Source organism: Thermobia domestica, chromosome 11, assembly GCF_964235325.1.
Source record: "Thermobia domestica chromosome 11, izTheDome1.hap1.1, whole genome shotgun sequence".
NCBI lineage: Eukaryota > Metazoa > Arthropoda > Insecta > Zygentoma > Lepismatidae > Thermobia > Thermobia domestica.
In genome coordinates, this window is record NC_137464.1 from 194,209,027 (window position 1) to 194,353,205 (window position 144,179).

The 144,179-nt window shown below is 35.9% G+C and overlaps 1 long non-coding RNA gene across 8 annotated transcripts; it reads right to left on the minus strand.

Moving 5' to 3' along the window:
- Nucleotides 1–12,187: 12,187 nt before the first annotated feature.
- Nucleotides 12,188–86,556, minus strand: LOC145663719 (uncharacterized). 8 transcript variants are annotated; one of them, XR_014127252.1, is made up of 3 exons: nt 86,381–86,556; nt 44,186–44,370; nt 12,188–13,255 (listed from the first exon to the last, which is right to left on the minus strand). It is a non-coding gene; the product is annotated as an uncharacterized LOC145663719 (long non-coding RNA). The 8 variants fall into 8 exon arrangements; XR_014127254.1 differs by lacking the exon at nt 86,381–86,556 and adding an exon at nt 83,738–83,823 and having other exon boundaries at nt 12,190–13,255; nt 44,244–44,370; XR_014127247.1 differs by lacking the exon at nt 86,381–86,556 and adding an exon at nt 83,632–83,707 and having other exon boundaries at nt 12,190–13,255; nt 44,244–44,370.
- Nucleotides 86,557–144,179: the final 57,623 nt, after the last annotated feature.

The following is a 144,179-nucleotide window of genomic DNA, read 5'->3' on the forward strand; positions in this document are numbered from 1 at the left end:
CGAGCATTCAGATCAAACTGACTCTGAGATGCGAGACCCAGACTCGGGTGATCCGTGCTGTTATTGCTGTATATATGCAAACAAGGGTGGTAGGAGATAGAAGTTCGAGAATGAGAATCAATATGTTGGCCGTGATGTTACTACTCACACCACATTTTCTTTATTCTCTAATTTGTTTCTGGTTGCGCTTGGGGCCGGGAGACACAATGGAAGAGCACTCACCTCTGGTGTATGAGGTCTCTGGTATGAATATGGAGGCATAAACACCATTGGTTCTACACACACACACAACATCGAGACGACCTAAATAAAATAAAATGATTAATATAAAATGTAATCTATTTAAGTAATTTAACATTAGCTATTGCCTTTGTTTGTACTTAATTAAATTAAATAAAAGGTTTATTTGACTAATTGCCATTGAGATTAAAAATGGAATAAAATTATATTATTAAATAATAATTAAAAATAGCAATAACAAATTAACAATAAAAACTGTTTCTACAATATTGCTAACATTTAACGAAAAAAGTTCATACATCAGGCATATACCAATCAATAGATCTCACTTAGATTAACAAAGTAATATGCGTTAGTGTAAAATCGCATGCGTAGTTTTCGAAAAAATAAAAAAAAACATTATTTTGTAAACCTAAAAAAAAATGGTGCTAAGGGAAAACAACGTCAACTATTATCTGAAGTTCCGAAATCTTGCACGAAGTTCAAACACCTAGTATCAACACCTTAGTGAACCTTGCTGATCAGTTTTCTTCCTTTGTAGGCCAAGTAACAGAAAACACTGAAACACAGGTTTAATTACTTTAAACTATTATTATTATTATTATTATTATTATTATTATTATTATTATTATTATTATTATTATTATTATTATTATTATTATTATTATTATTAAGTGTTGTGTCTTTTTGCAGGTGCTCGGACTAATGATTTTTTTTTTTTTTTAATTTTTAGGTTTGGGCCTGGAAATGTTTGAACCATCGGCTTCTCTCTTAATACGCAATATTTTCTATTTTTCAAATCTTCGATCAGTTGTTGGCATAACCGTGGGACGTAAAACTCAAAGATTTCATTTTTTCGATCAGTTGTGTTCTTTTTCCTACTCCTCGTTTTCCTTCCATCTTTCTTTCTATGCTGGTATGAAGAAGACAATTTCTTTGAAAGATCTGACCAATCCAGTTGGCCTTCCTTCTAAGGATGCTGGCTAAAATCGTTCTCTTCTCTGCTATTCGTTTTAAAACACCTTCGTTTTTTATTCTCTCTCTCCCTGTCCATTTTAACTTCTTCATCTTTCTCTAACACCATTTTTTGAAACTCTCTAGATATTTGTTCTCTAACTTCCGTAATAACCAAGTCTCTGAACCATACAGTTCAATACTCCATACATAGCACTTGGGCAACTTCTTTCTTAGTCCAATATCAAGGCTGCTAGTTAAGAGTGATCTCCTCTTGTTGAATGCTTTTTGACTATGGCAATTCTTGACCTAATCTCTTTGGTGTAATAACTAATTGTAGTCAAAATACTTCCCAGATACTTGAAATGATCCACCTCTTGAAAGTTCTATTTGTTCTATTCTGACCAATAAGGGTGCGTTTTCATGGGATATTCTCATAACTTTAGATTTTTCGATGTTGATTTCCATTCCATATAGCTTTTGAGTGTCAACTACTTTGTCAATCATGTCTTGTAGTCTTTCTTCGGCTCTAGCTATTATAACCTATTATCTGCATACCCGATCTTGTTAATGATCTGCCTTTCAATCTTGAAATCTCTAACTTCCATTAATGCTTCCTTCATTAAACATTCATTGTAAGTATTATTTTAAATGATACCTCAAACCCCAATTTGTTTCTTGTCTTTCGCCTTAAGGGATTCCGAGATATTTGCATCTTATTAAAATAATTACAACTCAGATTTTTAGAGTCTTCCACGTCTATAATCCAAAAGTCTTTCCTTAGTAGAATTTACGTCACAAATCCTATGTACTATCCAAAGTTCAAGTTTTTATTTTAAGCAGTTTGGCCTAGACTTTGATCAGTCAGTCAGGTTTTCTTTTACAGAGAATAGAAACTGGAATGGTAGATTTCCGTATTGCCTTATAGTTGATAAGTTTTTCGTAGTTTCACAATATTAAACCAAAATTCATGTTATAATTATGCTTATATGTTATATAAGTAAAAGAATATAAATCGTAACAATAGCAGAAATTAACAGAATATCGGTTAATTTCAAATAGAAAATATGCTGTCAATTCTTCCTAACTAATTTTACTTCCGAATATTTGTCTTCTAATCGAATACATTTTTTTTAAAGTTTAACATCATATTTACGTGGTACTTTGGTCGTTGAGAATATCCTGCAGCCGCTCGTATTTTACTTATGCACTCCAATGTTATTAAATACATGTTAAGTATGAAACTAGGAATTCCATTGACAATAAATTCTACAAGATTATTATAGTTAACGAAAGAAAATGTCTTAAGATGAGACATATATCAAATGATAGTTCCTATTAAGCTGAAGAAGCTAATATATATATGTCGTCCCTCTCGAGACAAAGGGGCTTATCTCATTTTTCCATCTTTCCCAGGAGACAAGTTTAAACATGTTATCATAAATTTAACATGTTATCACGTGAAATTCTTTATCGTGTTGTGTCAAAATTTAATTTGATCTCGTGAGTTACATACCTGACACGAAGGATATCAAACTAAATTTTAAAATAAGACAATAGAATAAACAACGAGAAAAGGTTTCAACTTGTCTCCTGGAAAAGTTAAAAAAAATGAAATACGCCCTTTTGTCTCGAGAGGGACGATGTAAATCCTGATGTGTAGTTTTTGAAAAAATCGAGAAAACAGTGATTTTTTTTTAAAAAAATCGTAATTATTAATATTGTACGATAACCATGCCATCTACTAAAATAAAACTAACATATACAAGCAGGGTCGGATCCATTATTGTCTGAGGGAGGGTGCACCAATAACTATCAAAATAACCAGTCACTCTGAAATTCTTCAAAGTGACATGCGACAGTGTTCTTTACCCCTGACAACACTGATGCATAGAACTGAGGAAAGTATTTTAAAAAGGCTCGCAAGTGTTATGCAGGAAAAAAAAAAATGTTCTTATCCCCTCCTGGCTTCTGTTTTCTTCCCTACTTGACAAATGCTATATTGTTTTGCTTGGTGACTCCTTTTCCTTCAAAATTTCGAAAATCGACTTAAACTATTGCTTTTGCAAAGCTCTGCTTTGTTTTAAGCTTCAAACGGAAACATGATGGCAGAAAGTGTTACTATTTTCATTGCTAGTTTCTCATTTTAGATAGTGTATATTTACAACGAGGGGGGGTGCACGTGCACCTTTGCACCCCCCCCTAAATCCGGCCCTGTATACAAGGTATATAGTATGGTTAGTTCCTACTCAAAATTTAGTGTTAACTTTTAAGATTTATTTTTTTTTCATTATCTACACAATTGCTCAAATATAAAACATAGATCAACGGATAGAATATATCCAGCTGAACGAAACGACATACTTGAGACTAAATTGTCATGCGTAGATTTCGAGAAAAAGGAATCTTTATGGCGTTGAAAAGGTTGTCGTTTGTTGCCAATCCGACTCAATTGTTAGTTTTTATTCTACTCGAAAATTTCGAACAATTATCTTTATTGTATTGTATTATCTGTCCCAAAAGAAAGTACACCAAATTTATTTACACATACGATCAACTTAAACTATTCATAATGATCATAAACTCTTAACAGAATTAATAGGAAAACAAATACTATCAAGATAAGATGAAATTGTGTCAAAATAACAAGAAATGCTAAAAGAACAAGAAATTATAGTAAAAGAAAGATATACATTAGAATCAAATTGGGATAGTAATCATGAAAATGAAAATGTATCTTTCAATGACGATGACAGCTATGATGAGATAAATTCTTTAAGTGCATATTGTTTAAAATATCTTTCCGTCGTTGGTACTCAGAAACCAATTCGTTATTTTCTTCCTTGTATGAGAAAGATCTCCTCGAATTCTTTACCTGTGGGTAACGTACCCAAAATGGCTGACACGTTCAAACTCGAATAGGTTGTTTATTTGTTTTATCTACTGTATATGAAATGAATACATTGTTAAGTAGCGGACAGTATCTATTTTGGTTTGATTACTTCTAATACTGTCGCATATAATCTTACCAATCGCCCACGTACTATTTATAAACAATGATTCATAGTTATTACTATTCATCATCATTTTAAAGTAAGTCATTAGCATTATAAGGTTGTGTTTGTGTCTATAACGTATGTTATGTTGTATGTGTATTCCTTATGTTGCGAACTGTACGAGGAAGGATCAGAAACTAAAGTTACAAGAACAATATTTTTGGAGTTTGATCTGTTATAAAGGAATGAGGCGGTAATTTTAATACAGGGAGTTGGCAACAGTGCATAGTTTCAGCTCTCCGTCACCTACGGCGCTAGTTGTAGGTAAACAGAAATGGCGATTCGATTGGAAAACTAAATCCACTTAGTTATTCGATTTCTGTGGGTGAAACATGTAATCGTCGCTGAAATTCAGAGGTAGCTGGTAGAGGTTTTACGGAGAAACTGAATGTCTCGTCAGCATGTCGTGGAATGGTGTCGAAAGTTTGCGGCAAGTAGAGAAAACGTCACCGAAGAGGAGCACAGTGGCCGACCCAACAACTAGGACATTATCGACCATCCTCTCTACAGCCCGGACCTCTCTCCAAGTGATTTTCACCTGTTCCCGCTCTTGAAGGAGCACCTTGTAGGCCATCGCCTGACTGAACACTCAAGGACAGGAAAGAATTTTTACCAGGAATTTTACAGGATTTTTACCAGGAAAGAATCTTCAAACTCATCTGACGATGCGATAAGTGCCTCGACCGACATGGAGACTATATTAAAAAAATTACTTATGTATATACTATTTATTGGCTGTATTGGTTGTATGAAATGATGTATACACGTTTCACTCTAGCTGTCACCTTACTTTCTGATGGCCCCTCGCAGTTTAAGAATAATGACACTGCTACATGTTTCGTTGTACTTTTAGAGATAACTTTTAACAGCTTTATAAGAAAATAACCTGTCTAACATATATTGTGACAAGTGTTTAATTATAAATCAATTATATATTTAAATGTAAGTTGTTTTTGTGCTTAAACACATTCTAAGTCGAAGAAAATGATTTAACAAAATCTTCTTAATAAAATTTACATTTCAAATTCTCTTACATTTTACATACAGCAGTCACGTAGCCAAGGGGTGGGCCCGGATCCCCCCCCCCTTCGAGACCAGAAATAAAAAATTAAGGAAGAACGAAAAAAGAAACAAGAAATAGGAAGAATCAGCGTTAAAAATAAAGATAAAATATAAAGATAAAAATATAAAGATAAAATATAAAGATAAAAAAGCTAAAAATAAAAATAATTTTTCGTCATCGCATCCTTGCAGTATCAAACATATTATTTCAGAAAAGGTTTTCTACTGCTCCTTTAACTTGTCATTTGAAACAGACAGTAATGACGGAATAATAAAACAAAAAAGTTATGTGGAAAGCAAGTCCTTTGATTCAACAGAGAAAGGAACGCAGATACTATAAAATATTTTACAAGACATTATTGGATACGTACTTTTTTTAATAGTTGAGATCATAATGGAAGGAAAATTGTTATATTTGAATGAACAAAAGAAGGAACGTAGATATTGTAAAAATTTTTAAAATATTTTTTTAAAATATTCTTTTATTTGAGATTTCTTCATAGTTTGTTACTAAAATACTTACTAACATGCATGGGCGCCGATCCTGGGGGCCGAGGGGGCCCGTCCCCCCAAAGGTTATGTGGGCCCCCTTGTTGTATTTATGAATATACAATATATTGACATAATTTGAATGCAATTTGTCTTAAAATCCTCATATATGCCTTCCGCATCTGAATGGACCCCCCCAAATTTACAGAGAAATCGTCGCCCTTAATAACCTGTCATAATTTTAAAGTCTTAACATACCAATATATGTTGCTAGTAAAATGTTTAAGTTGATCAGGCCCCTGCCCCCCCCCATCACGAAATTCTGACTAAACGAACCAATATATGTTACTAGTATATTAGTTTAGAATAATCGAACTCTGGTGTGATAACCACAGTATTTCATGTCTCGGACCCCCCCTATTACGAAATCCTGGCTACGTGCCTGCATACAGTATATCTAACTGGAAATCTAATGCTGTATTTCCGCTCTCTCTCTTTTATAGGTATGTGTGTGAGTGTAGAGGGACATAGAAAAGGAGATGCTGAAGAAGTCACTAAAAGAAGATAAGCTTTCTTAGTATTCTCTTTTATATTATTATTATTAGATTGGATTCCATTCGTATGTGCAGTCAGCGACAAAAGTTCTTTCGATTTGATGAAATTAGTTTCGTAAATTACTCAAGAATGGAAGGACAAGGGACAGTTTGAGTATAGTTTTCAGTAAACTTAAAAATTAAAATAATTTTCTGTACGTTATCACCACCGTTATTACGAAAATACATTTTTACCAAATGGAAAAAACTTTTGTCGCTGACTATACAAACAAATTTATTTTTCTCGGCTCAGTTCTTTCATATTTATATAACCAACTGACATTGCTTTCAACAAATAATATAGAAAGAATATATATGTAGTATATATATATGTGCTCCAGTTTTGAGAAAATTTTAGACGAAAACGGTTTTAAGTTCAACACTTTTCTTCGGTTTTGATTCGCTTCCTAATAATAATCTGTACTCTTCAGATGTATTAACCAATTTCTTATTTTGAATATTGTCACCAATAGAAATGCAAAAATAACTAAATTTATTTCTTGCTTAAGGCGCAAAGATAGCTATAAATGCTTTCTAATAACACTCTGAGTACATTTCTAAAGAGAAATCTGTAAAAGTTAGTACTGTAATATTCATCACTGCACGTCATTCTCTTTGTATTAATACCCGTAGCGTTGGGTATAATTTTCAACGAAGCAATTTAAACTTAACTTGACAACATTACACGATCTTTTCTCCCTTTTATGTGTATTTTCATTGTATCTTACTGCAGAGGTAAAAGTGAGGGGAAGGCCGGGGGACACCGTCACCCACTTCAAAAAAAAAAAAAATGTACGACGTCCCCCCAGTTCTGAAAAAAATACAATGGGTGAAGATAGGCAGGCGGAACGGAGTGGCGTCATGCCGATACTGCCGTCCCCCCACCTTTTCAGATCCAGTTTTATCCCTTATCTTACCATATTATTTATTGCTATTCAGTTTCCACATTTCAATGTGTATTTGTGGTGTACGAAGTCTTTTTCCACTAGCACATGCCAGACAGACTTAACGTTACCAATGATTTTTGTAATCAGGACATTTCTGAGTAATGCTTAATTTTACAAATAGTATCTGCGTCACTGTTAAAAAAACAAAAAAAAATAAATAAATGTAATCAAATATTCGACAATGCATTTTTTACTGCGAGGTGTGATAAAAAATGCGGTAAATAATTTTATTAAAAACAAAGTAATAAACTTACATGGAATTTGATTTAATCTCCTTCAAAGTACTGTCCTTCGCTAACAATACACTTAACGCAACGTTGAATCCATAACTGAAAACATTTCTGGAAGGCTTTGTTTGGAAGAGCATTCAGCTTCTTTGTCGTGGTCCTCCCAATGTCAGGAATGGTGTCAAAACATTTTCCGTTAAGCGCAGTTTTAATTTCTGGGAAAAGTCAGAAGTTTCATTGTGCTATATCTGGAGAGCACTGCGAATGTGGACAGACAAGAATATTTTTTTCGGCCCAAGGCTTGCAGATCTGAAGCAAGGTGTGGCACGGTATCTTTTCGTTGTGAAGAAGAAAGCTATTTTCCCATTTAGTCGGCGGTTAAAATGCTCTTCACGGAGCCATTCGAGATGTTTAGTTCTTCGCAAAGCTCTCGAATAATCTTTTGCCTGTTTGAACAAATCATTTGTGTCATTTTTTACACGTTTTCATCTGTTTTTGATGTCGAAGGACGTCTTGATCTTTGCTCGTTTTCAATCGACTCCTTGCCGCTTTCAAATGCTCATACCACTTATAAACAGTCTTTAATGCCACCGCTTCATCGCCATACACTAATTTTGACATTTCATGAGCTTCTTTGGCACATATTTGCAGCTTAGAACAAAATTTAATGTTGGCGCGCGACACTCTTAACACATTCTTACTCTTGTGCCTCTGGAAACCAACTAACATGTCACAACTCGTTCAAACTCGACACTGACAGTTCCAAAGGTTTAGAGTAGACTACCGGGCTTACTAGTTGAAATGAATACAACATCGACATGAAATGGATGTTCAATTACGTTCACCGTACTTTTCGATTACACCTTGTTCGTAGCACATAAAAAATTATTCCATCAGGATGAAAACTATCAATTTATCATTGGCAACAAACGCATAAAAATTTCATTTTTGTCGATTTTTCTCGAAAACTACACATCAGAATTTATCCTCAAGTATGCAATTTAGTTCAGTTTAATGTGATCTATAGATTGCTATTGGTATATGTTTCAGTATTTAAAAAAAAATTAAAGCTTAAGAGTTAATAATAATTTTGGACAATATCTCATTAACTACCTACATACTGTAATGTCATCTTAGTAATGTCGTAGTGGAAAGCTTGGCAAGGCTATGCTTCAGCTTTAGTTTCATCTTCATAGCTGGCATGGTTATGGAACAGCATGAATTTTTAGGTTAAAAGGAAAGTAGTTTTTTTTCTGGATTCTCTCTAGAACTATGCATGAGAATTAATACTCATCTCATACATATATATATATATTTGTACATATATTCCCTTTGGGCATTTTGTCGTTAAACATTAATAATATTATAGATTTTGTTTTATTCCTGTGGTAATATCCATTACCTTATTTTTATATTGTTTCTGTTTTCATAAACGAATTTGCAGCTTTAACATTCTGCCCAAAGCGGTTTTGTTATACCACAACTGTCAGTTGTGTACTGAAAGAATAAAAATATACCAATATCGGAGCGAGAATTAAAACGTGCAATGCAATCGATATAGCATGTGCAGCAGACGAATGAAATGAAGGTTGTAATACAGCATTGCCGTGTGGTCAAGCGGTGTGGCTAAGCAGACATACTAATACGCGAGCAGGTGAGCGAGTGTCAGTGTTGGGAAGTAACGTAACGCAAGTAACGCGTTACTTGTAACGCGTTACTTTTTAAGTAACGTTTCCCAGTAACGCGTTACATTTTTTCCAAAGTAACTGTAACGGTAACGCGTTACAAATTTTTAAGTAACGTACCTAGTTTGCGTTACTTTTTTCGCGTTACATTTCGGATGAGTAACTACAATATATGTATATTTCTTTTTCGGTAACAAATGTTTCTTTCCTGTAAGTGAATTTCTCAGAATGAAACAATCGAGCATGAACTACGTATGTCAGTGACCGACAGTCACCGACACACAGAGAAACAGATAAATTTGTAGTGCCACTTGCTGTTTTTTGAAGATGAGGACAGCCTTTGGGAAATCACGTGTACTGATTGCAAGCACCTGGAAGATTTTGTCGTAGATTTTGGCAGCTCCAACTCAAAGCATTCAGTGAGTGAACTAGGAATGCAATGATACCGGTAGTCTATTTTACTTTAATTGGTGTTGTTTTTATGAAGATGGAGAACGAAAATATTTTACTGTTCGAACATTTGAAAGAATACTTTTTTCTTAAGAGCTGAGAATGGTGGTGGACAGAATTTAAAAGTAAAGTGTCTGAAGTGCCCCGGCGGAAAATATTTATCAACAACTAGGGTGCCATAATTAACGATTTACAGTAAGGGGTTAATATGAATAAACTGTTTTGATGAACAGACCTACTTTATTACTAGACAATAGTTTGCTGATGATATGTAATATTGGAGTTCTTTCAGATCAGTTTGCTTATCCTAGAGTCCCGTTGATTATAGAGTAGTGTAATGTTTCTCTATATTCTTTATTTTTAATTTTACATAACAACATTATTATTATTATATAATTAGTTTAGCAGAATAATTATAAGCAACCATTTTTTCTGACGCATAGGGATGAGCACGAGTCAAGCTAAAATTCGACTCGACTCGAATTCAAGTCGAGTTTCGAGTCAAGTCAAGGGGAATATCCTCGAGTCGAATTCCGAGCCGATTCAGTTTTTTGCGTCGAGTTTCGAGTCCAGTCGAGTTTCGAGTCCAGTCGAGTTTGATAAATGGCTCGTTTGTTTTAAGTCGTCTTGAAATCATGGCCTGATTACACTGGAAAACGAAAGCCATGAGAAATGTAAGCTAAACAGTAATATGGAATACTTTCAGTGTTGCTCACGAGATGGGACACTACTTGCATCTCGTCTCGTCTCGATAACGAGACCACAAGAGATTTTTTAATAACAAGCTCAGCTCGGCTCGGCTCAACTGAGAAGATGGCTCGAGCTGGCTCGGCTTGGTAGGGATGAGCCATTTGCTCGGTTCGGCTCAATGAGCCGAGGGCTCTAGCCGAGTCGGTTGGGTGAGCTGTTGGCTCGGCTTACTTCTCGGTTCTGGTCGATAGTGAATGAACTGTGAGCCGAGCTGCTCGAGTCGTTGACAATTCTAAACCCGGGCCGAGCAGTTTTGAAAATATTTGGCCAGTGCCCTATAACTTTTAACAGTGTTCGGCTCGAGCCCGAATACTCAACCTAGACCCTCAACCCAAATTCAGAAGCTCATGAACAATGTCCTTGACTCCTAGACTTCACGACTACCGAGGTTGGCAGTCAACTATCTTTTTAGTATTCAAATACAAACCGCCTACCTTGCTTTTTATATACAGTGTTATTATTATTATTATTATTATTATTATTATTATTATTATTAATAATAATAATAATAATAATAATAATAATAATAATAATAATAATAATAATAGCGGTAGTAATAATAGTACGGAAAATTGAAGTCATAATTTTTTTCACATTTTTTAAGTTTCGGACCTAAAAGTAACGCGTTAGTAACGCGTTACTTTCGAAGTAAAGTAACAGTTACTTTTTGGGGGCAAGTAACGCGTTACTAACGCGTTACATTTTAAGAGAAAGTAAAGTAACTTGTAACGCGTTACATTTTTACAAGTAACTTACCCAACACTGGCGAGTGTCAGATAAACTGACATGAATGTGTACAAAGATGTGGCAACGCCGCACTCCTTTCATTTGCCCCAGGATTTAAAAGGAACTAAGGGTCTTGCCTTTAAACGCAATTAGCGCCGTTCCTTAGCAAATTAAATGTACTATCTACTGAAGACAAAGACGACGAAAATGCATATTCTGTGTTCTGTATACAGAGTGTTTCAAAACAACAACGACAATATTTGGGAGGTGATTCCTGACACCAAGATAAGACAAAAAGTTTAGACCATCATTTGTGCACAAATGCTTCCTTTCGGAGTTATAGGCTGCTGAAAACATGAAAAAATGAACTTTAAAAGTCCATAGCTCCAAAACTATGGGACCTACCGTAGTCAGGTCAAGATCACTTAGGAACTAATGTGTGTGCTATCCAAAAATACATGTTTCAGAATTCTATGGTATTCATGCAACAATTTTTATGGAGGGAGTTAGGCTACGGTTTATAATTTGAAGTACTCACCACTATCTCTATTGCGGAAGTACCGGAGAATTCTGAAACATGGAAATTTCGATAGGGCACATACTAGTTCCTAAATAAAGTCTTGACTAGACTACAGTAGGTCCCATAATATTGGAGCTATGGACCCTCAAAGTTCATTTCTTCATGTTTTCGGCAGCCTATAACTCCGAAAGGAAGCATTTGTGCACCTAGTTTGGTCTACACTTTTCATCTTATCTTTGTGTCAGGAATCCTCTCTCAAACATTACGGTGTTGTTTTGAAACACGTTATATATAGGTACAGTGATTGTAATGTTGGTAATGAGACAGAAATAATGCTTCATCATTTGAGTGATTGAACTGAATGTAAGCAACATGCTTCAGGTAGAGACAAATGGACAAAATATAGGAACAAAGGAACAAAGTAAGGATTATAAACACTGTTATCTATTGTAGTAATAACTTGGTATACAAGCAGAGGCAGGAACATATAGAAGAAAAACTGCCAGTGATAGAAATATGGTGTCTTCTTTTCTAAAAACATATATATAGGTTGTTGCAAAAATAATGGCTGTTTTGAACTGCCATTTTTAAATATTCATAAGTTAGCTTAAACAAAACGTTTATTAATCATAATAAGAACCATTATAATCAATACATTTTTTGACAATGAGAAACATATGTATTTATACTGGTAGCACAGAAATTCAGAGTTCTGGAACTGATGAGGTCGTTAAAGGCGTTTTTAGTATTGTTTTCGTTTTTGAAGCATTTCTCGTGCAAGAAGTTTTCGAGATGCTTGTAAAAGTTATAATCCATACGCTACAGACTTGGCGAGTTTGATGGATGGTTGAGAGTCACGTACCCCTACTCGTGCAACTTTTGTCACATGATCATTGCAACGTGTGGTTTAGCGTTGTCGTGCAGAAACATTGGTCGCCCGAATTCAGAAACCTGTGATGGATCAGACCGGCCGCGGACCACCAAACAATGATCATTATCTTCTTTTAGAGCATGTCATCTCTGGGAAGTGTCGTAGAGCCTCATCTTGATCCAACCATTGTGAAGAATGTCTCCGATTGTCTTAGAGAATTGGCGTTTTGTCGGACGTCTCAATCCAGTCGGAAAATGGGTCGTTTTTGTTGCGTTGAAGATGATTTGAAGGTACCTATTTGAAGATGATTTTATTTATTTTTCGTTCAACTCGTTCGGCACCTACTTGGCAAGCTTCTTATCCCTTTCGATTTTCCTCAAACAGCGAGCAACTGTACAATGGTCTACGTTGAGCTCTTCGGCAATTTCTCATGTGGTTTTGAATGAGTTCGCTTAAATTAACGCCTTTAATTGGTCATTGTCAATTTCTTATAGTCGACCACGACTTTCTTCATCTTCGAGACTGAAGTTTACAAACCGTCTGTGTGTGGTACGTTCATAAGCGGTGTCCATCACCCCATGTTTTGTTGATATTTCGACTCACTTCCGCAGGATTGTGACCAAGTTTGAACTCGTGAAATAAAATGATTCAAATTTCTTGTTTTGATAGCATTTTTATAAATGATCTGAAAAAAGAAAAAATAATATAATAAATTGATAAATCAAAACATATGCTTAGAATGATTCGTTTAATGATCCCTGATCCATTTCTAATGGATTTACAGAACATTTATTAAAATATCAATACATGCACATAGACCATATAAAAACGGCCTAGCGAAAAAAAAGTCTTATACAAACTGGGTATAAATATTTGACACAAATCTTACTATGGCATAGAAAATATTCGTATATTCTACATTATATAAATGATTGTTCACATCATGTTACGTAATTATTAATTTATTATAACTCTGCAAAATATATTTAATATTACTTAGGCAAAATAGTATATTACTTTAGTCGTAATTAGGCAAAATATAGGTTGCTTATGTAAAATAGTGGATTACTTAGGTCGTACTTATGCAAAATATAATCACAGATTAGTAGTTTTGTTAGCTATTTAGAAATTCTAGTATATGATTGGATCTAGTATACTCAATGTTGTCATTATGGAAGTTCTTTTTATTATTTTTCTTTGACTTTACCGCTGTGAGATCAAATAAAGTAGTACAGAATTCTGAACTGTGCAAAAACCGAAAATTAATATTTTTGGATCGCTGTTGTAGTTGTAATTAGTTGTTACTAGAAAGAAATATGGTCCTCATAATGCCAAGAGCAAAGTGTAACTTTGAACTATCCAGTCCATGAAAGAATGCATACATACGTACATATATACTCTTTGAAACATATTACGAAGAAAAATGATTAAATTTTCTCTTTTAAAGGTATTACCAAAGCAATAAAGTAACTCTGAAGAGTTAAAAAAAATTACTGTATGGGATTCGTGGAATTAAAATGTCCATTTTTACGTTCCACACGAAACCATCCTCTGTATTGCAATCATGGAATCATGGATGAACCGAGGTCACGCATATGACGTTTCAAATTCTGTAGATGTTTAGAAAATTGATTGAGGTACCTAGTGAGACAATGTAGTGTTTTACAGGGTCGTGTAAAAGTATAGCATGGAAAACATCCGCGAGTTGTCTTCTTTTCTGAGTTCAAATGGGGACAGTTTGTACATCTAGGAGCGAGAAAGATCAATAATGTATTTTTTGATCAGGGGTGGTTATTGAACGTAGCATACGCCATTGGTTTGAAAAAATTCGAGACAGTGACAGTTTTGAAAAATGAATTCCACGTCCATCAACTAGCAGAGTGTTCTGATTATCTCCAGAAGAACACCGTGGAAGCGGATCTTTGGAGCAAAAATGTTCCTGCAATTGCAGACGAGTGAAGCATACATCATACCACTATCATTTGAGAGCTCCCTGAAAACAGTGAGGTGGAAAAGTAGAATTCATGAGTGTCAAAAGAATTGAAGACTTTGGGGCAAAAACCTGTTAAGTCCAAAAAGTGAGTGTAAAGGAAATAGCTACACAAGGGTTTCTTTTCATCCGATTTTCTTCAAACTTGGCACACATATACTAGATCGAAAATAAATTGACACGTATTTTTTGTTTCTTTTGGAAAATAAGTTAAGGGGGCCAAAGTGTAATGGAACATTACAATTTAATGTAATGATATTTTTGATGGGAGGGTCCCAGAAATTTTTGCACCGACTGTACTCCCTATTTAGCAAAAATTTATTTCGATCCATATAAATTATTTATTTGTTCGTTATTTTATTCCAAATTAACAAGGAAGACGGTAAAAAATTGTTTAGGAATCATATTTTGGGGGATTCATATCTTTATTTATATATTAACTAATTATAAATCTTATATATGCATATTTTAAATGGACGATTACAAATCTCACGGTGTCAGTGCTATTCGGAAATATAGTCCCACCATTGGATGGAAGTTTAGAATAATTAACCAATCTAAATTTTGGCACAATATTTTGGACTCTCCTCACCCCTCTTTTGGTACCAATGTTCATCTAAAGATCCGGTTCAATCCAGATTTTACCATTTTTTATTCGTTTTAAATACTCCACCGCCAAAAAAGCTTTACTTTGATTGGTGCAGTTACCCACGCTACATATTAAGGCGCGATCATCTTCACTCTACATCGTCGATCGGAAAAGAAAGCTGTGTGTTTGAACGGCTAGCAGATATGTAGGAATTTTGACTGTATAACCGACTAAGACAGGTAAATTGTATATCCAGGTCAAAACTACGCTACCAGGAAGCACAGGAGCTAAAATTTAGACAATCTTAATAGTTAAAACAGATTAACATCTCAGTGAAACGTAGCCGGATACATAGGACGCCATGCCGGATGTAAATATTTAGTGTGGACAGGTTCGACATTACGTGCATTTAATTTGGTGTGCTAAACTCTTCATTTGCTTCGAGTTAGAAATTTCAGAACAGTGATTATCCTTTTCACCCCTCCCGATATTATATACAGTTAAGACCTGTCCATGTAGTAACTTATTAATATAGATAGTAAGTGATTTTTCTTACTAATCCACATGGCGGTATTCTGAGTTTCGGAATCTTTGTAACATGAGAATGATCGCTTAGGTTAACTTTAAGGGCTCCTGTTTTCATCCCGAATTGGGATAGCTTCCAGTAGGGATGGGTTAAATATTTAAATCATCTAGGTTTCCTTCCCTTTTAGGGAGGGGAACCTCAAAATTAATAGCTTTGGTATGTTCTCCTTGAACACGTTTTGACTAGTATCTGATAAAATATCATGAATTAATCAGGACTAATTGGTTCAGTTTTCACTGTCCATTTCCTTCCCCTACATCAGCTAGAGCCGATTTGAACAAACAAAAAAAAAAAAATGGTAAACTCTGTTGAGTTCTACGTGTGTTAAATGGATAATAAGATTAATGGTAGTGATGATTGGTGTGTATTGGCATGATGTGTCTTGTAGCTTAAGTAGTATGTGTATATTTGTAATGTAGTAAACATTTTCTTGTAGTAGTAATTGTGGTAGTTAAGTGATGAAAGAGTGCGTGAGATAATTAAATAGGGACAGGGTAGTATTTACTATGCGATATTTTTTTTTATTCCGTCATTAAATGAATTTATAAACAATATTTGAAAGTGAACGTAATATAGTACAATAATCCTAAGTACAAGGTCACATTTCGTGGTTTACAGTTCGAACGAATAGTTACTAGCGCCCTTGTGTCGAAATTTCGTACTATCAGTCGTGCATATTTTACCATCAAACCCAGTTAGTTGTTTAGGTTTTACAAAATTGACCTTTATTTTCGAATTAAAACCGAGTAAACACGATTTCCGGCCCATATGAACAGATAGTTGGATAATGTGATTTGACACTTTAATATTCTGAAAACTACAACATACTGTGTAATCCAGTAATGAAAATATTTAAGTAAATAAACTATGCATAGATTCTTAACCGAAGTCAGCCAATGTGATGCTATTTCCGTTCTGAAATTGAGATATTGAATTCCAATTCTTTTCATGTAGTTGCAGAATAATTTTCATTGTTGCTGTCAGAATGCTATCACATTCAGCAATATTATCGCACATATTTTATTTTTTATGAATATTTCTATATAGAGATTTGTTTTAAAACAGCTGCGAAGTAAGATATAGGATGGTTTGTGTGGCAAAGAAGTCTTGGGTTCGAGTAATGTTTCTTGCGTGTGGGTCGGGACGCGATTTATAGATTTTTTTAAAATATATGATGAAATGTGTATGTAGGCTGGGCGTAGATAGAGGAGACAGGGTTTTTTTTTTTAAAATATAGCGTCGTAGTAAATGGAAAAAGATGATGATATGAATATATGAATATTTATTTGAATATGAATATGAATATTGTAGTAAAAGTGAATAGATGATAGGACACCCGTATAGTGTATACATGGGCCCGGTGTATTTTAGCCATATGTTGATATATATATATATCTATAGATGAAACGTAAATATGTGGTGAGAATCGTTTCGAGTTCTGACCTCCACGCCGAGACATCACTCGACAAGGTAGGCGAGTTATATATCAGCATGTATTATTACTTCGCAGTTGAGTATACCATAACAGTAGTATTTATTTATTTCAATCTCGTCTGACAGCAGGGTAGGGATAGCATCATGTAATGGCTAACTAAATGTAATTGTTCATCGATTATGATACCAAATAGTTGGCGTTTTGGGCTGTTGTGAATTGTGTTTACAGTCGATTATGAAAGAGAAGACCCTATGACTCTGAGATTTTTTTTTCACGTTACCTACTCGGGCTAGCTTACAATGTTCATGGAGGCGACAGCTCTGACAGGGTTACAGAATCGAAACAGTTAGTTATTGAAATTTATTTTACCGTCCCCGGGCATCGACCCCTCCCCCCTTGAATATTTTCGTTTTCTTTTCTTAGTTTCCAAACTAGATAGTGATGGAAATTAATCGATGCCTCAGAATTTAGCGCATTCTGCGAAGGGGAGCTATCGGTGAAGTTTGGCAATAGAAATCACCGATCCAAAATTCAGTTTATTTAATATTTTTTTATTTTGGCAAATCACTAATTAGGGATATCTTAGCTATTACTCTAGTTTCATTACTATTCTGGAATCTTTTAGTTTCTGAGAGGTCGGATGATTTTTTTCTTTCCTTTTGAAATTCTAAATTAACGCCTTCTCTAACCTTCCGGAGGATTCCGGGATCTGCAAGGGTGTTGACCGGATACGGTGAGTGGTGGGATTTCCCTAAAGCCTTTGTCTTTCCGAAAATCCCATCGGGGACACAGACTTGTCTCATCTTCGCAGACATCTTTTTCGGCTATTTATTTGGTAAGCCGAACCCTTTTTGGCATAAAAGAGAATATTTGGTTATAGTATGTTGTATACGTAAATTCGACCACTTATCTTTCGTAGTTGTAGTGTTCTGTCTCCTCTCTCTTTACCTATACTTCTTCTACTTCTTCTCTAGAGTTTTTTTTTTAATTTTCAACCTTCCTCCCCGATTTTGAAAGTATATTATATCAATGAATTAATGTATAATATTTTTTTTAACCGAAATGACCAGCTGAGACATCTCAAGACACGATTCGTTTGATGAAATAGTTAGGGACTGGGTTTACATTATATTTGACCCATCGACGGGGTGAGTAACGATTCGGTACACCATAATTTCATAATTTTCCACTTTCATTCCTTCACCATTGTCCGTCTGGGATTCTTTTTTTTTTTTTTTTGTTTATCCAGTGGTCACTTTCCATTTAGTTTATTTGATTTCCGTGAATGTTGTTGTAATATTGGGCCCAAAGTTAAGATAAAAATTGTTTGGTTTCTATATGTTCATGTATCTAAGAATGTTCTGTATTACGTGCCTGCCTCACAAGTTTTTTTTCTTTGATCTACTCTCCTATTGAATATGTGAAAATTTAAAATTAATAGACGCGCGGTATAAATGAAAATAATATTTTATGATGATATGCCGGAAGTTTTGTTTCTTGATGTAATGTTGCAACCTTCTTGGACAAATTAATGTTGGGGTTATGTAATTAAATATGTGCGCGTGTATTGAAAAAATATATATATAGAGAGAGAGAGACGTCGAAATGTAAATATGTATGAAATATAGAATATTAAAGTGAAATGTAAAATGTTAAATTTATAATATGGATTTATGTAAGAGCACCGCATCTGCCCCACACGTTTATTGGTTGCCATGGGTTTTAAGTAGTGTTTTTCCGACGAATGGAATGATGTAGCCTAATTTTCTTTTTAAGAATACCGCCGCGAATTTAAATAATTTTCTTTGTTCTGAATAAATGTAACTAGTGAGCAGTAATGTAAACAGTTTCAATGGCATGCATTTCAAAATAACGGCAGGTCTAAAACGTAATCCAATCCCTCAACAAATATTATCCTTTAGTGATCAACCAGAAATTTCTTTTTTGGAAAGTGTACCTAGAATCCCCCCTGTTTTCCAATGTGTATCCTATGACTTAACCAGTGTTTACCACGATATAAATCATCATAATCCTCCCAACTAGTGAAGATTTTCTCAAATATAAATACTATGAATAAAAGTTATAAGTAATTCACAAATAAAGTGTTATGATGCGTACAAGTGATGAATGACTAACTAGTGACCTGGAGTTACTAAATAATGAATCCAAAAAATGGACTGAACCGAGAGGAGAATTCTCCTCTGACCAAATATCGTCGTTGAAATCCCTAGATGGGTAGAACTTTCAATATGCAAATACAGCTACAAACTGGTAGTTCGTATATACTGGATAAATGGTTATTGTAAAGTAAGATATATGTGTATAAACATAAACTGAATTTAAATCGAGCGAAATGTGTTGGACACTACCTTTAGTGCATTAATAGTGATCTCGAATGCTCGAGTTTGATATACGCTACAGGACGTATAAGGAAATTTTTTTTCAATGTCTCGACATGAGATAGAGACTCATAAAGATTTTCATTATATATAAAAGTTTTTTTTTTGCTTTCCTCTTTGTTCATTTTTTTTATAACTATGAATGTCTTCTTCGTTTATGTTGTGAAGTATAAATTTGATTTAGCATGCCTAAAACGTGGTATATGTAATTATATTAACTTTTTTTTTCTTTCGTCAATGTAATTAAATATATGAAGCTAAATTCCAAGAAAGGACTTATGAAGGTATAACTTTATGTATTCCGTTGACACATAACTAAGAAATTGTTCTTTCAATATATTTTTTCTTTATTCTTTATTCTTTTCCTCCATTAATGTAATAAATATTATGTAAAATCGTAGCTACTGGGTTTCCTTTAAACATACATACGCTGTCCTGAGTGAGTGAGCGAGTGAATGCATGATAGATTTAATTTACGTCATTTTAGTAATATCATTTGTCATATTAACATCTATAATATATGTGTCATGTTTTAATATATGTGTTAAGGTAAATAACCTAGGTCATGAAAGACCGCTACTGACAAATTTAAAGTCGGCTCTAGGAGTGAGACGAAAATAACAGGAATGAGCCGGAAAACGACATTTTTTCCTTTCAGAGAAATTGAAACTCCTGTTGATGCAATATATACATATATTGAGTTTATAAGTTTATTTTTTTTCTTTTCTGGCTAATTCATATGTGTGGTCGATCTCAGATCATGGAGTTCAGCTATTGGATAGTTATCAATTATTGTTTGAGATTAAATTACAAAGAATTAAATTTCACTTTTCTCATTTCCAGGTCTAGGTCTGGGCAACCCCACGAACGTGGTGCCTGGAGCTAGGTCTGGATGGTATGAGGGAACATGTGTCTATTCCAAATCACTTCAAAATTGATTCTCCACTAATAGTATTTGTAATGATTTACCGGATAATAACCATTCGAATTCATTACTATATCTCCTAAATCATCCAGTAATCCATTCTCCTTTAAAATCCTCAATCTTTCTTTTTCCTCCTCCTTTTTTTCTTTTTTCTTTTCTTATTTCTTTCTACTTCTTTCCCCTCCTTTCCCTTCTCACTCTTTCTTTTCTTATTTCTAACAAAACTGAAAACTAATTAGGTCGTGACTGGGAGTAGTCGCTATCAGCACGGTCAATAAATTCGATTCGATAAGTTTCTTCGGAAGTCCGATTTGGGATAATTACCTCTAAAATGAACCAGAAACTAAGAATAATAATATAATTTATTCAAAATTTACCTTAGTAGAAAATATTTATAGTTTCAATTAGTAGTAGATATTTCATTATCACTCTTTTGCTAAGTTCAGGCGACTCCTCCTTCAACCACGATGTTAGTTGTCACACGCTCTAAAATAAATTTACGTTTTCAGAAGTGGCGAACCGTGACAACAAGTTTAGTTAACGACCTAGTTAGTGATTCGTTTTTCAGAATTGGCGACACGTGACAAGGACTTTTGTCATGGAAACGGTTGTTTCTATGACAACGGATCTCAGAAATGGCAAATAGTTTATTTTCGGTATTATAACACGACTGATGATTCGAGACAGTCACTATGGAGACAATTGTTTTCCCTGGTAACAAATTTAAAATTATTTATTGAGTATTTATTGAGATCGAGCACATATGGAATTGGCCACAAGAATGCAATTAATAGAAAAGTCATTATGGAGTTAGACAATTATAGTCGTTCGGCTTTTCCGTTATTTTTGCTTCTCTCTGTAGAAAGGGGAAGAAATGGAAGGAACTACAAAATTTTCTAAATTAAATAAAAAAAAATGCTGGAAGCTGGTTTAAGGAGGGAAAAAATGGGAGCCCTTTAATTTATGAATAGTATCTGTAGAACAAGTCTATTTTGTTAGTTTGTAAGTGTTATATTGCATGTATATTTGTACCGTATATATTGTATGTAAAAAACTATGGCAACCAATAAGAAAGTAATCGTTACGCAAGACGAGGCTGAAGTTTCGTGTACACAATGTACACTAAATGATAAGGAGAAAAAGGCTCGCGTCCCTCGTAGATTAGTGAGGTGTCATGGGTGCGGGCTAAAGTGGATTCATTTTACCTGTATTAATTTAGATGACTCAGTTGAGAATGAAGAAAAGATCCGTACTGGGGAGATAATTAAATATTGTGGCGAATGTGAAGGGAAACTCTGCCAGTCTCGGGAAATAATGAATCCAATCCATTCTAAAGAAATTGAGCACCCAGACTCAGATGGAGAACGTGGGTATAGTACTCCGAAAGACCGAGGCCAAATATCTCTATTAGAGATATCTGACCTCGATGATGATGAAAAGAATAGGGATCACATTAGTGACTCTCAAACTAATCCGAATCGCAATCAGACAACTAACCCAATGGATATTGCACCATCGGGCGGGTCTGATATGTCTGTTTTATTCCAGCAGTTCGCTGAACAAATGAAATCAATGACACAAATGAATCAGAATCTGATACGAGAAATGAGTGAAAAAATAGAAAAAATCCATGAAAAATTTGATGCCTCAAACCGAGAAACAGAAGCTCGCTTTGAGGTATTAACACACAAAATGAACAATATATGTGTAGACTTTGCTTCCTCAATAAACAAATTGAGGGAGCAAACGACTACAGAAATCGATCGGGTTAGATGCGAGGCTCAACAAACAGTAGAGCAACTCCAACAGGAAACTGAGGGTAGATTTAGTAAAGTAGATTCAGAGTTAGGAAAGGTAAACACCAAATTTCAAGAAGTAGACCAAAAATTAGAATTACAGCAGGCTGAAATCAATGATCTGAAGTCTACTTTGTCCCATTTATCGTTGGAAACTAAAATGGAAGTGACAAATCAAAAAATTACTGCAATTCAGGATGAAATAGATAATATGCAAGAGAAAATAGGGAGGCCGAGTCGGGAGAAGTTAGATGTATCCTACCCTTTCCCCGGTAACGATTCTCCGAATACATTACCCGGGAGAAAAATCACATTTAGTACTGAGAATAAAAATAAGTGTCAGCTGATGCATGGGGTACTGCAATGCACTATCCTCCGCGTCAGTCAAGGTTAAAACCTTGGTTAGAAAGCCATAACATGCCAGCTCAGACAAGTGTTGTGACAACTACTGTTACTAGTGTTAATGCGCCCTTTTTGCTGGGAGGTATACCGTCATAAAGTGTGTTGCCGGGAAGAGGGGAAGGGTGCCGTGCTGAGTCGTTGCTCACGAACGTGGTTGGTCCGAAGATGGAACCCCACATAGTCGACTCGACTAACAGGGTCCCCTTTAGTTACAGAGGTACATATAGCACTGCTACAACGTCGTCAGTGGCGAATCCGGTGACTACTCCGCTTAGCCAAGATAATGCTTTCATTCCTTTAAATTACTCTCCTGCTGACAGTAGTATGAGTTCCAAAGTTTCGTTAAGGGATATCGAACGTTTTCCTACGTTCGACGGAAATATCACTAATGGATTACCTCGTGTCTTCCTACGAAGACTACAGCAGTGTCTGGAAATGTATCGGTTAACGGACAGAGAACGCTTACAGATAGTAGAGAAGCGTCTAGTTGCAGCTTCAGGCGCATGGTTTGCATCCGTCAAATATAGAATTAATACGTACAGCGACATTCTGATCCTTTTTAAAGAGGAATATTGTAACGAACATATCGAAAGGCTTCAGAAACGTACCCTCCAATCCTTAAGGTACGACCGAGCTAAGTATGGGTCCCTTCTGGACTATGCCTGGAAAATCATTGAATTATACTACCAAATTGCAGAAAATTCGTCACAAGCTGAACTCGTGGATATCATCATAAATGCTCTTCCACCGGATAAGTCGCGGGCTATAGCTTCCCACTTATGCCAAACTGTGCGAGAAGTGACTTCACGTTTAGCTCCCTGTGTGGGAAAGAAACTGGCGGCCCACCAAGGAGGTATTTCGCCCGGCAAGCTAAAATCTTAAAACCTACTAAGAATAAGGCAACGGCCAGCTGCCAAACAGATTTTCTGAGTTACACCCAGGCTGGATCTCGTTATCCAAATGGGTGTGGCTTGGAAAATAACCAAAATTATGGTCGGCGTCGGTACAGTAACCGGCCTATGTTTAATAATCGCCGAGGTTATCGCCCCTATGACCGTACTGCTGGAGAATCGAACCCTAATAGGGACAATAACCGGAGGAGCTTTAACGGGGCGTATTGGAGAAGAGAAAGTGGTAACGGCCAAGGTGGTAACAATAATAATAATAACATTAGTGGAAATAGACCTCAGAATCCGGCCCCGTCGCAAATACAGAATAATGGCGGAAATAGAATTTTAATAAACGAAGGTACTGATAGTCAAGAAACTAGATCCTAATGTCGTCAGATACGCCAGTCGGCGAGTGAAACCTACGAGTTGTGTCTCTTGATCTCTCAGCTGGAACTTCTGTCGTTCTATTCCTATGCGAACACCACTGTAGTAAAAATATTGAAAAATTGTGCAGTATTACATAACTTAATAGGTGAAAGTATCGGAACTCACAATTTTCAGAATCTCAAACTCTTCAATTGCACGGATGATAAGAAAAAGGAGCTTTTGTCACAGTACCCAAAGTAAATGTTAACACTGTACTTATTTAAGTGAATGTTTGAGTGTATGAATGAGTAGTTAGTTCATTATTATCAATACATGTTAATCCTCTCTAACCAAAAATTTTGTTATCCTAACAATTTTTTTTTTAAATGACGCCAGGGAATTGTAATGGAACATTACAATTTAATGTAATGATATTTTTGATGGGAGGGTCCCAGAAATTTTTGCACCGACTGTACTCCCTATTTAGCAAAAATTTATTTCGATCCATATAAATTATTTATTTGTTCGTTATTTTATTCCAAATTAACAAGGAAGACGGTAAAAAATTGTTTAGGAATCATATTTTGAGGGATTCATATCTTTATTTATATATTAACTAATTATAAATCTTATATATGCATATTTTAAATGGACGATTACAAATCTCACGGTGTCAGTGCTATTCGGAAATATAGTCCCACCATTGGATGGAAGTTTAGAATAATTAACCAATCTAAATTTTGGCACAATATTTTGGACTCTCCTCACCCCTCTTTTGGTACCAATGTTCATCTAAAGATCTGGTTCAATCCAGATTTTACCATTTTTTATTCGTTTTAAATACTCCACCGCCAAAAAAGCTTTACTTTGATTGGTGCAGTTACCCACGCTACATATTAAGAGCCGGCGGGAGTCAAGTGACCTTGACAAATCGAGGATAGAGTTTCTCCTTGCAGTTCAAAGTGTTTCCTTATTTTGGCAACAGATGGGGTTGTCGCTGAAATGCCGTCAAAGCAAATGCACCCGTCCTTTTCCTTCGTTTTCCCCTGCATGTGGTCAAAGTTGGACAGCGTAGGAGGGGGATGGTTACGGCTGTAAATGGGACAGAAGAGTGAAATTCTTTTCTTTTGGCTAAAAGAGAAACAGAACTGAAGAAACAAATAAATAAGAGGGACCAACATGATATCAGCCGTCAGCTCCCTGTCAGAGAGCCACTCAAATATCTACAACGGTCACAAACATACCATAGAGAACTAAAGCACTTGTCGCATGTCTCTTTCTCAAAGGATTCTACCTATGGTAAATAACAGAATAGTGCGGGAAGAATCTGATATAAAATGAAGAACCATGCCAATATTAAAAAAACACACACACACACACACACACGGGAGAGTCGATATTCTAATTTATTTAGGGCCTTCGTGGTTAAAAAAAAAAAAAAACTTGGAATTGAAAGGCAGAAAACCCAGACAAAGATTTGAAATGTATTGACAATGTGAATCATTTTTTTAGTGGAATCCATTTCCTTATTTTCTTTTCAAAATATGACCACCAGATTTACCCTCTCTCTCGCCTTCACATTCGAATGGTCCTGGGTTCGATACCAGTTGCTGACCATCCTGAGTTTTTCCTATTATAACAGGAAAAAGCCGCAATGTTACATTCAGCCTTGGGGGCTGGCTTAGAAGGACAGGAGGGAGCACATGCCCTGCTTGATGTTGGTTTTTATTGGGGGAAATAGACCACTTCGTTAACAATAGAATTAAAAAATGTGTCACTCATGTCCAAAATTATTGTCGCATGTCTATAAATATGTTGTTGTAGGAATATAATTTGATAACGAATTCACCCGGTATTTCTTATAATGTTAGTATGCGTACAATCGGCAAAGACATGTATGTGGCAAATTTCATGTCAAAAGAGCAGTAAATAAGAACAATAAAACGAAAACAAAACTTTCGTGTCCATTTAGCAACATTTTATTTTACTCATTCTAATCTTCGTATTTATAATTACTGTATTTTCCTATGAAATTTACCACATATATTTCCCGATTGTACACATAGTATCAGTATTAAAAGTCTCCTGCAAAATCATTATTACATGATATTTTTACAAGAAGACAGTTATAGAAATGCGACAATCATTTTGGACATGAGTGTACAAGGATGTAACAGGTGTTTGTTTCAAACATTAAATAAGTGTTCGTATAAATTGAACTTATTTCCTGACGTCATAGAACTAAGAACTGTTGCAGAGCGATGTAAGTCCGGTGACATTGCAATATATCTATTTATTTTAAAAGCAAATTTTAATATGTTTTTATTTTCAACTTCCTTATCCTAAAATAAATACTAGCCTTTAACCAGCCCTGGTATCCCTGGTTGCATATCACTTTAGGATTTGGAAAAGGTGTCCAACGAATTAAAAAAAAATGATAAGACACCTTTTAAAGACATTCTTTTGTTAATAAATTCCCACTAAAAAGTTAAAAATAATTTTGTTTATGCAAGACTAAATAATAAGAATGGAGTGCGTTATTTTAAGAATTTATAAAGTAACTGTAAGCCTATATGAGAGCGCATCCCTTTTTTTAGTCACGCATAAACATTTTTTTTAAACTTTTAAGTGCGACTTGATTAATGAAAGAATATCTTTAAAATGTTTATTATTATCTTTTCTTATTATTGTTAATGTTTGCGTCCTTGGCATAGGGTGTTTATTTTGGTAAGGTACGTTTCTATACTACTAGGGTATATTAAAATTTAGTTTCCTATGTGTTACTACATACATTAAAAAACATTTTTTTTTTTAAGAATTACTACCGAATATTACTACCGCTCCGCTAATAAGAGGGAGACAGATTGAGGATACCAAACACCCCTACCGTTGATTGAGAAATATTTAGGTGTCGACACTGATGAGCAACATCTACATATGAATTTGAATGTTTTATGGGCTTTAGACAATTGATTCAGACCGGGAAACATGGGGGACAGAATGTTGGAAGCAAGTAGTCCAGTCCCTAGTTTGAATGCCTGGAATGGGTAAGGACTCTTCCCCCCTTGGTAAAACCTGCCGAAATTGGAAGCAATATCAAAGAAGCACTGCTTCGAAAAAAGAGGGAGCAAACATGCATAAATAGTCAGAGTCGGATTTAGGTTTAGTGGGGCCCCAAGCTGTTGAAAGTAATGGGGTCCTTTATGTGTCCAGATGAACATACGCACCCTACATACAGATATGAAGAAACTAGAGATAATTTAGGAAGCAGACTGGTAGAAGGAGCCCTATTAATTACACGAACGTAGGCTACACAGCAGGAAGCACTGTTGCTACGTATATATAAATTTTACTTTATTTTTTAAAATTTTCTTATATTTTAGAAATCCAATTTTTCTTTAGATTTTGGGTCCCCCAAGAGAGCGGGGCCCTAAGCTATAGCTTGTTTCGCTTACACGTAACTCCGGCACTGTAAATAGTTTACATATACAGGCGCGGATCCAAGGGTGGCTGTAGAGGCTATAGCCCCCCCCCCTTGACGCTCAGGTATACACTGGATAATATGGGCTTCAATCCTGTTTACTCTGGATAAAGAGGCAAACTATGGTTTACCTCCTCCCTTGATCATATCCTGGATCCGCCACTATATATATATATATATATATATATATATATATATAGAGTAAAGTATACAAATATGGAATAGTACTACTAATATGGAATACCGACCTATAGCGGATATATGGTGCTACCGCGTAGGGGTGATAGGTGCAGACTGTTATAGAGTTACGGATATTACGCCACAGCTGAGTAGAAGGTGTTAGACGAAAGAACCAGTGTGATACAGCTGTTGATACTTTTTTCTGGTTACTGAGTTTTCTGTAGGTAAGTTTTCAGTGGAGTAAATTTTATTCTTAATGAAGTTCAATTGTTGTCACTTTGTATTCTGAATTTCGACAAATGTCAACGATCCTTTTCGTACAAAGTAGAAAAGAGTTTAAGTGTTTTGCACATTGCTACATCATGTGACATTCCAAGGAGGCAAGGATACAAATATGGAATACCAATGGGGTGATAAATATGGAATAGTATTCCATAATTGTATCTCTCACTATTTTATTTTATTTTTCCTTTTTATTTTGTATCATACATACATTCCTTCATCCAAAAAGAAAGAGTGTCATCAGAAACAATGGGCAAGCAGCCATCTTCTAGGTCAGAAGTAAGTAAATGGTACACCTAAAACAGGCCAAATATTATTATGTTCCCAGATCTACTCTGTTTAGGTTTGTAAATTAAAATCCGCACTTTATACTTTAGGAAGTTGCCAAAACAATACTTGGACGCAAAACTGTATTACCTATAGAGTTGGAAAATCCGCTAATTTAAATTAGTGGAATATTTATTGCTAATGGAAAAAAATATTAGTTCTTCACGAAGACTAACGCTAAGAATATGGCAGAAGAGGTCTAAAATGAAATGCCTGACTAGTCCTGAGGAAGTAATACCACTTCGAAATCCTAGAAAGCAGTTGGGCAGCATCGGAAGAAAACCAGAACTAGTTGCAGTTCTGACATCTTCACCATATAAGAATACTCTTCAGCAGCAGGAGAAAAGTAACCCAACAGACAACAAACAGAATACACGTATAGGGCAAGGAGAACAGTACAAATGAGCCCACAGCTACCTGAAGATATCGTGAACGAAGTACAAACGTCTAAAACGACACAGAGAGAGCTCTTCCAATTCATCAAAAGAATGTGAAATCAATTTCGAAGACTCGTCTTTAGACTTTTCTCAGCCAGACGATGAAGTTATCCCAATAGTCCTGATGCCGAATGTCTCTTGCGGTGGAAAATTCTCACAAGATAATCATGGAGAGCAATGAGTAATGTGTTTTATGTGTGAATTATGGTGCCACGTACAATGTTTTGGATATGACCGAGGATGTTGCTATATTTGTAAGTTTTGTAAATAGATTATTACAAGTATTCCATATTTAGGCCCATTTACGTAAACAGAAAATATCGCATGTTTTCAGTAAATCATTAATATCTATCTTAGTCTCATTCATGTGACGATTGTAACTCCTTAGTGCTGTAGTAAACATTCTACTTTACCTTTCAAAGTATATTTTGCTGATATTTTCAGTTTTGGTGACGAGTAATTACTTAATTAGTAAATGGTATTCCATATTTATATACTTTCCTCTATATATATATATATATATATATATATATATATATATATATATATATATATATATGTATGTATATAAATGTGTGTGTCTAGTATGTTGTACGATGGAAGCTGATGAAAGAGCTTTATACCATATTATTCTTGATTTTTTGACAGGTAAACAAAGAATATTTCGGGAATTAATCTATCCTAAAGATTATAATAATGTATCTTATTTTTTTTCTTGCATGTATATTCTTAGTCCTGCAGGAAGTTTTCATTTCTTTCTTGGAATAGATAAACGAAGACTTTGGTTCGGCTTCTCCTTCACAAATTTTTGTCGAAAGGTTGACTTTATCGCTACAAACACAAATTACTTCTTCTCACAGAAACCATCTACAAACACACTGTACTGCTGAAACAGAAACCATCAACCAAAGAGGTCATAAATTTTGCCATTCCTCGTGTTTGAAGTTCCCGTCCTTCACAATGATTTCCTTCCTCCCGCCCCTGTTAAGAAGTTCAAAGTAGATTTTCAAAAGGACTGGCTCCCGCTGAGAAGAAAAGGGGGATGAGGAATGACTATAGTGCCATCTAGCAGTTATACGGCCAAGTACGTGAACACGAAAAAATCTGATTTCTGATTTCTGTAGATTCAATTATGAAGGATATAATTTCTCATCGATTGTGAAATGGATGTCTTTGGAAACAGCGAAAAAATAGTACAGTAGCGCACAAATACAAAGATTCTACTCCATTCTCAAAAAAGTCCGGAGTTTTTAGCTCTTTTCCTTACTGTAAAAAAACAGAAGACTTTTCCGTCTGATTTTGATCATTTTCTTATGGGAATTTGGATTATAATTATCTGTATTTATAAGAAGAAAATATCACGCACAGCGTTCAAATTGCACCTTTAAAATGAGATGCATCATATTTAGTGCGCTACTGAGACATTTTTGCGAAAGAACGAAATGAAACCGTGATTTGCCTAAAAAATGGTTGAGATCCCATGTTAAATTGAACACCAATATTCCGGCCGCTGTGGCGCACTCCTTCTCCCTCTTAAGGCGCGATCATCTTCACTCTACATCGTCGATCGGAAAAGAAAGCTGTGTGTTTGAACGGCTAGCAGATATGTAGGAATTTTGACTGTATAACCGACTAAGACAGGTAAATTGTATATCCAGGTCAAAACTACGCTACCAGGAAGCACAGGAGCTAAAATTTAGACAATCTTAATAGTTAAAACAGATTAACATCTCAGTGAAACGTAGCCGGATACATAGGATATATCTTGTAAAGTAAGATATATGTGTATAAACATAAACTGAATTTAAATCGAGCGAAATGTGTTGGACACTACCTTTAGTGCATTAATAGTGATCTCGAATGCTCGAGTTTGATATACGCTACAGGACGTATAAGGAAATCTTTTTTTTTAATGTCTCGAACATGAGATAGAGACTCATAAAGATTTTCATTATATATAAAAGTTTTTTTTGCTTTCCTCTTTGTTCATTTTTTTTATAACTATGAATGTCTTCTTCGTTTATGTTGTGAAGTATAAATTTGATTTAGCATGCCTAAAACGTGGTATATGTAATTATATTAACTTTTTTTTCTTTCGTCAATGTAATTAAATATATGAAGCTAAATTCCAAGAAAGGACTTATGAAGGTATAACTTTATGTATTCCGTTGACACATAACTAAGAAATTGTTCTTTCAATATATTTTTTCTTTATTCTTTATTCTTTTCCTCCATTAATGTAATAAATATTATGTAAAATCATAGCTACTGGGTTTCCTTTAAACATACATACGCTGTCCTGAGTGAGTGAGCGAGTGAATGCATGATAGATTTAATTTACGTCATTTTAGTAATATCATTTGTCATATTAACATCTATAATATATGTGTCATGTTTTAATATATGTGTTAAGGTAAATAACCTAGGTCATGAAAGACCGCTACTGACAAATTTAAAGTCGGCTCTAGGAGTGAGACGAAAATAACAGGAATGAGCCGGAAAACGACATTTTTTCCTTTCAGAGAAATTGAAACTCCTGTTGATGCAATATATACATATATTGAGTTTATAAGTTTATTTTTTTTCTTTTCTGGCTAATTCATATGTGTGGTCGATCTCAGATCATGGAGTTCAGCTATTGGATAGTTATCAATTATTGTTTGAGATTAAATTACAAAGAATTAAATTTCACTTTTCTCATTTCCAGGTCTAGGTCTGGGCAACCCCACGAACGTGGTGCCTGGAGCTAGGTCTGGATGGTATGAGGGAACATGTGTCTATTCCAAATCACTTCAAAATTGATTCTCCACTAATAGTATTTGTAATGATTTACCGGATAATAACCATTCGAATTCATTACTATATCTCCTAAATCATCCAGTAATCCATTCTTCTTTAAAATCCTCAATCTTTCTTTTTCCTCCTCCTTTTTTCTTTTTTCTTTTCTTATTTCTTTCTACTTCTTTCCCCTCCTTTCCCTTCTCACTCTTTCTTTTCTTATTTCTAACAAAACTGAAAACTAATTAGGTCGTGACTGGGAGTAGTCGCTATCAGCACGGTCAATAAATTCGATTCGATAAGTTTCTTCGGAAGTCCGATTTGGGATAATTACCTCTAAAATGAACCAGAAACTAAGAATAATAATATAATTTATTCAAAATTTACCTTAGTAGAAAATATTTATAGTTTCAATTAGTAGTAGATATTTCATTATCACTCTTTTGCTAAGTTCAGGCGACTCCTCCTTCAACCACGATGTTAGTTGTCACACGCTCTAAAATAAATTTACGTTTTCAGAAGTGGCGAACCGTGACAACAAGTCTAGAAAACGACCTCATTGTTATTTTTCGTTTTTCAAAAGGGCCCCTTTTCTGAAAAGGGTCCCCTTGAAAAATGGGCCATTTTAAAGAAGCGAAATTCTGCCGATGCAAAGATGACTTCAAAGTAGGAAATACGGGTTTTGACGTTTTCGCGAGAAAAGGATTGCAGGGGCAATGCTCCCTTCGAAACAACAAAGGACCCCGCACAATCCTTACGAAAATTGGATTTCGGTGGAATTGCTTGAAACCGTAATGTATTGTAGATATTACTTTCCTAAGAAAAAGTCTCAATAAGCACAACCACAAATCACTGATCGTTTGGCCACTACAGGGGCACTTTCTGAAAACATCCGAAGATAACGACGTTCTGGATTCCGGTAAAAGTGACTAAAACTATGTTGTAGATATTGTGATCCTGAGAAAAAATTTTAATGGATATGACCACCAATTACTGATTGTTTGGCCACTACAGGGCCACTTTTTCGAAAGCAGCCAAAGGTAGTGATATTCTGGATTTCGAAGAAAATGACCGAAATTGTGATATGTTGTAGATGTGTGATCCTGAGAAAAAGTTAGCAATTAGCACAAGCACCAATCATTGACCGTTTGGCCACTACAGGGCCACATTTTTAAAAACAGCAGAAGGTAACGTTATTCTGGATTTCGGTTAAATTGCTTGAAACCGTGATATGTTATAGATATTGTGATGCCGAGAAAAAGTTTCGATTTGCATAACCATCCATCACTGATCGTTTGGCCAGTACAGGGCCCATCTTTTTTTTTTTTTTTTAAGTAACGGTATTCTGGATTTTGGTGGATTTGTTTGGAACCGTGACATGTTTTACATATTGTGATCCAGAGAAAAGGTATCAAGAGGCACAACCACCCATCACTGACCGTTTGGCCACAATAGGACCACGTTTGAAAGCAGCCGGAGATAGTGATATTCTGAATTTCGATGAAAATGACTAAAACTGTGATATGTTGTAGATATTGTGATCTTGAGAAAAAGTCTTAACGGACACAAACACTAATTAGTGGCCATTTGGTAACTACGGGGCCGCATTTTTTAAAACAGCAGAAGGTAAGGATACTCTGGAATTTTGGTAGAATTGTGTGAAAACCGGAAACGTCCTATTCCACAACCCGGAAAAGAGATGGGGAGAGTAGCGGCCAACATCATTTAAGCATTGACAACATTCAGATGTTGATCTTGCGGGACAAATGGAAACCCTGGAAAGCCCTAGATGATTTTTCTCAGGATCACGACATCTACAACATATCACAGTTTCATTCATTTACACCGAAATCAAAAATATCGTTACACCCGGCTGTTTTAAACAATCTGGATCTGTAGTGGCCAAACGGTCATACTTCGATGGTTGTGTGTATTTAGTGGTTGTGTGTATTTAGAGATTAGTGGTTGTGCCCAGCATCAAATATCTACAATATATCACAGTTTCTGACATGTTGACCGAAATCCAGAATATCGCTATCTTCGAATCGGCTGCTTTCAAAAAGTGGCCTCGTAGTGGACAAACGGTCAGTGATTAGTGGTTACGCTCATTAAGACCTTCTCTCAGGATCACAATATCTACAACATATCACAGTTTCAGTCATTTTCACCGAAATCCACAACATTACTATCTTCGGTTGCTTTCAAAAAAGTGGCCTCGTAGTGGCCAAACGATCAGTGAGTGGTAGTTATGCACATTAAGAGTTTTCATCAGGGTCACAATCAGTGGCGGCGATTGGACATTGAAAGTGGGGGGGGGGGGGGGCAATACATGATCTGAATATTTGTATATCAATCTTAGTTTCCCTGGTTGTTTCTAACACTTTGTTTGATGAAATGATGTATAACTAATAGGATACTATCTTTTTTGGTTAAAATACCGTATCGTACTTCATATTTTATTAAGTAAATTGACAAGAACAACGGAAGTAATCTCTAGCTCTTTGTATTAGATGTACACTGAGAAAAAAAAATTGTAGGTGGCGTACTTAAAAAGATAGGTTACATGCGTAATTCCTGTAGTTTTTGGACTTAACGTACAGCAGACGTATAACTGAAAACGCATGTTTTACAATACTTTCTGTATAACTGTTCCATCAATACTTACTTTCCGTATGAAACAATATAGGCGGTCAGGATCTGACATACAAATGGACGTATATAACATATAGCTGACGAAGATAACATAAGTATATGCATGTGATATACGGAAAACTGTTAGATGTCAGACATCCTGCAACGGCATGATGTAACATCTAAGGGCAGTGCCTATGTAGCATACGGATAACGTATGTTCCATACTGATTTCTATAGTAAGCAAGAGGATACCGTATATTTGTACAATATACCACAACGGATTTTTCTCTGTGTAGATGTACTAGTCTTTTGTACTTTTAAACAACTAAGATGTAAGAAGAGATTTTATTCATTGCACATGAATATCTTAAAAATCTGTCTCAGAACACTGTGTAATCAGACTATTTAATAACAAATTTGAAAAACAAATAAATAGAAAGAATAATAATAATCATAGCAATGAATAATGAGGTTTGTGTTATAGAAGTTACATTGAAACTGGGGATTGATGAACAACTTAATTTTTAATCCTGCACATGCTATTAAAAGTATATTATTTCTTTTAGAAAATAAAATACAGTAAATATAAGCATATGGTACGACATTTAAAGAAATACTTGCTTTGAACCTTTCTGCAACATGTTCGTTGCCATTAGGTGATTTTCACTTTCTTGGAACACTCACTCCACACTCTAGTTATACAAAATAATCCTAAACCATAGAAATATGTTGAATTCGCTAAATTTAATTGTATATACACACGTACACGACTAAACACACCATTTCACTCGTATATTATACTGCAATACAATGGAAAAGGAAAAGTTGTTTCTTATTACTGTCATTTTAATTGATATTCCTTAATGTTATAAAAGTAACCAAGAAAGTTCTGTCACTTTTTCACCCACCACCTTCGAACAGCGATATGTCACCTAAGACGTACCTGTAAGATTAAAAATAGTCCCCATCAGCATCGACGATATTCTGCCAACGTTCTGGAAGGCGATGGATTCCATCGCGGTAGAATTTGGTGGGCCGTGAACCGAAGAAGGTATCAAGTGCATTTTGCACCTCTAATAGGGATTTGAATTGGCGTCCTCTAAGGGGATTGTCCAAGGAATGGAACAGCTGATAATCGGACGGTGCAAAGTCCGGAGAGTATGGTGGAAGCAATAGTGATTCCCATCCAAGGTGTAGAATAGTGTCCCGGCTCATCCGGGGCTTAGCGTTGTCCTGTAACAGGACAACTTTGCGATTCAGAGTTTTGAGTTTTTCTTGAACATGGCTCAACTGCTGACAGTACACTGTTGCTTTGAGTTTTTCTTGAACACGGCTCAACTGCTGACAGCACACTGTTGCATTGATGCTCTGACCAGCTGATAGCAATTCCCGATGCACGATGCCGCAGGTAATCCACCAAACTCACAGGAGTACCTTCTTCAGGTACAATGCTCATTTCGGCTGTATCGGAACCGGCCCATTCGACGCTAACCAATGAAGACGGCACCGCGGAGCTTCGTACAGGACCCACTTCTAATCACATGTCAACACTCTGTCCAGAAATGGCTCCTTCCTCAGACGAGACAGCAAAGAAACACAGGTGTCTGCTCGCGTTGCCTTCTGGCCGGAGTCAAATTATATGGGACCCATCTACCCAATTTGTAGTGCTCCCCAGGTTGATGGAGGAGTTACCGAACGGTTTCTCCACTCACACTGAATTGTAGTCCGAGTTCATCACATGTCTGGCCACTGTTCGTCTCAATTGCTCCCTGAAGATCTTCATTTAGTACATGTGTTGGTATTCCGGCACGTGGTGCGTCTTCGAGTGTTTCGTCACCGTCATTAAACTTGTTAAATCACCGCTGCACTGTCCGCGTAGTCACGACACCCTAATCAAAGGCCTGCCATATCTTCCGCCCCGCTGCAGCGGCGTTTGACCCGTTTGAACTCGTACAGCATACATGCTCTTATGACGCTCTGTGGAGGTCCCATGTTCACTCTGTCCTTACGCAAGTTCACGGTGTACCTGTATTGCCAGAACCAGGTAATATGTTGGATATACCCGCACCAGCAATTGACCTTCGCCTTATCTCCATTCGCATTCAGATCACGATATAAGGACCAATTGAACACAGACCTCCTCAAAAAGCGACACAATTATCTTCGTTACCTTTATAGGAACATGAAAATATAATTTAGTAACTGTCAATTTTTGTGCAATTAAAGAATTACTTGTCAAAGACTTTATTTTTTATTTTATTTTATTTATTTATTTATTTATTTGCGAAATGTTCTCTCAGTTAGTTTCCTGTAGTTTTCCTGTAGCAATTCCTGTAGCTTTCTTAACTCCACGAGAAGACAACCAATACGTACTCACGCAACGGCAAATATTATATGCCATCATTTTTTTCTATGAACCAGTAATACATACAAAAACTTTACATTTCCAAATGAAACTATATACACTAATTTGTTACTTAAAAAAAGTGGGGGCAAATGCCCCCTTTGCCCCCCTAATCGCTGCCCATGGTCACAATATCTACAACATAATCACGGTTCCAAGCAATTCCACCGAAATCCAGAATACCGTTATCTTCTGTTCTCATAAAATCGACCCTGTAGTGGCCAAACGGTCAGTGATTCATGGTTGTGCCTATTGAGACTTTTACTCAGGATCACAACATCTAAAACATCACAGGTTCAGTCATTTTCATCGAAATCTAGAATATCACTATCTTCGGTTGCTTTCGAAAAAGTGGTCCTCTAGTGACCAAACAATCCGTGATTGGTGGTTATGCCCATTAAGACTTTTCTTAGATTTCAATATTTGCAATGTATCACGGTTTTAGTCAGTTTTACCGAAATCCAGAATGTCGTTGTCTTCGACTGTTCTCAAAAAAAGTGGTCCTGCAGTGGTCAAACGGTGAGTGGTCAAACAGTCATCACTAAATTTGTCATACATTTTTTTTTATTTTTATTTTCCCTTAGGCCTATACAAGTTAAGTTTTAAGTGTGAGATACAAGAACAGTGTAATTTAGTGTACGAGCAAGTTCTTGAGAAACATTAAATGTAAGTAGCCTTACGTACGGTATTGTAATTACTGTGAGTAGACTACTGTATAACCACTGTATCGATAGAAGAGCACACCATACAGTACGTATATTTAAGCCTAAATAGCATTTTCTTGGTCATTTTCGAAAATCCCCCTGTGTACGCCACTGAATGCTATCAAGATACCGAAATGTATTTAATGTTCCAATTTCTCCACTTCAGCTTTCATACTTGCCAGTTGCCACATGTCTCGAAATAAATAAATATAAAGAATAGATAAAATAAACTCTTTTCCAACAGGTGCAGAACGTAGAACATAGGTATTGCCTGAAGAGTATTTCTTTAATAAAGAAATAAATACATTATAAAACTAATCAAAATATATGTAATTTATATTTTAGTTTTACGTCACTTAGTTATTCTATGCAGTGTAGGCTAAAGTAGACAATGATGATGAAAAAGTGGAATGAAGAACTTTGAACAACCCCAGGAAAATCCACGCTTATAGTATCTGTCCAGCACAAAGTCTACTTGGCGCGAGCTGAGATCGAACCAAGGCCCTACGCACAAGAGAAGAACGCTCTATTACTTTTTAAAGTTCACTGATTTACCAAACATTCTTCAGTAACTTGTTTTAACCTAATTATCTCTATGTTGTACTACATTTTACTCGTTTCTTCTCGTTTTTTCAGTAACCGATAACGACAGGGACACGAACACACAAAGATGGAGGACACTTAAAATTCCAAAGGGTCTCCCACCGGGAACCGAATCCGGGACTCCGTACACTATAAGCGCACGTGCTAGCCACTAGATCAGTGGGGAGGGCATACTACTGAACCATAGCAATTCCTAAAACTAATAACGAAGCTGTAGAGTTTATGTTTTCTTTGGAACATAAACTGTACACATAACTTGTTATATAACGTGGTTTCATTACACGAGTAACTGCTTTGAATCCATGACATTTCACAATGTTTATTTTGTTCACTAAATGTGAACAAAAGTTTAGGCCATGCGCAATGAACTAGGTTGTGTAAACTATTCTCCCTGTTCATTTCTTTTCACAATATTTACAGCTCGTCTGCCTCTGGCATACAGAGTGTTGTATCCTATGTAGAAAGTTGGGTTTAACTAAGTTACTGCTTCTGACATTTGATGCAGGCATGAAACATGAAATTCCGACAAAATCAATGTTGGCAGTTAGTCCTGTACGAACTCAGGCACAATGAGAATTATCATACGCATACAATATACAGATTGGTTTACATACGAACACCTGTGTTTTGTGAAGTGATTTTGTTGAGCAAAATTACTGTAGTCTATCACTATGTAGTGGATTGGGTTATAAGTAGTAATAAGTAATCGAAATTTTCTCGTATTCGCGTGCGAAGGACGGGCGCAGAGGAGATAACGTTTTTGATTTTATATTTTCTCTTCTGAAATAGGAAACATGCTTTCTTTCAGTTTATTTACGTCCAGAATTTCAGTTTGGATATGCACAATCCAAACGAAAATTAAAGGTGTTATTAAACATGTAAATGTTTTACAAACCGCATTGACTGTCAATTTCTACTTTTCTTTTAAGTGTGATCTAACGAAGTAAGTAGGAGTGTTATGACGATCCACTTTATAATGGTAAAGATTCAAGTTCAACGTAAAGTTCAAGTTGACACCCTATACCCTATTCCATTTGATAACAGAAGTGTTCTGTCAACAGTTCATTTTCGTATCTCACTTAGAAGGCGGTGCTCGAAGCTACTGTGGTAAATTTCACAGTCGACTAAAAAACGTTAAATTTTTAAAATTATTTTCTCATATAGGCTGAAGAACCAAGGATTTATTTCTAGATGTTCTTTGAGTTAAATAGATCAGAAGTTTCCAACTAACAGTACAATTCTAAATATGATATTCTACGAGACTTCTGTAGCCGAGTGGGTCATAACAGAAATAGGCTAAGAGGAATTTAACCACAGTTACACGATACATATAAAAGACTGTCGTAAATTTGCTTCGGGGTTCAGTTAGTACGGTGGAAAAGAAGGCAGTTGTCTGTGGTGGAATCTGTAGTGTACTTCTTCCGAAGTGTCCGTTATTTGAAACATTGACATGGATCTCTCAAGGTTGGATCTTCTGGCCTCCTACCAAGTATTAATGTAGGTGACAAATCTTCTATTCTCCTAATAGAATATAAATAAATGTCTACTTGTAATTTTTCAATAGGAAAGTTTCGGGATTCTTACAATGTAATTGGAAATGTATCCCATTTAGATCTCACTTTTGCCATTTCAATTAATTAGTTATATATTGAGTTCTTTCTTATATTCAATAAATTATTGTAACTATCTAGTATCCTTTCATACATCATTTACATTTGTTTATTCAAGTTTTCTATAATTAAAACTAACGGTGTAAAATATGAAGTAGTGACATGCGGTTTGGAAAATCAATATTCTTTCCAACAAAATTTGTTTCCATTTATTTGCTTATTAACGGCATAATTTTAATATTAGACTACACCAACTTATTAAATTACACCACACTACTATAAAAACTGTATGGTACACTCTGCATCAAAAATATTGCGACAGCTATCGCCCTAAAGTTAGGCCACCCAATATACACCTTCTTATCCCATAATTGTGTCTGGTAAAGAGACTCCTCTCTCTCCTCCTGTCTTCTTTTCCATACTAAATTAGCTAACAATATGAGCGCAATTCTAATTTCAAACTACACATGTATTAGTTTCGATAAAATGAAATAACAAAACCGAGACGAAAAAAGATTCACAAGTTGATGTAGGGAGAAACTGAAACACACACAATGAAAACTGAAACCAATGGATGTCTATTACACAGAGATTCAGAAATGGGGCAGAGAGAGAGAAAGAAAAGGAGAGAAGAAGAAAAGAAAGAGCGAGAACAGATAAAAATGTGGAATATAAACGTAGTAAGAAAAGAACCTAAGAGTATAAAGTTCCGCTACCACTACACCACCGATTGGTCTACCTCAGCTTTCTTTAACAAATTGTGTAGTGTTTCTTTCTGTGAACGATAACACGAAAAGTGTATACTGCAGATCAACGATGTGTTTGAAATGTCCTGGTAATTCCCTTGCCCTTTCCTAACCAACATTCGTAAATCATCTCCATCATGATACAGGTGTTTCCTTCCACATTCTTACGTATTGCTCGTCCAGTATGATAAGTCGATTCTTAACAATCACTTTGTAAAAAATCAACTTAGGTGTGAACAGGATTTGAACCTATGTAAGATAGCTGTATTATTCATAAGGCCACTACTTTACCCCTACACTATCATGCCACCTAAAATTACCAGCCAAATATTACTTAATTTATCCCTGATGTTTGGAACGAACCGGCTTCTTCATGTAAGGTTATTTACACCAATGTGTACTACGAAATTCATTTATTCGACGACCTAGAGAGAAATTAATGCCCACTAATAAAGGAAAAACACACAATCCAGGGAAAATTACAGAAATAAAACATATTTTGCAGTAATATCCTCGTGCAAGCTCGAAACTACACAAATAATAATAATAATAATAATAATAATAATAATAATAATAATAATAATAATAATAATAATAATAATAATAAATCTATATTATAAAATTTAAAGTAACTATGCTTGTGGCTCCTAATCTCTTGAACCACCCGACCGATCTCGATTAAATTTTCAACATAGATGAGGTTGGGGTCTAAGATGGTATATATCTATTTACTTTAACGATATAACTTAGGAGAGGAGTTAAAAAGAATAAATAAAACTTGTTAACTCTTGAACCAAACGATTGATCTCGATGAAATTTATCACGGGAGAACGTTGGGAGGGGAATGGCAGAGGGATATATATATATATATATATATATATATATATATATATATATATATATATATATATATATATATATATATATATATATATATCTTTTACTGACTCTTGAACCACCAAACTAATCTCGATCAAATTTTCAACCTAGATGGTTTATGTCATATCACTTTGACGGTGTAACTTAAGGGTGGGGGAGGGAAGCGACATTTCAAAAAGAACGAATAAAGACCAGTATTAATGGCGAATCTATAATTTTTGGAGTCGCTGAGATTAACAGTGACAAGTCTGATGCTGTTTAAATCCAAATTCAGCCCCGCAACTTGGAGGAGGGGGAGACATATAAAAGTGATCGAAATAGCCAATATCATTGTCGAATTCATAATTTTGCGGCTTGTTGAGATGAACATTGACACTGAGGATGCCGCGCCCTACAACATATGGAGGAGAAGGAATATATAAAACTCATCGAATATGACAGATATCAAAGAGGGCTTTAGTAATAGTAAAAAGTGACTCAGTAACGGAATATATTACTGTTTTTTCTGAATTTAACCCAGCGAAGCGGGTAATTGATGCTGATAATAATAATAATAATAATAATAATAATAATAATAATAGACAACTATACTGTGAATCTGAACATTTATTATTATTATTACTATTATTATTATTATTATTATTATTATTATTATTATTATTATTATTATTATTATTATTATTATTATTATTATTTGCGTAGTTTTGAACTTGCACGGGGAAGTTCCTGCAAAATATGTTTTATTTTTGTAATTTTTCCTGGAATGTGTGTTTTTCCTTTATTAGTGAGCACTAATTTCTCTCTAGGCCCTCGAATAAATGAATTTCGTTGTGCACTTTGGTGTAAATAACCTGACATGAAGAAGCCGGTTTGTTCCACAGATCAGGGCTAAAGTATATTTGGGTTGTAATTGCAGGTGGGATGATAGTGTAGGGGTAAAGTAATGGACTTATGAATAATACAGCTATTTTACATAGGTTCAAATCCTGTTCACACCTAAGTTGATTTTTTTACAAAGTGATTGTTAAGAATCGACTTATCATACTGGACGAGCAATACGTAAGAATGTGGAAGGAAACACCTGTATCATGATAGAGATGATTTACGAATGTTGGTTAGGAAAGGGCAAGGGAATTACCAGGACATTTCAAACACATCGTTGATCTGCAGTATACACTTTTCGTGTTATCGTTCACAGAAAGAAACACTACACAATTTGTTAAAGAAAGTTGAGGTAGACCAATCGGTGGTGTAGTGGTAAAGTACCAAACTTCCAAATGAAAAATCTGGTTTCGATTCCCCATCTGGTAGTATGATTTTTTCGCATAGAATAATGGCCGCAAACAGAGATTTATCTTCTGTTGGAGAAATTCCAAGGCATCATTGGCGATAATTCAAGTAAATAGTGTGTGCGTTCTACACCATACACTGCAATGATAAGTGTGTTTCATATTTATATTCGTCTTTCCCCGTCTCTTTCTTGGCGTTTCCCTATGTTCTCTTCGTATTTTTCACTTCTCTCCTTCCCTCTCTCTCTCTCTCTCTCTCACACACACATTTCATGTGCGTGTGCGTGTTCCAAAGTTAAAACGGAGCAAGAAAATCTAATTAACTGGGAACTTCGACGTCGTGTATTTCGTGCTCTGTGGATAACATCTCCAGTCCTGGTCATCTCTGACAAAAATACTGTTTAAACGCAAGGGAATAAGTGAAATATCTTTTTTATCCTCTGGGTTACCGAGTCTCAGTCGAATTACCTGGTCACTACGAATTGGAATCCTCGATCCAGTGGTGGTCTATAACCTAACCAACATCATCCGACTGATGCGAAGATCCGTTTGAGCTCTAGCCTGTTCATTCAATCTGTGCGAATTTCATTATATCCGCAAGAGACGAAATCGATGCTGGATGTTCGGAACAGATAAATCTTCGGAAAAGACTAGAAAATGGTAACCTCGTTGGTTGGTTGCAAACAAAATTTTATTTATAATATTCGACACAAACTTTGTTTCCATCGTATAATTCAACGTGTTTTATTCACGTTCAAATTTGAAACATGCTACATCTTTGAGGAACACAAACTTTTCCCTTCGAACATTTGTAACTTTCATTACAATACAGTTTCCAGTTTTAATATAGGTTATTTCTGATAGAAATTTAGCAGTGAAATAGCACTCATTCAATTGTTTCTTTCTTTCTTTTTTCTTTTCGTTCCATTATTTTTTTGTTCAGATTGCATTAGTAGTCTGAAATGGAGGATATGACCTTCGGTACCTAATAGGTTTATTAGGATGTATTTTGGATCAGTACTTACAAGGAACACTACCGAATTTGCAATCGAAATACGCGGAAACAAAGCATGTGTTTTAAACTTTTGACATTATCCTAGATCTGTCTCGGAGATCTACAATTCTACTGGAAATTGAGTATGCTATCCTTTAAGAAAATGACTTAATGAATGCTTAGAGCATCCTCTATATATTCGAATAGCTCTGAAAAATATGTAAAAACAAACATTATTTCTATATTACTGTTGAATTTCTAGAAGCGGAACTTTATACTCTTAGGTTCTTTTCTTACTACGTTTATATTCCACATTTTTATCTGTTCTCGCTCTTCTTTTTCTTCTTCTCTCCTTTTCTTTCTCTCTCTCTGCCCCATTTCTGAATCTCTGTGTAATAGACATCCATTGGTTTCAGTTTTCATTGTGTGTGTTTCAGTTTCTCCCTACATCAACTTGTGAATCTTTTTTCGTCTCGGTTTTGTTATTTCATTTTATCGAAACTAATACATGTGTAGTTTGAAATTAGAATTGCGCTCATATTGTTAGCTAATTTAGTATGGAAAAGAAGACAGGAGGAGAGAGAGGAGTCTCTTTACCAGACACAATTATGGGATAAGAAGGTGTATATTGGGTGGCCTAACTGTACGGCGTTAGCTGTCGTATTTTTTTTATGCGGAGAGTACCAAACGAAATTACACTGGTTTTGAAGTTTTGAAAAAGAAATGTAAACAGCTGATGCAAAATTATTATTTTTTGTTAATGCAAACCTTTAAGATGTAAAAATACAATATATACATATAAAGTCCATGAATCAGTTATAAGCCTAAAATGAAAGTTAGCTTAAATGTTTATATTTAGTCCTTTGACCTAGATGACTACATTTTCTACCGTATCTCTCTCTGTTGCTTTTGTTCGAACAAGTTTTTCGTTGGCCTCCATGACTTACAGGAACAACTGTTTATCTTCATCACTAGTAGTCATTAACTTGTTGGAGTCTTCAAATAATTTCATATCCCTTTCAGCTGTATCGTTGATAGCTTTGAGATGTTTCAGTTTCAAGTACTTTGAATTCACTGGAATACAATGTAAGAAATGAGTTAATAATTAAGTTTGAACATTAGCTCTAATGTTCTAAATTTGACAAAATCAAATAGATCACACTTATCATAGAGTACATCAGAATTTCTTCTTAGTGTACTAAATAGTGGAATAGAAGTCGTTTTTTCCACTATACTAATCTTTGCTTCTTCCGATACTTTGTTAGAAAACGGGGAGATACCAACCAACTCATCTGAGAGGTACCGTAGATGAGACCGTAGATGAGACCGTAGAGCTTTTCTTGTAATCAGCTTATCTCTTTATCAAAACCACTACATTTTCCAAGATCTTCCCAAAGAAACAAATCATTAATGAGTGCATTCACAGTGACTGATATGGGATCTCCAGCGAACAGTTTTCAGTGACTGTCCTACTATTAGCAACGTCAATTCAAAAACTTCATATAGACATGTCTAGGTTGGTATTTTTACTTTAGTGCAGGAACAAATGTGTCCATATCTGTAATTTGTAAGTACTGCTCTTCAGAGGAAACATTTAATAGTATCTACTTCTCTCGAACAATTGAAAACCTTTGAATTTTACGTCCCACGGTTATGCCGGTTAGGCTAAAGGAGACGGTGATTATGAGAAAATGAATGAAATGGTGGAATGAAGAAAGTGGGAGGAAACGGGAGAACTCCGAGAAAATCCATGCACACAGTGTTTGTCCACCACAAAGTTCACTTGGCGGGGATCGAACCCGGGACTCCAAGCACCAGAGGTGAACGCTCTACCACTGAGCCACCGCGGCCCTATCTCGAACAATTGAGTTTCACGATTGTTTGAGACTTTTGAACAGATCGATTTCAGATGAATTACGGGAATCAAAACGTAATGTAAAGACTTTATTAAGATTAATTTCTAGCTTGTAATGGCGACAAGCCAACATTAGTAGCTCTTCAATCAAAGTGCATAGTATGTTTTGAACCTGCATTTACGGCAGTATTGTCAAAACGCATTCCAATATTATATATATATATATATATATATATATATATATATATATATATATATATATATGTAGATCCATTTTCAGAGAAGGTTAGGGTCTGGATTTCCAACATTTGTTCTTGCAGTGGATGAAGATTTTGAGATTTTAAGTACATTTTCAGTTTCTCTTCGTCTACACATGAAGCTCTCTATTCATACTGGTAATTCATCCACTTTTCCAAGCTTAAAATATTTTAAATAGCAGATGAAACTTTGCCGTCTCAATGAACCACAACAGGCTTTTAGCATCATCATTCAACTTTAATTCTTCAGCTAAACTTCGACGTGCTTCCTCGGGCTTTTCCGGAACAATAATTACATTTTTTTCTGTAAAAGGTACTAGGTAATATTCCTAGATGTAAAAAATACACTTTCTTTCTGTTCTGAGTTTAGTTGTTACGGCCGTCGCGTGGGCGAGGCGACTGGGACGATTGCCCCGGGCGCCGCGACCAGGGGAGCACCGGGACGACAAATCAACAAAATTCAAGGAATTCAGATTGTGCTGGTAAATAAATTGTTGTTTTAAATAATGTTAATTTAGATATTTTAATAAGATCAGGCCACGGCTAAGTAAACTTTATTTAGTGGAAAATACCCAAAACAGTGGGATATAAAAATTTACCATTATTTGCAATGTGTGAAGCATACAACAAATTAGTAAAAATATGTGATTTGGATTTTAGTTGTAAAACGAAACATTATTGTAATTTGGTGGAAACTTATGTAAATTTGGAGTATATGTAAACCCCTGTCTGTAAATTGCAACACATAATAGTAGGATGTAATGGTAATAGGTCGCAAAACATGAATACTTATATATGTTGGCATTCTTGTGCGTGTTTGTATTTTTTATTTTTGTGTTTCTTTCTATTTTGTGTATTTTTTTCTGATTCTAGTGTTTGTTTTAAATTAATAACATAGATATAATATTTTATGTAAGACTCCTGTAATTGGGATGCTCCTATTGGAGTCAGCGGATTTAAATAAATAAATTTCATAACGACAACATAGGCTTAATGCCCAGTTATAATGTCATGTACATACTTATCTAACATACACTATTTATTATACATACACAAATATACGTCGTTTAATTATGAAGAAGTTATTGCCTGACAATTCTTTTGAACTTGTTTTCGGACATTACTAAATACATCTACTACATGAAATCTAATCATTTTGTTATATGAAGCACACATTCTCCACAGAGGAGACTTATGTAATATGTTAGTTCTTGCTTTTCTACAATAGAATATCCCATTGTTTGCTGTTCTAGGGAAAATAATAACACTTCTGAAACTAAATCTGGATAGTCAATTTTACCGTTTAATAATTTATGTAAGAACAACAGATCAAATACCCATCTCCTTTTTTCTACTGTTTTAAAACTAAAATTCGTTACTAAGTCTTCATAGGGGACATACTTTGGGTAGAAACCGGTTTTCTTGTATGCAAGCATTTTAAAAATTTAAACTATATATATTTTCTATTGCATCAGAGTATTTAGTGACATTTGGTGTCCTAACAGTACAATAGTATTCTAATTTTGACCTCACACACGAAAAATATAACCTTATAAATGTTGATTGTTTGCAGAAATCCTGTCTTATCCTATAAATCAAACCTAGGTTTCTATATGCACTACTCGTTATTACGTCAATGTGTTGAGCAAAGGTTAATTTACTATCAAATATTATTCCTACATCTTCGAAAGTATTTGGGGTACACAAGGAAACGCCCTTATTGTATAGGTAAAGTTAATTGGATTTTCTTTCCTCGTGCAAGATACAGATTTACATTTGGACACATTCAGGACTAATTTATTCTTATCACCTCATACCTGAACTCTCTCTAGATCTTGTTGAAGTTTCACGCAGTCATCAACTGAACTTATTTTGGAGTGTAATTTGAGATAGTCGGCAAAAAGAACTTGAGAAGTTTTAATACACAAAGGAATATCATTAATAACAAGAAGAAACAGCAGGGGACGTAAATTAGATCCTTGAAGAACTCCCGATAGAGTATTGAACTTGAAAATTACCGGTAAAGTAAAACATCATCAGATTATTCAACTGGAACTGTCCCCAGCCCTCTGTCAGACGATTTTTTTTTTTAAATCTTGGAATTTAATATTTGTATCGTTATTTGTACATTATATGCTATTGCTATGTTGATGTGTATCAAGTTCAAAATAAGCAAGAATAGCACTCGATTTCAATAATTGAGAAACCGTGTTTTTATTTTCTTTTATGTTTTAACTACAAAGCCATTCACTTTAAAAAATGACATAATGCCAACTTCTTTTGCCTTACATTATGAATCTAGGAGTACAGAATAAACTCTGGTTGTTTTTCACTGGGGAGGGGAATATGGGCACCTGGGAATTCTCGCCCCGGGCGCATACAACCCACGCGACGGCTCTGGTTATCAGGTTAGTTGTTTTGCCGATTTTACTGTAATGAAAGCAGAAACTTATGAAAAAACAAATGATCACTGTAAATGTAAATAAGAAAAGTACTTTTTTAGTTATCAAGTTAAATGAACTAAAAAAGTACCTTGATAATCTAAATGGACAGAAAATGAGTTGTCTTGAAGGACGATGGTCATGTGCAAGCTGATGACTGAAATGAAAGTGGAAATTAAATAACTTGTTATAAATAATAAAGGTGATGTCTAATAATGGAATGAATAATTCTTAGAATAACTTAGGTTTCTGATTCAAAATTAATGATAGAAAGATTCGAAATAAAAAGAAGGAACTTGGAGTCTGGGGAGAGATTTTCGGTCTTGGCACGAGCGGAAAAAAACAGACAAAATAACGTAAAAACTAGCTGAATCATGTGTAAAAAAAAAAAAAAAAAAAAAAAAAAAGTCATAATAGGTTGAGAGAGTTATGCCTCATGTTCATGTAAGTTACCTTTCTTAACGTAAAAGTAGTTAAAACGGACTCTAAGCTTGTTTTGGTTTCCTAGCGTTTTAATGTAAAACTTAGTAAAAACTTACTTCATGTTAAGATTACTCTCTTGTCTAAGTCAGTTTTCTTTTAGCAAATATTGTAACCTTCATTATTAATAATAAATTGTAACTAAGCATTAGAGGAAAAAAGGGTTCTCTTACTTAAATTCCTTGAAAAAAAAAGAGAGAGAGAGGAACCTGCCTCTAACGCTTAAATATTCCTAACAGGTAGAAATACTATTTGCCCCTTAAGTTTGCTTGTTTAGCAAAACAAAAGTTAAACAATTTTACCAAAATTCTTTACCCTAAAGTCAACATTTCACAACAAACCAGCAGTCTTATTAATCATTACTTTATAGCCAACCATTTATTGAATTGACTTACATTTACTATTAACATGATATGTGATCATATATGCGATATTATTTGAATATAAAATAATGCATGTGTTGTGAGTTAGAACTTAATACGATATTCATGCAGAAATTTGGAATTCAATAAAGGCTAATACATTCTCCCATCTATGATGTTCCTCTTATTTCTAAAAGTGATAAATCGAGGATAGAGATTTTAAAATTTGTGCTAAAAAAATATTGATCCTGCACTGAGAAAACAATTGTAGGTGGCATACTTCAAAAGATAGGTTACACGCATAATTCCTGTAGTTTTTGGCCTTAACGTACAGCAGACGTATAACTGAAAACACATGTTTTATAATACTTTCTGTATAAGTGTTCCATCTATACGTACTTTCAGTATGAAACAATGTAGGCGGTCAGGATCTCACATACAAATGGACGTATATAACATATAGCTGACGAAGGTAACATAAGAATATGCATGCGATATACGGAAGCCTGTTAGATGTCAGACATCCTGCAACGGCATGATGTAACATCTAAGAGCAGTGCCTATGTAGCATACGGATAACGTATGCTCCGTACTGATTTCTATAGTAAGCAAGAGGATACCGTATATTTGTACAATATACCGCTACCCGGAGAACGGATTTTGTTCTGTGTGGTTAGTGTGTAGTCTACACTATAATGCTGCATCGTTTGCACTGATTTCGATGTTATTTGTTCTTATGTATATAAACTTCTGTATCCTCAATAAATCGAATGCATGGCATCTCATTCTGCTCTTAAGAATCTGTCCTAGATACCACGAAGACATTACAAAGTCAATAATGAATATTACGAGGGCTATCCAGAAAGTAGATTACGTTTTCGTCTGTGTCCGCTAGGGGCGGGGCTAGCGCGGCCATCTTGGGGTCAGAGCGTTGCGCAGCTCAGTCGGCATCTAGCCGTGCTAGTGAGAGGTTCGTGCTGTGCTCCGTTAAGATACTGTGACGGTTTGAAATGTCTGCGTTAATTGAAAATCCCGCGAGCTGCGAGGTGCGTGCAGTAATAAGGTTTCTGACAGCAAAAAACTGTAAACCGATAGAAATCTATCGGCAGCTGTGTGAAGTGTATATGGACAACATTATCACTGAAGGTGGAGTGCGACAGTGGGTCATAAGATTTAAAAATGGCCGAACCAATGTTCACGACGAAGATCGAAGTGGGAGACCCAGCAAAGTGACTGCCGAACTTGTCGAAAAAGTCGATGTTAAAGTCCGTGAAAATCGAAAGTTCACAATAACGGAACTTTCTTTGAGTTTTCCACAAATTTCGCGAAGTTTGTTGCACGAAATCATCAGCGAAAAGCTTGGTTACCACAAGTTTTGTGCAAGATGGATTCCAAAAATCTTGACAGAGGACCACAAAAATCAGCGAATGGCTGCAGCGTTGCACTTTTTGGACGCCTACAATAAGGATGGTGACTCTTTACTCGATCGCATCGTTACTGGTGACGAAACATGGGTGAAACACGTGAACTGTGAAACGAAATTGCAATCAATGCAGTGGGGGCACACAGGTTCTCCCCAAAAACCCAAGAAATGCATGCAAACAATGTCGGCAAGGAAGATGATGGCGACTGTTTTTTGGGACAGAAAAGGTGTGATTTTGGTGGACTTCCTGGAAAGAGGCACTACAATAAACGCTCAAAGGTATTGCCAAACTCTGCAAAACCTCAGAAGAGCAATTCAAAACAAGCGCAGAGGAATGTTGAGCTCTAAGATCTTGTTGATTCACGACAACGCCCGGCCCCACACGGCAAATGTCACGCGTGAAGTTCTTGAATCTTTTCAGTGGGAGTTGTTTCCTCATCCGCCGTACAGTCCCGACCTGGCACCGAGCGACTTCCACCTATTCCCAGCAATGAAGAAGTGGCTGGCTATGCAGCGTTTTGATGACGACGAACAGCTGCAAGAAGAGGTAACGAAGTGGTTGAAGTCGCAGGCGGCCGAATTTTTCGACGAAGGAATTTCCAAGCTCGTACATCGCTACGATAAATGCCTTAATTTGAATGGTGACTATGTCGAAAAGTAGTATTTGTGTGTGGCTTTCATCTGTATATAATAAAATTTGTTTCCTATACTTTGTTGATTTTTTATTCCAAAACGTAATCTACTTTCTGGATAGCCCTCGTAACTTGGGATTCAGAAATTAGTTGATTATTTACTAGATCACTTTAGTTTACATTTTCTATTTACTTAAGATTCTCATATCGTCAGATAGAAATTAAATGGATACTTTCATTAATGCCAAACATTTTTTGTGACAAAATTTTGAAAATGATAAGCAAGAGAACAAAAACAAAAACAAACAAACAAACGAAAAAACAGCTTTGGTAGAAATTACAAGTGATTTGTATCTCACTTTAAGGAGTAGGTGTTGTTTGTTATCGTTAAAGGACAAACACTAAGAGACAATCTGATAATTAACAATGTATTTTTGCATATTGTATAAAGTAAGTAAATAAATAAACATGTACCTTCCAGAATTAAAATTTAAAAATAAAACTATGAGATGTTATTGGCAATTAACAGCATACACATTCGCGCCACAAAAAATCGTTGTTCAAGATTTTTCTCGAAAACCACGCATCACAATTTACTCGGAGGTACCTAAGTTTGTTCAGCACTATGTCGTCGCTGTGCCTCGAAGAACCGCTATGTGTTAAAATCACAACTTTTCAGAAGCAAAAAAAAAAAAAAAAAAAAAAAAAAAATCCGAACTCTTAAAAGTTTGCCAAATATACACGGAAGCACTTGAAAAATGTAATAAAATTGGTTCTGCGTATATTATGCACGTAGCTTGCTTCAACAGCATTATATTATTATTTTTGTTTACGTGGCACCTTTTACGCCTTTATAATCACATCAGGCCTAACTGTTTGCAACAGTAGAATAACAACTTACTGCCAATGTTGTTTCTACATAGTAATTGGGTGCCTTACCGAGCGTTTGCTAAACCAATCCTATTATTAACGTAATCCCAATTAAATAAGTAAAATTAGGGGTATGAGGCGTGGTGTGAGGTCAAAACTGTTGGATAAATGACACAAAATTAGTGGTGTGAGGTGAAAACTGTTAGATAAATGGCACAAAATTAGTGATGTGAGGTGGAAATTATTGGATAAATGACACAAACTTAGGGGTGTGACGTGAAAACTCTTAGATAAATAGCACAAAATTAGTGGTGTGAGGTGGAAACTGTTGGATAAATAACACAAAATTGGGGTATGAGGTGGAAACTCTTGGATAAATGACACGCAATTAGTGGCGTGAAGTGGAAACTGTTGAATAAATGACAAAATTACTGATGTGAAGTTGAAACTTTACGATAAATGACACAAAATTAGTGGTGCGAGGTTGAAACTGTTGCATAAATGACACAAAATTGTTGGTTGATCAGCTTACACTTCAAATTACAAATGTTGTGTCCATGTATTACTTTAACTTGTTTTTGCAATTATGAATTCTCAACTATATCAACCGCACAAACGGGGCCTTATTACGTAGTGCTTTTTCCATCAACACAAAATTTGAGTTTTTAAATTTGCGATATTAAGTACAGCAGTTATTAGGCTTATTGCTTCTTTCCATTATTTGTGTTGCTTTCCGATCTGCAAATTTTACGAAGACAGTTACGAAATGTGGCTTACGGTATACCACACGTCCTGCTAGAGATAATAAGGCGAAAAATAGAATGCAACATTATAATATGTGACCACTGCGGCTTGTAGCATGTAATGTGGAATTATTCTGTATCAGGTTTCTCAAAAATAAAAAATGCAGAGCGTAGCGCAATGCAAAACATGCAAAAAAAGAAAAAAAACAATTGTAATTATTTTGCCTTATAACGCAAACTAAAATCCAGATTTTGCGATGCATTCACACAAATAGTAATGGATTAAGGTTCATCGACTTTTGCGTTAAGAAAATTCGAATTAGCGAAGACTGACATAATGGTATGAATTGCAGAACGGCGCCACTCTTTGGAACCTGTGCTATTTTATATTTTATCCACCAAAAGATATACCTTTACAAGTTGTGTGAGCGTAAAAGAATGTGTGTTACCGTTAGGAGAAGGTAAGAAATATCGTAAAAGAAGACAAATAATAGCGTAAAGGAATGTGTGTACCACCGATAGGAGAAGACGAATAACAACGCAAAAGAATGTGTGTGCTATCATTAGGAGAAGATAAGTAATAATATAAAAGAATGTATCTACCACCGTAAGGAGAAGACGAATTATAATCTAAAAGAATGTTTGTGCGACCATTAGAAGAAGACAAATAATAGTGTAAAAGAATGTGTGTGCCACCGATAGGAGAAGACGAATAATAACGCAAAAGAATGTTTGTGCGACCATTAGAAGAAGACAAATAATAGTGTAAAAGAATGTGTGTACCATCGATAGGAGAAGACGAAGAATAATAACGCAAAAGAATGTGTGTGCTATCATTAGGGGAAGATTAGTATAAAAGAACGTATCTACCACCGTAAGGAGAAGACGAATTATAATCTAAAAGAATGTTTGTGCGACCATTAGAGGAAGACAAATAATAGTAAAAGAATATGTAAGAACCGTTAGAAGAAAATAAAAAATCGACACAATATGTTATGTTAATGTCAACATTTTTTTTTTTTTTTTTTACAAATACAGTAGACAAATAACAATTTGTTTCACCAAAATAAAAACCATAGAATAATTATATAGTATAAGAGGTTTCAGCTGCTCTTCTCGCTGAAACTGTGAAGACCGTGACGCCACCACTCAACGAAGTTAAGTACCACGAATTACTAAAAGCAAGAACGAATCAAATCATTCAGAATGCCTGAGTCTGATAGAATTAGCCAATGATGCACTTAGCTACTGCCAGTAGCAGACGATGCAGTTAGTTACAACTCTAGCCGTTAGTGTCGCAGAATCACTTTCGTTGCATTATGGGGAAAAAAATAATTTCTATTAGTTATATAGGAAGTGGTTCATCAAGATAATGAGTGGTAAAACTGTTAATTAATTTGTTATTGGCAACGAACGACACATATTTTAGCGCCACAAAAGTTCGCTTTTATTATTATTATTTTCTCAAAATGTGAGTTTCTCAATTTGTTCAGCTCGGTTTAATCTACCGAGATTGATACGTTTTGTCTTTGGACAATGTTTTAGTTAAACAGAAATTAAAATTTAAGAGTTAATTACAGTTTTAGGCTATACCTAATTAAATTACGATATGTACTGTCGTCATGCTAGCGTCATAATGAACAACTTAATGAAGGTATATCACAATGTCAGTTTCACTTTAGTAAAGTGGTATAGTTCTCAAACAACATAATTTTTTAAATGGTTTACAAATAAATTAGTTTTCCTCCATTTTTTCGATGTCGCACTTCCATCTCATGTAATCTGCAAATAAGAGGAAAATGGTGATTAGAATATTTTTCTCGGACTTGCACTACAGCGATCACAAGAAACATTCACACTAATCTTATTCTCATGGAAAATAGTACCTGTTGCAACCTCTTCGTGGATTATAGTCCACTCTTTATTTTATAAGTTTCAATATTAACTCCAATATGGCATATGTCATTTCAAATTAAAAAAATCCGCAAGTAGTAGTTCAGTGTTGGGGTGAGTTTCTTTGCTGAAATTTTCCGAAAACATTTATTATAGTTTCGTTCACATTTCACAATGATTCAGTAAAATAACCGGAGCAAGATTTACTTTAATTTAAGAAATATCAACAAAAAGTTTAGTGCGGTGTCAGTACCTTTGACCCTTTTAAAATATCAAGAGATATACTTAATCATACTGGGTGTCTCTGGATGATGTTTCAATACTTTGGGAAGTGGTAGTATTTGTGAATCTAAGCCAAAAAAAAAAAAAAAAAAAAAGATCATATGAAGGTGGGTCCTATTCTCAGCGCTTTGATAGATACAGGTTGTGAACCATTTTGGACCTTATGTAGCTTGCTGTTCATCCTGCAGAAATGAGATATAGAGCATTTGAAAAGTGATGGAATAGCCTTTCCGATATGGAACATGTAACAGTGGTATCTTTTCTTTTGGAAGGGACGTTATTAAGAAAACATTGAGACTCAATGTAGCCATCCTATTCCTTTAAATAATCGTGGCTTTCCCAAACTTCTCTGAATAATTTCCCTTCCGAAGACACCACTGGCAGATGTTTGAGATCGTTGGCAAAGCTATTCCATCAACTTTCAAGTGTGATATGTCTAACTACTATAGAATAACTACAAGTTAAGCAATAAGCATCAGAAAGTGAAAAATGGTGTACAATCAATAGCTCTGAAACCGTTGAGAATAGGACCCATATTTATATGTTTTTTTTTTTTTTTTTTTTGCTCAAAATCATTAATACAACAATTTCTGAAAGTGTTGCCATTTCTTCCAGATACACCCAGTATTTTCTCCTTTATTAAGCTTAACAATCTTTAAGCAGAATGTAAATATTTGGGTACGGTTTCTGCAGTTACTAATAGTAAATATATAGGTTTACTTAATACTAATCTGAATTACGGAGGTGTTTAGTCTATAAACTAATTATTTGTGGGGGGAACGATGACTCAATAGTGGCGACGGCGGTGGCGCTTACCTCTCGTTGCGTGGAGTCGTTGGTTCGATCCCCGACCAAATAAGTTTGTGTTGGACAACATCCTGTCTGTGGGTTTTTCGGAGTTCCTCCCGCCTTCTCATTCCAGCAAATCTTCCATCATCATTCATTTGCCTTAATCATCGTCTCTCTTTTTAGCGTAAAGGGCACAATTTGATTTGATTTGATTTTAAGTTTAGCGTTCCTTTCAGCAGCGAGGCTATATGAAACGTGGAATCTGAACCACGTAAGCTCCCGCCAGGAATCGAACCCAGGTCTCCGACGCAAAAGGGGCGTACAAGGACATAATCGTGGGACGTTAATCTGAAAGATTTCATTTCAATTTTTCATTTTTGCAAACTAATCTAGAGAGTAGAAAGTTGATTTTCAGAAACATATCAAAAATTCATCTTCCTTTGCCATTGCTACAGCATATTCCTGGTTAGTTTTACAGCTGGATTATTATGAACCTTGATATTAATCCTTTTCTGGAATAAACGTAATTTATTCTTTCTCTATAAACTTTCTCTCCCTGCAACCTGACCAGCTGCGCTAGTTGTGTGTTGTTGCTTCTAGGTATCTCCTGTCTCTTGCAGAAATACTGCAGTGACTAATAAGATGCTTGCTTGCTTCAGTTACGTCACAAAACGGCAACCAGAGTGGAGCTGAGAGGTTCATCCATCAACGGTCACTGCGAGAGAGCACAAGACAGATTACTCTCAGAGTAGAGTTTTCATAACAGAATTCACAGAAAATAGAACAGCAAAAAACGAGACAGAACGAGCTTACCTGCAGTACAATATTAGGAATAATGATAGATTTCAAGGGACTTGACGTGTCCCTTCCAAAACTGGAAAAATCAAACCAACGAAAGTCAAAATGGAGCACAAGTAAAACAAAAATAGCAATAATGTTTATTACCGTCCTTTATTAACTTTTTTTCTTGAAAAATCAAGGGCAGTATAGTACATATATGGTACGAATTCATCTGAACTCATCTAATGTAGATGAAACTTCGTTTGATGGTAGACCTTAACCTACTGTACAACCTTGTGAAATATATGATGTACAGACGTCTGGTTCCCGAGTTAGGACTTTCTAATTTTGGGCCTGGACTTACAGAAATTTTCGCAAGACATTTTTAATAATAAAAAAAAATGCTTAAAGATCAATGAAAGACGACTTCCGCAACTGTGGACTTTCTACTAGTAGAACAGTATTGTTTGTTTATTAGTCAGTGGCGAATCTACAAGGTAAAAACTGGGGGAAAGGAAGTCAAAACTCAGACTATGATAGGTATATCATGAGTCTATTATAAACTTTCAAAAAAATATAAATTATTTTTGTCACTCAAAAAACTGGGAAGACCTAGGACCTACGGTTTCGGGATAGAACTGCCACTGTTATCAGTTAAGGTTGGTTGTTATTATAGTAGCATTGCTCAAAAAACGATAAATTTCTCGTCTGGTTTCCGATACAACACGAGAAGTTCTTTTCTTAGACGAGACAAGACAAGAAACGTGAAAAGTCTCGTTTCGTTTTCGAGACTAAAGGAGAAATTTCATGAGACTCGTTGGCAACACTAATTCAGTCAAGTCTTACAACCCAAACACTACTCTACTGTTACATGATTCATAATACAGGGTAGCCTAAATAATGCATCAGGTTTTAATCAAGGTCCTACCGGATCGCCAGATCTCACGCAAGGTGATTTCTTCCTGTGAAGTTATTTTAAGGACAAAGTTTATGTATTTCCAATGCCAACAACGTTGCAAGAACTGCAGGATTGCTGCTGTGACGGACATTAACTGAAACATGCTAGTGAACATATGGACGGATCTAGATTACTGTTTGGAAAAGTGCCGGGTGACTAAAGGCGTATACACTGAACATTTGTAGACTGTACCTGAAACTTGGTGAGTATAAGTGTCTTCTTGTATAACTCATCTTTGTATGTAGCCTACATCGTATACTTGTAAATGAACAGTGCTTTAGATGAATCATTTAGGTTAGCCCTGTATAAAAACAATGAACTGATAAATTAATTATACATACAAGGAGCATTTATCAATGTTTAAAGATACGCAAGTCATTACTTCAATATAGCCTACTACAATAATAAATATGGTTTAAATGTTATATCACACTCATAATGAAGCTTCCGTAACGTGAAAAAAATCTGGTAACTTCTAGATGAAATAAAGAAAAAAAATGCATAACTTTATACACAGATTTACAAAACAAGATGTGAAAACTTCGAAATGAAACAAGAAAATCTTTTTGCAAATCTAAACGAGACTACAAAGAATCAGTTAATAATAAGGAAATAATTTATCTGCAATTTAAAATTTATATTTCGCTATACATTTGGTATTTTCATCAAACATAGACAGGTCTTATGCAGAGTCATTTTCGGCGTTGTACTAAAAGCTTCACTAATGTATGATTACTACTTCCGTATTTAGAAACACATTAGTAAAATTAACAATGATCTATAGTCAAAAGAGTCAGACATAACTCTTCTGTAAGGTTGTACAAACACATTAGAAGAAACCAAGATAGATAGTAGTGTTCTGTCTTATTTCGATTTCTCCTAATACAATTTGCACAACCTTGTGGAAAAGTCGTGCCTGGTCTTTATCGATATAAACTGAGCTCGACTAACGTGTTTCTAAATACAGAAATTAGCATCACACACGAATTAAGCTTTCAATATACGTAGCTCTAAAACGACGACTCTGCATAGGATCCCAATATGTTTTTCTCGTGAATTAAAGATTACAATATTTGTTTGAATTAAACTCTGTTAGGTGCAAGCAAATGAATTCATCCCATCTTCAAAACCAATTTGTTTAACGAAACCTTTTCTTTAAAAAAATCATTAAACAATCCACGCCCTTTCTATAAGTCCTCCAAATAAGGTCTACTAATAGAGTTGAAATGGTTAATCAGTTCACCCCAATATTGTGAAAATGTTTTAATGCAACTCCCGTTTCTAAAATTAAACACGGTATGTAAGCATTTCTTGAGGCTTAACTAACTACCCTTATCACTTCATGATTGACATCCGCCAAAGGTGGGGCGAATTGTTCAAAGTTGTACAGTGAAATATATTTTTCGCTCGTTTCTATAATAGATTGTATTACTATTGTGCAGGTGTCTGATGTTCGTCCTAATTAAGCTCAGTTTTTACACTACAAAATTAAGATAAATGGGGATGTTGGTTAATGCAGGCGTCCTAGGATTTTGAAATGTTGGGATTAGACCTATATATTATTCGGCGTAAGCTCTAAACTGCGATAAACAAAGCCACGTGAAACTAAATCTCGCTGATTTGCTGTTGTCCTACCGACGCTTGTACTCCTCCGCAAAATAGTTCATGTGATTGCATTATTACTTTTACTATGAAGCTTCGTATAAAACTGTTATATTATTATAAATGACAAAAATATAATACGGATTATCTAATAATACTGCAATCGAGTGTGGCTAATGAAACAATAGGAATAAACACTAAGCATGCGCAGTAATTATGGCGCCAACTCAACTGTGGACGGATGTTCTGCTTTTAAAGTCTGAAAGATGACTGGCATGAATCCCGGTTCCGCGGTGTTGTGGTGAAACACCAACAAGGCAAACCTTTACTCACTAAGCAACAATTGTTTACGAGCGAAATTCAAATACCTTTTTTTCAATCTTTCGAGTTTCTTTTCTTTCTTTTCTGCTGCTGCTGTAAGTATCTGAACAACACGAGACAGTATTGTCAAAATGCACATGTATAATTTGCTCCTCCCCGTGGGGAGTGGGAATGATACATCACTAGCCAATCGTATTTGTGACAAGCGGAAGGATACAAATATTTTGTTTATCGGAGTTTAGAGCTTACGCTGAACAATGTATAGGTTGATTTTATAGAAAATCTATTATTACAAAAATAAGACAGACGTGATGTTAGATGGGCTAAAAGGAAAAAGTAATTTGATAGGATACAGCTCAAGGAAAGGGAAACTTAGTGCAGTACCTTAATGTTGTGCTGATCCTTCAAGTCAATCTGCTTCTCTCCTCTCAATAGCGTATACTAACAACTGTTACTGATGCTTCTCACCCAATACATAGTCAAGGCTCTATATATGCTCATCACACCCATCACTTTCAGGATGAAACAAAAACGTAAAAAAAAATCTCGTAAACTTAATAATGCAACGCATGGAAACGTTCTTTATCAATACACAACTTAAAAGTCAACTTATTATCGTTGTTACGTATTTTCAAGAGGCAAAGAACCTGATGCAACCTTACGAATATGGAAGTTGGAGTAGATGTCCGTGGGTTTTATTTTGAAAGAGTACAAAATGATACGAATGAAAAGTAAATCGTATACATATTTCTTACCTCAAGCGCCATCATCAGAAGTTTAGAAATTAATTCTAGACTGTGCGGGGGAAACAGTATAAGAGATAAGTCAAAATTGGAGATCTATGTGTCATGCTTCACCTCCGGTTGACTTGGTGTAAGTCTATTCTCAACGTGACTTGAATAATAGCTTCTTGCTACTGTTAGTATAAGTGGTTCACAATTATGCTTGGTAAAACAAACAAACAAACAAACAAACAAAAAAGCTTCCTAAAAACCTGTTTTTTTGACATACTGTTTCTCCTGCGTAGTCTAGAATTATCAATAACAGGGGGCCGCGGTAGTTCAGTGGTAGAGCGTTCACCTCTGGTGCTTGGAGTCCCTGGTTCGATCCCAGCCCCCACCAAGTGACTTTGTGGTGGACAAACACCGTGTGCGTGGGTTTCCTCGGAGTTCTCCCGTTTCCTCCCACATTCTTCATTCCACCATTTCATTCATTACTCATCAGTACCGTCTCCTTTAGCCTAACCGGCATAACCGTAGGACGTAAAACTCAAAGATTTCATTTCTACCAGAATGCCAAATTTTCATTTCATTTTTTTTATCAATAACACAATTGACTGTGTATCTCAGAAATTTAATGTAGATGTCCTAATATCGTATCGCTTATATACATAAGAATAACATTTCGTTTACACACCATATCTTCCTTCACATTATAGTACCAATTTTTCTAAATTTCCATTTAGCATTTTTTTGTCATGAGGATGTATTTAAATCTAATGTGGAGTTCTAATTCATAATCACATAAACTACTTTCAACGATAAACTATAAACGTTTCAGTCCATTCGTCACACGCTAATCTTGGTAATAAACAGCAGGGTAGTACGTTAAAAAAATCGACTTTTGTTTACATCTAATAATATGAAAAAGTTGTCTTTTGATGTGAAATGGAAAAACTTAAATTTTAGGGTAATTGGAGCATGCTTTGAGCTTCCGTAAGTACGATAAAAGTTCATAAATTTGACATTTCTTGTTCTATTTAAGCCTTTCTACTCTTCTATTTGCACTATAAAAACCCTGATTGTACTTCTTTATGTGTTTTTATTGAACAAATAAACCTTTTCTTAAGGGGAGGGGGAATAACGAAGTAATAATTCTACCTTAGTATAGAGTAAAATGAAATGGAATGAAATCTTTCAGTTTAACGTCCCACGATTATGCCTTTTAGGCCAAGGGAGATGATGAAAAAAAACAAGTAAATTATGATGGAAGAATTGGTGGAATGAGAGTGTGGCGGGAAACGGAAGCACCCCGACAAAACCCACGGACACGATGTTGTCCACCACAAACTTACTTGGCTGGGAATTTAACCATGAACCCCATACACCAGAGGTAAACGCTCCGCCACTGAGCTACCGTATCCCCCTTAGTATACAGTCATTTGTTTCGTTTTAAGAAAGTCGACTTTTGCACATTTTTGGCTTATGATTTTATTTTTTAAACCTTACCGTAAATTAAACGCTCTCCTCCTCTTCCCCCGCAATATTTGTTTAATCAATAACAAGACATAACAAGTACAACCAAGGGCGCCGATTTCTCTGTAAATTTGGGGGGTGGGCATACAGATGCAGAAGGCATATATAAGGATTTTAAAACAAATTGCATTCAAATTATGCCAAACATTGTGTATTCTTGAATACAATAAGGGGACGTACATGAGATTTGGGGGGCTCGAGCCCCCTCGGTCCCCCAGGATCGGCGCCTTTGAGTACAACCAAGGTTTTTATAGTGCAAATAGAAAAACGAAAGAGACTGAAATAGAACAAGGAATATCAAATTTTTGAAACTCTATTGTACTTACAGCACCTCAAAGCATGTTCCAATTACCCTAAAATTTTATTTTTATTATTGTTTTTTTTTAATCGAAAGGCAAGTTTTCCACACTATTAGAAATTTTAAAAAGTCGAGATTTTTCGTTCACAGAGTCGCCTTAATAGATGTCGTTGTCTGTGCTATCGTTTACCTTACTAACGCTAATACATGTCGCTACCTACCCTACCGTGTGCCTATATAACGAAATCCTTGAATCATTGCTTAATTATTGTATGAAGTTCGGGGCGGTTGGTGGACAAAATAACATAAATTTGTTCGTATGTAAACAATTAGAGATTTTAATGAAACACGATTTTGACATATAGTGTACAGCCGGACGAAGTCTCCGGCGGAAGAACCAGTATTATAACCTATTGAGAGTTTCTAATACAACATCCCATGTTGCAATATTGACCTGCACACACACACTCACTGCGCAGCGCTGTGCTAGTAGTGTGTGACTTAGAAAATGAAAAATCTGTTGGTCGCTGGTTGCATGACTTGGGAAAGATCGATGCAAGAATAGGTATGGTGTAGCTGGGAAGCGGGAGGGGGGAAAGAACTCTATTATCAGAACCAAAATTCCAGGAAAAATACATAAAATACCAGCCAAATATAAATATCTCTACATCTTGTCATTTTTTAAAAAATAAATCATTGAGAAGCATTTGATTGTCTTGGCTAAGAGAAAGAGATGGAGAGAAAGAGAGAAAGAGAAGTAGGACTAAACATGATATTTGCTTGAAGATTTTCTGATATGTCAACAGCATATTTCATAGTATACCCTTCATTTAATAAAATTTTGATTTTCGTTTGCATATAAGATTTTAGTGCGAAAAAATGTGGAGCAGAAAGAGTATTGCAAAGTTATTAATAAAGTAAATACAGCGTACGTCAAAAATAGCCCGTCATACAATTGATGTTTTTAAGTTAACCTAATAGAATTCATCGCATAGTAGGTCGTTTGTTTATTTGTTTATTGAAGTTTAGCGTCTCTTTTCAGCTCTGAGACTATATGAGACATTAACCATATAGTACCAGAAAATCGAACACATGACTACGTGCACCACTGGATCAGCAGGGAAAACTGCATAGTAGTACATATATGGACTAAAGAAATGAAAATCCTAATTATATGCCACATTTGACCAAGAGTGAATTAGGTTATAATAAGTATGTACAGTCAACGACAAAAGTTCTTTCCCTTTGATGAAATTTGTTTCGTAAGTAACTTCAGAATGGAAGGACAATTTGAGTACAGTTTCAGTACATTAAAAATAATATAATTTTCTGTACATACCAGCCCTAACACCGTTATTCGCAAAATAATTTTTACCAAACGGAAAGAACGTTTGTTGCTGGCTGTACAATTAAAACGGTCATTTTTAAAATTAAAAAAAAATGGAGTAAAACCCAAATTTAGAATCTTATAACTGGAACCAAAATATTTAACTGCGCATCAAAACTCCAAGCCAACAACAACTAGCAGCACGTTCCGTGATCACGAAGAAAGTACGTGTGTATCAGGGGCGGATCCAGGACAGACTTCTGGGGAGGAGGGGCGCTGGGTTGTAATACTGCTACTTTGAGCTACTTTTAAGAGTTCCAAACTCTGGGATGGGTTTTATTTATATATATAAAATAAGAAAGTGTCCTTCTAGGGGGGGGGCGATCGCCCCCCTTGGATACGCCTATGGCGTGTATTGCAATCCGGTTACTTCTGGGCATACTCTCGTACATATTTATGCCTTGTACATATATTCATTCTTTATCTCAAGCTTTCCATATGTATATCATTTCATCATTTCTTGCACGATTTTTTTTAAAATTTCATTTGACTTCATTATTAATGCTCAAAGTGAACAATATTGTTCACAGTTTCAAAGACTGCAAGTGCATTCTAGGAAAGAAATATAGCTTTCCAAGACTTGTTCATATTTCCTTCTGTTCCAGGAATCACGGGATTGTAGTCTGAAGAGAATCGAAATGGAAGGGTGGAGATTGGTGGAAAATCAAGTTAAGAGAACTAGAACAAATCAAAAAGAGCTTAAGAGAACTAACTGTACCTGACTTATCGCGTATTAATCGATGTCGGAAAACTTTTCTGGAAGATTTCCCCCCGTCTCCCTTGTAATATCGTTCTGTCTGCTCGGGCTAGAGGATTCGGTTTCTTCTCATATCCAGTGCCCTCAAAACATCAATGTTCTTTCTTTCGTTCTTTCTATTTTCAATTTCTTTTCACTTCTTCATCTTCCTCTTATATTTTCCCTTTTCGAACCAAAAAAAGTCTGAAGTTATAAAGGAAAAAGGTAGTATTGGAAGTTTCCTTTTGAAGTTGGAGAGTGAGCTGACAGGTGCCTGGTTGTGTTGAAGAAGGAGAGAGGAAGGAGTTTTCTCTATCACTTTCTTCTTCAAGTATTCGCTACTCTTCTCTGCTTTTCGGCTTCTTTTCAATTCACCTATCACAAATATACACATACAGAAAGAAGTCAATCTGTGTTATGTTTTCCTTAAGCGATGATTTGCAGAAAGCTTTCTTTTTCTTCTTTTCTCGATGTGCAAATATTTTCTCCCATTGACGGATACAGATAAAACTCTTTGGTTTTTTTTAGATACTCTTCGAAATTTTTATCGTCAAAGTAATCTGTGACGTATTCGTAAAAAAAAAAAAAGAAAAAAAAAAGAAGTATATATAACGTATCTTTTCTTTATAGCAAAATAAAATTAAATTTGCCAAGATCATGATAAACCGGGCTTCATTGAACGTCAATGTAATGTCATATCTCCGTTTTATGTCCACATATACGAGGCGTATCCGAAAAGTAAATACCGTTTCGAAAAACAAAATACTAAAACAAGTTTGTTGAAGCCAAATTTATTTTTACATGAAAGAGCACACCTTAAACTATTTTTGGACATAGTTTCTACCAATGTTCAAACATATGTCAAAGCCGATGACCAACTTGTTGAATCTTCGTCAACGAAAAATCCCACTAGTGTCCGGCAAGTACCCACTGTTTCGTTTGAATGCCACCGCTGCGTTAGTGTCGGCGCCCTGCGCATGCGTGATAGTTTTACTGGTTCATTACAGCTTCACCAATGCCAGTACGGTTGAATTGTAGCGAGTGTACTGTGTCCTGTGATCGTTTTTACAACGTTTAAAACAATTGTTGAACCCGCCGACTATGAGATTCGTTCTATTATCCAGATTTGGAATGCAAGGAACTTTATTCCGGCCGAAATTCATCGTCATATTGTAGAGATTTACGGTGAAAATGCAATGAGTGATGGAATGGTGCGAAACTAGCCTTCTGTTATGACTGATGAGTTGGCAAGGAAAGTGATGAGAAAATTCGTGAGAATAGACGGTGCACAATTACAATGCTTTCAAATGAGTTTCTTCAAGTTTCGAGAACTGTTTTGCACGAGATTGTTACCGACCACTTAGGTTATCACAAACTGTGTTCCTGCTGGGTTCCGAAAATGCTCATAGACGTCCACAAAACCAAACGACTTAGCAGTGCTTTAACATTTCTTATTCGTTACAGCGAGGAAGGAGAGGAATTTTAAAACCAAATCGTGACTGGTGATGAAATGTGGGTTCACCATATCACCCCAGAATCGAAACAATGATCAATGGAGCGGCGGTACACAGGATCCCCCACAAACCAAAAGTTCAAAACGACAATGTCAGCACAAAAACTCATGTGCTCATTGTTTTGGAACAGGAAAGGGGTTTTGCTGGTTGATTTCATACTCAGGGGTCAAACCATCAATGCAGAACGATACTGTGAGACTCCGAGAAAACTTCGGCGACTTTCAATCCAAAACAAAAGGAAAGGAATGCTCAGTAAAGGAGTTACCTTGCTCTATGACAATGCTCGTCCCCATACTGCTAGTTCCACTCAAACATTAATCCGAGAGTTCGGTTGGGAGCAGTTTGACCACCAGCCGTACAGCCCCGACTTGGTGCCGTCTGACTACCACTTGTTCTTGCACCTGAAACGCAAGCTCGGCGGTATGTGCTTTGAAAGTGTCAACGACGATGTGGAATTATGGTTGTTTTCTCTGGCAGAATGTTTCTTTGAGGAACATTTCACCTCCCATTTCAGTAGGAGGTAGAATGATTAGGTGTATACGATTTGCAGACGATATAATGCTTGTTGCAGAATCTGAAGAGAAAATCAATAAGATGTTAGAAAATTTGAGGAAGAGCTGTGAAGAATATGAGATGAAAATAAATGTTAGATAGACAAAAGTCATGATTATTAGAATGAAGGAATCAATAATTATGACTAAATCACCAATAATCAAAAAGAAGTCAAGTAAAAGTAGGAGGGGAGAAAATAAAACAGATGACTAGTTTTCGATACCAGGGTAGTATTATTGGTGATTATATGAAGTGTGAACGTGAAATAAAAGAAAAGATAGGAAGGGTGAAAGAAGCCTTTAGCAAGAAGAAAATTCTATTTTGTGGGACCTTGGACAAAGAACTGAGAAAAAGACTCATGAAGTGTTTCATATGGAGTATTGTGCTGTACGGGTGAGAAACATGGACATTACGCAAATGATGTAAAACGATTGGAAGTTTTCGAAATATGGTGAAGAATGGAGAGAATCAGCTAGGTCGATCGAAAAACGAATGAGAGGTTGTTAGAAATAGTGGGGAGAAAATAACAAGTTTTAGATATACTAAGAGTTGAGTTGAGTTGATTTTAGTTTAGCGTCCCGTTCAGCAGCGAGGCTATATGAGACGTGGACCTACTGATGAACGTGGAATCCGAACCACATGAGCTCCCGCCGGGAATCGAACCCGGGTCTCCTACGCCAAAGGCGCGTACGCTAACCGCTTAGCCACGAGGGAGCTCTAGATATACTAAGAAAAGGAAGGGAACTGGTTGGGACATTGGCTACGAAGGAACTATATCATGAGGGACATTTTAGAGCGTATGATCGCAGAAAAAAAAAAAAAGGGAAGGGAAAAGGAGACTACAAATGGATTATATCAAAACAGAAATTGTACGTGAAGACGAAGAGGTTAGTGGAAGACCGTGGAGCACGGAAGATTCTCAGTAGGGAAGTAACCAGTCAATAATGGCACAATACCTATGGTGATGATGATGATAATTATGCACAACAGTACAAAGTACTACAAACAAATCCTTCAAGTAAACCAAAGGATTTAATATTTTCTTTACAAAACCAGACTTTTATAAATATTTTGTATGAACTAGAAACGTAAGTTAGCGTCTACTACAAAATTCATCGAATTATTGTTGTAGTATACTCTGATGATACGGGGAAAGTGTCTTTAACAGCGTGTCATGAAATCGTTCCAAACTTGTGTGTGGTGACGAAATATTAACTGAACCTCAGAAGCAGATAAAGATATTTACTTCTTCCGAAGAAATTGGTAACACTTCAAAAGATTCTGACTAGTCTTTTTGGGGGTGAACCGAAAGTTAATTCTGTCTGTTCAGCACCACAGATTGCACGTATATCTGAAAATACAGCGGATCGAACCAAATGAAAACAGATGGATGGATCCAGATAGGCATTCGTCGCATAATGTTTTTGTATTGTATTATCGGAACTAACGCGCTGTAAATTTCAATATATCACTTATTATTATCTATTCAATGCATTTCGATTGTCAGTCCTCGAATTGTCAGTCCTCAAACGCTATATATAAAATTGGGAACAGAGGTAAAAATGAAATTGGACAGAGTCTAAGTATGACATTTCAAATTTTATCGCATTTCTATGCAAAAGAGATGCCATACATTTTCCTGGAAATCAACCTCTTCCTAAATTGTCTTATAACTTAAGGAATCATATAAGAAAGAGGTATAAATGAAAAAGTACTTTACTTCAGCAGATATCAGATAGTGGGCAGTTTGCCTGTTTATAATATATTGGATCTAATAGGCATAAATTCTTGCATTTTGTAATGGAGAGTTACAGGTGAGACTATCAGCTGAATCAGCTTCATCTTTCACTTAACAAGTGAAATTATGAATGACTTTGGAAAATCTGGTTAAACCTAAAAGTTCAAAAGGCTTAATTGAGAAAAAAAATCGTTACTATTTTGCAATTCATGTACAATATTTCTCTGAAAACTGTACAACGGAATTTCTTGTATGTTAAAGAAAATTGCTATGTGCTTGAATATTTTGAGCAAATAATGGTAAAATACAAAAGAATATAGACATAAACATATATTTTCACTATTCATAGAAAATACCTCAGTTAGAAAAGAAATGTGTTATTTTGAAACAAAATTTTTCTAATGTACAAAAGTACAGGAAAGTACAGATTTATTTATTTCTCGTGAAATAAAAACACTCTACACCTAAGTAATTTGAGCATAGATCTATAATAATAAATGGTAAGTATCTTTAAGTCAATAATTAGTCAGTTAACTCATAAATAAGTGTTGTTACCTTATTTTAAAATAGAACACGTTTATTTTCCTAAATATGTAGTTTGCCATCCCTTTTTCTTTCGTCTTCATCTTCATATTCTTCTTATTATTATTGTTCTTCTTATTATTATTGTTCTTCTTATTATTATTAAAAGAGCTTTTGTACTCCAGTTCCAGTTAAACATAGACTATTATTTCAAAATGTTACTAGGTTAAGAAAAACGTGCATGCTAAAAGCTTTTCCTTTCGGGACTTTCGTTTAGTAATCTACGTATCATTTCCGAAAGTTTAATAATTGTATAAATAAATATAACGAAACATTAATACGTATAACAGTATATTATACATTTATTTCAACATTGAATCATAGCATTATTTTTTATCTTTCCTAATAACACGCTTTTCCACTGAAAAGTTTGAGTTATGCCTACATACATATAAATGTATACTATATTTCTGCTGTTGAAACCTAAAACTGTGTGTAGGTTGCATATAATCCATCAGCTGTCTTCTCCAGGACAGCAGATAAAACAGGATTGTATGGGCGTAGCCTGCTACTTTAGCATCTGTTCCTTTCGGGTAATCTGTTGAGAACACAATGTTAAGCTGTAGAAGCGAATATTAAGACTTAAGCTCTTCCTTCTATGCATATTCTACCTCTTAATCTCCAGCCCGAGAATAATATAATGAATGATTCAAAAATTTATCATTTTGAATTAAGGAAATTGTGTGTGTTCTCACGCTTAAGGAAATTCTTTCTACAGAATATAGAAATGGAACATAGTTTTCCTGAAGGCTTTTTCACAAAAGCACTAAGTATCTATATTTTACTAGCAGATTGCCCATTCTTCGCAAAGCGAGAATACATTTAATTTTGGACATAAAGGGTAATGGGGGTTGGATTTGGATTTAAACGGCATCGGAAACGTCGCTGTTCGTCTCGGCGACTCCGAAAACTAAGGATTTGACACTAATATCGGTCATTTTCGACCATTTTTAAATATCTTAACTCTCCAACTCCCCTACGTTGCACCGTCAAAGTGAAACGATAAAATACCTTCTCAGGCCCGAACCTCATCAATATTCAAATTTGATCAAGATCAGTCTGGTGGCTCAAGAGTTATTAAGTCACAAACATTGTCACTTTCATGTATATATATATATATATATATATATATATATATATATATATATATATATATATATATATGAATGAATGAATATCAATATGTATATATATTGATTTTTATATCTCCCCTTCTCCTCCCCTAATTTGCACCGTCAAAGTAAAATGGTAAAAACCATCCCAGGTCTGGACCTTATCCATGTTGAAAATTTGATTGAGATCAGTTGGGTGGTTCAAGAGTAATGAAGTCAAGAAATAACGAAAATGTTTTTTCTTTCTTTTTTTTTTTAAAAAAAAATATTCAATTAGAACTGGACAATCTAGACAAAATTTGGAATCGATCAGTGAAAACGGCATGTTCTTAGTACTTGTGGTTTTCGAGACCTTATTGTCGAAAGGATTGGAGACAAACACAAACTTTTCTTTAGAGACAAACATATAAACCTAGAATTTAAATATATAGATAGCAGATTGTCCGTTCTTTGCGCGGGGAGAATACGTTTCATTTTGGACATAAAGGGCAATAGAAACTGAATTTGGATTTAAACAGCATTGGAAGTGTCACTTTTTGTCTCAGCAATCCCAAAAACTATGGATTCAACACTAATATCGGTCATTTTTCGATCATTTTTAAATATATATCTCCCTCCCACTCCCTTAAGTTGCAGCGTCAAAGTGAAATGACAAAAAACACTGCAAATCTGAACCTCGCCTATGTTGAAAATTTGATCGAGATCGGTCAGGTGGTTCAAGAGTTTGTTAAGTCACAAACCTAATAGATTAGTTACAGTTGTAAAAATATATAAATTTAAAAATAAAACGAGGGTGTTGATTCTTCATTTCAAACTGATCGAAGGGGCCGAGGTGGTTCAGTGGTAGAGCGTTCACCTCTGGTGCTTGGGGTGCCAGGCTCGATCCCAGACCCCGCCAAGCGAACTTTGTGGTGAACAAACACCGTGTGCGTGGGTTTCCTCGGGGTTCTCCCGTTTCCTCCCACTTTTTTTCATTCCACCATTTCATTCATTACTCATCATCACCGTCTCCTTCAGCCTCACCGGCATAACCGTGGGACGTAAACTCAAGGATTTCATTTCATTTTTTTTCAAACTGATCGAAAAATGGAGAAACGTTGGTTAGTATGTAAGTTATGTGACATAGAAATGTGATACTCTGAAAAAGATAGGGTTACCACCTTCTAATTTTTAATTTTATATCTACTATATGTGAATCATTATTGCAAGAACTATGCGGGTCATTTTTACAATAAAGAATAGAAACAAGATATAATAATCTGCTCCTTATCAATATTTTTAGTTTCGAGCAACAATAGGAGAAAAGGAAGTATAGTGATCGTGAAAAAAAGAAAAAAAAAAAGAATTCGAGATTTCAACGAATCTACACATTTCATCACCCCTTCATGGCTAAAAGGATATTTGTCTGGGATTCTTTGAATATATGTGTGTATACATTCATTCGACTAGGTTTATGTACACTCGAGGCTATACCGTTTAACGTGTCCAAACTAAATTTTAAAACATAATGAACTTAATTTAATGATTTACAAGATCCTTAAGCAGATGTTCGAACTTTCTTCCTATCCCACAAAAGAAGTGTAGTTTACTGAAGGGTGAAAATAAATGTAATTTTGTCGAAAACGGCTTTAACGTTATATCAGATTGTCTAAAAATATTGAGCTTTTGGAGGTCAAAATTAGAATACATATACTGTGATTTGAAAATATCATGAAAAAGCCACGTGTGCACTGTTTTGTTTGATCTTTGATGACCTTCTGCCAATCTTCCAGCAACACCATAATTCCGTCGTTATAGAGTTTCTATGGTTTCTGCTCAAAAAAAAATAAATAAATAAATAAAAAATAAAATAAAATAAAATAAAATAAAATAAATAAATAAAATAAAATAAAATAAAGTGACACGTGGCTCTTTTTACCGATCTCTTTAGAAACTAACTCAACACCATTCAGGTGATTCCATAGAGACCGAAACAAATGTTAGTCTGACGGTGCCAGATACGAAGTAGTGGATATAATAAAACCTCCCATCAGGCAAGCTCTCTTAATTTCTGCCAGGTCGTTTTAAAGTTGTATGCGGTCTGGCGTTGTCAGTGTAAAATATGACACTCTTTCTGTTGAACAGTTCCGGGCTATTTTATTTTATTTTTTTTTTAATTACTAGGTACACTTGTGCTAATTGTCAACACCTCCAAGTCTATTGTTCTACCCGGCAGCAGCAGATCGTGATCCGCGATGCCTTCATGAGAAAAATGGGAAAAGTAGTTTAGTTTTGGGGCGAGCTTCCTTCAGACGAAGGTTTCTTAAAATGCCTTACAATTTTGTTCGTAAATAAATATTTCAATAAGTTTAGCATAACATTAAAAAAATTAAGAAATCGGAGCGAGAAGGTTTAATAATGCAGTTGGCTCCACCTTCTATTTTATTTTATATATACAAAAGTAAAAAAAAAGAAACATGTATTGCAAAAAAGAAACGAAAACTATTAATTATTATCGGCAACAATTGACATACTTTTCAGTGCCACAAAAATAGCTTTTGTTTCGAAAATTACGCATGAGAATTTACACACATCATATAATTTTGTTCAGCTCAATGTAATCTATAGATTAGTCAGACATTTCTTTTTTCCATTAGATGCTAATGGTATTGTAGAAAAAATATTTCTGTATAGGAATATCTTTTCGCTGTAAGATTAATTCTAAACCAGAGTATAGGAAAAGAATGTTAACAATATTGAACACTTACGATATATTTATTATTATTATTATTATTATTATTATTATTATTATTATTATTATTATTATTATTATTATTATTATTATTATTATTATTATTATTATTATTATTATTGTGGCCAAATGTCATAGTTAAATTATACTTGATTTATAAGTATTAATGTTACACATCACAGAATTTAATTTCTATAAATCAAACGACATTCCTTTACTACTCTGGTAAAAATAAGTTATAATTACACTACAGTGGGTTCTGACAAACTTCAATTGTTTTTCCCCTAATATTGGTTTATTTTATATAATTACGCCTAAGTCACTGTTCTGTTTGTTTCTAGTACGAGGGAGAGTCGAAAAGTTCCCAGAATGTTGTTGTAGTTCTGGTATTTGTGATGTAATCATAATGAATCTTGTGCAACACAATCCCTAGCAGTGTTGTAAAATTAAATGTACGGGGATTTTTTTTCGGTCACTATTCCTTAACGACGCAATAGATTAAAAAAAAAAACTTGTAGGGATCTTTCCCTTTGTGACCCCTATCGCCTCACCAAATTTAATGAAAATTGATGTAAAAGCCTAAAAGAAGCGTTGAAAGTTCCAGAAGTAGATTTTAAAGAGTGGCTCTCGGTCAGCTTAATAAATCTCGATAGTTTGATATTCTTTGTTTCTTTTATTACTTAGCCTTTCCTGAATGCCTGCAAGCCTAACATGTTATGTTCTAAATTATTTCGAATAGAAATAGAAAAATAACTGTTGTCATATGGCTACAAGGCTGATTAATCTTTATAGCAATGACATGTAATAGAAAAATGTTGTACCTTTTTTAAAAAATTATTTGATTGTTATTAAGTTTGTCCGAACAACTGTCATTAAAGGGTCGAGTGCCGTATACTTGATATTAAATATATATTGCATGATGCTGTGTTAGAATGACAGTGTTAAAATTAGTAGGATGTAGTGTTAGTGTTGCTACTGGGAGATCAATCGTTAATTATTTGTTTAGTTCACAGAAAGTAAAGCCATAATTGTTTGAATTTCTTGATAAAAGAAACTTATTACTTTAGTGTTTCGTGCAGCTAGCAGGTATATTTATTTCCGTCATTTCAAATGTCAAACTCTATATGTTTTCTACTAGATGTAGTTGATTTCGTAATGATAAATCTAGAAGAAAGAAATTGGTCCTCTGATTCAGGGCGGATTTAGGCATATTGCGGAGGACTATGACAATATATAGTTGGAGGCCCCTTGTGTATGTGTATAATATATAATATATATAAGAGTATAAATCATCGCAGTTACTCGTAACACAAAGGTTCATTTAATTCTACCATTGCATTAACACTCAGTTAAATTGGTAAGATCAATGTAGTTGGCATCTATGGTGTACTTACCGATGTTCAATACTACGTTTCTCTTTAGTTTTGGAAAAGAAACATCACTGATATATTTTGCAATGAAATGAAATATCTAGTTTAGTGTCCCACGATTATGCACAGAGGCTAAGGGAGACGGGTGGTGATGAGAAATGAATGAAATGGTGGAATGAAGAAAACTGGAGGAAACTGGAAAACCCCGAGAAAACCTACGTACACGGTGTTTGTCCACCAGAAAAGCTCACATGGCGCAAGATGACACTTGTGTGGCTTGGAAACGAGTAATAACCACAGAAAAACCAAACAACCGATTCAGAAAATGACATACTGTAGCTATATGCTACAAAGGCAGATCGACTCACACGGATTGCGTAAACTACTTTGAACGCATTCACTCCAGTGGCATTTTTACTGAAGCCAAGAAATTCAAGGGAAGGATGTAATGCCCCCCTTCTTTCTACATCTATAAAAATATCAAGTAATAATGGTACTTGTGCAAGACTCTTGCGCAAGAGTCTTAGTCTTGGTCTTGGTCTTGCAGGTATGGTCTTGGTCTTGGTCTTTGTCTTGCACCCCTTGGTCTTGGTCTTGGTCTTGCATCGGTATTCCTAGTCTTGGTCTTTGACTTGCATCGGGATTCCTGGTCTTGGTCTTGGTCTTGCATCAAGATTCCTGGTCTTGGTTTTGGTCTTGCATCGGAATTCCTAGTCTTGGTCTCGGTTTTCGTATTGCTATTGCATGCAAGACTCTTGCATAAACTGCAAGACCAAGACTCTTGCGCTCATCACTAACAATCACCCAACGATATCTCCATATGTTTTCCTTACGCCAACAACCTCTGCATGCAATGGACAACTGGGATTACAGTGCCAGGTACACTTTTCGCATCACAATGTATCAGCGTGAGGCAGCAGATCATCTGGGGCTAAATCGATGGACGTTTACGGACAAACCTACGTTTCTCATCAACGGCCATGTATATACACACAATGCTGTCATCTGGAACAGAAAATCCACATATCTATGAACTCGAACGATGTAACCCTAAAGTGAACGTGTAGGGTGTACTGTTATCCACAGAAAGTGTGCATGGTCCTTCCTTCTTGTAGGAAGACATTGTTTGTGCTACTTATTACTCGGACCATTTGGACCAATTTGTTATACTGAACTTGGAGCAAGATGGTTTGCTGCACAGCATCATCACCTAAAAGCTATTGGATCTGCAAGATCTGCAACAATGAATCAGCAGAGGGGTTTGCACAAATCACCTCAAAGATCCTCGATGCCTCGACGCCTTTTTCCACGGGCGTACCACCAAAGCATATTCATTATAAGTACCACCATAAGTTGTATGTACCACCAAAAGCGACTCACGTACCATCAGTGGTACGCGTACCACAGGTTGACAAACCCTGCTACAATGTGTATGACTTAGATCTACAAGGTGCCTCGAAAATCTAGGATTGTCATAAGGAGTTTCATAGGAGACATTTGAAATCACCGCAGTTATTCGTAACACAAAGGTTCATTTAATTCTACCATTGCATTGACACTCAGTTAAATTGGCAAGATCAATTTGATGACAAGAATGGATCAACCCTCGGATTCTTTTACATTCCATAACGTACTGTGAAGCAATTTGAACTTTCATCGTGCTGGTATGGATTTTCCAATCATCAGAAGTGTTATAACAGATTTCCTATGCAACATCTGGATTCGCATATCGAAGATGGATATTGATAAAATATCGAAACTTGATCAATAATTCGAAATACCAAAAAAATACTGAATACTGAAATATAAAAAATCGAGTAGTAAAATACCGAAAAATATTGATAAATTAATCAGTAATATTTTTGATATCGAGATTTTAATATTTGAAAGTATTGATCGATCTATTGAAATATTGCACAGGTAGAAGCATCTTCATTTACTTAAGACAAGAATATGAAACTGTAGGAATTCCATACAATACCAGATTTCTGGGACATTCTATACTTTTGATAACCTGATACTTTGTTCATGCTGTTAAAATTGATAAGGTTTTTTGCACATAAAAATTTTTCGTAAGAAGAATAATGCATTCTTTGCGCAAAACTACATAAAAGGAAAGGAAAAAAGTAATGATAAAGCCCACCCAATCACAGTGTTCTGCTTCGTTATTGTCTGTCATAACTGCAAGAGATCAGACTCTTTTATAGAATATTACAATGTCTCTCAGTCAGAAAGAAAGAAAAAATATATATCTTTGTATTTTTCTGCTGCGTATTCAATTACCACAAACGCGTTCTCTTTTGCTGTCAAACGCAAGACTTTTTTTTCTTAAAAAAAAAAAAGAATGAATGAACATCATTTGTGGAATAATACAGGATTGGATACTCATATTATCTTCCGCACTCATTACCACGAACTCTTGAATTCTCTTCTTTTCGGTGTAATATGATGCACCGTAAAATATATAGCGGTCGTGTCATGTAGTTTGACATGGTGTTTCTTTATTTTTTTTAACTCCTGCGGTTTCACTTTCGTTTCCTTTTTTTATTATTATTAAAATCTGAACCCCAAGGATGATAACTTTTGAATATTCATGATTTTATTATACGCGTTTCATTTCTAAAGATATTGATTCTGGCAGAACTATATGTAGAAAGCTGATGAAAGAATGTTTTATGCAATTTAATTGACTTCAAACACAATGTTGTTTAATACATATACCACCAAAAACGATGGAAAATGATGTCTTCAAAATGTCGATAGGGAGAAAAATAGAGAAGATTAGTTAGAAAGAACAATGAGGAAGTGTTGGAAAAAGTGAGGAAGAGAACAAATACCGGAACTTAATTCCAAAAGATGACACTGAAGTTGTTTTGGACATTGTTTAGTTTATACTCTTGTCGACGTGCTATTAGATTGGTAGGAGGAAAAAAGGGTCCAGAAACAATATCATTTAATATTGAAAGGTAGCATTATAAAGACCCATCCTTACGTAATATACCAGACCTTTCCAGAAGTAGGAACTTCCCTTCTTGTACAGCGAATATTTAAAATTGCGAAAAGAATCCTCCATAGAATGTCGACGCAATACTGTTATATTAATTCATACTTAAAACGTTACGTCTTGAGAATCAAGTAAGATTTCTTTTTCAAATAGCGAAATATTAAATTTCTGAGAAATCGATGAATGGATTGCATGTCTAATATACAAATTTTAAAGTATCTATTGAAGCTTTCCTGGTGACGTATTGTGAACAGGCCTTCTCGGGCTAGCAGCCAGGTAAATACTGTTATATCTTGCGACGTTTCGAGGCCCGAGAAGACCTGTTCACAATACAAATTGTTATCAAAATAATGGAAACACTTGAAAAAATTCAACTTACCTCATTAATAAGACATGGGACAATTATTATACTGCAGAACAATTCTGACATGAAAGTTGTGCCTTTCTTCGTCTAGTGAAGCGCTTAGTTCCGTCAGGGGGGATAGATGAAGATATTTTCTCCGGAGTCTGAGCTTCAGAACCAACCATAGATGTTCAATAATATTGAGGTCTGGAAGTAGAGAGGCCAGGGGAGATGAATTGCCGCATTGTTCTCTTGGACAATTATGTCTTAGGGCTGAAATATCTGGATCATAGGACGCATGCAGTATTCACATAATAGTCTCCTATAGTGTTCACATAATCACTGGCAGTAATTTGTCCTTTGAGCGTAACCACAGAGGTCACACAATAATAGAAAATTGCAGTCTACACCACCACACAGAGCCGCTGTGGGTCGTCATGATTCACGATGTAGACGAGACAGTTCGCAGTATAAACTATTTTGGGTATCCGCCTCACACATAGACGGCTTGTTATTTGAAATACATGAAAGAGCAATCATCGGACCATTTCCAATCACCGGCTGTATAACGTACACTCACGTCCAAAATTATTGTCGCAGGTCTATAAATATGTTGTTGTAGGAATATAATTTGATAACGAATTCGCCCGGCATTTCTTAAAATGTTAGCAAATGTATAATCGGCAAAGACATGTATGTGGCAAATTTCATGTCAAAAGAGCAGTAAATAAGAACAATAAAACGAAAAAATAAAACTTCCTTGTCCATTTAGCAACATTTTGTTTTACTCATTCTAATTTTCGTATTTATAATTCTTTTCCTATGAAATTTACCACAGATCTACACTTCCCGATTATACACATAGTATCAGTATTAAATTTACCTTGCAAAAACATTATCAAATTATATTCTTACAAGAAGACAGCTAAAGATATGTTACAATCATTTTGGACATGAGTGTACATATTTTCGACCATTTTCTTTGATCTAAAGCGTTGTTGGCGGTATTAGGCGATTTCGAAATTGCAACCTGATCATGGATACTAAGATCATTTGGCTGTGTTTTTCACCATAGTCTGTCCTAAGCACAGATTGAGATCCTCATTCATGTTTGCCACTTTGGCGTACGGTCTGTGATGACAATCCTCTTTAATGCTTGATGATCTCTGTTACTCAGACTTCTCTTACGTTCACTCAGGCACTTCGCCGAGATTGTTTTGAATTGAGTTTTGTAAATTGTCAATATATTCGACACTGTTCCTTGTGACATCTAACACACTGACTATCGTAGATACATTTGCGCCATTGTCAATGGGAGAGCATTGAACACATTGCGACAATTGGGATCCAACCTTACACATTAGGTCAACGTTCCATATAGCCTCGGTGCTATAAACAGGACTATCTACTTCAACAAATAAACAAACAAACAAACAAACGAAAACCACCATCTGCCCACTTTCACACCCGTCTTCGTGCTACCTCATTTGACGTACAACATAGATCCACTTAATGCATTATTACGGACGGCTAGTTGCTGCACACGCATCCGCATTGCTACACCTATACATCTTATGTTTCGCTTACTACGGGTGTTTAGGTAACTATCTGTATCTGTCCAGGAGAGAAAGTTCCAAATTTTAATATTTTTTAATGGTAAGTGTCGTCAGGTACGTTATTAAAAAATAAACAATTACTAGTTTTACAAGAAATTTTTGAATTTTTATAAGTTTTTCAAGAAATAAAAGAACAAAATGAACTAATCGAACCTATAAAGTAAGGAAAGTTTAACATTAAAAGAAAACTTGTGTACATAGCCTACTTTTGCACTGAATGTGTAAAACAATATAAGTAGAATCAAACGTTATACGTCTGAGTGGCAGTTAGACGCTAACTTCATATTTCGATATGAAAATATTTAAAATTTAAATACTAATAAAATAAAATAAAATGTCTACAATCAGTTTATATCTGCACAGTAGAGACCTGCACGGGCCGGGCTTGGGCGGGCCGACACTGATTTCTCTTCAGGTCGGGCCGGGCTGGAGCCGATTAATTGCAATTCTTTAATAACTATTGACATTCGTTAAACGATAATTAGAATAAAGGCAAACGTTGAAGAAGTGTGCCCGTGAAAAATGTTACAAAATGAAACTTCGAAAATTTATCGGGCCCGGGCCGGGCTTGGGCCAAGAATTTTAAAATACTTATCGGGCCGGGCCGGGCCGGACTCGGGCCGAAAATTTCCAAAACTGTTTGGGCCCGGGCTGGGCCGGGCCTACGTACATTCGGGCTGGATTGGGCTCGGGCCGAAAAATGCGGCCCGTGCAGGTCTCTACTACACAGTATTATTGATTACAGAGGTTGTTCAGTCTACATTTGACCAATTTCGACTTACCTAAAAATTTAGAAGAATCCATGGCGCCAGGTCCGTAAGTGCTCAATTCCTAACAATAGCCCGACGGCGTAGTTTTCACTGTAATAGGCTTCTCTGAAGAACTGGGAGGGGAATCTTGCCGCATTCCCTTTGCACAGCTTTGCAAAGTCCTTCCACAGTTGTCACACATCGTTTTCCCAAAGCCCGCTTCAGCAATCCAAATCCACAATAGTCCATAGGACTTGCATCTGGATATTTAACAGGTAACTCATTGAAAGGTATCACCTGTATACCACTTGCCTTCTCCATCTCCCTGTAGAATGCGAGGGACGATCGTGAAATATGTGATGAGGCCTTGTGCATGTGAATGCGCACCAGATTGGCGTCATTTCCGTACATTGTTGGAATCTCATGCTCGTAGATCGGCCGCATGATCTGCTCCTGAAAATACTGCGAATTTATTTTGCGGTTTTTCGCCACCCTACGAATCTTCAGTTTACCTCGATAACAGTAGCCAGTAACGACCATGAACCCTTTTGGGAAGTATTTTTTACAGACACGGACCCACCTTCTGAAGTTCTTGGCGCCTTTCTCTCGGTACATGATGCCTCTCGGTTTGCCGCAATCGGAAAGGTAAATCCATGCTTCATCGAGCGTTACGACGTACATCCACCTTTGTTTTGCCAGATGACGTTCATACACCTTCCAGGTGTTACACTTTCGTTCCTTTTGGTGGGCATCCGTGAAAAGATGGCCGCGACCTTTCGTGACTTTTTCCAGCTTGAGTTGATGGTGTAATGTCCGGCTCACAGTCCCCAAAGACACGTCAAGACGATTAGCCATACACCTTTGTGTTGGCGGATTTCCTTGCATTGCCATTTTGCGAAGTTTCCTCTGCATAGGGAAGGTGGCCTTGGTGCATCCCGCTTTCTAGACAACTTCGTTGGTGATCCAAATGGTGGAGCTTCGTTGCCCTTGTACTTTTTAATAACATTTTTATTCCACTTAAACTGATATTGCAACCATTCTTCTTGCACTGTTTTCTAATGACAGAAATACTAAAGTGAGCGTCATAAAGAGCCGCAACATAGCCTTCCCAAAACCGGCTTAGTTTGGGCGGCATTTTGGTCACAGAGTAGAAACCCCATACTTGGAAACAAATTTAACACAACACTCACAACAATGGTCCTGTTTTGTGCGTTATTTTCATCCGCGCGGAAAAACAACTCCGTTACCAGGAAGTCACTGCACAATACTGCAGGACGCCACGAGCCAGGTCGGGTGAGTCCATTCTGCCCGGGAGGGGGAAGGAACGAAATCAGCCAAACGTACGCTGAACAACCTCTGTAACATATATGGAGCATAAGGGTTAAGCTTAAAAGTAATGAATGAATATGTTTCTACTTGCAACTGTCACTTATTTAGATTGGAATCATCTGCTCATATAATTCTGTATATATTAAACCTTATTAATTTTGATAATAAAGTAGTTCTCGTGATTCTGCCCACAGCGTAAAAACTGGATATGTTAATATAATATACGTTTTGTTTATTTTCCTCAGACAATTGTACCGTCTCTTCGATAGTGAAATTTATGTTTTATTTATTTATTGTACTTTTATTTTTTGTAGCTTATATTGGATTGTATTTAGTCTATGGGAGTTTCGTAACTGTACTTTCAGTATAAAGAAAAAACGAAAAAGAAAGGAAAGGATGAAAAAGTGAAATCAAAAAGATATAATAAAAAAATAGTAAAAGTTACAGTAATTCTTGTATCCTATATATATATATATATATATATATATATATATATATATATATATATATATATATATATATATATATATATATATATATATATATATATATACAGGGTGCGGCACGTAAAACCGGCCCGTAAAGTGAACACATAAAATGAAATGTAATGTATTGAATATGATTAACTACAACACATAATGTATTGAATATGACTACTCACCTTCACAGCAGCCTTCACAGCAGGTGCTGAAAGTGTCCTCCGCCCACTTCAACACACATGTGAGCACGATTGAGGAGATTCATATATACCCTTGTCAGTTCTTGTGTTGTAATGCTATTGGTGACATCCTGGATCTTGGTCTTGAGTTCTTCAATTGTGTGTGGATTTGTTTCGTATACTCTTCCCTTTAACAGTTTCCATAAGTAAAAGTCACACGTGGACAAGTCTGGTGACCGAGGAGGCCACAAGCCTTTGCTGATTGTCCTCTCTGGTGTAAACATCTCATGCACAAAGGACAATGATGCAGCTGATGTGTGGCATGTTGCACCGTCCTGCTGAAAGTAACATAACTGACGCTCCTCTTCGGTCAAGTGTGTATAAAACTCCTCCAGGATTCCCATATACACGTCACTGTTCACTGTCGTCTCAAAGAATATGGGCCCAATAACGCCGCCATTTTTCAATCAGTTCCTGAATGGTGCTTTTTGCTGGCACAGAACGTCCTGGAAATTTCTCCTGAAACAAATTCTTTGTTTCCACAAAAGATCCAGTGAGAATGAACCCTTCAACAATGGCAACACGCTCGGGTATCGAATACGGCATTATCACACACTGACACTCACCCGGCTTAACACAACGAGGCCTTTTTCTCAACTGGTTTCGACAAGTTTCACTGGCTGCGGCTGCACGTGACTGCTGCAGGTCACGTAAGTCGACCCGACCTCGACACGCCATCTCTTGGTAGGAAGGTAGATTATTTAAGTGTTGCCAAAAACACAATATACCAGAATATTACGACGGTCCGGTTTTACGTGCCGCACCCTGTATATATATATATATAATTTTTATTGTTTAAAAATAAAATATTTTAAAAAAATTATAAATAAATAAATCACAAGAAAAAAAGCTATATATCGTACAAAATCTATTAAGCTTACCTGGGGGCTGCGGTGGCTCAGTGGTAGAGCGTTCACCTCTGTTGCATGGGGCCCTTGACTCGATCCTAACTCACGCCAAGCGAGCTTTTGTGATGGACAAAGACCGTGTGTGTGGGTTCTCTCGTTTCCTCCCACTTTCTTCATTCCACGATTTCATTCATTTCTCATCATCATCGTCTTCTTTAGCCTAGCCGGCATAAACGTGAGACGTAAAACTTAAAGATTTCATTTCATTTGTTGATCTTATCTGATCTTGGTCTAATCTATGTGGAACTTCAAAATTGAAACCGTGGCAAGGAATGTATACAGTAGAGCATCGTTCATATGCATTAATTCGGACCGAAGGTTATACGCATAATGATTTTTGCGAATAATCAAACATGTGTTTATTTAACAAAGAAAAGCACGTACAGTACAGGTTCTTTTTTCTTACTATATACTGTACTTTATATAAAGAAATAACTATACAATATTATACATACTGTATAAATATATAAAAACAGAATTCATGACAAAATGATTAGATCCCAGCTCGCGCCAAGTGAAGGTTGTGGTGGACAAATACCGTGTGCGTTGGTTTTCTCGGGGTTCTCCCGTTTCCTTCCACTTTTTCATTCCACCAATTCATCAATTTTTCATCATAATCGTCTCCTTTATCCTAGGCGGCATAAACGTGGGACGTAAACCTTAAAAATTTCATTTCATTTCCTGACAGAATAAGAAGAGAAAACACTCCAAATATATATGTCTAAATTACAGTATTGTGTTATTTATGCAGAAAAATAGTCGGATTTTTTTAAATACCAGATTTGGTCACCTTTTTTTAAAAAAAATTGAGTATGCGGATAAACAACGTTCTACTGTAATTATATAATAGAATGCCGTAGAACATCAGTATTACAATGATACTATTCGTGGCGAGGGTGACCAACAAGGGCGCCGATTTCCCTGTAAATTTGGGGGGGGGGACATTCAGATGCAGAAAGTATAGGCCTATACCGTATATGAGGATTTTAAGACAAATTGCATTCAAATTATGCCAAACATTGTATATTCATAAATACAATAGGGGCCCCACATGAGCTTTGGGTGGGGGGCGAACCCTCTGCCCCCCAGGATCGGCGCCCTAGGTAGCCAAATGGATATAATCTGTATATTAAGTAAAATTGCTTCTCGTCAGAAGCGTCTTTTCAGATTTTGTTTTGAGGAAGAGGGCAAAAGACACTCCAATATAAGTGGTATTTCTCGTTTTACATTAATACTAATATACTATATTATTATAATATTGATTAAACTGCATATACACCTCCTACTTAAAGGGGAAGGGAACCCTAAATGACCAGCCTGCTTCTAATACAAGATATTAATGATCGAAATTTTTGTACTGAATAATATGATATCTCAACTGTAAAATACTATAAAAATCGAAGTGGAAATGGCATTGTTACTTATCATTAGGTGATGAAATAAAAATCACAGATCATTGACAGAGGAAGTGAGTGAGATATGGCCGGATGCGGCTGGTGGAAAATGTTTTTATCACGTACTTATTCTGTACATTATACGCAACGCCTGAACTACTAAGTAAGTATAACAGCACCACCAGTAGTAATATTGTAGCGCTCTACAGGTTTTGTGACGCGGCAAATCCCTCAACACATTTTCACCATCATCCGTAGATCTATTATACGAAATACACTCACAGATGTACAGCACACACAAACACACTTACAAACTAACATGAATATCTACATTACAAGTCTAACACGCATACACAGACAACGAAGGCAGCTGTTGCTTATGATAAGAAGTCACCCTCATACTGTGTTCTTGCTCACCATGCGCTGTGCTTGGAGAGTGTTCGTTTAAACAAGTGAAGGAAAACCTTTATCTCGTATCTGTTGTGTACTTAATTGCAGTATATAGACGGGAGGGTTAATTGCAATACCATTTACGTTAGATTCCGCGCGCGTGTGTGTATATGTATTTTAAAAACCTGTGCATGTGAAGTGTTTGCATTGAAGCAGAATTACTTTCCTTTTTTAACTTACTAAGAGAAAAGTGTGGTTATATTCAGTGTTTTCAATATCATTTGCATTAACTGAATCAGCAATTGTGCCTGGTTACATTTTTCTTTAGAGTCACTTCCGTGGCAAAACTTATACTAGCAGGTAAAGTAACTTACATTAATATATGCATGCAGAGTGATTGTATATTTCCCTCAGGACATTCAATACAAGCAGGGGTGAACGTGGATCTGAAAAGGTGGGGAGACGGTAGGTAGTGGTATGACGCCATACCGTTCTCCCTGCCGTTCTTTGCCCATTGTATTTTTTTTAAGAACTGAAGGGACGCCATACATATTCTTTCGAGGTGGGGGAGCGCGGTGGCTCAGTGGTAGAGCGTTCACCTCTGGTGCTTGGGGTCGCGGGTTCGATCCCAGCCCCCGCCAAGTGAACTTTGTGGTGGACAAACACCGTGCTCGTGGGTTCTTTCGGGGTACTCCCGTTTCCTCCCACTTTATTCATTTCTCTCATCATCACCGTCTCTTTTAGCCTAACAGGCATAACCGTGGGACGTAAAACTCAAAGATTTCATTTCATTTATCTTTCGAGGTGGGGGGACGGTCTCCCCACGTCCTCCCTCACTTTTACTCTTGACTACAAGGAGATTAAAAGTAGTACTGCAAAAATACTGATAGTACTCATGCAAAATGAAATGAAATCTTTGAGTTTTACGTTTTACGGACGTTTTACTCATGGAGTACGATCGGACATACGGCCTCGGGGAGGAATTTTGTATCTCTTGGAACGAACCGTATACTTTCCCTACCTTCCGGGCCATCCCTTAAAATCATTATTATTTGGCTAATTCCTTTTAAAAACGTAATTATTTGTATTTAGTTCATTGATGTACTAAAACTGAAAATCTTATTAAATCGTTTACCCAATCTTGCACAAATAAGATCTCCAGTATTACTTAGGTCACAAAATATAGCTGAGGAAGCGACAGCGAGCAAAAGGGCTTAGAAGCCCCGCAGGGCTCGTTGTTTTCTACTTCTATCACAATTTAGACTAAAACAAGGTACTTGGTTCTGGAGCCAAGAAACGAGTTGAGGGGAGATACTAAAGGCCATCCCATCATTTAGAAGGAGAGTCTACTAAAAGAAAAAAGGGGGGACTGTGCTTCAGTGGTAGAACGTTCACCTGGTGCGTGGAGTCTCAGGTTGGATCCCAGCTCGTGCCAAGTAAACTATAATGGAAAAACATCGTGTGCGTGGGTTTTCTCGGGGCTCTCCTGTTTCCTCTCACTTTCGTTATTCCACCATTTCATTCATTTCTCATCATCATTGTCTCCTTTAGCCTACCCGACATAATCATAGGAAGTAAAACACTTTCTACTCGCAAAAAATAAACCAAAAGGCACGTGTTAAAATATAAATAAGTAAATAAACAAAAGATTGTAATTTTTTTCATTTCAGATTGATTGATTTTTTTCGTTCTTGATTTAATTTTTAAAAATAATAAAAATAATTAATCGTATGTTATGGGGCACTTTGGCTCAGTGGCATAGCATTCACTCTCGTGCAAGGGTCAGCTGGTTCGATACCAGTCCATGGTGAGTTTATGGTGAACATTATCTTGTCCATGGGCATTCTCTTGGTTCTCCTATTTCCTCCTACCTTCTCATTCCACCGATTTTTTCGTAATCTTTCACTTTCATTAATCATTCATGTCCTTCAGCCTAAAGAATATAATCATTCAGACATAGAAAACTAGAAATTTGCGAACTCACACTTGAGATGTCGGTCATGGTTTCTGGTTTCTTGCTGTTTAGATGTTGAGTACCCGTACGTATTATAACAAGACATAGAATTTTCCTGTTACACAATTAATATATACGTGTCACTTAAATTATTCATCTCTATATTTGTATATACTGGAATCTCAAATACGGTGTATCAGAATGACGCTTGGATTTCTCCGGGGGTAAAAGTGCGGGGAACGCGGGTGACATCGTCCCCGCACCTCGAAGAAATACGTACGACGTCCCTCCAGTTCTTAAAAAAATACAACGGGCAAAGATAGGCAGGGGGAACTGCGTAACGTCACGCCGCTACCTACCGTCCCCCTACCTTTTCAGATCCATTTTCACCCTGGATTTCTCAATAAAAGATGAGAAATTGGGTTTTATAACTTTTATTACAAAATAGATTATTATGAAATAATGGAATTGTAAATATGGGAGATCGAGAAAATAAGAATAAAATAACGAATTTAACTAATTGACGATCAGCTGGTTGACCTGAACGGTCGCGGCTAGAACGGCAGTTCTTCTAGCTGAAGGCTAATCTCGGAACTTAATGAAGTAAATAAACATGCCAATGCAAGGCTTATGTGTGTGGGGATTTTAATAGAGTATTTAGCTTCTATTTTCTTCAAATATGAACCTTAGAGAACATAAGATCGTATTTTACTTACGTACATGGGCTGACCAAACCAGCAGACCACAAGCTTGTAGAACTGGTCAGGCACTTTCACTAACGTTACATTAATGACGCACTAACTGATTGGTAATGCTTGATGTTGACCGTCGAAGTCCTGGAATCGAATTCTCGAGAGATCATCTCGCTTCGCTGTTGCGCAGTCGTGCAGTCACTGAAGTTCTGGTCGCTGGTCTGGGGCATGTCCGGCATGCATGTGGGGGAAAGATGCCCCAGTTTCGCAATTTTTCAAAATGTGTTCATAAATATCATAGAAACAGGCAATTATTATTTTGTATCACTAATATTACTAACTGTAATTTCTTCTGTCTATCTATCTAATTATAAAGAAAATTTTCAACAAAATGACAAATACTCTCCATGTATATTTTCTAAATCCGTTTCTAAACAATGGATAAAAATAAAAGAGAAAGGAGAATTGTGAATGAAAATATTATCATTTGTTCATATTTTTCAAACTTGAATTCTTGTGACCACAATTACTGCAGTGACATGCAGTGAACCTACAGTTTAAATCCAAACCACCATAATCGTTCAAATTTTTCAAGGCATTCACATCGGGAATCGAACCCGGGACTTCGGGCACCAAAGGGACATGTACTAGCTACTAGACCAGAGGGAGAGGACAACTTTTTTTAATAGGCGCTATGTAAAAACCTGCTCCCTGAAAAAAGTAATGCATCCCCTTATAACAACTTGCTAGCTACAACACTGGTACAGCTATAATGATATCTGATGAATTAGTGGGAATGCTCTTCATTTTGCATTGAAGGAATAATTGATTAACCCAGAGATTTATCTTTTCGAAATAATTCAACCAAATAAAGCAACTTGTGACAAATCAAATGTGTCGCAGGACCCCTTCCCTATGATATTTTTTTAAGATTTTGAACAACACTCATACATATTCAGCTAACACAAATGGCTTAAAACTCAATCCATGCTCATTCTTTTGATTCAGTCGTACATATTATGTGTCGTATATATTATGTGAAGTTCATTCAGTCCAATATTGCTCATGTAAGGAGTGAAAAGAATAAAGTTTATAAATAGAATATTACATCATTGAAAGCAGCAACCCAGCCAGGAGACCAATCCCTTGCTCCAAACAGGAATTTCCCGTTTGCTTCTGAGTGAACAATTAATTACAGGTTACTACAGAACAATTAGTGGTTCATATTCAAACCAAACATTGTTTAAAACATAACGAACGTACTGATCCTTGCAACACGTCATAAATTGATTGTCCCGAACAGAAATCTTAAACTTTTAGTGGGACATCTTTGCTTCGATTTCACTGAGGCAACTTTTCCAATTTTGAAGCAAAGACACAACAGTCAATCACGTGACATACCCGTGAATGCGGAAACACAACAAAGCATATTAGCATTTGTAAAAGACTGAAGTTCTTAAGCAATTATGTTTTATTCATTACTTTTTAACTACCATCAAGAACATTATTACATTCCACTCTCTAAAATTATAAACACTGAAATAAGAGCAGCTTAGCTTTGTGAACAGGCCTGAACAAAAGAAGCGGTGGCTCAGTGGTAGATCGTTCACCTCCGGTTCTTGGGGTCCCTGGTTCGATCCCAGCTCGCGCCGTGTGGACTTTGTGGTGGACAAACACCGTGCTCGTGGGTTTTCTCGGGGTTCTCCTGTTTCCTCCCACTTTCTTCATTCCACCATTTCACTCATCTCTCATCATCACCGTCTCCTTTAGCCTAACCGGCATAATCGTGGGACGTAAATTTCATTTTTACTAATTCTTATTCATAATTACGGAAAATTATTGTAATTGGTCGCTTTTTGTGATAAAGTTTAGTTCTAGATTCTAGACAGTGGTTTTCAACCGATGTGTCGCGATACACTGGTGTGTCACGCAGTCCCTTAAGGTGCGTCGCGAAATTTTAGAATTTAAAAATTATGAAGAATTTAATAATAATTAGTTAAAATCTAGACAGACTATACCAGTCAACACTTCCAACGGTAGCAATAATACTCAGTGCTATATCGAGTCATTATAAAAACCAATTGATTTTACTATTATATTAGATATTATTATTATTTATAATAAAAATAACTATCACACAGGTTGTGTCACGATGCCCTGGCTTCATTAAAATGTGTCGCCAGTTAAAAAAGACTGAGAACAACTATTCTAGAGGCAAGGGCGCCGATTTCTCTGTAACTTTGGGGGGGGGGGGGGACAATCAGATGTGGGTTTGTATATTCATAGAAAAATGCATATAACAATACACATTAAAATACAAATTTTATAAAAGTACATGGGACCCAGATGAGCTTTGGGGGGGACCAGGCCCCCGCCCCCCCAGGATCGGCGCTTTTGTCTAGAGGTACAAAAATGTAATTGAGAATCTTTTAGCTTCAAATATTTATTTCCGCATAATACCTTTGTATCCAAATACGCAAGTTCTGATACGGAAAAGAATTGTTTTTTTGTGAAATATGAGAAGAGAAAAAGAAGACAATACAAATAAAATTTTATGTCCATTTATTATTTTTTCCAGTAGTAGGAAAAAACAATACAAGAATGGCAATGGATCAATAATATATATATATATATATATATATATATATATATATATACAGTGGCGTATTTAGGTGGGGGGGCTTCCGGGCTTAAGCCCCCCCCGAAATCTTACTTACTATAGTAAAGTATATGAAATATCTTGCAGAATTTTCATATTTTCAGGCAAATCCCCCCCCCCGAAAGTTAGCAAAGCCCCTCCCGAAACAAAATCGTAAATACGCCACTGTATATATATATATATATATATATATATATATATATATATATATATATATATATATATATATATATATATATACGTCACAAAAAATATTTCATTTCTCGCTTGGATCTATTAGAAAAAAGAATGAAACCCAATGCATTGTAAACCACTACAAATGAAGAATAAATTTATTTTGCACTGAAAAATTTAATTTAGTTAGGGTACCTATGTAACTGAAATCATATTCATATTACATTACTATATACACTGACCAGCCAGAACATTATGACCACTTATCCACTTATTTAATATCTGGAATGTCTACCTTCGGCTCACAGGACACTGGTAGTGCGGTTTGGCATGGAAGCATTGAAGCTTTGTTGGGTGGCTGGATGTATGGCGTACCACAACTACACACGTAATTCACTTAATTTGTTGTAAATTCTGCTGAAGGAGTTGATGAGCTTGGACTGAGGTTCTTTGACATCCTGAAGGTATTTAATTGGGTTGTGATTGGATGATTTGGGAGGTCATTCTAGCAATTTAAAGTCACCATACCATGTTTCTCGAACCATTGCAGCAGAACAAGGTTACCATTGTGACAAGGATCGTTGTCCTGCTGAAAGATGCCATTCCCAGCTCGAAATATGGTCAACATGAACGGGATTCAGCATTGATCTCCGAGAGCTAGGAGCCATCATGGTGCCCTCCACACGCACTTGTGATCTTATGGATGATCATATATAGGTTTCCCAATAATAATGAAGCCACCACCTGCTTGTCACCATCTTACTGTGCACGTGTGGACCAGTTGTTCCTTGGTAGAGGACAAATTCTGACCCGGCCATCTATGTGATGAACTCAATATCGTGATTCACCAGACCATGCAACGTTGTACTATTGTTCTGCGGTCCAATGACGATAGACATGTGCCCATTTCAGTCGTTATCGATGATACCATGCGGTTAGCCTTAGTGCACGTGTGGGACGTCGGCAGCGGAGGCCCATATCTATCAGAGCGCATTGAACTATGTGCTCAGACACATTCATGCTTTGTCAAGTGTTAAAGTGGTAAAGTCTGCTGTTAATTGTCCCACAGTTTGATTGATAGTTGTTAGAAAAATTATTAACTATTAAACAATAATCGTTATATTTTTTTTTCCTCGAAAAGCATGTGAAATGAATATTCTGTAAGAACTCCCTTGTGGCTTATTTCCAAAAACTTTACAGGCAGCTACACTACAAATTGGGATGAATATAGGCTTCTCTCCCAAAGTGCTCCCAACTTGCCCAGAGGTTTGTATTATTTACTTTGTAAGGATGAAAGTATTGTTAATGATAAAAAATACATTTTAAAATACATAATAACATTGATATTTTTCTCAATTTTATGGCATTTTTATTAGTTTATATTAGTTATCAGATTTCTATGGAATAGTAAACTTCATAATACATCAATTTTCCTATGTGCTTAACTTTATTCGATAGTTCTATACTTTTTACAACTCAAGACAATTCTTATCTCATAATATTCAAAGTTGCAATGTTTAATTTTAATTATAAATGTTACTTCTTCTCACAGTAATTTTTCATTTAATGAATTTTTTTCTTTATTTTATTATTTTAATCCATACAATTTTTCAAAATTTGGGCATACCCTATTTTATTTAATTTGACACTTGTTTACTTAAATGCAAGTGGGAAAACTTTGTTTGGAGAAAAGGAAAATTTTGGTTTTCAATTTATTGCAGTACTAGCATCGATTACCCCTTCGCTCGGATAAAATAATATTATTTAAACGCACAACTTCCTATTTTTTGTTTTGGTACCTGTGAAATGTATTACTCTTTTTATTGGCACGAATTTAAATGTCATCGAAAGTATCAATGTTCGTCTCAGCGACCCCGAAAACTATGGATTCGACACTAATATCGGTCATTTTCGATCATTTTTATCTCCCCTTCCCCTTCCTTCAAGTTGCGAGGCTGAATTTGGGTGTAAACGTGAACGAAGTGTCGCTGTTAATCTCAGCGAGCCCGAAAACTATGAATTCGATACTAATATTTGTCATTTTCGATTATCCTCATATATCTCCTCTTTCCTCTCCCCCAAGTTGCGGAGCTGAATTTGGATTTAAATAGTATCTGAAATGTCACTGTTTATATCAACGACCCCGAAAACTATAGATTCGACATTAATATTTGTCATTTTTAAATGTCTCTTTCTATAACCCTCCCATAAGTTGCACTATCAAAGTAAAATGATAAAGACCATCCAGGCCGGAACCTCATCTATGTTGAAAATTTAATAGAGATCGATCGGGTGGTTCAAGAGTTAATCTTATTAATTTTTATCTCTCCCCTCCCCTACGATCTACCGTCAAAGTGAATACATAAAAAAAACATTCCCAAACCAGAACTCCATCTACGTTAAAAGTTTGATCGAAATCGGTTGGATGGTTCAAGAGATTAAGCCACAAACAGTCACTTTAAATTTTATAATATAGATTGCTCGACCTACGGCCTTGCATCTCTTAGGTATCAGCCTTTGCATCAAGAGTGAATTTTGTGCGTTTGCTCTTTAATTACATTTCCTGAATTTGTATAGGATACATTTCCTGATGCTGTATAGGACATGACCAATAATCAAAAGTAGGCTATGAACCACTAGAATGCATTCGATGCTCTCGCACTGGAAGTTGAACCGAAAACCTAGTGTCTTAAAGGCACACACGCTAGAGTAACGAGAGGGGCTGAAGTGTATAGAAGAAGCAAAGAATGATTATTATTGGTTAGAGTTGAACGTTCCGTTCACCACTGAGGCTGTAGGAGTCAGGACCTATTGTTGAAAGCGGGATTCGAACCACTATTTCGGTTCCGACCCAAGTACTTCGACCGGAAATCGAACTTAGGACCACGGGTGCACAAAGTGTGTTACCTACTCGTCCACCAAAGGACACAAGGAAGAAAGAAAGGGTTTCTGAATAAAACTAGAATTATGCCGAGGTATATAAAATGACTCATGTAGTCTGTCGGAACATAGTATTATAGGTAGTTAGTTTTACCGTAGAGGGGCTTTTACCTTGAAAGGCTAATTAACGTACACTAGATGGTTCCTACACAAATTCTTAGAAGGAATTCCAAGTGCACGCAGAGCCACATGTTAATGAAACGGGATCAAATTACAAGGAAATTTGTTACTATACTGTATGCCTAGTATCATCACACACTCTCAAAGTCATTATTGCCGCCCGTAAGTCGTATCTTTCGAAAAACTGTTTCTGAAAAATCCTTGATTTCCTGTTTAACTAAGAAGCCGCATATTTACAGTACAGTAAGGCTTAGGCCCAGGTGCGCTTCCAGAAAATTTTATTGGAAGGGGTCCAAAGCTTAGGGTAGGTTCAATGACTACAAGATATTACCTCTATGAATATTACTGAACAAGTGTTATTTTGCACCCGAAAAAACTATATGAACTATAGAAACTATAGAAATTGTTCGGGTGTTATTTTGCACCCGAAAAAACTATAGAAATTGTTAAGTACTATCACTTATACACTAAAAAATAGTCAGAACTAGATTGTTTTTAGTGTGTGAAAAGCAAGATTACAGATGAAGTGTAAGGTCAAATCTTTAGGTTATAAGGCTTTATCAATAATTTCTCTGCTAAATAAGAATAGTTTTATTAGGAAAATGTATAAATGTATGCTGCGTCACGAAGATATTTTGGGGGGAAGATCCGGAGCCAGTGGACCCCCACATGGATGCACCCCTGCTTAGGCCAATGCCTGTGTTAACGTCACCAAAATTATAGATACAGCATTGTACTTTTGTCAGTTACTGTTCCATGGCCATGTCTTTTATGTACTGTTTATAAATCAATGCAGCCAAAGCTGCAGATACAGTCCTTTCCCTTTGGACGTCATCCATCCATTACTCTCAGTGAGATTCCAGGTAATAAACTTAATATACTATCTGCCATTAAACCTTATATCACGTATAAAATTAAGTTAAAAACGTTCTAAAGAATTTTTTTTTGTACAGCAATAAATTCATTTAAGTTGTTTATTATTGTATTTTTATATATGTTTTTCTTCTTGTCTCAGGTGGCGCTGGCGTCAATGAGGAGTGGTGCAGGGCCCAGTCCGGGATGAGTCGTTACGAAAATCCCGGGCAAATTGTGCTCCTGTTTGCAGGGGCGTCGCTTGTCAGTGTTGCTCTCATCTTCCTTCTGAGTGCGGAAGCGAGGAACAGGAAAGCTAACAAAGGTAAGAGAAGGAGAAGAATTAATTAATATTTCACATTAAAACACAACGAACAAGAAGCGCGTAGAGTATAAATTTCAGCAGAGGAAACAACATTCATGAATAAATTAGTAAAGGTTCAACGGTAACCAAGATAGCATACGCATCTGACTACGTTGGTTGAAAGTTTGAAGTATGTTTTTCTCTTTTTTTCTGAATTATTAGCAACAATCTTCCTTGAAATCACAGGTAAGAAAGGCACAAGAATTATTTGTAGTTAATGTAGAAATATGTATCGTATTCTTCAATCATCTTGCATAATTAAAAAGTGGAAACGTTTGAAAGTGGGAAAGTGGAAACTTAGGAAGTGGAAACATTGAACAATAGAATTCGCTACCTGTGCTGACTTCCTGATTCCGATAATTGTCGCTAGCGCCCAGGCAATTTGCCGATTTAAAACTGTTGTAACAATTTAATTTCAACATGAAAACTATTGTTTCAATTTAATTATATTTTAAAGTAGAAGAATTTCCGTAACCATATTTAGATTTGGTTATTAATATCACTTGAACCTTATGTTGGTTCGTGGACAAACTAAAAAAGAAGTGTCAAACAATTTGAGCTTTATTTGCATAAATAATTAGAGCTTTTAGTTACGTAAACAATTAGAGCTTTTAGTTACGTAAACAATTAGAGCGTTTATTTACGTAAACAATTAGAGTTTTTATTTACACAGACAATTAGAGCGTTTATTTACGCAAAAAATTAAAGATTTTATTTATGTACCATAAACTGGGTATACTTTGGCCCATTTTTTTTTTTAATTTTCAAAATCCCCATTCTAACATCATCTAAGATTAGGGAGGTAATTTAATGAGATTTTTCCTTATTAAAACGCAATCCTTTGGCTTTCTTTTGAAAGCAGTAAACACACAGTGTGACCAAGAATGATGATTATAGTTCCAATTTTTTTGACGCTATGTAGGATTTTTCATGATTGGGGTAACTTAAGCCCATTTGTCGAAATGACTAATTAATACACAAAAGTATTATTGTAGCACTGTATTTAAGAAGCAGAAGAAATGAACAGGGTATTATAAACACATTGATGAAATTATCAATGTTTTTACTCAATTTCAATCGAACGAGAAATATCGTCTGATGAAAATATTTGTATTCTACTTGGGTGAATACGAAACACCTATAAAAGAACGCTACAAATTTCTGAATAGTTAACTTAAAATACTGATATTGCAAATATAGGGGTGAAATAACTTCGTTCAATTTAGAGGCAAACAAAAATATCGTTCAATGAAAATCTCTCTAAGTGGATTAATACTTAACATCCGAAAATATGAGCACTATATTCTTTATTAGGGTAGAGTATTTTACCGGTACCAGAACTCAGTTTTAGGGAGAAAATTCTTGCAATTCAGGCCTTGTCTCTTTTAGATGCTAGTGGGAGGTTAATCTTCATTATTACATCGCACCATTTGTACACCACTTCATCTTTAATATTTGGTCATTACCAACACAGAAAATATGGGCCAATGTTACCCCATGAAATAAAACGCTTAATAGTTTGTGCGTAATTGAACAAACATTTAAGGCGTTAGCTTATTAATATTCGCTAATGAACATGTTTTTATATTCTACTTACTTGTGCATTCAGGATATGTCACTTCAATGCAATGAACAAAAGTTGTGGAACTTGAAATATGATAAATGTTTACTTGCTAACAATTGCTAGCATTTTGCTTTTCACGTTCTGGAAACAAATCACTAGTGCCAGTATTCATGGGTTCTCAATGTTATAATACTTCGATCCACAACTTTTCTTACTGATAGAAACCATAATAACCATGTAGAAAGAAATCAAATTTTTCTCTACCTTTGGGCCAAAGTTGCCCTTAAAAGGCCAAAGTATACCCAGTTTACTATAAGCAATTAGAGCTTTTAGTTACGTAAACAATTAGATTTTTATTTACATAAACAATTTGAGATTTTATTTATGCAAAGAATTAAAGCTTTTATTTTGGTAAACAATTAAAGCTTCTTTTTGCGTAAATAACGAGAGCTTTTTATTTAAGGACAATTTTAACCTATAGTGTATAGCGGTTCAAATTCTTGGATGCAAAGACTAATATAGGTAACAGCACAACTTATATGTACAGATGTATAATATATATATAATATTTATGGACTGCGATTCCCCTTGAGTTCAGTGCAGTCAAATTTTTACTTCGAGGATATATATACACTTGTCATAATTAATAGATCTTTACCTGAAAATAAATGTTAACATTTCTCTTATTTGTAATGAATATACTGCATTAACAAATCGACACGTCAGTTCCTTGATGTTCACCAATGCAAAATAAGGATGAGTTTCTACCAGTAGTTGCAATACTTCGCGTAACTCATCGATCATCTAATTTTCACAGAATTACCAGACGTGATTTATACGTAACTTAATCACGTTGGTAGTGAATTTGAATTTTTTTTTTTTTTTTTTTTTAAGTTTTGCGTTCTTATACGACACCAACGTTACGAAGCTGATCAAACCATCACTTGCTTTTTTTCAATGATGATACTATAATCAATTTATGTATTGTAATTCGTTTTATTTCTTGCTGCTAGTTTCGTGTAACTTGAGTTGCTTTTGAGGCCTTTTTGTTACTAACAGGTAGATGAGATACACTCTCTTCGGTATTGAGTATTATAAGTATGAAAAGAATACACTGAAAATACCTATTTTAGAGAGGCCTCTATTAGATGCATTGGAGGATTTAGACCCTAATGTGGGAATCTTTCTGACCACCGGGAATCGAACCAGTGCCACACGATTGGTAGGCAGCCATTGACAGTCTACACCACTGTAGCTTTCCACATAATACTTGTAAAATCCAATTAAATTAACAAATGCTTGTTTTCAACACCTTAGAAATATAATGCCTGATAATTACGGCGTAATAAAATGCTAGATTTCTAGAGTATATCGGATGACGTGGAAGTAGTTTTCAGGTAATTTAATAAATTACCTGGCTCAGTATTAATATTTGATATTCTTGATTGTTTCCAAGATATTCAGATTTTATTCTAGTGGTTGGAAGTGTAGAGGAGATTCTGGATTAATGATTCAATTTAATGCCGCTTTTATCCCCACCACATACACATAGTTGCATCGGATATCGAATCTAGACCAAGGACTACAGAGACGCTTCCTAACCGCTGAGCAGTTCAACAGTCACCAGATTATCTCTTCGTGTCGTTCTAGCTTCTAAACGAAGGAAGAGAGAAAGAAAGAGAGAGAGAGAGAGAGGAAAGGAAAAAAAATAAAATGTTGATCAACTTTGATCTTCGACATTGACCATATAATTCTTAATTACTTCCCAGAACTTGAAATCAGTTCTGGATAACTTTCGAGTATTGGGAACCAACTTATGCTAGAGTTTTATTGGAAAACCGTTAAGACCAAGAGATCGTATCCTCACGGTTTAAGGGATTTGATATGGAGACGGCCTGCGACAAGACAGGTGCTAATATCTTATCTATATAAACTAAGCCACTCCGTTTTAATCGACTTCATTTCCTCTAGCTTCTCCCATGTTACAGGAAATTAACCGCTGTTACATGTGATCTTTCCTTAATCTTGGTTTCTCGTGAAATTTCCGCTTAAAATGTCTTCCCTTGTGGCTTCTACGACTTAAGAGTAAAGAACAGCAACCCTCTTTAAGATCCTGTGATTATAGCCTTAGTAATGGAATGGTGAGCTATTTCTATATGAAATTGTGCATCTGGAATCCAAGTATCATTTAGTTCTTATGCTTTCAATTAATGAGAAAACCTAAATGAAATCTTTTAGTTTTACGTACCACGGTTATGCCGTGTAGGCTAAAAGGAGAGGGTGATGATGAGAATGAAGTAGTAGAATGCAGGAAGTAGGAAGAAACGGTACAAGCACCGAGTTGAGTTGATTTTGAGTTTAACGTTCCGTTCAGCAGCGAGGGTATATGAGACGTGGACCTACTGATTCACATGAAATCAGAACCACATGAGCTCCTGCCGGGAATCGAACCTGAGTCTCCCACGCTAAAGGCGCGTACGCAAACCGCTTAGCCACGGATGAGTTCTAGGTGGAAGTACCGAGAAAACCCACTTACACGGTGTTTGCCCATAACAATTGGCCAGAGCTGGGATTGAACCAAGGGCCCTACACACCAGAGGTGAACTGGGAAGTGAATTGTACCAAGTAGCTTATAGAAAATAAACATGTTAGTATCGTTTTACACTATGTAGATTTCGACTTATGTGAACTCAATGCTGAAACTGGAAGTAGTACGTCTAGAATTATCTAGTCTTAAAAGATAGAGATGAACTTATTCTTGGGACGTTGTGGCGATATCAAAACGTCATTCTTTGAGATCTCTTTTGCTACATGAAATAATATTCAAACCGGAAGTGGTAGTGGATTTCAACAACTTTCGGTTACACTAGAGGAATACAATTTTGAGATGGAATATATTCTTGGGGTGCTGAATCGATTTCATGAAAAAGCATTTGTTGCTCTTTCTTACTGCTTTTTCTCTATGGACATCGATTTGTTACTAAAAGTAGTAGTGAATTTGTACCATTTCTAGTTTTAGTAGAAATGCAAGTGAAGACATTATCTTTAGCTCAGATGCTGAATCAATAATAATAATAAAAAAACTAGATCTCTATATATTATCATATTTGTTCTTTGACGACCAATGTAGAAAACCGGAAATTGTTAATTTCCAGCACATTCGGTTTGAATAGAGATATACAGATATAATGGAGGAACTGGAATCTATCCTTCAAACGCTAAATCTATTCCCAAAAAGACCACTTCTCGCTATCTTTTAACGCTGTTGCTCTACGATGACTAATGTTGCAACCGGAAATGGTTAATTACTACGACTTCCAGTTTGACTAGAAAGTTAACGGAGTAGATGGAAGTACTAATAAATGTCTGCCACTTTCCGTTCTAGTAGAGAGATACGGATATTTTCTTGAGACGCTGAATCGATTAAAAAAAAAAAAAGACATTTACCGCTGTTCTGTTACCGTTTCTTCTATGAAAATCAACGTTGGTCCCCAGCCAAGTAAGTATGTGATGAACAACATGGTATTCGTGGGTTTACTCGGGATACCCCCGTTTCCTCCCACTTTATCATTCCAACAATTATTCCATCGATATTCACTTGCTTTAATCATTGTCTCCCATAGCCTAAAGGGCATAATCGTGGGACGTAAACTGAAAAATTTCATTTCATTTTCATTTTGCTCTTCTCCGCTATCCCATACGATATACTATACATAGCAGTTTTCATAAATTTTCCCCTGTCAACCCTAAATAGGAAAAAATATTTTTAATAAAATAAAATAACTAGCAATAATAATACTTCATAGGTTCTGAGATTCGAAAATTTTTTAAGGTACCTGATCATTCTAGTTGCGAGCATCCAACTAGCTAGCTAGTAACATAGTTGAGGCTCCCTGCGAAAATGTGGATTGACTCTCTTTGAGGTGAAAATTTATACAAAATAAAAACGAGATAATAAGAATTTTTAAAAAGCTAGCTTACATTAAAGCAAATTAGGCAACACTTCCACGTACAAAAGTTGAAATATGAAGAATAATAGTAACATAATTACATAAATTCGAATTATAGGACCTAACGCATTACGCTACATAATCAATCATGGGCAAACATTCTTTTACTGTATGGTGAATCTACTGATCTCTGGTCCCGGCCCAAAGAACAATAGTATAAGCACTGTAAAGTGATGCATATAAAAACTCAGATCAGTTGTGTGGAGTTCAAGCGTTATAATAAGTAGTGTTTTACCATCGGGAGAAACATAGTCTCCAATGGTAAAATATTGTCAACATTGGTTAAGTAGTTTCGAAAATTCCTCGAATAAACATAATGTATATTTCATAAGAGTAGATATATCTAACATCTAAAACAATATAAAATAAATCGGTAAGCTTTTTTTCGTATTAACTTCTCAAACTTTTGTTCATTATTTCGCGGTTCAGTAATGACATACATCCATATGTTCGTACGTACATCCTTCTAACGTAACGTCTCATATAGCCTCGCTGGTGAAAGGGACGCTAAACTGAAATTAACTCAACCCTTCTAACGTACTTGAAATCAAATATACTGATTAGAGAAGAGGCCATGCTCTCTTTTGAAAATCTAACCAATCAGAGTTTGTGACCAGTGGAAAAACTGAAATTTCTAATGGATAAGTAATTATTTTATCAGTGATATTAGTATTTGGGGGTAATTTTTAAATGAAATTCCCCCAACCCGATCAAGCATTTTGTTTTCTAGTAGCTTAAACTACTAAGCACAATACTACGTGTCCTTATAGGCATTGCCGTCCTCACGTTGCGAAAATAGAATTAATGCTTCCTTTATTTTGTTTTTGTCATATTACAATAGCCCTGTTGTCAATTAAACACAATATAAATATGTTCAACAATTTTTCTATCAGGAATAGTTTAGGTATAAAAGTTTTCACCCAAGATCCCGAGATCGCGCTTTCTTGTAATTTATTTTTGACATCATGATGGCTCAGTGGTGAAAAACTCAGTTCTGATGCAAAGGGTCCGATCAGATGCCTCAGTAGTAAATAACTTATCTCTGATGAAACAATGATCTTTGGTAACGATCAGATAGATCAAGTGGCAGAAAACTTAACTCTGATGCAAAAGGATCGCTCTGATTCAGCCAAATGGCTCACTAGTAGAGAGTTTACCTTTGCGATGCAATTAGTTTCTGGTTCGACCAAATGAACCAGTTGAAGAAGTATCACCTCTAATGCAAATAGTACCTGGTTCGATTAGATGACGGTTGTACAGAATTCAAAATCTGTACGGAGATTCTATTATCTCTCGCATTTTCCACATTCCGCCACTTATTCAAACATCATTCATTCACATATATTAATCGTTCATCTGCTTTAATCTGTAGGATATAACCGTACAACATTAAATTGAAGATTTTGTTTTCCTTTATTTTTCCACATACCTTATACTTCATATCTGGGGAAAAAAGTATTAACGCATATACTATAACCTAGAAATGCATAAACAGTTATTTAAAAAAAAAAGTAGGAAGAAAAAGGACTCCCTGTGGGTATTTCAACGACAATGAGAGGCTATCTCTCCACCCTTAGCTTAGTGAACAGTGGCAACCCATCAGCGCTTCACTTGATTCCTCCATAAACCTTTCCATTCCCATCAAACCTCCGTTCTGTGTTCATCCATTTGTGGCCATAAAAAACGGCAGCAGAAAATTCTCTACACAGCCTTCTTTTACATAAAAAACAGTCAAATTCCCTCCTCTCTTCACGGATTTAATTAAAAAATTTCCCTCTTTTATCCCTCTCTGAATTCTGTATGTATGTATGGACTCATTTTGTCTATGTGTGTGTATGTGACTGTACAGTGTGGTAGTAGTTTTCCCAGTGGAGAAGGGAATTTTTTTAACAGAAAAGAAAGAAAGAAAGGCCATTTATCTTATGAGTGTTTTATGAAAGCTTCAACCTAAACCTATCTCAGTTACTAAATTACTTTGCTGAAAAAAAAGTGTAATTCCCTTAACATTATTAAGTACTATGATTTTCTTCTCCTGTATATAAAGTCCACCTTCTACGCACGTAAGAAGATAAATATTTCACAGTTTTTTGCAGCTTTTTTTCGTGATAGAGGATATGTTTTATTTTATATTATATAAAAATCGGTATTTTCGTCGACCAACAGCTTTATATATATTTATCAGGTGCAATTTGATTTTATTAAATTACTCACTCAGAAAAAATCATGTAAGTGTAGTCATGTAATATTGTACTACCGAAACATTTCTAAACGTGCGTAGAAATAAATAGTATTCTCTTTCTCTTTCTTAATCGTGTTGTGCAAAGTCCAAGACCAGTGACGTATTTACGATTTTGTTTCGGGAGGGGCTTTGCTAACTTTATTTCTGAAAGTGTGAAAATTCTTCAAGATATTTCATTTACTTTAAAAGTAAATAAAATTTCGGGGGGGGGGGAGCTTAAGCCCGGAAGTCGCTCTTAAATACGTCACTATCCCTTACCCTCACGATATGGTGATATTTATTTGATTCGATCATCTTAATCCGTTCAGTCAGTCCTGAATGAGACGACCCGACAAGTAAACTGAGTCAATCTGTCTCTAATTCCATGTAAGCTGATTCAATATATTTCACAGATTCCATCCTTTCATTGCAGTGATGAATTCGTTTCTTTGAGAAGGAATCGTTTTTAATCTTTTTGTTAAACTTTATAGTCGAGTCAAAATGCGGTTTGACCTGGGCAAAATTGCAACCTTTAGTTTTGCACCTGTATTTTGTTTAGATACCTCACCTGATGAAAATATCCAAAATCCGACAAAATCGGACCACGGGAACACCCCCAAAAACGGTTTCAAAATGGCCGACCATGTTTTTTTGAAAAAATCGTAGACCTTTACGTTGGCGGCTCTAGTAGCCCTCTTAATTGACACAAAGACATGAATGATACCTCGTTGGAACGCTCATACACCACAAATTCCAACGAAGTGACTTTTGTACTCATCATGCCCAACCCGTAGAAGAAAAAGAAGAAGAAAGTTGATTTTTGTTTTTTAATTGATATTTCTTGGATCCTGGCAACACTGTACATCCTCATACGCCGGCAGAAAAATTCCCACGCGTAGACCAGACATCGGTAACAATAATATAAAAAATGAAGGACGTAGGTTCAACAGTAAGGGAGACAAAAATTCGGAACCGCGGACAAAGAAGGGTCACTGTGTATATTTTTTACTGTGGTCTAACTTATGTTCCTTAGATCTAGCATCCTCCCTAATTGTCACAGAAACATGAAGCATACCGCGTTGGAAAGCTTATGGAACCCCCTTGCCAGTGACGTATCGTTTGTGCTCCCTGTGACCAACCTGTAGAAAAAAAGAAGAAGAAATCTTTAAAAATTGGGAAAATCTACACTTTTACCTTTCTTGGGCTCTGGCAACCCTGATAATCGTTCTACGCATGAAAAAATCTTGTTTCTTTCTTTAAATCAAAGGTCGCTTTAATATAAGTACTATACATAAAACAAAAATATTCTTAAGCAAAAGAATGGGAATAACGAAAGACTTTAGGAGGCAAATTACACATCGACATTGTCATTGCCTACGCTAACACTGTCCTCACCATTTTCATTTAAACAGTTAAGACATTCAGTTTCTTGGCATACGCCACAAGCAATAGCAAATAGAAAGTCATACCATAATACAGTGTACAAGACAATTCGTTTTATAGAAACATAACACCTATATATAAAGCAAAAATATTCTAAGGCAAAAGAATGGGAAGACGAAATACTTTGGGAGGCAAATTACACATCTACATCATCATCGCCTACGCTAACACTGTCCTCACCATATTCATTTAAAGAGTTAGAACATTCAGTTTCTTTGCACACACCACTAGCAATAGTACATGGAAGGGTATGCTTTCTGCAAGTATAATACGTTCCGGAAGCACAGTTGCAATGAACAATGGTGAGCAAATTCCATACCCATCAAACACGATGGTTGATGTGCCATATTTACGAACCGTATACTCAGCAAATGATGCAGAGATATTGTCGTACGAACTGCCTTTACACCATGGTAGTCTATGAAATAGAGATCCTCCGTCTAAGACATACAGAATATTGTCTGGCTCCGTTCACTCAAACTGTGCGCTCTGCTGCTTGCTGAACTCTCGTATCGCATAGGCCAGTGGGGCTTTGTCTGCCTTACGCATCATGCTGAGTGACTCAAATAAAGCCGATGGGTAGGCACATAATTCATGCGCTAAGGTCTCCTCTAAAGATGTGCTGCCTGCATTAGCGACAACTAACAGTCTTTGAAACAAAAGATTCGAATCGACGGAGATATCGCTGCTGATTTTAACACTACTCGGGGATGCTAGAGTTTTGACTTTATCTGCACGTTTCCCCTTCACAGTGAACAGCTCTTTACCAGATAGTTTCTTCGCATGGTCTGCCCCAACTGAAAATAAATTATGAACGTTGACCGAGGAATCCGGTGTGACGCCAGTGGCAATGTTTCTCAACGATTTGTCTCCGTCAAATGGTGAAATGGGCTGCAGTCGTGCAAGCATGCGACGTGTGTCACTGATATCACGTGACATTCTTGACGTTTCGGCTCCTTTATGTTATTCGCTAGTGACATATGCTGTGTGAGTAAGAGTTTGCATCGCCAGATTGTACTCGGAGCATGCTGGCATTGAGAGCACCCACAAAGATCGTTGCATCTCCGAAATTCCACTCCCATGGGTTAGATCTCCAGTGGATTTTAGCGATCTCATCAGAACCTGCTCTCTGACTAGATCAGAGGACAACCCAGCCCGATAACGGTTGCTTATTCTAATAACTCCGAACCCATTTTGAAAGCTTTCGTGAACGTTGGATTAACCGATGGCAGCGTTAACATTGTTTGCAGGTACAAGCAAGTCGACTTCAAATAATTGAAGTGTCATGCTGCAGCGAAAATGGGAATGCACTCTGCTATAGCATCAAGGTGATCCTCCCAGCTTCCTATTCGGTCTGTTGCCACGAGTTTCCTTGCTGTAGTCAACATGCGCTGGTATGCAAGAAACAACTGACTTTTTTTTGATGTGTTAATAAGTTCTGACTTTCGTGCTTCTATTTTTTCTCGGGCTTCTTGAAGAAGATGTGAAGAACTAGCTCCAGTTACAGTAATCTCACCCGACATCAGACTCTGATAGAGAGAGTAAGCATCGTTGATAGTTCTGTGTGTTCCGTTATCGGTCTCCAGAAAAACATTCTCCACAAGCAATGCACTTAATGCGAGGTCAACCATCATGTGCGCACGGAAGGCTCTTGCTACGGACTTGCCAATTAACATATGTACAACCGAATTTTCTCCATAAAACCTCATGCAAGATTTCACGTAAGCCTGAACCATCTATCAGGGAACCAATTGCTCCTAGAAGGTTCATGAGAGTATGAAATAAGCCCAACAGGACAACCGTGTCCTTAATACTGGTGTTATGTGCTCTGTCATGCAGGATACGTGAAGCTTTCCAAAACAGTGGTGGGTCTAAGGTGATGATTGGTGTGACTTTATATTTTCTCGCAAGATTATTCAGATACACTAAAGTGGAATAGATGCATGGCATATAAGATGAATGGAGGTCAATAATCGGTAAGCAGAGAACAGTGGATTTCCCTGATGATGAAGAGATGGATCTGCGTGAATGGCCTGCATCATTCCTGACCAGTTTGGTGACCAGTGCGTGACGGAAAGTGCCAGGAAGGTTTCCACAAAATATCCAGGGAGCTTTCGTTCGGTGATGGTGCTGTTACCAGTTCACAGTTGACCTTTTCAAGAATAGCCCTGGCTTCAGTGTATGCGTGAATGGGAACACTGGCAAGGGACTTCACATCAGCATCAGAGACGGGCTTCCGAAGAATGGTTAGACTGGTAGTAGTGGATGGAGTAATGGCCGCCAACATTTCTATACCATGGAATGTGCCTAAACCACTCAGCGTTTGGAGATTATGGTCTACATTATCCGCTGCAAAGAGGAGAGTCTGGTCTGCTGGCATTTCGATCACACGATTACCAAATGTACTTGCAGCACAGCGTTCAAACCGCTGCACTTCCGCGTATGAAGAGCAAAATCCCAGGTGATGCAGCGTGTCAGTCAGGTGTTTCGATCGATACTAGCGGTGCAGCTGCACAGCAACACCTAACTGCAGAGGAGCTAACATATCTCTTGGTCTGGCTGCTTGCATCAAACACTGGCCAATCGATGCTATTTTGGTTTCATTGTCCTTTCCGGCAAAAAGTATGGCATAGAATAGTTTAAGGCTAGGTGGAATGTACTGAAGAAATTCCTGAATGCTCAAGTCGCTGGGTGAAGGATATGTAGTTTGGATTTTATGTCGCTTTTGATCAGTCGAGCTACGGTTTCTATTATTCTATTTTTTTCCTTTTCTTCATAATACTCTCGTGGTAAATCAAGATATGACCGTAGAATGTGATTGGCAGTTTCTCGAAGTGTAATGAAGTCGTTTTTTCCACTGTCAATAGAAATTATATTTTTTTCACCGAATTACTCCATTAGTTGACGCTTTATGCGTCGTCCGTCATTTGCAATGTGATCAGTCCCTACAAGAAATGTGCCCATTTCTGTAACAAGTTCTCCCACAGTTAGTTGCTCATCATCGTGCTCTTCCAAATAACTACAAATGCGCTGAAATGCTCGGATTCTCTCATCATTTGTAGGTCGACCAGCCCGGATTTTTTTTTGATGCTGACTGATTGTCGGTGCAGTATTGTTGAGGAATTGATTTACCTGTTCGAAAGTTGATACTACATGATCTGTGATAGACACAATCTCCAGCATGAAGATCAGATGAGAAGTACTCAATTCGACCTCGGACAGTTTATGACCCGGTATCGTTTCGTTCATTGCAACACTTTAAAATATTGTGTGGCAATGCTTGTGTTTTCACTAGCATATTTTCTGATTTCAACACGTGACGGTCATCAAATAAGACAGGCGTTCCGCAAAACAGGCAGTCACTGTTGCTGTTGAAGGACCCATCCGACGAGCGAGTAACTCGTTTTTGCATCGGCGATGACGTTTTTCTTTTTAGGGCAATCGCAATATCTTTTTTATCAATGTAACGTTTGCGACAAGAGACATGAACCACCATACTTGTAGCGGCGAGAATGTTACTACCGCGAGCCTTACTGGCATTGTTCACTCCTTCAGCTCCCTTTTCTTGAAGTGTGATGAGGTTATCGTCAGGATCTAGGCTTCTGCAGATGATACACAAACGTGTAAGGGAATCAGCCATGGTTCTTCAGTGCCTAGGTTCATGCAAGACTATGATATGTAGAAAAGCTTATGGAACCCCATTTCCAACGACGTATCGTTTGTGCCACCTATACCCGACGATTATCAGGGTTGCCAGAGCCCAAGAAAGGTAAAAGTGTAGATTTTCCCAATTTTTAAAGATTTCTTCTTCTTCTTTTTCTACAGGTTGGTCACAGGGAGCACAAACGATACGTCACTAGCAAGGGGGTTCCATAAGCTTTCCAACGCGGTATGCTTCATGTCTCTGTGACAATTAGGGAGGATGCTAGATCTAAGGAACATAAGTTAGACCACAGTAAAAAATATACACAGTGACCCTTCTTTGTCCGCGGTTCCGAATTTTTATCTCCCTTACTGTTGAACCTACGTCCTTCATTTTTTATATTATTGTTACCGATGTCTGGTATACGCGTGGGAATTTTTCTGCCGGCGTATGAGGATGTACAGTGTTGCCAGGGTCCAAGAAATATCACTTAAAAAACAAAAATCAATTTTCTTCTACGGGTTGGGCATGATGAGTACAAAAGTCATTTGTGGTCTATGAGCGTTCCAACGAGGTATCATTCATGTCTTTGTGTCAATTAAGAGGGCTACTAGAGCCGCCAACGTAAAGGTCTACGATTTTTTCAAAAAAACATGGTCGGCCATTTTGAAACCGTTTTTGGGGGTGTTCCCGTGGTCCGATTTTGTCGGATTTTGGATATTTTCATCAGGTGAGGTATCTAAACAAAATACAGGTGTAAAACTAAAGGTTGCAATTTTGCCCAGGTTGAGGGTAAAATTGCTCTAGATTTCCTGGACTATTACTGCACTATGCCAAAATAATAATTAAATAAATATTATAGGAATTTTACTAGCCGTATTATAGGTTTACTAGCCGTAGAAACTATTATAGGTTTATGAAAGTATGGTACTTATTGCAACTTAGATATTATATTACACCAAACCTAAACAACTCACAGAAAATCACACGTTATTAGAGTACATGATCTCACACCACCACACCAACTCAGAGTTGCCACTTTAGAGTAGACGAAGGCTGAAAGGTGTAACTAATTTAGTTATTCTGTCCTGTTCTACTTTTTGAAAAACAAAATTTCATTTGATTGTGGACTGTATCAAGATTGCGAGTTCGGAACCACAACGGTGTAGCCCTCGGAAGAAAGTAAATAATCGGATGTATACTGTATAAATAGATCAGTTATACTAAATACAAATAAAACAATAACTTAAATCTCCTCCAAATGTTAATAACATAGTCATTATCCAATTATCTCAAATAAGTTGTAGGTACATTGCAGTCTTAAGATGTTCAACGAAACCTGGAAATTATTGCAATTAGTATTTGTTACTAATACATATTTTATTTCGAGAGTTGCAAACCATATTATGTCAGCTCTGCAATTATCAGCATTTACTTACACACTGGACATTTGACAAAATTTCATATATGCACGGTGAAAAAACTACTTCCCTTAATTGTCGCAGTAGTAACTAAATATACCATTAATATCTTAAAGTATTTATAATAAATATCGAAGAATATACACATGCACCTATATTTGTAACAGTCAAAGTCCAGTACCATTTACTCTGCAGACTAAATCTTCTATATGATGAACAAACTGAATGTAACTTATCATTTCATATCACTTAATTATGGTTATTACTTTTGCTCAAATCCAATGTTAAAGAAAATTCATAAGATAATCACGCTATCTTCAGGACTCATTTTAGGCAGTAAATATTATGAACAACTTACTTGATTTAATGGCATCAAAAGAAAAAATACATCCGATATATTTATGCAGAGCTAATCCCATTTTTAGGATTCCGGGAGAATATATATTTATTCACAGACACATCTTTTTTTTTTTTTTTTTTTTTTTTTTTTTTTTTTTTTTTTTAGAATTCTTATGCCAAATCGAACAAAATTAACTTTAAAGTAATTTGTCGTTACCCTTTTAAAAAGACGACAACACAATGTATATCACATGTGGGCCGCGGTGGCTCAGTGATAGAGCGTTCACCTCTGGTACTAGGGGTCCCAGGTTCGATCCCAGCCCCCGCCAAGTAAACTTTGTGGTGGACAAACACCGTGTGCGTGGGTTTTCTCGGGGTTTTCCCGTTTCCTCCCACTTTCTTCATTCTACCATTTCATTCATTACTCATCATCACCGTTCCCTTTAGCCTAACCGGCATAATCGTGGGACGTAAAAGTCAAAGATTTCATTTCATTTCATTTCACAATGTATATCACGCTACACTTTGTTTCAATCTTAATTACAAAACTTTCAAATATTATTTAAATATCCTAGAAAGTCAATTTACAACATTTTAGGTACAGATCAAGAATATCGAAGCATATTATTAGAGACAGTAACAACTAAAAGTAAATGTAAATTTCATTATACATAAACAAAAGATAATAGACAAACAATAAATGATCATAAATAGGCACAGATTGACATAATGTCGATGTATAACAAATAAAAAGGAAATATAATTCAGACGACACCTTAAAATTCGAAACAAAAGTGAAAATTAAGAAAATAGTTCGTTATACATTACTCTGTGAGCGGATCGGTAGATACGGTCCGTTACACCAACCATATTATTTATAGGTATTATGTGTTTATTTAGAGGTTCAAATTCGAGTTTACATGTGGTAGATATAGACGTGCAACTCTGTGTCTGAAACATATCAACCCCATATCTCAAACAAAATGCAAGTATGAATAGCAAGGAGTAGAATGGTTCCAGTAATTGAACACTTGAGTCCCTGGTATGGAGTTTCCCTGATTTGACTCCAGGACATCTGATGTTGCTTGGATTTTATTTTGGTTTTTCGGTTCCGTGCACTATCATAATTTCATCCAATCATTTTAAAGGAGCTTAGTTTACTAAAACTCTTTTTATAGATTGGGGCCGCGTTGGCTCAGTGGCAGAGCGTTCACCTCTGGTGCTTGGGGTCCCGGGTTCGATCCCGGCCCCCGCCAAGTGAACTTTGTGGTGGACAAACACCGTGTGCGTGGTTTTTCTCGGGGTTCTCCCGTTTCCTCTCACTTTCTTCATTCCACCATTTCCTTCATTTTTCATCATCACCGTCTCCTTTAGCCTAACCGTCATAATCGTGGGATGTACAACTGAAAGATTTCTTTTTATAGATTTACCCTGTCTTCCGCGTGTTCGTCCGTCGGGAAACGAAAAATCTTACGGACTATTTGATGGATCACAATCAGTTTTGGACAGAATGTAGAGTAAGAAAAAGAGTTAGAAATCAAGTTCACTGCCTGAGGTGGTATTCAGATTTGGAAGTGGTAGACATCAAAAATTTCTTGTTTTAAGGTTGACACTACGCTAATTAATGGCGAGAATCGGTTTCTTGCAATCGATTAAGCAATCCAACAATACATTTCATCCCGATTATTAACACTATTAAAACAGGAAGTGGTAGGAATCCATCCACTTCCGGTTTCATATAGATCTAGATAGAACAAAAATGATAAAAGATAGCGAGAAGAGTTTTTAAAAACTTAGTATCTATAGTATCTTAGAACGCTATATTTTTTCTTTACCCTCTATTTGAATCGGAATTAGCAGAAATCAACCACTTACGGTTTTAATGTTGTTTACTACAGAGTAAAACGGTAATAGATAGCGAGGAGCTGTTTTCTGCAATCAATCAAGCGTCCCAAGGATACATTTTAACTCAATACTAAAACCAAAAGTAATAGAAATCTACTATAATTTCCGGTTTCAATATTAATCTACACTGAGGAAAAAACCGTATTGTGGCGTACGTAAACTCGTATGTTACATTCGTAAATCCTGTAGTTCTTGGGCTTAACGTACAGCAAACGTATAACTGAAAACGAATGTTTTATAATACTTTCTGTATAAGTGTACCATCTATACGTACTTTTCGTGTGAAACAATATAGATGGTCAGGATCTCACATACAAATGGACGTACAGTATATAACATATAGCTGACGAAGGTAACATACATATATGTATGCAATATAAGGAAGACTGTTAGATATCAGACATCCTGCAACGGTATGATGTAACACCTAGTAATGATTTCTATAGTAAGCAAGAGGATTCCGTATATTTGTACAGTATACCGCTGAGCGGAGAACGGACTCTTCTCAGTGTACATAGAGGAAAAATTGTAAGAGATTCCGAGAAGCGTTTATTTAACATCAATTTTACATTCTAAGAATAGCTTTCGGAAGGCACCTTCTTTCTTAACCCCTATATCGAAACTGGTAGAAATCAAGCACTTCCGGTTTTAGCTTAGTTCGCTATAGAGTAAAAATTGTAATAGAGAGGAAGAAGCAGTTTTCTGCAATCAGTTAAGTGTCCCAAGAATATATTCTATCTCCACTGTAATATCTCTGTTAGAAGCGGAAGTGATACAAATACACTACCATTCGCGGTTTTATATTAAAAAAAAAAAAAATCATGCTACAAACCAAACTTCTTCACGTGGTCTTCAGCAGACAGTGATACTTGCTCTAACATATTTTCCTCTCTTTTGTTCTAAAGGACGGGATGTTAAAATAATCATTTATCGTTTCAATTCCGTTTAAACACAAGGGTTTTCCTTAAAGATGTGAACTTAAGTCTCCAAATAAGGTTCTTCTGAACAATGCATCGTCTTTATGCAGTGAACTTACAAGAGAAAAGGAACTCTATTGTGAGTGTTTTCTGTGAATCCATGTTTACGGCTTAACTATCTTGCACAGCAAATACTAGATTAGCTTTGATCCGTGGGCCTGTGGAAACCTCTAGGATTAGAAAAGCTTTGTCGGAGCACTTACCTTCGGCAGGAAATGACCTTTGAACTTCAAGCTGTTTATTTGGTGTTTTGCGTCGTGTATATGTACTTGGAAAATCCTTAGAACTCTTCCTATGGTAATAAAAGAGGATTACAAACCGGAGGGGTTTTTCTTCGTCTCCTACTGACAAAGCAAGCAAGTGTTCATGCAATTAGATTTTAATTTAACAAAAGAGAATTTTCTGCTTTTGGTTGCAAGCGACGATAGAAATTAAGAAACTTTGAAAATCATGGAAAGGGATAGAATTAGGATGTTCAATGGATTTTTACGACTTCCATATTTCGAAAGAAGAAAGTTTCTTTTAGATGTCTACGTGTAATGATCATTCAGATGTTCCACATACGTCATCTGTCAACATATCAAGTCTAAATTTCGTTTAAAAAGTTAAGAAATGAATTCCCAATAGGAAGTCGTATTTTACTTTTACGCACCAAAGTAAGAATTATTTCTAGGTGACAATAAATAAACAAATATATAAATATATATATATAAGGGGCTAAACCATAATTTGTCTTTTATCCAGTGTAAAGCAGAATTGAAGCCCATTTTATCCAGTGTAAACCTGAGCGTCAAGGGGAGGGCTATAGCCCCTTAGCCCCTCCCTTGGATCCGCCCTTGTATATATATTCTTCGCTAATAGTTCTAACAATTTTGTTTATATTGCATTAACAAATTTTTAATATGCTATAATAAATTTCTCTTGGAAAAGCTTATAAAGGATAGTTTATTAATTGATCGGGTTCTCGATTCGAAGGATTTCTTGAAAGCTGTGTAACGATTTTGAACAGTGTGAACCATAATAAGACTTAATGTTATAAGCTTTAATAATCTGTGCAAGAAACACCTCTAGTAAAGATACATGGCTCATTGAATTTAACAACATTTACGAAAAACATGATCAAAATGGGTACCATGTCTCTGCAAACATTCTCATTCTGAGAACAGTATTCCTGATGGTAATGGTACAAGCCCGTTTCTCATAAGCACCTTGCTATAAATATTAAACATTGACTATTAGATCTATTTCAACGGCCACTGTGGCTCAGTGGTAGAGCGCTCTCGTCTGGCGCGTGAGCTTTATGAAGGACAAATACCATGTGCGTGGGTTTTCTCGGGGTTCTGTTTTACCACATTTTCGTCATTTCATCATTATCATCATCACCTTATCTCCCATAGCCTCAATTCTTAATTGTGGAACGTTAAACTCAGAAAAGGGTCAGATCTTATATTCTATCAGTTATATCTGTCAGAATTACCTTGTTACAACTCAAATTTTAAAATAAGGTCCGTTTCTCATAATGACCTTATTACTAACTTAAATTGGTTATGGATTACAGGGGCCATTTTTCAAAATGAGCTTGTTATGCAAACCAAATAAAAGGTGATAGGTGGAAGAGTGTTTGTTATGGCGGCTTCAACTTTATGGATTGCACTTCAGATTCAATTAAAGTGTACACAAACTAAGGCACAATTCTTAAAACATACACTCATGGCTTTTATTTAATTGTCTTTTTTTTTTAAATATTCGTTAATTGCTTATATATTTTGTTTTTTGTTCTCATGGGAAGTTGGAAAACGATACTGAACTGCGTCTGGACTTGAATTCGGTGTAACTGACTGGCAAACACACTATTCACTATCACAACTCCAAGTGAGTTGGCCTTCCCCGGGTCTAATTGTTAACGCATACACCTTTAGGTACAGGCACGGTGGCTCAGTAGTAGTGTACTTACCTTTGGTGCATAGGACCCGTGGTTCGATCCCCGGCGAAGTAAGTTTGTGGTGGACAACATCGTGTTCGTAGGTTTTCATGGGGTATTCCCTTTTCCTCCCACAGCCTCATTCCACAAATTCTTCCGTCATCATTCACTTGCTTTAGTCATCGCGTCCTTTAGCCCAAAGGGTATAATTGTGTGACTTTGAGAGATTTATTTTCATTTCATTTTCACCTTTAGTGCACAGAGTTTACGGTTCGACTCGGCAACGATTTACAGTTGCTCGGATCCCACTTTAAATTGTGGGTTCATGTATTATATAGCTTTGGTGCTGAGAGGAGAGCTAAATTTCAACCAAAAAAACCCGAATAATCCAAGGAAGTTGGATTACAAAACCATACTACCACAAAGTTGACTTTGTAAATCTATAGGCTAATAAATTATATATTTTATTTTTTTAAAAAAATTAGGTGTAATGTCTTTATGCAAAGATGGTATTGTGATGTCAGATCACAGAGAGAGTTCAATGCCAGTTGTAAATTTTCAGGATGCTAAACTAGAACATGGAGTAAGGATGCTTGTGCATATTACTACATATCTATAAATTAGTCTAAAATAAAATTATAACTGAAGTAAAGAGAAAATAAAAACTTCTCATTAAGCAAAACTCTATACATTTTCGCTCTCCACGCGAAATTTCACATCCGTGTGTTGCGCAATTCATACACTTTTGTTAGGAAATAATTTAAAAAGCATTCTTTGTTAGGGTTTTGTCAGTGGTGTTCTTTTCTCTTTTTTTCCTTTTCTTTCGGACGTCTATTCAAGGCATATTCATAACTAACATTGCTATGAAAAATAACGAAAGTATTAAAGTTTAGTCGACAGAGCTTTGTCATAGAATGCCCTATATTTTTCCTCTTCATTAGCAAATATGCTTCCGGAGACATTTCTTACTTTTCTCTCTCATAACTAGATCAATATGACATTATAAAGCAGTAAAGATATAAGCAACAGCGTCTATAGATGGATTTTCTCCCTTACCTGCACAGCTGAAAATAACGCTCCCGACAGCATATTATTCTTCATTCATATGACACCTGGAGCAAGGGTAAAAGTGGATCCGAAAAGACAGGGGTATTCATGACGTCACGCCGTCCCCCGTGCCTATCGTTACCCATTGTATTTTTAGGAAGTGGAGGGATGCCATAGACATTTTCTGCAAGTGGGGCAACGGCATTCCTCTCACTTTCACCCTTGACCTGGAGAATGCCCGCTCATTGCACAGTAAGAATAAGCTTTTAGAAAAAACATTTTAAACGGACAATTGTCTACTTTTCAAAAATACTTGTTTTGATGCATGTTTGATTTCATTGGCTAAATAAGCTCTCATAAAATCCTCGTTTCCTCTTCAAAAGCTCAATTGTCAAAAACACTGAAACATGTTTCCGCTAATTTTAAATGAAGAGAGTTTGTATGCCGAGTTCTATCTCTTTACATTCAGGGATTCGTGAGATACTACATTCTTAGCAATAAATAAATAAATAAATAAATAAATAAATAAATAAATAATAATAATAATAATAAAAAGATTCCATTCACCCCGTTAGTATACGTACTTCAATCAGTGAAATTATAAAAGCTCAATTTGACCCAAGTGCTATGTTCAATATCTAAATCATTTGAAATAGCTCAATCACTTCCTCACATTTTATAAATGCATAAACCGCAAAATATAATTTTGTAGCAACTCACTGTCACTTGAAAGAAGAAAATAAAGTTCGAATTTAAATTTTAAAGTAGAAAATACGCTTTCTCCTTTAGATAAAGGCGTTTTATTTCTAACGAAAAGGAGGGGTTTGTGTGCGAGTTTCATCTCTCAAACTTGAAGGGCTCATCGATACCATACTTTTGATATACAATTTTGAACCTCTTCTCTTCTCTTTTAGGATACATGTTTCAATCAAAATGAAAATAATGAAAATTCAGCTCTAGCCAAGTGCTAGCTTAAAGCTTCATTTCAAACGGTTCAGTCATTTTGTCATGAAAACAGCAATACAACGTCAATTTAATTTTTATAAATATAAATAAGCATCTGTGATATTTTTTTAACCGAAAATCTGCGATGTCTTAATCACCACTACCGATATCAAGTCAATAATATATTTACAGAGATTTTTTTTTAAATATTCTTTTATAGACTAAATGTAACGCCTTTGACAATAAATTAGAAGTATTCAAATTAAAGACAGAGAAAATTCTACAGTATTTAGCTTTTATCAAAAGCATAAAAACATATCCAAAAACAACACATATACAAATCGACAGACCATACTAAATTGAACAAAATGATACGCGTCAATGTAAAACCTCATGCGCAATTTTCGAAAAAAAAAAAACAGAAAAACAATTTTTAAAATTAAAAATTTATGCTGTACGAAAATCATGCTACTTATTGAGAGCAACTGTTACTAAAGTATAAGCTTATGAAGTTCTTCATTATGACGCTAGCATAACGACAGTAGGCCACATACAAGGGCGCCCATGTTGTGGTTTCCAAAGGGGGGGGGGCAAGTATAAGCGACGTTTCAAAAATAGTTTCAAATTTTGCTGTAAATAATGTAAAAATTATATTGGATTTTCGATATTCTGAAGTACAATTTCCTCTAGGGGGCGAGCGCCCCACCTTGCTCCCCCCGATGGGCGCCCTTGGCCACATAATGTGGTTAATTATCGCAGTCACTCACAAAAAATAAAAGTTCTGTGCAGTGGATCCCAGGGTGCGGATTCGATGTATATATATATATTTTACCCGGAATCCAAATTTCGAAACTCCAGGACAATTGATCGTGTCAATTTTTTATGGGCGAAAAATTCAGCGATTTTGCATAGGAAGGACACACGTTTTTTGCCCATAAAAAATTGAATGGTCAGTCTTCCTGGGGTTTCGAAATTTGGATTCCGTGTAACAAAATACATCGAATTCATACTCGGGGACCCGCTGCACAAAACTTTTGTTTTTTGTGTGGCTGTGTTACGTATAGTTTAAAAAGATAATTAACTCTTAAAATTGAGTTGATTTGGAGTTTAACGCCCCTTTCAGCAGTGAGGCTATATGAGACGGGACCTACTGATTAACGTGAAATCCGAACCACATGAGTTCCCACCGGGAATTGAACCCGAGTTTCCCACATCTAGGGATGCGCACGCGAGACAAGATTTGTGGCTATCTCGTCTCGAAAATGTGCTGTAAAAGTGATGTCTCGACTCGAAAAATGTATATTTCTCTATGGGAAGAGCCGTTTCTCGACTCGAATTTTGTTCAGGAAAATCCTGTCTCGACTCGTCTCGTGCGCATCCCTACCCACGTCAAAGGGCGTGGACGCTGACTGCTTAGCCTCGAAGGAGCTCTAACTCTTAAAATTTTAATTTCTATTTAACTAATACATTGCCCAAAGATAATATATTATAGCAGTCAGTTGATCACATTCAGCTAAACAAAATAACACATTTAAGGCTATATTTTCATTTGTAATTTTCAAGGAAATTGAGGAAAACGAACTTTTAAGGCGTTAAAAAATGTATCGTTTATTGTTAACAATAATTGACAATTTCTATTTTGCTGGAGGAAATTGTTATCTGTATAGCCTATGTAGCAAAAACTACTGTCAACTAGTAGAATATATATATTGTTCTTTGACTTCCCCTTCCGGACGTACGCAAGAAGTGGATTCTGGGAATCCGAATTCGACGAAATCCTTACTTTTCTGAATATTTAGTGTATTTTTTTTTTAACAAATTTTAATATAATTTATTGTTATATTGAATTTTGATTCCGACTCCCCCGAAAAGCTTTTGGACCCTTCCTGATATAAATTATTGCGTACGTGCTGCCTGCTGAACGGTGACACACACACACACACACACACACTTTTACGCACATACTACTTGCAAATACATAAAATGAAGAAATATGGCAAGATCCTTTCGTCTTTGTCTTTGAAGGGTGGGGGTGGGGGCGACAGAAGAATCCCTGTGATGAACGACGACTTGAAATTACTTTGAACTCTGTTGAGAGATCTCTTCTCTTAATTTAGCTGATTGCATATCAGCAGTCTTTGTCGCGGTTTGTGTTCAGACAGTCCACATCTTACTAAGCAACGAAGATACGTAACGGAATCCAATTCTTCCTGTATTTGATTGGAATTTCTCCCGTTGGTTGACTCAATTATACAAAGCTAGTCAATTCCCTTGGGACGACGACACAGTCTTCTTCCTCGGCACGCCATAAACCAATGTTACCAACTACCTAAATATATTAGGAAGGGACAAGGCAAAATTTGTTTCGGAAAATGATTTAACTGATATTTGGTAAAATTAGCGTACGTTGTATCTTATTTTCACTAATGGCTCTGACAAATGATTCTAATAGGTACACCTTGTCTCAAAAAGGTTGAGCGCATTCTTTATTGGTGTTTTGAGGCAAAAATTTTCTAAGTCCAGCTTCGGGTATCTTCGGGAAAAAGTAAGCCAGGTTCGAACCTCCAAGCCAGCCTTTGCAATCGGGAAAAAGTTTGCAGATGTGTTTTTCTTCTTTTAAATATAATAAGACTTGTTACCAAGTGTTTAAAAAAGCAACATTAATTGAAATACTTAATGATACAATATTTCGAAACCTTGCACATGCTTGTTTGTCATTTAGCTCTCTATACGTAATGGAGCATTTAAATACGTTAAAGAATCTTTCCATATGTAAAAGAATGCTCAAAGTTAAGAAATAGAACATAATTATCGCCTGAGTACTAAAATAAAAGTCAAAGTAGAACAGAAACAGCGTTTGTAATGGATATGAATGTCATAACTATCTTGAGATCCGTTATACATCGCTAGAAGCTCAGTTCTAGAAGTCCTTGTGTTAGCTCATTGGTAAGCTGTCGGATTTCAAATCATAAGATTGTGAGTTCGAATCCCATCTGGGTCAATAATTATATTTTCCGTTTAAAATTCTGTTTTCCGCAATGCATGAAAAATTATATAAAATAATTACATTAAAATACATAAGTTGTTTATATATAACATAATAATTGCAGAACATAGTAATTATTATGTTTAAAATATAACATCTGAGATAATTTTCACAGTAGGTCGGTATTATATATGAGGATGTAAATACAAGTTAAGAAACTCGTTCAATAGCAATAAATAAATCATGTAGTGTATTTATTTGCAGCTATTTGTCATATAGAGAGTAATTCTCAACATTCATAATATAGAATGTCATTTATGTTCTTGAAAAGTTATTCGATGCATAAGCAGAGGGTATAAACAGAGAATCCAAAGTCGGAACGCTCGCAAAAAAATTCGTGAACCCCAAAGGTCACGTGAGCAGACTGGAATTGTCCTTATGAAGCATGCCACAGCAGAAAGTCTTTACATAGATTTTCAATTCAATTCCTGATATATGCTTTTGCAATGTGGAAGTGGTGATGCCTTGAGTCGCCCTCTCTCGCTCGCTCGCTCGCTCACTCTCTCTCTATTATGTGTGTGTGTGTGTTTCAACATAATTCTGATATATCTAGAGCAATTTTAACTATATTTCTTACAGTCTGGAAAAAGAGTACTGTCGGGATACATATCAAAAATGCTAGAAACGGGTCGATATTATTATTGAATCCATAGTTTCGTGGTCGCTTAGGTGAATAGCTCTACTTTCAATTCAAGTCCAATTAAGCTCCCATTAGCACCCAGGGTGGTTACGTAGCGACATAAAGATATCGAAATCAACCGATATTAGAATCGAATCATAAGTTTTCAGCGCCGCTAAGAGTGCAGCATTTCCCATTAGTCCACATTAGTCCCATTGCCTAGAGGGCAACATATTTGCAGAGTGCAAATTTTAAAACTTGAATAATATTTTAATTTTTTCCGTATGAAAAAGTTAAAAATCATGAGCAAATATACTATTTCACGAACAATCCTCTTTTACTATTCTAATATGTTTAATAATAGCGTAAGAAATGTAATAGTAATTCAGAACATGTTTCACAGTTGTTATTTTTTCTTACATAGTTGTAGCTGTAGCATGTAGTGAGTGGAATTTAACTGTAATAAATTTACTAATTAACCATATTCGAATTAAGTTTTATTTTTAAGTTCGGAATGAAGGGGCGGAGAAATATGGAGTTATTGGGGGCACCGAGCTTTTCTACATTTTACTTTCAAGATCTCCATTTTTCTTTTGTCATTTGTTCCTAATAAAAGAAGTTCAGTCACTTTTGGATTGTCATAGGATAGTAGGAGTTGGATTTTGGGATGCAGCCTGTGAGATTCTAGAGGAGCTAACTGCTTGAAAAAATATTTTTGAATCATCTGTAACATATGAAATAAGGATATGTATCATAAAAAATTGAAAGTAACTATGTCTGCGTAATCATCACGGTCAAATTGCAAAGTCAAATGAATTGACGTTTGGTATATAATCAGGCTCCAATCCCAACTGGAAAGTTATCATACGCGTGTCACTTTCATTATAATACATATCCTTAGGGGGAGTAGAAGTCCGAATTTTTGCGAAAAATTTAGTATCTCACAAGCCGTTCAACTGAGAGCTGAAATTCAGCATATAACTCTTTATTAAAAATAAAGAGAATATGCCCTGGCATTTTTTAAAATTGTCTTTTATGAGCGGGGGGACGGGGGTGCATTTTCTATATATTGGAAATTGGTAGTGGGTTGATTTGTAAAAATAGTCGAAAACGATTGATATTAGTTGAGAAAAAAATCAAGTAATGCAAACTAAAGTTCTTTTTGAATTTTATACCCACTGCTTTCTATTTATAATTGCTGAAGCTGGTGTTTAATATATGGAGCGTTCCGAGCATAAGGCAATCAAGCCATAAAGTTAGAGAAAAATGGCCATAAAATTTGTATTCTAAACTTAATTACATGGGCATTTCCAATTAGTACGGCATGCTTAATTATATAGAAAATTAGTTTTTCTCTCTCTCTCTCTCTCTCTTTTTTTTTTTTTTTTTTTTTTTACGTTGGTCTACTTTTCCTTGATTCGAAACTTTTAAATTTCACCCTATTTTCTACTGAAATGTGTCTGTAAGGCAACAAAGAAATAATTACATATGATAAATTTAAATTCATTTTAATTCGGAAGATGAGAAACACTTTGCCATTATATATCGTAAAGGTCAGACCCACCAGTATTGTAACAAAGAGGTGCTTGAGCCAATGACGGTAGAAATTCAAACTCCGATAAGTGATAATTTCACAGTCTTGTTTTATTACAAGTGTAATCTCTTTAGTCAATGGAGAGGAGGACGTGGGTCATCGGTCAGAGTTGATGTCGATGGGTTTTGGTGGGTCGGAGTTGGTCGCAATGGTTCAGAGTGGTTCATAGTTGGTGGTGGGTCAGAGTGGATCACGATGGTTGATGGGTCAGAGTGGGCCAATGGGTCATTTGGGTGGTGGGTCAGAGTGGGTCATGGTGGGTCGTGGATCAAATTTTCATTGACCCACACCATCTCTGGTTAAAATTGTACTAAAGATAAGAGGCACCGAAGATGCATGTCGGCTATTATGCTCAAATTTTGCGCATGGATAGTACTCCACCAGAAAGCAATAAATCTGAAACGGTTCACGGTATGACCTCCTAGAACTCGAGATGTAGGGGGTTTGTCTGATTGGCTAAATTAAGACGTCAATGATTTATCCTTCAACAACCAAGCTTTTTATGATCGTTTCCGTGGGGAAGTCAGAAGAACACGTGCCTAGTAATCGTAATATTGATAGTTCGCGTCCACCCCGGGGTATTTGTTTTGTGTTTTTTTGTTTCACCTAAATATAAACAAATCACACATATAGGCATTTTAACATATTTTGGGAGAGTAATTTTGTGGTTCGTTGGCGTTTCATCGCGTCTCTGCCGCTGGTAGTAAAGTTTTCAATATGGAACTTGGGCCATCACGGATCGTCGCTGCGGGGCCACCAATTTCTGGCGAGAGGTTAATAGTTGACCATCTGTAGTCCACCGACGCTTACAGCTTAGGGTAATGAACGATGTCCTTGCCTTGTAGACTTCATGACTACCGACGTCGGCAGTCAACTAGCTTTTAGTATTCCTTTACTAACCATCTATCGTTCATGTTTGTACACGGTGTTGTCATAATAATAATAATAATAATAATAATAATAATAATAATAATAATAATAATAATAATAATAATAATAATAATAATAATAATAATAATTATTATTATTATTATTATTATTACTATTATTATTATTATTATTATTATTATTATTATTATTATTATTATTATTATTATTATTATTATTATTATTATTATTATTATTATTATTATTATTATTTGTAGTAACAGTAGTATAATTGATGATAGAATAATTATTGTCTATGTATTGTCTAGGTAGGACTACACACAGGATTTGGCTCGTTTTGGTTCGACTTGACTCTAATCCGAGTCGAGTTGGAAGATATTTTTTGCGCCGAGTCCAAGAGTAGACCTCAAAGATGTCTGTTTCGAGTCGAGTCGAGTTTCAAAGAAAAGTCGTTCGTGCCCATCCCTACTAATGAGAGCTTAATCGGAGTTAAGCGAAATTGAAAGTCTCTCTATTTATCTAAGCGACCCCGAAAACTATGAATCTAATATCGATCATTTTCTATCAATCTTTTATATGTATCCCCCTCCCATTCACCATAGGTAGCCCGACAACACTCTTTTTGAAACTATAAGAAATGTGGTTAAAATTACTCTAGGCCAGTGGTTCTCAATCTAATTCCTATCACGATCCCCTTTTATCACACGCTCTTGCCAGCGACCCTTTTATAATTTGTTTTATAATAAGCTTGTGTGGGATTTTTAACATACCTATTTCTATAATAGTAGAATCCATTTTTTTTTGTTTATAGTGAACAGTGCCATGGAAAATCATTGCCCGGGGCGAGAGTATAGTACGATGTCACCGTATATATGAGTGACGTCGACAGACTAGCTACGAAGCGCCACCATGGTTGGCACGAAGCTCAATAACATTTTCAAAATAAACCCTACCTTTCCTTAATTTTGAGCACATTTTATTACGTTTTTCCTTCTATTTTACACATGTGCACATGCACTTTCCTAACATGAGTAACACACTTCCTCCGAAATGTGTGGCCCCTTTTTTCGGCGCCCGGCACTGACAGTGGATACAGTAACTGTAATATCTATATTCCCAACGACGAAGGTGCTGGTTCAAGATGCATGTTAAACTCCTTCATTGAAGAGGCCATTAACGTATCCGATCTAAGCCCACAACTTCTCGACTAAATAATAGAATGATCATGCGACAAGTCTTTGCAACTGGTTTTTTGTAACGAAGACTTGGACAAGTTCTGCCTGATGAGGAGAGAAGAATATCCTGGTCTGGGGATTGCTGCTTTAAAAGTAATAATTCCATTTGCTATATCGTACTTGTGCGAAAGTGTGTTTTTTATGGTAAACATTAAAACAAAGATAAGAAATCGCTTATCAGTTGAAAATGGCTTGATAATATTCGTCATGAAGATTGAACCGGGCATTGCTGCACTAGTGAAATTACACCATGCTTAGGTATCTCATTAGGTTTTAATTTTAATTGTATTTCAATGTGCAGGTTTTGTTTCATGTGTATTTTTCTAATATTTCTATATACAGTTCTCATTAGTTTTATATCATACCTCTTTGATTTAAATTCATTTTTAAATAACTCTACTAACTAACTAACTCTATGGCCTATGGAACCCGGAGGTTCAATGCCGCGTTCACAAAAACTCTACACTGACTTCTATCCTTAGCCAATTGGATCCAGTTTCTACTTTGTATTCTTACCTCAGCGAGATCCATCTTAATATTGTCCTCCCATCTGCCCCTAGGTCTTCCTAATGGTCGTTTTCCGTTTGGTCTTCCAGTCAAGACTTTCAAAGCGTTTCTACTTTCTTCCATTCTAGCTACCTGACCTGCCCACCTAAGCCTCCTAGACTTGACGACCCTAACAATGTTGGGTAACCGTATAAATTATGTAGTTCCTCGTTATGAAGTTTTCGCCATTCCCCATTCCCGTTCCTCTTGGGTCCGAATATTCGTCTAAGGATTTTGTTCTCAAATACTTTCAGTCTATGTTCTTCCCTCAGAGTAAGCGACCATGTTTCGCAACCATACAGAACAACAGGCATGATTATCGTTTTGTATATTTTAAGCTTCAAATTTCTCGACAGAATTCGCGACGACAAAAGACTTTGAACCGAATAGTAACACGAATTCTACACCCTTTGAAAATGTTCAGTAGACTTATTTTTTATTGTTCTTTACAGTGTGTATAAAAAATAAAAGTATGCCTATCAGAACAAAATTAAAAATAATATTTAAAAATAATTTCTGGTATTAGATTCTAACTATATTTATCTCTTCCGCCTATCTTCGCGATCCCCTAGGAGCCGCGACTCCCAGGTTGAGAAACCCTGCTCTAGGCATACATGAGTTATGATGGAACATACATACATACACTTTTATATGTATAAATGCAGATAAGAGAGAGTTGAGAGAGAGCGATTAAGGAATTACCGCTCTCAATCTCTTCACTTTACTTTTGCGATTCGTGAATTTCTTACGTGACAGTTTGGGGCTAGCTAGTTTTTTGTCTTGAACCACGATCCGATTTTCGATATGCTCTACCTAAATGCTGTAATGCGAATATTGAGAAGTTATCTGCGATGAAAGTAGCTGCAAATAAATATATTACATAACTTATTTATTGCTATTACACGATTTTTTAAATTTGTATTCAATATTCACACATAACACACCGACGTTCTGTGAATACCTCAGATGTTATATTTTAAAGATAAGAATTACTTATGTCGTGAAATGATATGAATATATATATTCAACTGATATATACAACTGATGATATGAAAATATATATACAACTGATGAATTGTAATGTAACTATTTTACATAATTTTCATGCATTGAGGAAAGTAGAATATTATAAAGGAATCTCACCTGAACGGGTATCGAACTCACGATTTAAACGCTCGGTGGTGTACCACTGAGCTAACATGACCGCTTTTCGGAAGCTGCTTCTGAAATATAACTGAGCTCATACGTAAATGCTCTTTTCCGTATGGAAATCACAATGACGAAACGAGAGTGTGAATACATAGTCTCGAAATATTGTATCATTAAGTATTTCAATCAATGTTACTTTTTTCTAAACTTAATACCATTTCAACATGTCTTATTATATTTAACGGAAGGAAAAACATATCTGTACATCTTTTCCCGATTACTAAGGTTGGCTTTGGAGGTTCGAACCAGCAGCTTTAGTTTACTGTTTTCCGAAGACACCCGAAGTTGGACTTCGAAAGTGTTCGTCTCAAAACAGCTATAATCATATCGCTCAATCTGTTTGGTATATGGTATACAAAACAATTCATTCTTTAAACAGCTTTTCGTATGTATTAATATTCCTTTATAAAAACTGTTTTTATTATTATTATTACGGCGCACCATTTTCAGATTTCTTTCGCGAGTCGTTGACCAAGTCGTTCGCCACCAGCGTTGCCAGACTCACAGCTCGGAATTATTCCAAAACCTGATCGAACTTATGCTAGATTCGGTCAAATTATGCTAGATCCTCATAATTACTAATTCAGGAGTTTAAAAAAAAAACAAAGTTGAGATACGATAACGTAACTTAAAATACACAGAGAGCAAGAATGCATGGATAGAACTCAATACTTCACGCACCAAAATTTTAACTCAACTAAATTACTGCAGTCGTTGCCAAACTCAATGGCGTATATATCGTATAAATGAATGCAAAGTTTTTGTTTACATATTTTGAAAGAAAATTACTTCGCAGCATAAGCGGAGTTGGGAATCGTCTGCTGGGGGAGGGGGCAGATTTTTGGTCGGTCTCGGAGCTGTCATTTCAGGAATAAATATGATCATGAAGTCAGAAGTAAAGATGGTGAAGTTGTCAAAAAGTTGGGGGGAGAATGGCCCCCATAGCTCCGCCCATGCCTCGGAGTTAAAGGATTAGAAAACCCTGGGTGGAGCCACAAAAAAAAAAAAAGCCCAAAGCCGTTCCGAACTTACTTAGGAAAATAAGACTGCCTGTATGGTTTACCGAGTGTATGAATCAATGGAAGAGGATACATTTCTGCCGTTCTTTTTCTTCCCACGACCAACTTCTCCAGGTTTTACGGCTTTTTGATAACTTGCTGAAATTGTGCTAGATTTGGGCAGGATGCTAAAAGCAAGATGCTAGGTGCTAGAGACATGCAAATTATGCTAGATCTAGCATCATTATGCTAGATCTGGCAACGCTGTTCCCCACAATAGGCTTGTCGTGCAAGTAACCAATCACATGTCAGGTACTAGCTTTTACCTATTGCTTTCTTCTCACAGCTCAGAACATTGGTAACTATGGATAGACGTACAGCAGTAATTACTTTATGGGAGTTTGAAGGTTATTCTGCAACTGCAGCTAGCAGGCGAGTAGGTGTCCCGGCCTCTACAGGAAGGCAATAGATTCGGAAATATGGTGCTACAGGTCAGACTGGTAATTTACGATCTCCTGGTCGTCCGCATGTGTCAACCGAAGCCCAAGATGCGAGATTAGTAAACGAAGCCCGGTTAGACCCACTAAGGACGTCTAGACAGATAAGGGAAGCTTCTCTCTTTCCTGGTAGTAAGCATACAGCTCTGCGAAGGCTTCGTCATGCTGGGTTACGTGGCCGTGTTGCTGCCGTGAAGGAAAAACTCTCAGACGACCACAAAATTACCGTCTCGCGTTTGCACAGGCGAATGTGGGTCTCAATTGGGAAAACGTAGTTTTCTCAGATGAATCCATATTCACAACATCAAAGGAGGGACGCCGTTTTGTGTATCGTCCGAGATGCACCCGATATGACCATGGATATGTGGCTGCTTGCAATCGCAGTGGCCATGTATCTATTTTATGTTGGGGTTGGATTTCCAGTCGCGGAGCAGGACAACTTCATAGAATTGAAGGACATCTGGACAATGCTCAGTACTTAGACATTATCAGTAATATCATGGTGCCATCTGTTTCAGCCTGATGGTGTAATTCAGTTCCAGCAATACCAGTCGCCAATACATAATTCCCGTGTGGTTCAGGAATGGTTCGCAGGGCACCCTGAGATTGATTTAATCGACTGGCCGCCTCGTGGAGCAGACCTCAATCTCATGGAAAATATGTGAGCAGAAGTGAAGCGTACTCTAAGGGAAAGTTGGCCTGAGGCAGATCCACCAAGAACTCAGGATGACCTGTGGCATCTTGTTTCCAAAGCATGGCTGGAGGTAGGGGAAGGAGATAGATTTGTCACCCATGTAATAGATTCCATGCCCAGAAGAATGGAGCGTGTAATAAATTCAGAAGGGTCTTGGACACAATATTAATGACCCCGCCTTAACTCCCGAAAACAGCCCTTTTCAGGGCTACCTAAACGCTTCTGAAAATATTTCTAGAAGTAAACCACTCCTTGTATCCGATTTCTGTGCAATCCTACTAACAAAAGAATGATAATTAGCTGTAGGCTTTGAACTCAAGACCTCTTCAGTGGCAAGTCCGTACTCTACCAGTGAGCTAACATGAACACGTAAACCTAACCCGAAGAAACACGACTTTCAATTTCTGGTATTCGATGACAATGATGTTCATATACTTTGCAAATGTTGTATTCAACTTGGGATATTCTGCAACACACACACACACATAAACAAAGCGAAAGAGAGAGAGAGAGAGAGATGAATACACAAAAGCATATTCAACGTATTCGAATGAGACTCTAAGTAACGACATTCCGTTCTAAAGAGAATTTGTGTTTCTTCCCGTGACGTTAAGGGGATCGGGAAAAGCTATGTGTCTTGAAGCAGGATACGACTTTGGATACTCTGTTTATACACTTTCTATATCCGTAGGAATATACTGTATTTCACGAATATAAATAACATACTGTAATGAGAATATTGAGAAGTTTAATCTGTATGACAAATAGCTGCAAATAAATACACTACATAACTTATTTATTGCTATTAAACGATTTTCCTAACTTGTATTTAACATTCTCATATATAATAACGACCTACTGTGAAAATTATCTCAGATGTTATATTTTAAACATAATAATTACTATGTTCTGCAATTATTATGTTATATATAAACAACTTATGTATTTTAATGTAATTATTTTATATAATTTTTCATGCATTGCGGAAAATATAATTTTAAAAAAAGTATTGACCCAGATGGGATTCGAACTCACAATCTTATGATTTGAAATCCAACAGCTTACCAATGAGCTAACACAAGGACTTCTAGAACTAAGCTTCTAGCGATGTATAACGGATCTCAAGATAATTATGACATTCATATCCATTACAAACGCTGTTTCTGTTCTACTTTGACTTTTATTTTAGTACTCAGGCGATAATTATGTTCTATTTCTTAACTTTGAGCATTCTTTTACATATGGAAAGATTCTTTAACGTATTTAAATGCTCCATTACGTATAGAGAGCTAAATGACAAACAAGCATGTGCAAGGTTTCGAAATATTGTATCATTAAGTATTTCAATCAATGTTGCTTTTTTAAACACTTGGTAACAAGTCTTATTATATTTAAAAGAAGAAAAACACATCTGCAAACTTTTTCCCGATTGCAAAGGCTGGCTTGGAGGTTCGAACCTGGCTTACTTTTTCCCGAAGATACCCGAAGCTGGACTTAGAAAATTTTTGCCTCAAAACACCAATAAAGAATGCGCTCAACCTTTTTGAGACAAGGTGTACAATGCTCAGAAAGTAGTTTTTTTTTTTTTTCTGCTGCGAGGTGTCAAAGAGAAATATACACTGTGATGCGAGTGTGCTGTGACTAAAAGAAATACGTAATCTAGAATAGAATTTAATCTTAACGTTGTTTTTCTTTCTTTAAAAGAAAATGTGAAAGAAACACCTTTTAGTTAAAATTTCAGTTTTAATTTTTACAAAAATGACGAAGTTCTGTTCTCTCTTACTTGGAACAAAATAATTGTGTAACATGAATCTGAACAATAATATTAATAATTTTATTGTTTATTTTTAAACTTAATTTTCATTGCTGAAAAAAAGAACTTAAGTAAAGCCACTGCAATTTATAAGATCATGATGCAGCATAAGCAGTAACTTTAATAATAATAATAATAATAATAATAATAATAATAATAATAATAATAATAATAATAATAATAATAATAATAATAATAATAATAATAAAGGTATATCAGACGTAATGTGTGGCTAGAAAGTGTATGACAAGCCAGTTACTATTTTTAAATTATTATAAGCTTTCGTACGTTAATCGATTTTGTTGAAATTAAGGCACTTTATTTTTTGAGGCTTTCATTAGCATATACATTTCGACATAAATACCAGTCAGCATTGTCGAGACATTTTATTTAACGAACTTGTACGTTCGTAACTGCTGATTAAACACGATGTGTGAAACACTATTGAGCACATTTCGAATTCGTACACATTTTTACTTTTTTCTCCGATACACTTCCTTCTTTACATGCAATTAGATGTAAGCTGCTGACAAATTATTCGTTCTTGTTTTTCTCAAAAATTCTCAAATATTTCCAGTTACAACCATATGTACCTTCGTCCTCGTTTTGTCTGTTAAGGGATCCATAGACGATCCACGGTTTGTGCAAACATCATGTTTGCGCAAACACTCGACCATACACGATTCAACTATTTGCACAACTTCAGTTCAGTTTTGAGTTTGATCGCATAAACATATCCACTGAATCAGCTTGTTTAGCGACAGTAATTGCTTGTGCTTTGGAAGGGGAAAGACCCGTGAAACCAAAAAGGAAGAAGAGAGTGTGGATGAAAGGGTGGTTCAAGAAACGGTCTAGTTTAGTCATCAAAATTTAAGAGCCGAGCTTGAGATAAGTTCGACTATGGACTTATTTACGAATGGATTCAACTATATTTGGTGAAATATTGGAAATGGTTACGTCTCTTATTCAAAAACAGGATACAAATATGAGAGATTCGATATCTCCCGATCAGAGGTTGTTTGCCACTTTGCGTTATCTTGTGTGCGTAAACACGTAGTAGGACTTAAATTTGAAACAGCCATTGCACCCCAGACGCTTGGACAGATTATTATAGAAACATGTGAAGCCGCAATTTTCAGATTCCTGTTTTTATAAACTTCCTCTTTACCTTCCACAGTTCAGGTAAATTTCGATAAAGTTCAATAAATTCTCTCCAGAATTCTTGAATCCTAATCATTGACGCCACAACGCAAGAAATAAATGTTTGTATAATAGGCCTCCTACTCGGGAAGTCGGCTACTTAGAAACTTTTCTTACGTAAATGAATTTACTGTATCGATTACGATAATTGTAGTCTGTTACGAAAAGGTTTGCGAATTTATGTGTAGTGCAAGTGCATAATGGCACATTTGAGCGAGAAAAGGTTGCATCTTTTCTCGATCAGTATGATGAGAACCACTTATTAGATGATGCAGAGGAAAAGCACATTGAAAATTCTCGTGAAGAATGTGTTGGATCATCGGAAGGAAACGTCACTTCTTACCAATCAGACGATTATCTACCTGGCCTTCCTGTCAGTATTGAAAGCCGCAAAAAATAGACACAGTTGAAAGGAATTATACCGAGTTATGTGTCGCCGAATGTTTCAATACTCAATGCGTATATTTATTTAGTTCTTTCAAAAACAAGTCTACGAGAACATGGCTTATCGGTGAAAGTTACTTCTTACAGACTTGGTTGACGCCCTGTGAAACTCTGCATCATAAACAGGAATACCTCTGAACTTTAAATGTATGTTTTGGCCGCCATGAAAAGATATAGAGTTACAAGTGATAGCAGTGGAAAACTGTAAACACAAATAGAAAACAAAAAGAGGAAAATGTATTATAAATGTCCCACAAAGGAATACAGAAAAATCTATGAACGTTCTGTTTCATATATTGTTGATGATAGCCGCAGCTAAAAGAACTGCTTCACTTGAGAAACAAAAATGATAACACACGATATTGTTCATGTTATAGTTTCAAGTATAGAAAAATAATGAGCTGGGTAGAAATACTTTTAAAATCCTTTTGAGAGATTGCGCTCAGAATTGTATAATTAGTGAAGAAAAACACTACTGATCAATACATTTCGTTTGTATTTATCTCCACAGTTTCTTACAAAATTTGGTAGCACCTAAAGTGAGTAATACATTTTTAATGTGGTGTTTATATTATTGTTTTGAATAAATGGCTTTAAAAATTTATGTGTTATGAATAAATGTATCAATCTAAAAATCAGAAAAAGTAAGGTTGAATAAATTAGTGAATATCTTTACCCGGAAATCAGAGTTAATAGTAAACCTACAACTTGGCAATGGTCAATGACCCATATAATAGAAATTAGGGTGAAATTTATGTTATGCGTTTTAGGTTAAGAAAATAGTTCAGAAAGGGAATTATGAAGATGTTTTAAGGATAAGTCCATCCAGAAATTTTATAGTTGCACGCGTAAATTTCATATTTGAATGTATGTATACACCTTCATTTCACTAATCACATAAGCCTGAAATAGAAGTCAGTAGTAATTTATTCGTTTTCTACGTATATTTATTATTCTTTAAAATGCACAGTATTTTAATTAGGAACAAAATCAAAATTATACCATAGAAAGTTTTATAATGAAATAAAGAATCTTCTGTCTATATACTTTTATGTAAAAGAGTAGTTATGAAACTATACTGTGCGATTCTGGTTTAGACCTCAGATGAACCCGATGATATCAATATACCAGAAATGGATGTAGTAACTGGATCTAAATTTAAAGTATTTTACGTCAAAAACCGTCCAATACAGAAATTTGAATACATATTTTACTCAATGTAAAAAAATGTCCTTGCTAAAGTTGCAAACTTCTGGAACGTATAATAGAACAAGGGGAACACAGACAATACATTCAAAGAGCCTTCATGTAATATAACGCTCAGAACGTGTGAGCCAAACACTAATTAACTAATTATATACTTACTATGCTATCTTGATGAACTTGGTGAACACACACATTATCTTTATCTTTCAACTTTTGAACTGTTGATGCCACGGAGTACGAATACGGAATCAACTGTATTTTAAAAGATCTTATTTCGGAAAGACGCTTAGTCGAACTTCTTCAATTTGTTGAAAATGTGACCAACGTTGAACAAACAAGGCTCCTATGTACAACAAGTAAAGAACTAAGGGAACAGATGATGTCATTCATATCTAAAGTAGTGAAGAACAACAAAAAATTAGTTAAGGCATCTACAGTTTTAGATTAATTGTAATGATGATTTATTACTTCTAATTGGACAAATATGCCATTTTCTTCAGGTTCTGCAAATCGAGAGACCAGAGTCGGAAATAACTGACGATATTGCCAAAATATTAACCCAAATTTGGGGATGTAGAAATGATCACTAACTATTGAAAAAATAGGAGCTGATGAAGTATTTATTTTAAACAAATAAACAAACAAACAAAAAAGAACTGAATTTGACAATCGTAATCATAAATGTTTGTATTACAAGACGAAGTTTTTTAATAACACTTCGAACCCTAAATTGTTTAAAACAAAATATTAGCGAAAAAGGACTTAATACATTAGTAGTAAATAATGGCAGTCTACAAGAGTTAGCTATTGTTGATAATAATGAACAAAATGTTTCAAGTATGTGAAGAGAGTTTCATTGAGTTCTCCTGTTTCAATTGGAAATTACGCAGTGTAATTGTTTAATGATGCTGAGGATGCTAACCCACTGATGTTGCAATTTCTTATGAGCTATGTGATCAAACTTCTGATGTCACAAAACATTACATAAGAAATTACCTCAAAGATTTCGGATCAAACTTAAGGAGCTTAAATTTAGATTTTCCTCACTGAAGTGTCAACTTTGAAATTTCTTTATTTCTAACAGATAGTCCCAATCTAACTTCACTTAGATTTAGAATGAATTAACTGTGTTAGTCTAAAGACCTTAAACATACCAAAGTTATGTCAAGTATTACCTGTGAGCTGTCTCATTTCTGGAAAGTGTCAGGGCTTTGAGGGAGATATACGTGTACTAACTTATGAACGACAAGATTTTTTTTTATTAACATTCTTCGTACATCTATATCTAAAGTGCTTAAGATATTCTATGTCATTTTTGGTAACCTGTTGAACAATGCAAAGAACGTTGCCGCATTCTGGGAACAAAACCGGAATATATCGTATCTTGGCACAGTTGATTACAACATTCGAGAACTAGGATTATATGACGAGATAGATCTACGATTGAGCAGAAATCTAAAAGACTTTGAACACAGTAAGTGCTAGAAAGAAACATTAATGGTATACTAAGAACTTCAAATAAAAATATTTATTTAAAGGCAAAAAATAAAGTCAATTAGCTGGTCAGGTCATATAATATTTTAAGAAAGACAGCTACGTTTTGGAATATTTTTACACATTTAGCTTATTCTATCATTATTATTAAATTACGTAAAATAACTTTCCGGATTCAGACACACATTAGTCGTCTATATAAATGATGGCAGGTACGGATCACTACATTAAACTTTCTTGCTTTTTTTTTAATATGAAGAAAATTATAAGGCATTTTCGGAGAACTTGGCTCGAAGAAAATGCGCCCCCGATAGTAAAATGGACCTACTCCTTGAGGATTTGTTCCATAAGAATTGTCATATATTTTAAGGTTATTATTAAAATATTTGTTTATAAAATACCAAGAAAATCGCATAAGTGGTATTTGAGAAAATTAATTAAAAAAGAAAATTGCCCCAAGACTAAATTTCCTCTTGTGACTATTTTCATGGAAGTGATTAAGCAGCAACACAGGATTATCAATAAAAAATTATGAAATAGAACAACATCGCCTGTGTCGTTCTCCGAGAAAATCATCCAAGAAACGCTCAGCCCAGAAATAAACTAACACTCGTAAATTTTTTCCCAGAAAAAATATTTATACCACAGTATAGGGCTGTTAATGAAATATTGGTACATGAAATACTGATATATATAAAATATAAAGAAAATCATTCGGGTCGTTTCCGAGAAAATATCATTTTTATTTTCACTCTTCAGTAAGTTACCCTTATTTTTTACGGTCAGAACAAAATTCGAAACCTCCCACTTGAAAAGCATAAAACGAACTTGAACAGTAGATTGAAAAGCATAGCCTATATAGGCGAATAAACATGCTTACTTCGGGACGAACAAACCAGCAAACAGATATTTAATATATATATTAGGGTGGTCCTTAATTTTTGATTTCCGAATTTCTTTGGACTCACCCCCTAAAATGGTTCCATATAGGACTAAATTAAGCCAGGAGAAAAATTAGCTTCATTGAATAATATTAAATGGTGCCCCAAGCGACCTAAAATTTTGAATCCGATTACAGTACATAGTATATGAGAAAAAATGGGAATAAACTCATGTAATTTAGAAACGGCAAAAGGGAATGCGAAGATACCCTGGATAATAGAAATAGAGGAAGAAACATACCTATTTTTTTATAGTACTGTCATAGTGGTCATCTTGAAATCCACCATCTTGCATTCAGGTCAAAATTTTCAAATAGGAAGAGGATCACGTGACATATAGTTTTGAGGTAGTGTTTTACCAGAAGCACAAAGCTGGCACTATTTTAAGGATAGCTTTAGTCGTGTAAGAATTATTACCCGTGAAAAGATTTCTCCTTTTCAGAGATAATAATTCTTTCACGGCTACAAGTAAAGACATGAGTTTGGCGCGAAAAGAACGAAAAGGATATGAAGGATATGCACGACTTTGAAAGAAAGAGGAATGCGAAAGAAAATGCACTTCTGAAAATGATTTGTTTGAACTTTATACACCAAAAGACATGGAGCAGTTCAAGTAATGAAGAGGAACACCCAGTTGAGAATGTTGGAGAAAATGTAAATATGGATGCATGTGTGCCCGGACCCTCCAAGATATGTAAAAGGGGAAAAATTAATTTTATTACTCAAAGACTAATTTTATTATTTTGTTGCTCTTGATCGATAAAAGGTCACTGAGAGCAGCAATACATATTCTGACAGCGACAGCAGAAGCATTAGGCCATAATGTAGAGGAACTAGTAATAAATAGGTCTTCCATTCACCAATGTTGTGAGAAAATTCGTAGCGAAGTTGCACAGAACCACAAAAAACAATTTCAGAGTGCATCAAGTGCGTTAGTTGTGCATTGGAACGGAAAACTTCTGCCGAATTTGACTGGCAGAGAAACTGCCGACAGGTTATCAATAATTATTACAGGAGGTGGTCATAAGAGGCTAATTGGTGTTCCCATTTTGTCATCATCAAGAGAAGAACATATTGCTTCTACTATAGTACATTCGCTTGAAGAATGGAACTTGGTAAAGTTCGTGCAGGCAGTTTATTGTGACACTACTCCCTGCAATACGGGTCATGTCAACGGTACTTGCATTCTGCTAGAGCAGTAGGTCAAAAATAATTTTGTATACCTTCCTTGTAGACACTGTATCTGGATCGGACGTTCTCCTATTGAAGTGTTTTCAGAACGAGTGGTCGAAAATAGATTGCACTGACTTTATTCCAGGAATTGATGATGTAAGCAATATTTTTGATGTAAAAAAATGAAGTGTTGAATTTTACTATCAAACTTGAAGAAGCAGGACACCACAGAGACGATTACAGGGAATTTTTAGAACTGACCATCATATTCTCGGGTAGCATACCTCCTTGAGGACTTTTCTTTCGTTTTCCTGGAGCAATTCACCATGTAAGATGGACGGGAAAAGCAATCTACTGTTTAAAAATATTACTCTTTCGCCAACAATTTCGTTTAGCGAAGCAAGTAGAAACGGGTCTTCGGAGAGTATGCATTTTCTGATACTATATGTTCAAGCTTGGCTTAAATGTGATCAAGCATCCCATTCACCATTACAAGACCTGCAATTTTTGAAAGGTTTGTACAGTTATAGACAAATAGATGCTGAATTATCTGAAGTGGCTCTTTCTAAATTTTCACGCCAACTCTGGTACTTGACGGAGGAACACGTGGCATTAGGGTTTTTTGATGATGGAGTTACCATAATGGAAAAACAAAAAGTGGTTAAAAGAATTAAAACTATAAGGGGAAACCGTGAAACAGCAAAGAGGCTTGACACAAGAGTTGATACCATAAACATTTTTGTGAAAAGAGAAAACAGTGAATTTGTTACAACGAACACTCAAATTTTCATCGAGACTTAAAATACCCAAAGGGTTTCTTGTGTGAGATCCGATTTCATGGCCAAATAACAATGAAACATGAAATTATTGAGTTTTACGTCCCATGGTTATGCCGGCAAGGCTAAAGGAGACGGTGTAGAAGAGAAATGAGTGAAATGGTGGAGTGAAAAAGGTGGGAGGAAACGAGAGAACCCCGAGGAAACCCTCGCACATGGTGTTTGTCCAGCACAAACTTCACTTGGCAGGAGCAGGATTTGAACCCGAGACCCCATGCACCAGAGGTGAATGCTCTACCACTGAGCTACAGCGGCCCCCACCAAATAACAGTGACTATCTTGAAGGAAAGACAATTCATCCATGTAACAAACGGTGCAGCAGAAAGGGGAGTGTAACTAATAGAAGATTACAACAACATTCTTAGGAAAAATGAGCAGAAACAGCTTCTTTTGCAGATAGTGAAGGCCCACAGACAATCTTGTCCTAGATGCGACAAAAGTGAACTATGTAGCATATAAGATTCATAACTTACCAAGAAGCTACTATATAAATAAGGGATACTGCAATTTCTTCTAAGTTATATATTTTTTTCCTCATAATGGTCTTTGAATCAACTTGATGGAAAAACTTATTTGTAGTTCAAAGCGAAACAAGCAGTTTGTTTTAATTTGTGTAAAATACCTCCAAAATTCTTACAAATCTGTGTTCCATAACTCCAATAAAATAACATTACATCGAAACATTTTGTTTTTCACAAGTAATAGCTCTTACATGAATATAGGTAACTTGAAAATAATACCAGATTTGTGCTTCTGGTGAAATACTACCTCAGAAAGAAGTCAAACGATCCTCTTCCTATTTAAAAATTTTGACCTGAATTGAAGATGGCGGACTTCAAGATGGCCGTCATGATAATGCTATACAAGATTAGGTTGGTCTCTTCCTCTAGTTTCATTATCTTTCCATTCCCTTAAACCGTATCTACATTACAAGAGCTTATTCCAGCTTTTTCCCATATACTATGTATTGTAAACGAATTCAAACCTTTAAGTCGTTTGGGGCACCATTTAAAATTATTCAATGAATCTAATTTTTCTCCTGGCTTAATTTAGTCCAATATGGAACAATTTTAGGGGGTGAGCCCAAGGAAATTCCTAAATTTATTTTCCCCATATAAATAAGGACCACCCTAAATATATATATATATATATATATATATATATATATATATATATATATATATATATATATTGTATATAATGGTCAAGAAACGTGCGAGTACGTTGAAATATCGAATTCAATTTCGTTACAATCGCTTTACTTTTCTCTCTTTTATTGTTACTCGAAAGTTCAAGAAAAGAAAGATTCTTAGGAAATTTTCACTTCACGTGAACCAAACTTGAATTTGGCAGTACGCAGGTGCGCATCCAAAACTTTTTGTTGGAGGATTGCAAGCCCCTAAAATTGGAGGGGTCCGGACCAAGTGGAACCTCCCTGAATGTGGCTCTTGAGCAGGTAAAATACAAGTATATTCTTTAAAAAAAGTTACAAAGTATTGGGGGGGGGGAAGGAGCGCACCTCTGTCACTATGTCACAAAAGGTAAGTACACTAACTACTCACGACTCATGTAGATTACTGGTCACATCTTTGCAAGTCTTTGAATACATTTTCAAAGAGAATATCTTCTAAATCTGGAAGGCTTATATGGAATACGTCGCACATGGTAAAGTTTGAAACTTTAGTGTTTGTCATTATGTCGTGTTCTGTGATTAACGAAGCGCTACTTCAAACAATCGCCGACACCAACTTCCCAGACAGATCATTTCCATCTTCGTTAAGACAAGCTTTGAGACACTAGACTTGGTTAGGGGATCTCTTTAACAAAGTTAACAGCAGGACTGAGGCAAATGGAGCGAAAAAAAAATAATAATAAAATCTGAATTTCCTTTTTCCAGTAAATATTTTTTGCTGACGACGCTTTTTTTGTATGGAAAATTCAATGCGTTTTCTTTCTTCTATTTCTTTCTTAGAAAACGAAATCATTTCCGCAGAGGCTTATGGGTAATAAGGGAGTTTTATGTAGTCGGCATTTGGCCAATTCACTCCCAATCAGAATCGTGAATTGCTTCGAATTAGCATTCAACCGGATCAACCACCTAAAAAATGTCTTCAACGTGTTAGCTATTTGTATGCGCAGAATCAGTTAACACAACACTAAGATAACACTTTCAGTTTTTTATGTTTTACAAATTTAGGAACTAAGTAAATTATGAATAATTTAAAGTAATATATGCATAACTGTTAAAAATGTGTGTGTGTGTGTGTCACTGTTATTTATGTGGACACACATAGATTAGAAGAACACAATCAACAATACATAAAACTGAGAGCTCTTTCGTGGCTAAGCGGTTAGCGCACGCGCCTTTGGCGTGGGAGACACGGATTCGATTACCAGCGGGACCAAGTGAACTTTGTGGTGGACAAACACCGTGTGTATGAGTTTTCTCGGGGTTCTCCCGTTTCCTCCCACTTTCTTCATTCCACCATTTCATTCATTTCTCATAATCACGGTCTCATTTAGCCTAACCGGCATAACCGTGGGACGTAAAACTCAAATATTTCATTTCATTTTATTTTCGATTACCGGCGGGAGTTCATGTGGTTTGGATTCCACGTTAATCAGTAGATCCCGTCTCATATAGCCTCGCTGCTGAAAGGGACGTTAAACTCAAAATCAACTCAATACGTAAATCTGCTGCTTAGCACTGTATTTTATATGCGTAGTGCGTAAACAAATAAACAATATGTTTCATCAAAAGAAAACTACAATTTTTATTGACAATAAACGACATATAGACCACAAAATTTTGTTTTTACTGATATTCTCAAAAAACTATGCATCAGAATTTTTTGTAGATTTTTCAGAAACTACGCATCAGAATATGTACTCGATTTTCTCAAACTACGCATCAGAATTTTTACTCGGTTTTCTCAAAAACTACGCATCAGAATTTTACTCGATTTTCTCAAACTATGCATCAGAATTTTTACTCGATTTTTCAAAAACTAAGCATCAGAATTTACCGATCAAGCATATCGTTTTGTTTACCTTGATGTTATATATCGATTGATATAAATATATAATCTTCAGACAATATTATAGTAAACAAATATTAAAGTGTAAGAGTTAATTAAAAAATTAGGACGATATTTCAATTAGCCACACTGAATTGTTGTCTTGCATGTGCCGCTTGATGATATAGGCCTACCTCAGCATTAGTTTCAACGTAACAGATGGTGTGGTTATTATGCCACATTAATTTTTAGGTTCACCGAAAAAATTTAGTTTTTGTTGATTTTCTTTAAAACTACTGAAAAGAATTTACATTTAATCATGTGATTCTGGTAAGCTTGTTGAGATCCATCGATCGGCATATTTCATCTTTGTACTTTTTTTTTTTTATTTTGTGTGTGTGTGTTTGTGTGTGTGTGTGTGTTAAACGCGAATAACGTTGGAAAGTATATTAAAGAAAATAACTTAAAGCATCAATTTCTCAGAGTTTAGGCTTTGTTTGTAGATATAAATTATCTTTTGTCTCCTTAGGGAAAAACATATAATGAAGAAATTTTCTGTCAAATGCTCCAGGAACTCTCCTCTGAGCTACAAATAAGTATTTGTTTCTTCGCTCACTGATATGCAGTGGGACCAGGTTTTCCTTTTTATACCAACGCGCAACATCGACAGATTTTTCATAAGTGAAAATGCAGTAGAATCAAGAATATACAAGAGACCTCAGAAAATAAGGAAATGACTAACGCTCATGGCATTGATAGAAACGAAAGTGCCCACATACTTGGATAAATTTCTAATTGCGTTTTCTAGACTAAAGTTAGGATTTTGATTGCAATTGAGCGGATTATAAACATATATTTCTATGGAGGTTAGAAAAAAGTGACTTCAAAGTTGGGATCTTCGAACTACTGCTCATACCAAAGGTAAAAGTACAGCTATTAACATAAGAAATGGCGAAGGTAAGAAATATAAATAAATATAAATATCCCAAATTCAAGGTAATTTTTCTCCTTACCCCCAATGGCGGACATATTTGAAAATAATTTCATTGGACTCAGCATCCTCAAATTAGTATTTAAAAAAAAAAAAAAACGCCATTAGAAATTTATCCGAGTGTGGAAACTTTTTACCAGTAGCATGAGTGTTAGTTCTTTATTTCTTAAACTAGAGAGAGCCTATGGAAGCAAAACAGATGTACCTAAGTGGACACTAAAGTTGGAGGCATTCAATTCCGTACATTATCTTCTAAGTAAAAACAAACAAGTACATCTTCTACCATTTTTCGAAATTTCACTTCCAAGGAAGGAAGTAAGCAAATTAATTCTATAAAGAATGATAATTTTCTCGCATAAAATAATAGGAAGCATAAAATTTAGTGGAAGACGAATTTTCATAATTAAGGGCCATGAAAGTTAAGAGTATATATATATATTGTGTGGAATATACAGAACTCATGACTTCCACATTTTTAGTACGCATGCATTTTTTTTCTTGTGTGGAAGTTTGGTTCCTGGGCTATGAGCCGTCAAATTTAAAAGTATATACTGGATGTTTTAAAAAAAAAAAAAAAAACTACCGGCAAAATGGTGAAAGTGATTTCTCTTAATACAATAAAAGAAAAAAGAGTTCATATGGATCTGTGGGGAAAAGTACATAGTACATAGTCATATGCGTGGAAAAATACATTGCATCGTTTGTTATTTCGAACACGAGGAACCGTCGTGAAATGGCAGTCCATATTACCGTAATGGAAGTCACATATACGAAATCCAAAAAGCGAATATTTGGATCATGTTAATTTAGTTTTCAAGGAATTCCCCACAAATTATAATTCTCTCACATGCTCCCAACAGAATTGCGAGATATGGTCGGAATAAAAGGTGAGTGCAAAGCAGTTAGAGTAAGATCCTGAGTAGTGAACACGGAATGCATCAGCAAGAAGTCAGAAGAATTTGAGATAGCCAGCTCCACAGTTCCTCAAGTTCGGAATTATGCAAGCTGCAATGTAATTTTTTTATGCTTTTAGACGGCCCTATCTCTCAAAATATGCACTTTCCCTCACATTCCCACTTAACTTTTTTTCTTTCTTATTTTAATATGAGGAATCACTTCGTACAGTTAGTTTGTCGGTATAGTTTATTAACATACTGCCTCTCTCTTTCTTTCTCGCTCTGTATATCCAAGGTGTTACAAAAATGTATCCCACAATATTTTGAGAACAGATTCTTCAGATCAAAATAAGAAAAAAAGTTCATATGGATCTGAGCTCAAAGTGGATAGTTTCGGAGTTATTCTATAGGGTGCCGAAAACGTGGAACAAGTGAATAGTTCCACTACTATGAGACTTACCGTAGTCGGGTCAAGACATCACTGAGGAACTGACATGTGAGCTATCCAAATATCCATGTTTAAGAATGCTCCGGAAACTGAAGAACGCACATCAGTTTTTAGAGGTAGGCGGAGAGTGACCAAGTACTCACAAACACCCTCTCTAAAAGTGATTGTGCAAGTACCAGAGGTTTTGAAAGATGGATATTTGGTTAGTTCCTCAGTGGTATCTTGACCAGCCTACCATCCATCCTATAGTAGTGGAACTATGGACCTTTAAAATTCATTTTTTTTCTTGTTTTCGGCACCCTATAACTACGAAACTATACATATATATATCCTACATGTATGTATGCATGCGTGCATGTGTCTTTGTAATTGATTTACACAGCCGAGACGAAAGAAAATTGCTAACGTTAGAAAGGTACTGTATATCTGTAGCATGTAAATGATCATGGGTTTGTGATTAACTGAATGAATAGGACAATCCGGAACAGTCTCTCTCACACACACACATTTACATTTTACCCCAGGTATATAACTGAGGATGTGCGTGCGTTTGTGTAGGTAGGTAGAGGTGGGGAAGTTACCAGAGAGTGGTATGGAATGAGGGAAATTGCTTTGAAATATGTGTGTAGTTTACATATATCGGTTTTGCGTAAAGCTAAATTTCCTTTGGGAGTTTATATGCTTGCCTCACAGCATAGCTTTGATCGAAACTACAGAACAGCAATATAGACATTAAAACAAAAACTAATAGAGTATAACTCTTCATTTTTTTTTCTTACGATTTGTGGCACACAACCTGCAATATTTATTACTAAATTGGATTTTAGGTTTCGTTTTTTACACTTTAGAAGTTTACACACTTTTTTTCGGGCCTAGGAGAGAAGGAAGGAGTAACCCATCAGTAATTTGTGCATGAAAGTTTTAAAAATGTGTCTAGTGAATGTTTAAAAGATTATACAAAGGGCAAATATAGAACAAGGGAATTATACAATACAATAAGGATATAAGCTGCGAGAAGTGGTAAATAATACAAGGCGAAAATACATATCTCTGGCAAATTTGGAAACTTTTCAGAAAAAATAGCATTAAAGGTGGCATATTAATTCACTTGGATGTCGTTATCTTACAAGGGTCATCCAAGAAAGTAAGAAGAAAAGGAAACATTCTGCTGTGAATCATAGCTAGTCGGTGCGCTTCTGTGGCATGTAGCATTCGATTCACGGTAAGAAAGTTAAAATTTGAATGCATTACAGTGGTTCAGGTTCCATCTAAAAGCTGTAGGTCCACATCTCGTATAGACTTGGTGCTAAAAAGCGACGGCAAGCTTTAGCAATAGGTGAGTAAATAGGTTCTGTACAACTTTCAAAGTCGTTATATCTTGGTCAAGAGTAACAGCTGGCAGTGTTCAGTGACGAAGAAAAACGAATATTAATGTATAGTTAAAAGGTGCAGGATCTGTAACAAACGTGAGCTCCGTTAAATTTGAAAGAGCATTGTTTCGGCAACGTGTATATGACTCTGTTGAATGTATGAAGAAGATAGTTATAGTAAAACATTATAAAAAGGTGAATTACCCACGCAGAACCATTTATTCTATCATCAACCGCTACGAAGGAGGTCTGCTGGTGGAAGAGAAGCCCAGAAAAGGTCGCCTGTGCAAATTGGATAAGGAGTAGTTACGACAACTAAGGAAGATTAATGAGATTAAGGTCGGAGTTACCCAGAGCGGTTTGGCAGGTAAAGTTAGGATTATCCAAGCCTCTATAATAGCGTTTCCCAACCGGTGTGTCACGGCACACTGGTGTGCCGCGAATGACCACTGGTGTGCCGCGAGGAAATCGAAACAAAATTATTAATTCTATAGCATCAAATTACAAAACGTAGGGGAGAATGTATATTTGTATTCCATATTACTATGAACCTCTACTAGAAATTTACAATTTTAAGTTTCATACCGTGTTACTTTTCTGTACATTTCTAATGTTGGAAAAAGTATTTGTTATTGTTTTGACCATTATTTCTTCTTTATTGTTGCAGACTATTTCGTAACTTGAAAATTTAAAAATCATCCAATCCTTTCGACAAATTACCTACATTTGTGTTTTAAAAGTAAGAGAGATTTGTTCGTTCGTTATTTAGTGATCTTCCCCTTAGTAAAAGGTTGGATACAGTTTTCGAAAAAGAAAGCGTATTTTTAAAAACCTGAATCCAATATTTCATTGCAATTGTTTTCCGTTTTTAAATTAGAATGAAAAATAAGCGTAGTGATTTACTACGGGAAAAATCCAGTGATCGAGCTTTCTTCTCTGTGCGAAGGAGATCAGTAATCAGAGAAAAAAAATACCACTGTTTTTTTATATATATTTACAAATAATAATATCTATAAGTGTGCCGCGAGAATCCAAGTTACACTCGTAGTGTGCCGCAAGTTGAAAAAGGTTAGGAAACGCTGCTCTATAAGGTACAGTCTAAAAGCTGTGGGTCTCCAATATGGCAAGTGTCAAGAAGGACATAGTGCCGCAAACTTCGGATGCCGAAGTATTTTGGATTTACAGGGCTTGACATGCAGGGGAACCCCGGATTTTACATAGTTAATGCTGCGTGGACATTAGATGAGATCAGGATTAGGCCCACCAAAAAAATTCCAAACACGTCCAGTGAGTAGTCATTTCATCAAAGGTTGTCACAGAATCTTATATTGGATCCGTTGAAGGCTCAGCCATCAGTGCCGAAATGTACACAAGCAATTGTTTGAAAAAAAAAAATAGTTCCATTCATCAAGGACTACCAGTAGGGTGAAAAAGTTCCCTATTAACCGGACATTGCGAGTGTCATTATGCAAAGAAAATACTCCACTGGTGGTGAACCATAACATATACAGTATGTTGTTTCAAAGGAGATCAACCTCTAAACACACCCAAAGCCAGCTCAGCTAATTGCATACTCTTGTACATGAAATAAGCTAGTTTTCACATAGTGAATTTGAGAAATAAAGATAAATAAGTGATTTTTAGGTGCTTTCTTCATGTTGTGCAGAAATTATTAACTCACCCATTAAACAACCAAACCATAACCAATGCAAAACATGTGTGTTACAGAACCTACGGACATTGCTCAACTTTTTAACGTATTTCCCATACGCACCTAAACCCTTATCACAGCGTGAAACCAGTTTTTCTATATCGACATTGTACTCTGTTGATACTACTGTATTCAAAGAGTCTTTGAGTTAGGAGCCTAACGAGCAAGAGAAAAGTGTTGTTTCGGAAAGCAAAACCTGTATTATATTATGCACCTGATAGTTTGAAAGATTCTCAATTTTGTCGCAGATGTTCAGGATTCACAACTGAGTAATGTTTGCGTTGTTTACCTATCAATTTCACTGTTTAACTCAAACTGAGAGGTCATAAGTGGACCCCTCAGTGCGCGCGGCAGTAGAATGTTCCTTCTTTCCGGGAAAGCATCTTCCCACTGGTGATAAAATCAAAGATGCTGT